Consider the following 129418-nt stretch of genomic DNA (forward strand, 5'->3'; position numbering starts at 1 on the left):
ATCACTAGTTAAAAACCTCACAGGTTTGCTGTTAACACTGAGCAAGGTTAATAATGACCACACAGAAAACCTCTGAAACGGTGACAGAAATATGGGCCTCCCAACAGAGCAAAAAATACGGCCTGCTTAAAACTCCTAGGTCAGGAAATTTGATACTGGACGGGAAGAAGCCAAATAAAATAAATCAGGTGATAGTTACTAAGAACCTGTGTCAGGGTAAAGGGCAAACAAAACCCACAGCATTCTATCCAGAGCACTGCACAGACAGAATGAACTGCAGTGCAGGCCAGCCAGGGCTGTAGCTGCAGGGTAACACACACTTCAGGTGTATTCTGCTTCTGAATCCCAAGGCACAGTGCTACCCAGAGAGCATATTTTAAATCTATCTGGATGTTCATAAGATAGAATGTGCTGTTGCTATACACACTTTCATCTTGATGCATTGATATGTCTATTAAAAATAAAAGGAAAGAGATACCAAGCATTGAATTTGCGTTTTTGAAAGCTTATGTAAATTAATATTTATCAAGAGGCCATGAGAGCAATATATCAATTAATAAGGAGAACTTGCACTAAGAGAACTGGTTCAAAACATGCTGGTTAACCAAGACCATGTCAGAGCAGATCTACTCTCACTCAGTTCTCCTCCCCTGCATTCTCCCCTACTCCAACCTGTGCATCTCCCCTTACTAAATGTTTAGGTACACCTGAAACCTCACAAATATGGGTGGTCTGGATATTTTGAGTAGTTCAATTGTTTTTCTTTAGACAGTCTTATTTCAAGACTCAAGGAAGCAAAAAGAACCATTTCTGGGATGCAGTAGCAATTCTGAAGTGCTGAGCTCACAAATTACCTGACCAGGCTATTATAAGAACATGCTTGTAGTGTGCCACCTGTTCAGTTTTTAGGGGTTCTTTTTTGATTTTGTTTGTTTTTTTTTTTTTTAATAAAGACAGCACTTTACATTGCAAATACTTATCTAAGGATACACAGGAATTCTGAGAAAAATGAGACGAGGCAGGTACCATCCAAAGCTCAGTTTGAACTGCTCTGAATGGATAACTATAACTTTCTGTGATGTTTTAATGAGTTATGCTACTCTTCATACACTTGTCTAAATTGCTAGTTAGCTTTATCCTTCACCTCCAGCAAGCTGTCCATAGTCCATGGGAGGAATGATGGCATTTCAGGTTTTGGTGAACCTATTTGCCATCCCATTTCCACGTAGAATGAGACAAAACCAAGAGAGTGTTTTCAGCAAAACTGAATTAGTTGCCCAGCCCAAAAATCCTGAAGTATTTATTCACAGATACAGTTGTTCATCAGCTCTGAAACTCCTGGCTTTATTATGTGCTTGTCAGGATGAATGATAATGCCAAGGGGCTGGCAGGATAATGAACAACTGCCAGGATAAATGGATCCTCACACAAAGCTCTCTGCAATACAAAGATGATGACGAGAGCAACACTCAGAGCTACACCTACAGTTTCTCCTTTTCCATTTTTCCCCATGTATTGTGCAATTTTCTTCTGTCTCGAGTTTACTTGGCTGGAACAAAGGTGGGACGTGAAACAAATTGTGGCGAAATTCTCTAGAGATGTGAAGCGCAACTCTGCTGCAATCAATGTATAATTGCACAGTCATGCCACAGATGAATTTGCTCTCCATGCAAAGGATTTACCAAGCATTGTAATATATTCACTTATTTCACAGTTATTAAGTCTGCCCTCTGATGAACATCTCTCTCTTATCTACTGTGTTAGCACATTCCCCCTCCTGTTGCTTCCCACACCACAGAAAACTAAAGAAAGATTATTACAAGTGGAGATTGTGTGTGAAAATAATTCCAAATTCAGTTCCCAGATCCATTCATACAGTATCACCTTCCAGTGCATGAAAGAAGGTTTGAACCACAAAACACAGAAATGGGGGAAGGGAGGATTCAACTGAACTCTCGACTTCTTTGTCTGCACAAGGATCCAGAAAGGATCCAGATTCAGTTTGGAAAACATCACTCATTTAACAGCCCCCACTTATAGCAGCAGCAAAACAAACAAACAAGGATATGCAGTTAAATAAGATTTACAAACAGTTTCAAGACTATGCTCCATAGGATACCGAGATCCAAAATGAGAAAATATTCAGGAAGTTTAACATCATATTGAGCTGGGTTTTTTTTCCCCAACCCCCAGAAAAGTTGCATTTACAGCTTCTGGATTATTTACAACATAAATGCAGCACGCTGATCTAGAGGCCTCAGTAAAAAGGGTCAGTGGGAAAGGATAAAAGTCACACTGCAGGTATAGCTCAGATTGGAGTGGATGTAGAAAGAAGAGATGGATAGACAAGTGAAAATCCAGCCAAAACAATTCCCATGGAATGGGCTGTTTCTCCCCCCACGTCACATTATGTTAATGCTAACAGGATTTCCAGGACTCACGTGTGAAGGAAACGACGTGCAGCAGATCAGCACTGCCTCCCCTAACTCCTGTCAGCTCTCTGAGCTCCCAAACACTGAGATTACAGGGAGAAAAAACAGATTCAGGTCACCAACCCTGCACACAAAAGCTACCCTTGCAGTATGGATAACAGCGAGGAAAGCAATTGCCTGTGAATTCTGTGTGAAGCAAAAGCAATTAGATTTTACAAAAAAGGAAACAGTAAGAAATAAGTTTTCTTTAAAAGGATAGCACAGACACCAATTCCCCCACTTCAGTACCTCCATGAGAATCTCTCAGGCATCTGAAAAACAGGAGTAGCCACTTTTATTCCAGGTGGTCACGAAATAGGTTTGGCCTTTTCAACTTTTGGCGCACTCAGATTATTAGAAAGCACCTGAAGACGCAGAAAACAATTTTGATATAACTGGATCTAAAGTTTAAGTCACAACTTGAGGTTTGGAAAGTAGCAAGGATGGAAAAAAATGAAGAGGAAAAAGGAAAAATAATGATAAAGACACTGAAAAATTAAAGAAATTAAAAGAATCACAGGGCCAGTGCCTCCAGAGACCACTTCTTCCATAGCTGCCTCTTCTTCCACAGGAGATGTGACAAAGCAGAAATTAAATATCTGCCAGGACAAATAAAAGCTGCAGTTCCTTTAAGCAAAGTCAGTGCTTTCATTATTATTGGGGAAAAAAGGAAGCTCTCAAGAGGAGACTTAAAGACTCAATTTTCAAACAGTCAAATCTGAAATTTACCCAGCCTTCATAGTTTTTATATGACCAACAAAACCCATCTTAAACAGGACCTGCTTTCAGAGGATACCAAATCTTATGGCCGAGAAAACAGAAAAGGGTTTCCAATACTCCAAATCATTACTCACCTCAAAATTTAAGAGAGCATGGGAAGTCATTTTAGGAAACAACTGACCAGTGATGCTGGAAAAATCGTTTAGACCAAGTTCTTATTTCAGCCTGACTTGGAGAGTATTTTCATTTGCCTGTGGAGGTTCTAACTATTAGTTTTAGTTTTGCAAGGCTCAAATTCTCTTTAAAATTTTCAATTTTCCATTTATAAAAGCTGAAATAGATCAACAACAAAATAATGAAAATATAACCTAAGTAGTCAAATGTTTTTCCATAGCATTTCAGTTGTGGTAGTCTATTACTGACATATCATTGAATAAAATGACAAAGTGAATTTTTAATTAAGTGAATTTTAGCACATGTTGAGCCTTCTCCCATCCCTCCCTGTTCCAGGGATGGTGCTTTCCTAAGATTGCTACAGAAATACAAAAAATTCCAATAAGGAATGTTTCCTTCCTAACTTGCTGAGGGTTAATCACACAACCAGTGCTTAGATTAGATAATCTGAGACTTTTATTTACGAGTAGTCTCATATTTTTGGGACTGCATGCCTGACATATCTGAGCAAGAGCCAGCGAGACAAAAAACAAACCTCATCCTGCAACCTCCCTGGGGAAATCTTTATTCATTTTTATACTTGTTCAGTCAGCTGTCTTGGTGAATGACAAGGTTTTATCTCTAATGTGAATGGCTTCGAAGGCTACTTGCATTATCCATTCTTCAGCAGCTGCTGCTGAAACCACAGGGTTGCAAACTTATAATTAAATCCAGCTGCCACTGCTGTGAGTTCAGTTCTATCAAGTGAGCAGCAATGCCTCGTGGTTGCTGGCAAGGTTCTGCCTCCCTTTCTAGACAATGCAATTAACTCTTCTGCCCCTTTTAGATGAAATAAATATCAGCACTGAAAATGCTGTTAAATGACTGTAAAATAGTATTTATGCTGGAGAATTCTGCTGCAGTCATTACACCTGAGAAAACAAATTTCTAGGTGGATGATGGCTGACAACAAATAGCTCTTTCCTTAAAAGCACTGAGAGGATGCTCAAGGAGACACAAGGCACAGGATGGAGGGAGTTTGCTGTAGAAAAAGTGACATGATACACATTAACACATCTACTCTTAAGCCTTAAAACACAGCCTCTGGCATAAAGCACATACCCAGGCCCAGCTTGAGAGAATTGCAGACAAGGGCTGGAGAGGAACAGGGACAGGCACCACAGGCTTTCCTTTGATGCTAAAATAATTTTTAAAGGCCACTGTTCCTGGCTTAAAATAGATTTAGAGGTACCAGACCAGAGAAGTTGTAGATCCTCCTTCCTGGGAGTGTTCAAGGACAGGACTTGGAGAAACCTGGCCCAGTGGAAGGTGTCCCTGCCCATGGCAAGGGATTGGAAAAAGATGTTCTCTAAGGTCCCTTCCAAACCTGTGATACAGTCCTGACTGAAGAGCTAAACCCACACATTTCTAGAGTCTCCCTTTTATCTCCTACAGTGCAAATCTGTTCATATCCCTGTGTCAAAGTGTTTAGGTCAGCAAAAACAATTAGCTACCCAAATTTGACTTTGTCAGTCACAGTCCTTGCAGTGCTGCTCGAGGCAGCTCCTCTCCCTCCCCTTCGCAAGAAACATTGCAGTGACAATGCCTCAAGAGCATCTCACGGCAGGAGCAGCAATCAGCAGTGACACACTGATGCCACTGAAGTAGAAAACAACAGCCAGCCAGGGCTTGTTTGTGGAGGGTTCCCCCGATGTTTGTGCCTCTTTGGAAACGCACATCAGCCCAAAGATTTTTGAGGATGGGAGGGAAAGTGCAGCAGAAGCGTTTGACCTCTGACTTGGAGCATAGAAAGCTGGAAAAAGGGAGAGCTCTCTGCAGACAGGACAATGAAACACAGCAACCATCTCCAACCTCGCTCTGAAAAGCTACCAAAACGCAATAAAAATATTCTTAAAGACATAATAATCTGCTGGATACTCTGCCAAATCAGTTAAAATTCCATGCTGTCTAGATGCTTTATGAGCACAGGGGTTGCATCCAGAGCTCCAGAAGCACTGTATGAACTGGGTGCTGGCAGAGCTTAGCCATGGTACCTTGGGCTAATTAAATCCATCTGCATTACCTGATCAGATTCTTTGGGATGCAGCTCGAATCCCTGAAGCAAACTGGAAACCCAAATAAATCTGCCCACAGCCACACAGAGGCCATGCAGGTGTCATGGAATAGAATCCAGATGTTTCTGGAGACTCCAAGTCTGCTCATTCACCTTTTGTCAGTGTGGGAGGGAGGGAGGATGAACCTTCACAGCACCTCTGCACAACGCTCAGCTTTGCTGTGACTTGCAGCCACATTTCCTCACCCAACAGCAAATAAATGCCAGCAGGCAGACAGCAGCTCTCCCCCTGTGATTTTTTTACTTTCTCCTCTCGCAGCAAGCCCAGAATAAACAGCCTTTTGTGGCAAAGACAACAGGGGTGAATTCTCTCTCTCTCGTGGTTATTCTGAGGTTCATTTCCTTCTGACATATTTGTTTGCAGCTGCAGCTCTGCTGTCTGTCTACCTGTCGCTTCCTCCTCGTGGCTGTGGAGCCCAGGCAGAGCAGAGCCTTTCAGCAAGATGGGCTGATGATTATATCCTGTCAGACCTAGGACAGAGCCAGGCATCATTTTTCAATCGGCGTTTTTACCGCTCCCGTTGTAGGATGGCAACGCTTTCATTCCTCACAGCTTTTTAGTGGCTGCTTTGAAGGGCTTTTTTATCTGGAGAGGTTCATGTCTTGCTGGTGATGAAAGGTGTTTCTATGGACAATATTGGCAAAGAGCAGGTGGGTGTGAGGAGGGAAGCAAAGAAGAAAGAATGGAAAGTTTGGAGGAAGCCATGCTTTCAGGTTTTTTGAGTCCTGCCTAGGGTCTTGCTCACAACTGGAATTAATCTCTGAATCAACTGTTATCTACCATCAGAACAGATAAAGTCATTTTATCTCAACCATAACTTTTTTCCTTGAGAGATTACAGACCTCCTGCAGTGATCTGTGCACTACATTTGTCTTCTGCAAATCTCTGCCCAAAAGAACATCCAACTCATCTTTCTCATGGGTTTCTAACCAGCTCCAGACTTGTGACACTTTATATTAAGGTCCAATGTTACCTTCCCGTTAATTTGTAGCTGTACACATCTATAATTTAAATATGCAAATCCCATTTTGTTTTAAGCATCAGGAGACCTGTCAGTTGTCAGCAGAGTACAGGAGACACATTACAGATTACATGTGTCACCATGAGACCAAACCTTGTCAGGAGATGACTGTTTTGATAGACCTACGTGATGAGGATGACACTGCAGATTAAAAATAGATTTTTTTCTTAATACTCAAAATAATATTTTTTTTTTCTCTTGAAAAAAGAGGTTTCGTTAAGGTTTAGGGGTTAAAACAAAAAATAAGTCAAGCAGTGCTTTTTTGTTTCTCAGATTTTCAAGGCAATTATGTCACTGGAGTGCTGAAGGACTAAACCTTCCAGTGAGGCCAGAATCAGCTAAAAGGCTGCAACTGAAGACTTTACTGCATCTAAATCTTCACTAAATTTGCTAAACTGCTCATAAACTGAAAGAAAAATACATCAGGTTCCCCCCCTTCTCCCTGTGCTTCAGGACGGGCCCAAACTGGCTTTGTAGATGTCGAGAGGCTTCGCTGTCCCACCTGAGGCAGAAAAGCGGCCGTGGCAGCAGCTCCAAGGTCAGCAGGAGCAGAACTGCAGGAGAAGAGCCTGGGTGAAGGCAGCAGTGACAGCAGGACAGCCCTGCCAAGCCCGAGCTGGCAGAGGCTGATGACACCCTGAGGATTACACAGGGACACAAAGCTGCATTTGCTGTGAGCTCACCTGATGGCAGCACCAGGGAACGCGGAGAGATGCGCACTGAGGGGACTGATGCACTGAAAGCAGCAATGTTTCCATGGGAAATGAGATACCAAGAGGGGAAATTTGAAAAGGTCATCTTCATTTCAGACTATTTTTAGCCAGGGCAGAGTTGTCCAGACAACTGAAGTCGGGCTTTAAATCCAAAACCACCTGAAGTTATAAAGGGGTATTTTTCTAACGCATGCTGGGCAGTAGAACACTCTTAACCCTGAAGAAAAATCACCTGAAACAGCCTCTGAAACAGTTTTAAATGTCTGAAATCCACAGTGCAGGAAAGAATTATAGCAGTGAGATAAATATCTACTGGACTCTCAGATCACTTCGTCAAAATCAACAGCTTCTGCATTTGCAAGATGAGTTTGCAATGCAATATTTGCAATTACTATGAAGCTTTAAAACCTACACGATGTATTCTTTCACTGAATCAAACCAATTTGCTTTAGAACTGGGTGAGTTTAGAGCAGTGGCTACATCTGTAACACAAGATCAAGCATTGCTTGCTGATCACAACCAAAAGTGGAGACATTCAAGCACCATCATGTGAAACTGCCTGACACCGCTCGAGTTTCCTGTGTGCTTCACACATGACAGACAGAAATGAAGTGCCACGGTGTTCTCTTAACTTCTGATGAGATGAAACACGTCAACACACCTTGTTAGCTCTGCTTGCTGTTCAAAACACACCCATGTTTTCAAATTTTACTCCTTGGAAGGGGTTTGGACGCTCCAAGCACACAGCACTGTTATTACCTTGACAAGTGCTAAGAAAGGGCTCATTACCCCAGTCCCTAATGCAGAACAAGCGATTGCAGCACATCCCCAGCCTGCAGGATGCTCTCATGCTGTCAAGAGCTCACTGTGGCTCCTTCAGAGCTGCAGGAAGGCCCAAAAGCATCTCCACCTTCCAATGTGCTGCCTGCCAGCGCTTCTCCATCACAGGGAGAGCGTGGTAGCCAAAAAACAGCCACAGGATTGAAGGATCACAGCTCCTGGGAGTCCAAGAGCAGCAGAGGAAGAACAGAACCAAGGGTCCCACTAGGGGAGAGGGGGATCACGAGGTTTCTTTCTGCCAGAGCACAGGTATTTTCCTACCCTGAGCAGCCTCATCAGTCATCTCAGCTTCCCTTTCCATGACAGGCTGGCATTTTACTAATGACACCGAGCCATTTGAAGCATGAGAATGACTGCTGAAACAGAAAAAAACCCAAACTTGGTGTCTTTCAGATATTACATGCACTAAACTAGAGCAATCTGAGCATAAATTATCTCTTGTGCCATCCTCTTCCACTCTCCCCATGGGCTAATGGCAAATTTTCAAGTTAAAAAGGTTGTCTTGGGTCAGACTTTTGGGACTCATAGCCAAAAGATGAAAACAAAATACCAAAACCCCTGGCACAATGAGGGCCCAGCTATCAGAACTAATTTACCCCCACAAATATTTAAACATTTTATAGTTTCAGTGGGAAACAAAGATCCATGAAAACTGAAGACATCCCTATGGGCAACAGAACCATGGGAGCTTTCAGCTTGTCATTTGCTATTTTAAAGAAGGAAAATTTGTAGCACTGGTTCATGGATTTACACTGCCCTTGTGTAGGTCTTCAGCCTCAAAGAACTAAAACTTCATCTCTACAAGAGACCAGGATGGCAGACAGGACATTAATCAGAAGTTGTATCAAACAGGTCTTTGCAGCAAAAAACATTTCCTAGAGGGAAATGGAAGAAAATTCTTTTTCACAGTGAAAGAAAAGAGTATTTTTATTTGCAAGAAGATACATCAGAATTCCTGCCATTTTAATCAATGGCTTCAAAAAAAAAAAAAACAACAAACCAAAACACCTTTGTTTCAAGCAGTTTTATAGTGTAAACTCTGATCTACCTGGTCCAGAAGGTGCTGACATTTTTGTTTACCATAATCTTTATATAGTTCAATATCTTAATAGTGTGTGACCAGAGTGAAGGCAGAGATTGACAGCTAGTCAATGAACTGATGAATATCTCCCTCATAAGCATTTCATTTAGCTACCCAAGCAGTGTGCATTTTGCCTTTATATACACATTCCAGTGCTATTATCTTACACTTAATTACTTGGGTCTCAAAGCCCCTGACGAAGGAATGAGCCACCATTATCAACATTTCACGTACTGCAAAGCCTGGGCAGAGTGGGGTAAAATTTGCTGAAAGTTACAGCACTAAATATCCAAGGTCAGTGGCAGGTGGAAAAGAAAGCTCTTATCAGGTGAGCACATTGCTTCTCAAGATGTGTGCTTGGGAAGCACTTACTGCAGTCTTTAATAATCTGCATCAGGCACTGCAAAAAACTTAAAATTCCACTTGTGTGACAGCAAACATTTGTGTAAAATTTGAATCTATTGACACTTTATCTGTTAAACACTGGAATATTGTATTCAGCTTTCTTTAAGGAGGACAAACACCATGTCACCATGAGATGACTTTCCTGACAAGTCTTCCCTGGTCATTCCTCAATTATTTTTAAACATCTTCCAATTACACCCATTGTCTCAGATAGACTCAATTGTACTTATTCTTTCTGAATTATGGGAGCCTCTTGCAAAACATTAATCATGCTCAGATTTTGTATCAGTCAAGAAATTATAAAGCCTGTTCAGTTCTCACCCTGGTTTTTTATTTTATGTTTTAAAACCCATCAGGAGGCACTCAGTAAAACCAGCAGCAACTTGAAATTTGATGACAAAACAGTTAAAGAGTCAAAACTAACCCCTCATTTTCCATTGAGCAATTCTATGTACACGAGGAGTAAATAAATACACCCTTTTTTGTAGAATTTGGAATGTTTTCACTGGCTGCATGTCCAAGTAAAAGTCCCAGGGCTGCATTAAAAAAGGTAAATGAAATTACTTTACCTCCATGTCCAGCTCAGGTAGCTACCAGGCCTTGAACAAGATTACCAGGACAACTAGTGAATATCAATGACACCAGCATTGCAGCAGAATTTATTCTTGGCACTGGGTTTTGCCTTCTTTTTTGTTACAGGGTTTCCCTCCCTTTCACTGGGACAAATGGGGATCACAAGTTCCAAACAAGTTAAAAAACAGGAAGAAATCCAGCTTGCAAGTTTACATTGTAATTGATATAAGTCTATTATTACAAGACAAATTGCAGCAGACAATGCAAGAGACAGCTCAATCTGTTACCCAGTCCCTGCAATGGCTGTATGAAGAACTCGACCATTTCACTCATAAATCTTCCTCCTAAGTTTTCATTGCTGCTTGTATGGGAAAAATAATAAAAACTATGGAGTGACGTGTACAAGGGATGCAGTAACACATTTCTAAACACAATTACATTAAATTTGTTACAGGAGCCCTGACCCTTTCAGCATCTAATCAGGAATATTTCGTGTCCCAGGCTGCAAAAACACCCCACCATTCCTTTAAGAAGTCATTAGCTGCTATCATGCCAATTGTGAGAAATCATCTCTGCTGAGATCGCTGTGAGGCACTGGGCTGTCATCAGCCACTCTGGAGGATCCATCACAAACTTTCTTCAGGACAAAATTTCATTTCCAGGACACTGACCTGCTCCCTAACTCCACAGCAAATACAAACTCCACAGGAAGAAGAATGGTTAGAAGATTCCTGAGATGTACATTCCCATTTACTTCTTAGAGTAATGAATTTAGTGATATTTTTATACTAATTTCTTGTCTCTTGTCTGGAGCTCACAGCACCCAGCAAGGAGATCAGGAGAATCGCTGCACAAGTAAAACTTTAGAATTAGCTGCCAACATTGATGAGAGAAACAGAAGAAAGGAAAAAAGATTGGAGAGGGGGAGATATAAAATGGGCTACATGAAACGATTTTGCTCAATGAGTTCAAGGGCAGCTATGAAATGCCTGTGGTTCCTCCTCTGTCAGGAGGCCACAACACCAGAAGTGACAGAAGCCAAGATTACAGCCAGGAGCACCGAGGGGCAGCTTTCTGCCAGCACCTTGGGGTCTCACAGCCAGCTGGAGCCCAGGGGCTCTGGGCACTCCTGGCAGCTCAGGGACAGAGTCTCCAGGCACAAGGACATGGCACCAACAATCGCCTCTGACAGCCTCACTCACATCCCAGCACCAGCTTTGACACTGACATTTTATAGCACGCGCTCCAAAACCAAACTGGCTTCCCTGGCACCCATCCCTTCCACTGAATCCTCAAAGAAAAAGATGCTGGTGGAAGAGATCCCCTTTTCCTTTTGGGTTGGCAGGAAAACAGTCAGATTTACAGTCAGGTCACACAGATAAGTAGGGAGGAGGGCACAGACTAAGCTTAATGATCATTTAAACCCGGAGCGTATTGATTAACGCAGCCACATTAAATCCAAGCTACTTTAAGAGCAATATTCCAACATCAGCCAGGAAACCTAGAGGCTATGGCTGTTAGTCTCACAGTACAGTTCTTCTTCCCTTTGCTTGCACAAATATGATACAAACCCCAAAAGAATCTGACTGGAGGCACCTGCAACAGTTAAGAGGCCTTACACTCTAAATTACCTTGCTTTTGTTAGGCAGGTGAATGGTCCATAACATTCTTCCTGAAAGAAGGTTTCTCCCTTCAGAATTCAATTTATAAACTTACTCCTGCCAGGCTGCGATAGCAGCTGCTGTATAAACCTGAAAATGATGACTACTGGAATTCCATTCAAACCTCAGGAATCAATAGAAAGCAGACAAACGACCCAAGATAAAAGTTCCACCCAAGTGCAAAGAGCAAGGACTGCAGGATCCCTCTCATTGTTTTTACAGGGGCTGCAGTCACCATCCTGTGAAACAGAGACTGCACAATCTCATTTCAGCTTGAAAACCTGACCTGTGCTATCCACACTGCACCCACACAATCTGCCTGCTGGGAATGCCTCAGTTCCACTGGTATTGCCAAGCAAAAGGAGCCTCAAAAGACAATTTATAATGGCCAGGACAATTTATAATTTGCTGAGATGTATTCCATTTGGTAAAAGCTTTTTGTAAGGCCTTCTTGGAGATTGTGATCCTGCTTACCTTGAAACAGCAGCTGTTCTGTAAGTTAATCACAACCAACCTGCCTTGGTGTCACTCTGGCTCGTCTCAACTCACCCACATAAACTTGTTTCTGTGGGCTGTAAAGAAATACCCAATCACAGCTTAAATGAACTAATATTGTCTGCAGGCAGCACCAGCTCCATTGTAAACAGCTCTGCATTTTATTTATTGTTACAGTCCTTCTGACTCATACTGCCTGACAGACAAGCCAGGTGAGGACACGAACATATTAGAATTTAAAAGGGAAAAAACGAAATACTTAAAAATCTGCCTTCCTTTGAACAAAGCACAATATGCTTCAGTTGAAAAGGAAATTATCATTTGCCTAATACAAAAGAAATCCTTTGTCCCAATCACAGCCTACTCTGAAGGAATGACTTTCTTCCCTCTCTCAAGAAGCCAAATGGATGCAGTTCTGTAATTTTGGAGAGCTTTACACAGTGTGTTAAATTACAAGACAACCCATTGTGGGTTTATCAAATTGTGAGCCAGTGTGTGAGACAAAAAAGATTCTCCTTGAGAGTGGGTGATAGAGTCTAAGTCACACAGAATTTGGTCTATAGTATGCTAGAACACAGTGAAATGAAAGATTGGTGCATATATTATTCCAGGAATACTATGAAATATTTGGTAGTGAGCTATAAAACCTTCCTACTCTGAGATGCACTAAAAAAAAAACCCCATGAACAAATACAGGGGTTCATTTGCTGCATTCTTTGCCTACTGCCCACCTGCTTTGACTCAGAATTTCCTCTCACAAAGGTAAAAGCAAGGCTGAGAAATTCAGTAAGAGCACCACAAGAACATTCAAGTTGAGAAGCAATAGCCAGATATTCCACTGGACACCACTGGGGATATTCAGTGATGTTACCCACCAGACACTCACTCATCTGATAGCAATCAAATTTGATTTTCATCTCGCTTTGTTAAAATTCAATACCAAAAATATTAAATAAATAAAAAAATTAAAAAGGCAGCATCTTTAATTTTACATCAACATTAATAAAATATTCTTGTTTTAGAGATTATTGCTGAAGATGCATTTTATCCAAGCACCAGATGCACTTGAGACAATTTCCACTGGACTCACCATACTGGCAGCGAGGGCCCTGGAATCCTGCAGGACACTGGCACACCTGGGACCCTTCTCCAGAGCATTTCCCTCCGTTGAAGCAAGTGGCAGCAGTGCAGAGCACTAGAGCACACAAAGAGAACAGGACAGGCTATTTTAGTTCTTTTTGTGCCAAGGACCCTCCAGAACAGACATAGTCCTGTTGCAACACGACCTTCCCAACAAGAAGAAACACAGGTTTTTATTTAAGGGCAAAGGACTTGGTATCATAGGTGTAACTACCTTGTTGATATGAGGAAATTTAATAAAAATTAGACTTAGGTATTGCAGTTTAATCTGAAGGTGCTTCAGAGGCAGAAGGCAGGACTCAAAGCACTGCCTGAATCAAAAATAAAATAAGAAAAACTGCCAGACAATAATGTAGGAATGGTTAAAAACCACTGATGCACTGGGAGATATTATATATGTGGAAGGGAATTACAATTCTTCCCTTCCTCTAACACAGAACAGTTTTATTTACAATAACTCAAATTCCACATGCTTGAGCCAAACTTGCAAAGAGTATCAAATATAAAAGAGTAATTCAACCACTTTGGTGCCTTAAAGAATTCAAAGCAAGTCTGCACTGCTCTTTCAGGAAGAAAATTTAATTTTGCCACTAGTGCTCACATACCTTAAACTCCTTTACACCAGAGATTAAAACACAGCTTGTAAACATATTTTTGACTTCTAACAACTAAACAGGTGCACACTAAATATGTAGATTCAGGCTGAAACTAACAGGAATACCTCTCAGGCTTGTTTTTGTTTTTTAACTACAAAGAGACAACCATAAAAGCAAGCTCTTCGAATGCATACCCTGAAGTTGGTATGAAGATTAAAAAATAAATAAGAACAGATGCTAACTTTCATATAGAAAACACAATTACTGACTAAACAGTAACAAAACTAAACACTGAGTAGGTTGCCATCTTCTCCTGATGTCTTGTTAACAGTGGCTGAAGCGCTGCCTTATCATTTCAATTAAATTCCATCTTTCAGGAGAGCATCCAATCAGGATCAGAAATTAGTGAGAGAAACAGGTTCTCCTCAGATGGAGACCCACAGGGCAGGAATAGCTTCCATGAACTTCAAGGAATTGCTTCAATGGCAACAGCAGAAGTGCAAATGCCAAAACCAGTGAGACCCCACGGTGAGCTCAACACCCAGGGAGCGAGTGCCTCACAGCAGATTTCTCTGCCTCATTTGGGTAACAGCAATAAATTTGGTTGGCCTGTCAAAGCCAGGCTGGCACAAAAATGCTGCAATAACTCCAATTGGAGTTTAGACTGTTAATCTAAACTGTTTCACTGCGTGGATGAAAATTAGAGCTCTTTGCTACTTTCACGCGAGCGCTTTTGGATTTTTAAAGGACCTTTATGCCCCCATCACCAGGGAAATCCCAGTTACAAATCACAAAACCCTTGTGTCTGGAAGTGGGGATTCAGCAGGAAGGCAAGGCCTGAGGATGTCACCTCTTGGTTTGCCCCAGGTTTGTCCCAACTCACAGTGCAGACAGCCGGGTTCGTTGTCGCGCTGGGCCCAGCCGGGGCAGCACTTATAGACAGTCTGCTGCTCCATCCTGTACACCTGCTTGTAAACCGTGTAGTAGCCAGACCTGTGGGGCAAGGAAGGTTAAGAGAGCAATCACAACTCCTGTTCCACTCAGCCCCACCTCACCAGCAGCACGCTGTACTCCTGTGTCATATTTATGAGACATTTTTTCAGCCTCCTTCGGAAATTCTCGTTAAAAATAAGCAAATGTAGCAAACTGCATCCTGGGAACATCCAATGGCTCTGATGGGCTATGTCCACTTATTTTGAAGAATTTGTATTCAGGCTAGTCAAAGGTAACTTTTTCCCCCCACCCAGTCAATTTTGGGTTTATCTGTTGGGGGAGTCAGATCTCCCATCAGTTCTAAGAAAGCGACAGAAACAGAAAGAAGTTCAATTTTTCAAAGTCAATTACTTGACAGCTGGGCTTCACCTGAACAAGAACAAGACAGGAACATTTTCTGATAGTGCAAAATTCTGAATCTAAAGCCAGCCACAAAGCTCATGAGCAACCCAAAACACATTAAAAAGTCACATTTTCTACTCAGAAATAACAGATTTCAAGCCAAATCTCAGGAGGACACTATGCCCATAATCACACACTTCAGATGAAACAGTTCACAACTTCTCTCACAAAAAAGTTAAAGATCTTGCACAAAAAGATTAGCAACAAAACCTGTTTATAACAATAGATGATACATTACCTTCTCTCGTAGCTCACACACCACCTCCCCTTTGTGCAGCCTTGTTTCCACATCTTGACCATCCTGCTGAAGGACTGAATGCAGGGCTCCTGGTGTCCCACCAGGGCCAGCTCAAACACTGGGCACACATTTGGCCTGGGAGGGGAAAGAAAAAGATCATTTTTATTTCTAACACCAAATTTAGACATCTAGAGAAATGCACATGAAACTATGCTGTGTGTAATGGTTTGAAACAGGGTTTTTACTGGTGTTTGAACACGCTGCAGCTCCGAGATTTAGAAGGCAGCATGTGAACAATGTACTGAAACTCAGGCTCCACACAAGTCCATGAAAGATTTACCACAGATTCAAGGGCAGATAAGATTTATCTAAACTCTTGCTAGGGAAATTGTATATTCTGTAAGAGCTCCCCTCGCTATCAGTCCCCTCAGGGAAACACATGAAATTCGTAAGAGGAAGGATCCTTGTTCTCTGCTGATTATTCCTAAAATAACAGGACCAAAATAAAAGCGCTGCTTTGGAGGATGATATGTAATCTTCATCCTGCTACCTAGCCAGAGTTACAAAAATAGCAGGATTGCAGGAGGTATGGAGGGTCATAACAAAGGTTACATGCTGATGGTTTTGCAGAGATTTTTTCTGCCTTATCCCGATTTCTTTGCCCTGGTATAAATCAGGAAATTCTGAGCAACAGAAAACAACAGCATCAAACATTCAAGGTCTAACTAAAACCATAAAGCATGAGGGGTTTTGTCATCTTTGAAGGCAGGAACCTGTTGTGACACGAATGAAACTATTTCACTGATTTTTTTTGGAGTAGTTTATAGATCGTTAGTGCAATAATTTAATCACCAATTCCCCAAGACAGCCTGGTGAGGCTTTGCAAGCACCAGCCTCAATAACCCAAACATAGGGGATAACAGGGACCTTCTACACCCACCCTGGCAAAAACAGCACTGAGCAGATGTGTCCTTCCCCAGATTTCACTCAGAGTCTTCTCCAAGCTTGAGGGTGACACCCTGTCACACGTTTCCTGTCCCTCGTCACAGGTAGAAACATGACTGTGCTAGAACACCTGGGGGTGGCACTAATAAGAGAGCAGCTCTAGCCCAAGAGCTGCCTGGCAGCTGGTCATCATCACTTACACTGGATATTGTTAACATCTCATCCAGGATTTATGGTGCTTTTCATCTCCCAGGCTCCCTATTAAGCCTGAACACCACACAGGGTAGCCTTGCTAACAAGGGAACATCTTTCATCCACAGGTCTTCAAGTAGTTTACAGATATCATTAAATTAAGGCTGTGCAGAACAAGAAAATACTACAATCATGATCGATGTTACTGCAGAGCTGAGCACTTGGAAGTAGCCCTACATGGATGAAATCCACAGCAATCCCAGTGCTGAGAGTGGGATGTGCAGCCAGATCTCCCAAAGGCACCACAGCTGCAAGGGGAATGCCTGGGACATCATCTCAGGGTAAAGAGGACCTTTGCCCAACAAGGACACTTCAGGAGGAGGAACAGACTGAAACCCAATGCCAACAGCCCTCAGGAATCCAGGTAGCCCATGTAGAGGAAGTTAGGAGAAGAAAGCTCACAACTGTAAGCTCTGGTTGTCACCATGGGGGAAAAAAAGTAAAGAATCCATTTGAACCGGAACACCTGGCCTTGACAGAAGTTACTTTCCTGAACTAGAATATCTGTTTCTCCCAGGCTTTAGAGCAATCATCTCCATCCTCCTAAACCACAGGGCCAGTGGACATCCCTCCATGTTCTTTCTCCTGCAATGCACAGTCCATTCTCAATACAGCTCCGTATTTCCCATTCCCCAGGTCTGCCAACACGTCAAAGAAGAACAGGAGATGGTCACAGGCCAGTTTCAGATTAAATTCCTCGAGAAACCAGCCTTCCCCCACATTCCCAGTGTCACCTCCATTACTTTGCAACCCTTCCCATGTGTCCCAGCTACCCCTTCCCTCCAGAATTACCTCCCCACTTAACATATTTAGCTGAGGTTCAGAGCCATTGTTCCCAAGCCATTCTTAGCACAAAGTCTGCCATTTGTTTCCCATCCAAAGAAGATCTTTGTGTGCCCAAAAACTTGTCTATTTTTTTTTTTTTCCTTTCCATTACGTCAGTTGGTCTAATAAAACCCTTGCCTTACTTAGCAACCATGCCTCACTTAGCAGGCTTTTTAAAATGACTCTCCCTCCAGTGAATAGAACATCATGTTCTGATAATTCATGCATATCTCCTTTTATTAGAATTGCCTAAAACTTTCCAGATAAAGGTACATTCATATGCATCGCTCTTCCATAAATAAAAGAGAGGAGCTGACAATTGTTGCAATGACACACTGAGCCCATCCCACAAGTTCCTCCTCATGTGATATTGCCATGTTTCCAGGAATAGTAGTATTGGCTTCTAGGATATAGTTAATGGGAACAAATGACGCTCACAGAACAAAACAAGCCAGCAGCAGAGTCATATGTTTTTGAAGATTTATTCAAAGTAAGTCATTCCTCCTTGATGCCCTTGGGATAATTTAAAGGCAGATATCAAAACTGCTGAAACACTATAATTAAATTGCAGCAATTGCATAACATGTAATCCTGTGCTGGCAAAGCTGGGAATCAAACATGCCCTCTTCAACAATTCAGCATCTTCACAGCTCCCCACACACACAGTCAACATGGCAGTTTTTAAGCCATCTGACTCACTTGATGCCTCCAAACTTCAGAACAGCTTCTGGAACCAGGCTACAGCTACTGAAGGCACAATTTCATTTGTGGAACTCTGCTAATTGGAGGCCATCCGGGACTAAGCTGAACCCTCGAGTGGATGGAGCGGTGTATTAGAGAGCAGCTCCTGTTCTACTGCCCCGCCCTTTGCATCCAGGAGATATTCCTTAATGGGAGTTGAAGTGCTAAAACAAGCAAAAGACTCCAAGGGATATTATGGGCCACGATTTGATTGATACACCGGCCCCTTAAAGCCTTTTTGCACTGGTGCTCTGTGCTAGCCAAGGCTAACACCAGGGCTATTATTAGCTTGTCAGTCTGACTCAGGCAAGGCAGAAAGCTCTCTTAATATTTGCATTAGGAGACTGCCCTTTAAACAAAGACACCCTACACACTCCCAGCTCAAGACTTGAGATTCTAATGAACAGATAATTAGACCAAAACAGAGCAAGAGCAGCATGGGCTAATCATATGGCTGTGGCGCCTGTGAACCGCTGCGCAACGGGAGAAGTTCAGAGAAAATTAAAAGCATCTCCAGGCGGGATGTAATTCATTCCTGTGTTTGGAATTTTAAAAAGAAAAGGAACAGACAGATCTATCACAAAATCACAGAATGGTTTGAGATGGAAAGGACCTTAAAGATCACCCAGTTCCAACCCCTTGCCAAGGGCAGGGACACCTTCCACTATCCCAGCTCCAAGCCCTGTCCAACCTGGCCTTGGACATTTCCATTTGTAAAGGTCCTTCACATCTCTGTGACAGGGATATTTTCTTTTTCTGCCAACACCTGGAATGGTGAAGCAAATCTCCCATTCTACCCACCTATTTTTCCCCAGCTCAATACAAGAAGCTAAAGGTAGGTAGATTTAACAGCAGTGAGAGAGCAAACACACATCAAGATGTCCCTAAAGATTTCTTTCAACAGCACAAACTTTAAATCAAAACATTAACGAATACGAATTTGGCTGTCTGATTTCAGGTCTTTCCACAGAGACTCTGTGAATGACACCACCTTCTGCACTAAGTCAGACAGCTGTTAACATCCCCCTAAAAATGAGATGTTGCAGCCTGCGTTGCCTCAGCTGCCGAATTTGCAGCCTGAACACTATTGATCTTCCCATAAATCAGTCAATAGATGAAACCTGTCATAAGGAGCAACTCGCTGGAATCCTGTATTTTCAAAACACTAATTGGTTGCTGCTCCTTCCCCTTATGCTGTTATTAAAAGTTTAGAAAACCACAGTCTGCTTATCCAGTTTTAGTTTGAAAAGATCAAATAAGAGTTTTCTTAAGGGAGCCAAGATTACAGTCAGGGCTAAATTCCCCACTGGTGTGATGACTGTTTTTGCACTAGAAATACACTGATGTTGATCTGAAGACAGCTGTACACTGCTACAAAGGATTTGGTTAGAAACTTTTCAGGTTAACTGTCTGAATCCCCTCACACCCCCAGCATCCCAGCAAAACATCACCACTGTCTTGTAAAAAAGACCTCTGGAAAGAGAAGGTGGCACCCTGAAGAAACATGTGGTACTGTAGAGGAGAAACAGCCTGCAGCATGGTGTTGTATGGATTGAAAGTTTTCAATCTGTATGATCTCAGTTGGAAAGGAGAAAAAAACAAATTTTATTTCAAAACAGAAAAAGAAAAGTCAAATCAGGAAATAAGCCACAGAAACAAAAGGTCCAAAGAACAAGTTATATATATTTGCTTATATAGGTAAATTTTGTCTCTAGATACATATTGCTTAATAATTCACAAAGGCCAGAATGACAGAGGAGGCTTTTATTTTTTAAACTGCCAAGCTCCCCTTTCCACCCTTAATCTATTTTAAGGCTCATTTCCCTGATAAAATTAATCAGCACTACCAGAGACAATTAGGACATCCTGCTCCCTTGACCACTAATCAATCCCTACTCTCTCCTGATCCTGTATCAATATTTGTGATGTTTATAGCCCCTCTGGGACATGGATTGTAAGCACCAAGCTCATCTAGATTAGGTCTCATTATCACTGCTGTTCTCTGGCTCTGTGGATGAAGGTCCACCACACAAGGCTCCCCTCATCCCACAGGTTACTAATGCACTGCTGGGTCTTACTCACATCCTCCCTTTGATTAGATGGAGCAGCTAAATAACATGAGAGTTCCTTCAGCCTTTGTGCCCTGCATCTAGATGAAGAGCAAATCAATAGGAGATGATTAATTACACACTCAGCTATTATAACAACAATAAGATTTTTAGTTCTTGCCGCTATCAAAGTGCAGCGCCTGTCATTTACCTTCTACCTAACCATCCTCCTCCCTCCCCCAGGACAGAATCATCTGTTTGGGTTGGCAAGAAAAGCAGAAGATAAACATGCACATCCAGATCGTTTAACCATGATTGGCCAAGCCACTTTTCTTTTTTTTTTTTCTTTTTCATTTTAAAATCATGGAGTGATTTTTTGTTCCTTTCTTTTAGAGTCACTTAGACTCAATCCCCAGCAACATCCAGTTTTATAGTTTTATTTACTACATCCAGGAGAGCAGCACTGCCAGTGACCAGGCCTGCCAAGCCCCAAGCAGCACACTCAGCTTTACAAATTTAAGGACCAGTGTTACAAGGATCTCTCTCTTAATTAGAGAACCATAGGGGATATCACATAAAGGAGGTTAAGAAGTGTCTTGATAGGACATTCATGGTTGGGTTCTTTTCCCCCTTGGACTGAGACTGATGAGAGAGAGGCGGTTTTCTCTTGTTTGCATTTGGTTGTTTATTCTTCTTTTATCTGCATTACATATATACAAAGTAAAAGGAGCTACATGCACTGAGATAGAAAGGTGCAAAATGGCTAACAAAGATCTCCTTCAGGGTCTTTTATATGTCTATTTACCCAATTAACAAATGCCAAGTAAATTATTTTTCTTAGTGACCCAATGACCCAACACCTGTGTGCTGCACTGGAGCATTCTTTATCCAATCACTCATTCTTACCCAAAAACCTCTAGAAGAAGAAGATGAAGGAAGAAGGAAAAGAGACAACGCCCTAATTCCTCCATCTTGCCTCTTATTTCTTAAACAAGTTTAAACCTTTAACTTTCTCACACAGTGACTTCAGAAAACTCTCTAATTTACACACTTACACTCCTAGTTTTTCTATTTAACTTTAACAGTTGTTTTCAGGGTGTTATATGAAATTCATTGGATGTCAGAGCCAGGTATCAGAGATAAGGGCACACACTCTGTTCCTCTGACTCCAACAAAGAAGTAGCTGGCATGTACCCATTGTTAAGGCAGAGCAGATAAGGGAGCAAAACCCAGACAAAATTGAGGATGTCCAAGTGTGAGATCAGAGGGGAAAGCCCTGAGTAGCAGCAGCCACGTCCAGGAGTGTGTAACAGGTCCCCCAGAAAACCTGCCAGGTGCACACACCTGAGCTTCCTTCAGCAGGAAGGCACAAAGGGACCTGATGTTAAAATATTAACATAAAAATCATTCCAAGTGTCACACCACTTCGTCACGAGGAGGGAAAGCTCACTCTGCCTTACAGCAAGTGCCAAGCTGTTTGACAATTAAATGAGTTAGAAGATACTGAAATCCTCAGCTCTATTTCAGCAGCACTTTGCTTTTTTTGGTGGTTGCTGGGTTTTAACAGTTTCAAAGCAAAACTTTTTTTTTTTAAAGCTTACTTTTAAAGTAACATGTAATATATAACTTCCAGTCAAACTGAAGCAAATATGATTCCATCTAATGTATGCAACATATGTAAGAAAAATCCCCACATGCCAACGTTTTAGGTGTTAAAACATTCCAAGTCTTTTACTCCCCTATAAATCATTAGCTTGGTACCAATGTCCATTTATTTGAGGTTTTTTTTTTTGGTTTGGGGTTTTTGTTTGTTTGCTTTAACATTAAGAAAACTTGGTTAAGCTAAATATTTAATTGATTTTAACCACAGAAAACTAACATGCATGCATTAGTGGATTAGTGTTTAGCAGTGGCAAGCTAGAAGGGGGGAAAAAAACTCACTTTATATCTTTTGGATTAGAAACTTCTAAATAGCTCACAGTTCCTAGAGTTACTCTACAGAGAGAGATGGACAGGCTTTGACACACAATTACAAGATATAAGATGTACTGATGTACTGATGAGAGAGGTTTTTACAGCTGTATTTTTCACCATTGATGGTGCACTGGTCAGGCAGGGAGAGCACCAGCAATTACAAACAGAAGGGCACCCACTGAAGAGTCTCCTGAGGGCTGTGATGCACAAAATCTCATTTCCTATAGAGGAATATTCCAACCTGAGAAGACCAGGCCCAAAATACACAATTGTTTCATAATTTATGGGGATTTCTTCATTAAAAAACAGTACAGAACACCCTATAAAGCCTCTTCTCAGGCACATCCTGAGATATTATGCTAAATTTTCAATATTGAATTAGTTTGTGTACATAAAAACATGGTCTGGGCATGGCATTCTCTTCTAAAGAAGATTTTGTGCCGAGTTCTGCTCTGGCTTACAAAGGGAAGCCAGCAAGGTGTTTCTACTAAACAACACCAAACCAAGCATCAGCACTCTGACTCTACACACAAATCTTCATCCCCAGTCAAAGGCACTGCAGTGGGGGGCTCAGAGTACACATTAAAGCCCACATCATCTCACAGCAAAGGCAGAAATATCAAGTTCCCCTCCAGAACAATTAATGATTAGTTTTAAAGCTAGGCTAGCCTGGAATCCAAAGCACAAACTACATATGTTCAGTACATCATTCTCAAATGCTTTGATTTTGCAGTAATGAAAGGAAATTTCTTTCTCCTCAGAAATAAATTAAAAGCAATAGATTTGAGAGGGAACGTAAGCAATAACAGGCTTGAATTTCAGAGGAAGGAAATCTATTAACTGTGTTCAAAGAGAGAAGGTATTTAATTGGTGAAATAACAGGAGTCTGCAATATGGGCTGTTAACCCTCTGGGAGCCAAAGCATCACTTCCATCAAAGTTCTGCTAAAAAGTCACCTTGAGACCAGGTCTGCCACCACAGATAATCTCATTCATTCTCCTCACCAGGGGGTTCCTTCAAATTTATTAAAAATATTCTACAGTCAGTCATACCCAGATCATGGCATGCCTGGCACTAGGAAAAACAGCCAATGCTGGGTATAATCAATGCAGAAGAAAAGCCAAAGTAAAAGCCAGGCAATTTTCCCAAGAAATACTGCAAAAACACATTTCAAGCACATTAAACTATTGCATAAATAACTAAACTATAGCAATATTCCATAACAATTACACCTGAAGAAACCTGACAAGTTTTTTTCCTCTCAGAGTGTATTTTTGGAGAGTAATGTGAGAAGTCAAATCCCATTAAAAGTGAAGGGGCATTCAACTTCTTACCTTAAATGTGCAGATTTAAGAATCATAGAGTATGTGTAAGCTACTGTGACTATGAGCAGGAAATTTCTAAACCTCTTGTGAGATTTAGAACCATTTCATGATGTCTCTGATACAGACCCAGGAATTTCTAAAACTGGAAAATATTTACAGTTCAAGTTCATCTTTGATAAATATAACAACTTCAGGCTATCAGATTTTATTATCCTATCATACAGCTATTTCAGGGTTTAGAAGAAAGGCTTGATCTCATTTTTCTCCTGAAGAGCAGAAAAACGTCATAAATCAGGAAAAGTACAGTACCACCACGACACTCATTCATTATCTTTAAGTCTCCTGGTAGTGAACATACTGGGGCAGAAAAAGAGGAAAAGAGCGCTTTGCCACCTGTTAAAAGACTAAATTCAAAATTAATATTCCTCTAGGAACTGTGAAACAGAAGCTTTAAGTGCAAAGTCTTGAGAAATGGGATTCTGTGCTGTAACGCTGACCAGCGTGAGCTCTATCTGGTGGCAACATCCTGTAGTGCACAGGCTAAAAAGACTTTTTATTCAGTGTGATGTTCACAAAGATGAGAAACATCTCAGTCCTCAACTGCAAATTACAGGATTGGGAGGGGGCAGGGATGGGGAAATGAGGGGATGAAACCGCCATAAACTTTTATGCCAAAGCATTTAAACCACGCTTACTAAAATCACATTACCCAAGCCTCAAAGGTTGGAGTAGCTGCTGTTCAGGGGTAGTGAGGGTTCACTGTAACCCCATGGATTCTGGGCAGACAGGAATGGGAAGAAGGGTTTGAGGTTTCAGCTGAAAACAAGTCAGGTAAAATTCAGTAGCCTATATCAAAATTTGTCAATGACTCAGTTGCCAGCGTCGTTTCAACCAAGGTTTAAAGAGAACCACTTAATCTCACTTGATGTACAAATTTAATACAAAATTAAATATGGTAGAAATTTAAATGCACCACTAGCAAACCAGGTCTTTATTTTCACCAGAAAAACCTGCAAATTTTTTAAACTGCAAAACCTCCAAGTGGGAGATAACCCATTCAAAGAAATGGAAGGAGATTCCACTACATTATTCAGCTCAGCTCAAAAAAGTAAATGTACTTTAAGCCCTTATTTAATGCTAGGAAGACAACCTTTCCTCACACCTACAAATTGACATCACTGGAGGAGAAAATAAAGTATATTGGCTAAACAGCCAATACACTGAGACAATTTCTCACCAAGAAATGATTACATAATCTACTTTTCACATCATTTGGACAGTATTATAACAAAATTACAGGCTCCAGGTTTAAGTTGCATCTCCAGATACTTTATAGAAGCATTTCTCATTTTGTTTTCTGCACTGCATACCAAATATTCAAATTGACATGCAATTTGTTCCGCTGTAACAATCACAACTCGGAGGCATCTCCTCATATGGAAATGCTTTGCACAACAGCAGTCAATTCTTGAAACACATTCCATCAAAAAAACCCAGAAAAAAAGTGGACTTTGCCTTTTTTAATTATACTTTAAAAGGAATTCTTATTTGTGTCACTTGACAATAGTGTCACTGCAGCCAACAGCTGCTACAGCTGGAGGGCCAAGTTCACTCGAGGTTTGCAAATGCAGATATCATGTGGATGTGAGATTTTGCTTTTGGGAATGTGATTTATCAGGAGGAGCACGGGAAAGCCGATAGTGCCCCACAGAATTGAAGGAGCTGGAAAAAGAATTACTCAGGCAGGAATCCAGCTCTACATCCAGGTGTTCCTTGGAATGCGACCAGATTGCGTATGGATAAAGTGAAAATATGCAGGTACAACATGTGAGCAGCGAAGAAAAACCCTAAGCAAAACAGTTTTATTGCAAGATTGGATCCTCTAAAAGCAAACCAGCCCTTTTAGATGTCATCCTGGACCTGCAAATCCACACAGCCAGTCAAGGGGCTTAATGCTGACAGGAACAAAGCTTATCTCCTGGATTTTTCAAAGGAGTCCTCACTCGTCTCATCTGGGAACAGAAGAATCCATTCTTGAGCCCTGTCCCAGTCCTAACTCTGATATTTATTGCACTAAAGGGATTCCCAGCACATAGCTCAGAACTCTCCTGACTCTGCTCTGTCCTACATCCCTAACTAGGAGCAGACATCTGAACTGCTCAAACTCCCAGGGGAGTGTCTCTCTAGGAGAGGATTTACCACTTCTGACAGCAAATCAAGTCCTCTTAGCTCGCATTTCTGCACTGTCCCAGGAGCACCCCCGATTTCTGTGAAGTAGATAACCACACATCACACTTACACAGTCTCACACACCCCAGTTTTGGGCTAGAGAGCTCACCAGAAAGTGTTAAAAATGTGCTTTTTATCACGAGACATGGTTAATTCCTCATTTAAAGGCCAAACATGCTTTACAATGAAAATGGCATATCTGTTCTCTGGTCATTCCAGAGCTCTCTGAAGTTCTATTAGAGGATCATCCAGGGCTAATTGTATGGAAAAGCAGTTGATAGAAGTATCTCCTCATTCTGTAATCTGTTCTACATTAAATCTCCTCAGGGGGCTTGGAAGTAGAACACCAACATCCACACAGAACCCTGACATTTCTAGCTGGGAGCAAATGCTCAAGTTAGCAACAGGATGAAAACAATTATGAAGAAATCCTGTATAGCCTCAGCCACATAAGATCTCAATCAAAACAACAGCAAACACCACACTCAGCATGGTATGTTCCAAGGGATGCATTTGCTGTTCTGATTTCACTGACTGCAGATGACCAACATCAAAAGAACAAACCAGAATTGTTAGGAAAAGGTCACTGATGCAAAGAATCCTCCTGGACATTTCACTGATTCTTGGTGAAAGGTGGCAGACTCACTCCTAAGGCTGGTGACATCTTACATTTCTGTTTACAGCAAAGGTAAAGTCCCTAAATAGCAAGAAAGTTTGGAGTAATACTAATGCTTGCCCCAGCCTGGGAAAAGCAGGAAGAATGGCAGTAATTTCAGGAATATAACTCCTGGGAAAAGCACTCAAGGCTCTGACACAGGTCTGGGGTTTGGGCAGCTGTTCTGGATTGCTGCTGGCTGACAGTGCACTGCTGCTCCCAGAGACTCCAGCCCAGCAGCAGCATCCTCACACAGCATCATTTCCAGAAGGGAATGTTTCCTCTATTCTTTCAGTGACACAGTCTTTGAAAAGGTGAAAGCAAACAAAAATTGTTTGGAGGCAATTCACAGTTCACAACACCTCCAGCTTCAAAAGTGCAGAATCATAGTTATTACTGATGTCAAATGCAAACAGATTAATGTAGGCCGATGCTATTCCTCCTCCTGATAGAGTAATTGCTCAGAAAGAGAGCACAAAGCGTGCCTGAAAGAAACACAGAGCACTTTTAACAAAGGAAAATGTTTTACCACAGAATGAGCTTAACTTCTCTAAGCACTGTGATAGATACTTCGTGCTCCAGCAAAATGGAGTAATACAAACCACCTTAAAAGCACTTCTGGTAAATATCGTGTAAATGTGGATTGCATAGAAAGGCAGCGAGCAATAGGCTGGGAAATCTCAATTTTCAGACAGAATAAAGAACTAAACTGAAAGCAAATACAAGACATTATGAAAGAGTGGGATGAAGTTGATGAAGATAAAACCCAGGAAGATCAGAGTGGTTAGAAATTAGTGTATACAGCCATTTGAAAAGGCTATTGTCAGGTTGCTTTGAGAGGGGGAACCAGGGCGGCGCAACATTCCTTAAAACACAAGACAAGAAAGATACACAAGGCAGGAAACAGTTTCCAGCAACATTCATTTTCAACACGCAAAAAACTTTAACCACAGATTTCGTGCGTGCATCCAGCTACTCTCTTTTAGAATCTGACCAGAAAACTACCTCCGGACACAAGCGTTCCGCCGCACTTGGAGCAGAAGGCATTTGTTGCTCACGGAGAAGCCCCCAGAGAAAGTTCCGCGTTCCCGCAGCAGCCGCACACGTGCGGCCCCGAGTTCTTTGTGCGCGCTCCCGGCCGCTCCCTGCCCTTCCCGCATGGATCCCCAGCCTCGTCCTGCCGCTCTCCCCAGCTCGGGCTCGGCTCCCCGGGCTCCCCAGGCTGACAGCGAAGGCAGGAGCAGCCCCGGGAGCTGCCTCCATCCCCCGCGGCAAAGCCGAGCCGAGCCCTCCCTCCGCCCGAGCGGGACCCGCTCCGCTGCGCGGTTCCAGCGCATCCCCCAAACTTGGGGAGCCGAGGGGCGCAGGAGCCTCCCCGCAGGGCCGGGGGCGGCGTGTCCGGGCCTGCTGTCCCCGCCGAGCCCCGCACACTCACTCACATACCCCGCACACTCACTCCCATGCCCCGCACACTCACTCTCATACCCCGCACACTCACTCCCATGCCCCGCACACTCACTCCCATGCCCCGCACACTCACTCCCATGCCCCGCACACTCACTCCCATGCCCCGCACACTCACTCACATACCCCGCACACTCACTCCCATGCCCCGCACACTCACTCCCATGCCCCGCACACTCACTCCCATGCCCCGCACACTCACTCCCATGCCCCGCACACTCACTCACATGCCCCGCTGCAGCCGCGGCTCGGCGGCCAGAGCGCAGCCCGGCTGGACGGACAGCAGCACGGACAGCAGGACGGACAGCAGGACGGACAGCAGCACGGACAGCAGCACGGACAGCAGCGCCGGCCCGGCTCGCATGGCGCTGCCGGGGGAGGCAGGATGGAGCGGCGGCTGAAGCAGCAGCAGCAGCAGAAGCGGCAGCAGCAGCCCCCAAGTCATTTAAAGCGGCGGCACAGCCGCGCCACGGGCGGGGCGGTCCCGGCCCGGCCCCATCCCCGCCCCGGCCGGGCCGTGTCCCGGGAGCTCCCCTCGGGAATAGCGCTGGAATCCCGCCTGCAAAGGGAGCTTGTCCTGCTCCGCATCCCCGCTGGGAGCAGCTGGCGGAGGAGATAAGCGGAGGAGATGAGCAGGGGCTGCTCTCAATGTCCTGCAGGGACAGCTCCAGCCCCGCCGCCCCGCTCTCCCTGCGCTGCCGGGATGCCGAGCGCGTTCTGCTGCGCTGACAGAGACGTATCTCGGCTGCTCTTTATTTCCTCTGGTCCTTCTTTGTTCAGTACAGGATGCCCACTGCAATCATATCTGAGCACTTCCGAGAGGTAACCGTGAAAATAAACGCATTTAACATCTCGAGGGAGGGATAACACCGCTGCTGCTGAGAGTTAGTGACAGCAAGAACATAAAACTGGGAACTGAGGAGTGTTTTTTTAAGTCCCAGAGCTGCTTGCCATCCCCTAGACCATCCTCTCATCTTTATGATCTCTCCAGACCTTTAATGCTGTCAAAAGACAACTCTTTCCCCTTTACTGCTGAGAGAGGGGAGACCAGCTGACCTGGAAAGGGAGCTGTGCATAGTAGCAAACAAAAAAAATGTGTAGAGCACACGTTAAGCATTTTATGATCCAGTGCAGGTCTCCGGGTCCATTACACCACGGTTTCCCTCCCTCCAGAGTGCTGTGACTAACCAGGCACTGGGCTGTGAACAGCAGATGGGCCCTGAGCCAACCAGAGCTAAAATCTGGGATTCCTTTCCACTGCCATGGAATGGGCTTGGTCTCCACTTGCTCCAAGGTAGCTCCTGCACAAATCTGTGACAGACACAACTGGATGGCTACCCCAGCATCCTCACCAGTCAGGAGTCAGCCTCTGTTTTACAGAGCATTAATCTGTCTCCCTTCCAGCCCTGTAACGTGATACACCCACTTCTCATTTTACACACGCTTTACAAGTGGTTTCCTGTATGGTTTTTATTTTCCAAGGCCTTTGCTGAAGTAGGTAAACATTTGCCATTCATAACAAGAAGACTGGTTTTATATTGTTCATTGCTTTGAAGCTTGCATGGACATGATCCCTTTGAGATTTTATCAACTTTTTCAGGGGGAAGAAAACAGACAGCCCTTATCTGGCCTTAGAGCAGAATAATTGTACCCTGAAATTTCCAATGAACGGCTCAGTCTTTCTTGTGTCTGGAGTAGTTTTAACTCCACAGGACCTTGTGTTGAGCTAATCTCACTACCTCCCGCAGAGCACATAGTTTTTAATCATTTTATTTCTTAAACCCCAGAAAATCTTTCTTCATAAAATAATAGACATTCATTATGTCGAGGCTGAGTCTTCATTATATCCTGTGATGTCATCCCAACCTAGATTATTTTCAGGATCACATCATGGCAAAATGGATCCTCAGTTGTTGGGGTTTTTTCCAGGAGAGGTAAATTAGTCTTTAAAAAATACTTTAATTTTTTCCATCTTAAGGAACTTAAACTATTCAGCGTTGTTCTTCAAAGCTGTACGTGATCATTACAAATTATGCACAACATTTATTATACCCAGTTGTTCAGAATAATGGACCAGCAACATGCAAACTGGGAGGTACTGAAATGCAGAGTGAAGGCCACTTAATAGATGAGACTTTTGCCTGGGGGCCACACAGCAAGATGCAGCTGCAGCCAAAGTCTGGAGTAAAAAATCCCTGCCTTCTGGGCAGGAGGCTTCAGCTGCTGTGACCTCGACATTGTCCTGAACTCCAAAGCCAACCCAGCCAGTGCAATGTGTTCTTCTTACAAATATTATCTGATGTTTTCTCCTCTGCTGTATTTTAATTGAGAATATCCTGCAGAGCTGTTGACTTTAAGGGGATGATTCCCATGGGTAGAGCTGCAGCATTGGTGGAAGGAGTTTCAAAGCCTCCTGAGATAATTGATCTGCTGGGATCCCGAGTCAGTTAAACTTTCAGACCTGACACAGAGGTAGAAGCTGACTCATTTATTCTGGGCTCTGGTAAGAAGGGCACTGGAAACAGCACTACTGAATTCTTTGTGTTCCACATCCTTGCTATGACCAACCAGGCACGTTCCTGCTGTCCTGAAATTTATTTGCTGTAAGTTCTGCATCTTTGACCTCGGCATCTACAAACAACACCCTGGCCACCACCTAAGCAGTCACTGGACATGCTGACCAGAGCTCCCTTCCTGACTGGGAAAAGGAGTAAATTAAATTGCATCTTGCTCAGCTAAACCAGCTTTTGAACTGAGCAGGTAAAGTGCCAATTCCCCTTGGTGGCTTTGTGCAGTTATGATGGGATGCAATTGCATAGAGTACAAGTGGTTAGGGAAAAAAAACATCTTGGGCCCTCCATATCATACTGAAGGACTTCCTAAGGGATGGAAACTGCATTATTGTCCTTCCTTGTTGATCAGAAAATTGTTCTGTCAGATTCCAGTGCAATCCAAATTCAGCACGTTATTTACAGCACTGTCCAGATCGTGAATTCTATAAAAGATTTGGTATCTCTCACAATGTTCCATCCCATCCTCTCCACTTTAAAGCATATTTTCCCCCTCATTAGCATTTTAATTTTGATGTATAATTTCCTACAAACAGGCTGTGACAGTTGTTGTGTATCCCCAAGCATGAACGAGTGTTGCCCAAAACTTTGAGTCAGTGTCACACCATCCTGTTCTATTTTCATTTTTCTGTCTAATTCTCAGTACCTCCATTGCCAGTCTTTTTAAATTGTAGCTAGTTACAGGATTTAACAGTCCCTTCTGATATAAAGAATTTTTCGTGCAGAGATTGTAATTAGGAAGGCTGAGCTCTGTTCTGTTATTAGCAGAATTGTGATTTTTGGAGTGGTGGGTTAATTGCTAATAACCATATGCAATGCTTCTGTCAAGATGTTTCCCATTACAGTAATTAACTTAGCAGCTGGGGTAACAGACATTTACCATTTGTCTTCACAGTATCCCTGATTTAGGATTGTTCCAAAACCCTTTTTGGACTCTGTTCAATTCCCAGGTGTAAGATGAAAAAGAGGGGAAGCTGAGGAGGAAGGTCTGGGAAGAGCAAGTTGCAGGGATAGTACCTGTTTCAGTACAGTGTCTATCAGTGTATTCTCAGAAATTCTGGATTTCTTCACTAATCTTAGCCTTGGACTGTCATTTTCATCAGCACTGACTGAATGAAGAGTGCGGCAGAGCAGTCCAAAACAGAGAATGTTTTCAGAAATGATTACTCAGATGCTCACATTAATCTGATCATTATTGAGGATTTATTCAATGAAAAGTGCAGAATTTTTCATTGCCTGTTCATATCCTTAAACCTCACAATCCCTATGGCAGGGGATTTTTTCCTTCATGTTTTGTAGTCGACTATATAGATATAAACATTTTTTGCTAATTACTTCCTTTCTGTGCTGTCTCACTGGAGCTCCTTCCTTCACAGAGCTGTGCCAGAATTACAGTAATATTATTAAGTATATGGCAAACCTGAAAATTGAGAAGAAAATAAAGTTGTTCTCTGAAGCTAGATCACATGACAGAGCAATAGCAGTTTCATTGATTTAATTCATCAACAGAGTATATTGAAAGGATTAATTTTGTTTACGAGTTAAATTTAAAGTCTTTTAGGACCGTGATTCCAGATTTATCCTTTTTTTTTTTAAAGTTTTTTCTGGCCAGAGCAAATTCTGTACAATGCTACATTAAAGAAGGTTTGTTAACACCCAGAAAGATGTAAGGTAGCACGCCAAGGGCACGGGAAGCTTTCTCTGTTGCAAGAAATTGGCTTTGCTCCACTGCAAGGAATGGGGGAATGCTAATTTACAGCAACTGAGGATCTAGCCCGGGTTGTTAATCATAATTATGGACTTATTTTGGGAGGTGCATTTTCTAAAGTAGCTGGGGGAGACAAGAAAATTAAGTTAAAATTATTTTCTTCCACAGGAGGTAAAAGTAGTACATAAATAAATACTTGGTGTTGCAGTAGATCTTTAAATCCTACAATAGTTTTCTGGCACTGCAGCGTCCTGTGATATTTTTCCCTCTAGCACATAATAGTAAGTTTCTGATAATAGTGCTCACAGACAGCTTTGATTATAACCACTTGTCAGGGAATGGATAACTAGGAAAATAACACCATATTCAACTGTAAAAAATGCTGCCTGGAGTACATTAACACAGTGATAATTTCTGCTAATAGCAGCCTCCAAACGCCATCCATTAGCTTTGAATTGAAATTCCTGCTTCATTTCTGTCTTTCTGAGCATTTCTGCCCTCTGACCGTGTCTCCCATCACTTGGGAGCAGCAGAGCCATCCCCAGACACAAGAGTGAGGACAAACTCGCTGGGTTTGAGCCAACTGGTGGTGACTGGGACACTGCTCGTGGCTCTTGCTTGGGCAGTGCCAGCACAGGGATGCTGAGGGGCAGGGAATGTTTGTTCAGTAGGTTTGCATTCTGTGGGAATTTTCTGTCAGCCACCTCCTCCCTGCCAGCCCAAATCACCAGCTCACTGTGGGCCACACAGCAAAATGCAGCTGCAGCCAAACTCTGGAGTAAAAAATTCCCTCTCAGCGCAAAAAAAACTCTCCCAGAGCAACAGGAATTTCGGTTTTCATTCATGTTCCTTAGGAGGAGAGGGCAAGAGGGGCTGGAAGGAAGAGAAAATAGAAAAGGTCTGAACAATTCATCCCCAGAGCAGTGGAATCATAGAATCACAGAGTTGTTAAGGTTGGAAAAGACTTTTAAGATCATCAAAATCAACTGCCAACCACCATCCTTTCCCCACTAAACCATGTCCTCAAGTGCCACACCCTCACGCTTTTGGAACTCTTCCAGGGATAATGACCCCACCACTGCCCTGGGAAGTTTGTTCCAATGTTCACAACCCTTTCCATGAAGAAATCTTCCCTAATACCAACTCTAAACCTCCCCTGGCAAAACTTAAGACCTTTTCCTCTTTCCCTGTCCCTGGGGCATGACTGACACCTCACTACAGCCTCCCTTCAGGTAGGTTTAGAGGGCAATAAGGTCCCCCCCACTCTCTGAAGTCTCTCTGAACAGCAAAAATGCTCAAAGTATTTCTTTTTGACATAGTTAGGAGAAGCCCATTGATATTCATGTCAGGAGGATATTTCTGTAGGGACCTATTACATCTGATTGGGAAAATAAAATGTTACCCACATCCACAATTACTTCTATAAAGACCACTGATCTCATTCCTGAGCTTTTCTCTTTAGCATTAGTTAACCAAAACTCTGGTAAGAACAGGCTCTTGACAATATAATCCCAAAATAAGTTTTATGTTGGCAGGCAATAGCAACTGGGAGTACTTTCATCTATTTCTGGATTTGGGATAACGACACTCCAATGAGTGGATAATCTGGTGTGCTTGTGTACATTCAAATTAAAATCACTCATTAGGGGGCAAGTCACATCTTCTCTGACCTACACAGGTGAGAGCCTGATGTAACTTTAAATTTAATGCAGCTATTCCATCCTCATCTCAACACAAAGGAAAGAATTTGGGTTTAGAAACTTTAGAGCAATCCATTTTTTGGCAGAGCAGTGTACCACTAAATATTTTCTAGGAGGAACTATTTTATTTGGTTTTTAACAATTTTTTCTTTTTTCACAGTGATCTTCTTTTGGCCAGGCTGATACCCACCTGAAAAACCTGCAAGCAGCTGAGCAAGCAACTCATTCAAAAATTTAGCAGAGTGTCTTCAGGCTTGTGCATTCAGAGAAATCAAATCTGGGGCATTCGTGCTAGGAGTGTTTGAAGACTCATGAAGTCAGGAGATACTGAGAGCCCAGGGAGACTTGGCCAGTCAGAGGTAGGCAACAGAACCTGATTATCAAACATTCCTGATCCGTCCAGAGGACAGGAAATTTCAAAGAGTCATCCTCTAAGAGAATTGAAACAAATAAATGAAAAAAAAAAAACCATTAAAATATGTGATAAAAGAGGTTTGCTGCCCCTGGTGAATTTTTCAGCTGGTTCATAGCAGAGTTCAGTGAGAGCACTAAAGGGATCAAGTCAATCACACAAACCAGGCAGTAACAACTCTCCAGCAAGCTCAGCCTGTAAACCTCCAGCCCCAACCAGCACTGATACTTCAATCATTCTAATTTATCCTCCGGGGTAGGCAGCCCCCTCAAAATTTGGGTTTTAGATGTTCAAGCTGGTAACTCTCATCTACATCACTGAAAATGCAGTCACAAAATAAATCAAAGAATGAAAGTGCTCAGAAGTCGGATTCTCCTCAGGGTTTCCCTGTCCCTTTGGAATTGATGTGGATCTCAGATGTGAGCTGCTGAGCTTCCTCCTTTGTCTGCTACACTGCTGAGCACATCACTGGGACTTAAAATACAAAAATGCAAAGGAATAAATGCTTTGTTTGTTTGCTTCCAATTAGGAGCTAATGAAATCCCAGGAATACACTTCCAGGTGATTTATCACAGAACTGGAACTCAATAGTGTGTTCCTGTGTGTAACTTCCCTCTCTGTCTGTTCTGCTGACACAACTAGACCACACTTCATTCTCCCAAAGACATTAGAGCATTACTTTACTGGTTTTTCCTCCAAATTACCTGCCTGGCTACTGTCACCATTGATCTTTTAAGTCCTTGACTGAGTAATCAGTCAGAGAGCTAATTAATGTAGTGGCTTGGAGGGGAAGGATGAAATGAAAAAGGAATTTTTTTTTTCTCTTATTCTTGATGTTTTTATTGCCTTTGAAAGGTGTTTTATCCATAGCATAAAGGAGCATTTGTCTGCCTTTTTCCTCCTGTCAGTTCACCTACTATAAATCTAATTCTCAACTATTAACAGAAACCAGGAGAATCTCATGGGAATGGTGCTACTGAAATCTAAGAAAAAAAGAAACCAAAGATTTTGTATTTGTTTTTCTGCTATTGACACTCACAGTCTGCAGTGTGTATTTGGAGTGAGTAGCGACTGCAAGACCTGACCCAGATTTTCAGATGGTTTTAGAACTAAACAGATGTTTTAATATTAAGATAACTTCATCATATTTTATAGAAAAAGAAGGGTTTTTTCTTTCCTTCCTTCCTGCTGGGTCTGCTCCCCATAGACAAGAATGACCTGTGTGATCTGCAACCCCTTACATTTATTCAGATTCATTTCTAACCAAAATGGGTCAAGCTCAGGTGCTTGAACATGTGGTTTAAACACCAGCACTCAGTTTGACTTTAGTCTGAGACCAAGGATGTGAGAGAAGGGAATCACAGGATGGTTTGAGTTGGAAGGGACCTTAAAGGTCGTCCAGTTCCACACTTTCCACTATCCCAGGCTGCTCCAAGCCCCATCCAACCTGGCCTTGAGCACTTCCAGGGATGGGGCAGCCACAGCTTCTCTGGAATGCCCCCTGCTAAAACATATATTCCAAAAGTACTCATCAGGGTCCATGATTTAAAAGAAAAAGAAATATTCAAATGTTAATGACTAAGTTTTTCTAAAAGAATAAATGAACTATTTGAAAGTTAGCAGTACACAAATCCTGTTTTCCTCATCCTGGATATCTAAGAAGCATAGAGTATTCTTGTCACTGTAATAACTCTGATACGTGAAAAGGTATTTAATTTCCTTTATTCTCAAGGAATTCTACATGCCCTGGAACAGCTCTTTTAATCCACAGAGTTAACCCCATACTGCCGTGCACACAGAGATGGATATTTACATATTCTACAGCAGGATTTAAACACTGCTGTCCACAGGGAGCTGATGAGCCGAAAATGGTTTAATAAGCTTTCTCTTAAAATTCTTCGGGGAGGCAGATATTAGCATCAGCAGTATTTGTTGCTAAATGCAAATAAAGTCATGGTGCATGTGGGAATTGTGCTGCCCATGCTCCAGGAAACAGCGAGCACAGGGCTGCAGCAAGCAAGTGGCAATTAAATATTTCACACATGCCTGCGTGGCTCTTTATCTACAGCACCACGGCCACATCCAGCAACAATTAATGGTGTTGGGATGGAATCCCCAACTCATAATTCTGTGATTAACTAGTGGAGAAACCCATTTCCTACGAAGGCTTACACAGAAAGTGTCTGAGAAACCCACGCTGCTATAAAGAATTACACAAAAAGAAGTACAGCAGTCCAAAAGGCAGCCTGCCTTCCAAAAAAATCAGCATTGCCTGGGCTGAGTAATGTAAACTGAGCATGTTTTATTAATTCAGGTATCAGGACAATAATAAATTAAGCACCTAGATATACAGGGGGAAAAGGCAATGTCAGCAGTTACAGGCTTTTTAGACTTGACCTCCTAATTTGTGCAAAAATCAAAACTATTTCTGAAGTTTACTATAATTAAAGATTAATAGAAATGCCATAAAGTTCTGAAAAGTTTATGAAGCTAAACCTTGCCAAACTAACCCAACATTTTTCTTCTGTTGTTGACTTTTTAGATGCAAACTGATCTATACAGACTTCAACAAAGCATTGCTTAGATGTGGAAAATTCCTTGTTTAACCTCAAGCAGTTCTCTGTGCAGGAAAATCTAAGGAGGATATAGAGGTGAGCCGTGTCAAAAGGGGAATTGCTCAGTTATGGGAAGCTCGTTAATGAACTTCCAGTGATGAGTCTCAAGGAAAAAATAGCAAAGTCTTTGCCCCTGGCACAAGAGAGGCCCAGCCTCGTGGAGTTTGCTGTGGAAAGGCTGATGAGGATGAGAATCTCCTGCTGGAAAAACAAGATTACTTTGAGGCTGAGGTCTATGGACAGCAGGGATGGAACCTAAAGCCATGAAAAGCTGGATGACACACTCAGGAACTAAGAATAATTTCTCCTACTGGGGGATCTTCTGAGCTACCTCATCCAATTTTGACTATTCGGGAGCTGGAGAAGAGAATTCAAGACGATGCAGGCACGGACCAGGACTATTAGGATGAAGCAAACAGCTGGAAAAAGAGAAGAAATTTGATGTGTTTAGAGCAAAGCTAAGGCTTGTTCAAGCTAGCAGGGTGAAGGTGAGGGGGGAAGGAGGGATTGCCACTTGAGTGCTCTCTTACAGCACACTGTGGAAAGGGGGGTGGGACAGGATAAATTTCAGGGACACCCAGGAATGTTGGCACAATGAGGAATGTTGACAAAAGACAAGGCTGGCATGAGAACAAGCCAGCCCAAAGCAGCCACACAGATGTTTGAGCAGTGAGTGTCTGGGATAGCCTAATGCAAGCAGCGTCAGCAAAATGAAGATCTAGCGTGGAGGAAATTTGTAAATTCATTAAAATAATTCTAAAATATGTTTTTATGTGATAACAGGGAACTGGATTTGGTCACCAGGCAGTGCCTTTCAAGCCCTTGCTCCTTGCTGTGTTTCAGCTGTTTAATTTTGAATCCTATCACCATAACCAAAGTGTGTTGCAGCCTCAGGTACAAGAACAACACTGATCTTCTTCTGGTAATTCCTGTGCTCAAAATGGGGCTACGCCTCAAGTAACTGAAGGAAATAGCTTTGGAGGAGGCCAATTTAACTCACTTTCAGTGACTACCAACAATTAAGCCTTTTGCTCCTTGAAATGGGAATAATCCTTTCGGTTTGTGGCTGGGTGCAAGAGAATCCTGCACTTTGCTTGGGGATGTTCAGCCTTGTGCTAATCTAAAAAATAACCAAAAACCAGACAACTCACCCTAACATTAGAGCATGCCATGATGTTTTCTCTAAGCAGAGAAATGTGTTTGTCTTTTAGACCACAGTAGAACAGCCAGAGGCTGAATAAATGCAAAGACCAGCCACAATTTGCAAAGGCAAATTTGCATGCACCCATATCACGATGGCACGGGTGACTACAGCAGTGGTGCCAAGGCAGTCCAAACCTGCTGGCTGGTTTTGTATGCAGAGTTCCTGACATTGGGAAATTGTCAGTTTTTCTCATTTAGTTAGAATTAGAAAATAATACGTGCCAACTTTCTTTTCAGTGTAGCAGCACTTTCTTTTTTAATCATATATTTACTACTCAAGGCTGTCAGTGCAGGGCTGTCAGAGGCTTCTATCGCATCTTTATCACATCAGCAAGTTGTCTCCTAGTTTTTCTTTATCCCTAGCAATGATGCATGCAGGACAAAAGGCTGTGGATTGATCAGCAATTACAAAGCTGATTTTGTGGATCTAAACGACTGCAGAACATTTTGTGCAACAGCATTTCCCCCACTTTGGTACTGAACTCACAAGAGGAAAGTTCGACATAAAGCTGGCATGGCAGCAACATTCACTTAACATCAATTAGTGCTATAGCTGATAATTTGGGCCAGAGCAATATAAAATTGACAGGCAGAGCTTGGTGTGGGCATGATATGGATAAAGGGGATGCCCTGGGGATAAAGTGGGGATGCCTCTGCAGCTGAGGTGCTCCTCCCCTGTCACTTCACTCTGTGTGTGTTGAACTAAGCAGCAGCCCCACAGGACACTGCTCCTGTTATTAGGAATTGCATCAATGTGCTGAAACCCAATTTGAAAGCAGTTTCTCTTTGTGTACATTGTATTTAGTGAAAATGGGATTTGCTTCCCGAGTGCTGGGATGTATTTTGGGTGTTGCAGCCAAAATCTTTAAACTTAAGGTGCTTTTTGTAAGGTTTTTGTGTACACTTAAGGTGTATTTTTTGTCTAAGTATTGAGCACAGCAGTGATATCATTCAGATATACATTATTTACTGATAAACCACTCTGTCCTTCTTAAGGCTTGGTTTTACCTACTGAAATCTCAGCAAATGCAGCATGGGAATCAGGATTTGATATCTTAGGAATTAAAAGTTTACGGGAATTGTGTCTGTTTTCTTGCTGCCAAAGCTCATAGGTGACCTGAAATGAGTCATGAGAAGAGTTGTAAAGTTGTTAAAAAAAGTTAACTTCAGGCTGTTTAGCCCCTAAAGCAGAGCTGCAGTATCTAAACTTAGAGCAGAGGAGAAACAGATTCACAGCATCACCACAGGGAAGCCATGAAAATTATCCCCAGGAAAATATAAGGGACAAAGATGTGTCCTAAATCTCACTTTCCTCTAGCCTTAAATACTGGCCTATGAACAAATTCCTGTCTGTTTGGGCTCTGCAGTCTGGGATTACCCTGATCTTTGTGTTGAGTGATCACTGATAATTTAGCAATCATTAGATGAGGGCTCAAGGCCAGGTTATCTCTTTTTCAGCTCAGTGCTTTCTTCTGCTCCTGCTCTGAGCACATCCACCCATCTCCATCCCTGTCTTGGCTTCCTCTTCCTCTCAGCATTTTTCCAGAAATACCCAATTTCTCGTCCCAATTTCTCCTTTTTCAGGTGCCTCCAAAGGTGAAGACTGGCAGAGGTACAGGAAATACTGAAGGAAGTTATTTTCTTTTGAACTGTTGGGTAAGAATAGAGACCTGTGTCCTCCAGCATAATTCCTGTTGAGGATAAATGCTGGCTCCATGACTTCTGGAGAGGTTATCTCAGGCAGCACAGAGGGGTGGCAGCAAGGGGCAGGCAAAGCCCTGCTCCGACAGAGGCAGCTCTGAACACAAGCTGGAACAGATTGTTAAAAGCATCAGGGAAACATCACATTCAAAATCATGACCATTGTGAGCTTTGGGCTGGCAATTCTCACTGCACTGCCAGGATTAAAGCACTTGTATTTCACCTCCCTGTCTTAAGGCACTGGGGGGTTGTGTTGTTTAATTTCAAATTTCCCTTTAAGTTCTCCCTTCCTTGCCAAGGTGGCCTAAGGACAAATCCATTAATCTGTGTGATGTGAAGGCCTGTTTACATTATGGGAGTTATGTAAGCAGGTAAAGCTCATCAATAATTAAAGGCTCTGTGGGTAAAGTAGAGCCCTGACCATTTTCTTCTACCCTCTCTTCTGTGCAAGCCCCACAGTCCTTCATCCAGCTTTTCTTCTGAATAATGTTAAAGGACAGTGTTTTAAGGCATGGCAGCTCCAAGCCTTCCACCTGCAGAGGTTGTGTGAGCCTCTCTCATTCCTCACAGAAACCAGCTGGAGGAATTACCAATGTAAAACAGGGACTAGAAAGGGAAGGATCAAGCTCCCTGGTTCTGTTTTGATGGCAGTTGTACAAGGTGTAATAAAATCAATAGTTTCTCTCACTGAAAAGGTTCTTTCTATCTCCAGCAATGACAAGAGGATAGTGGGCAAAGAGCTCTATTAGCTGTTCTTTAAGAATCAATCACACTTAAAAGCAATAGTCAAAATGACAGCAACTGCACAATAGATGAATAATTTTTCACACAAATAGCCCGAATTTCAGGGAAGTGACACACTTTTAAAGAGATAGTAGATAAAATATCTGCCTCTCTGAAAACCAAGGAAATACTAAACATTTATTACTAAAGACACTGAAACAAAAACACTCACATCCTTTAGGGGTAAAAGCCAAAATATCAATTCAGACCACCTGAGCACGAACACAAGATAATGATCACGATTCACTTGATTCAATTTTAAATGTCACATCAGGAAGTACAAAATTCCTGGAGCTGCACTCAGGAAGAAAATCCTCATGGCCGTGTCACTTCTGCAGTCAAACGGGGGCTTTCCCTCAGCCCCAGTATAACAACCCCTGAGCCTCAGGATCTGGCACGAGGCTGTGCCAGGGCAGGTTTAGGTTGGGTTTTAGGAAAAATTTCTCCCCCCAGAGGGTGCTGGGCACTGCCCAGGCTCCTCAGGGAATGGGCACGGCCCTTGGGATCTCCAGGAGTTTTTGGGCAATGCTCCCAGCGATGCACAGGGTGGGATTATTGGGGTGTCTGTGCAGGGCCAGGAGCTGGGTTGGATGATTCTTGTGGGTCCCTTCCAACTCAGGATATTCTGGGATTTTATGATCTAGTGAGGATGTGAGCTGATCCAGCCTTTGTCTCACACCAGATGAGAACCAGCTGTGTTAAATCTCTGTGTTATATCTACGTCTAGCACCAAGATGTAATTGGCAATTACAAAGCCACATTAAACACTATGTAATGAGCTATTTAAATACATCAGAACTGCATAAAACACAAGGAAAAAAAATGATATCAGGTAAAAGCCATATTCATGCATAAATAATGAGGGGGAAATACGGCAGTCAGCTTGTTCTGTTGTATCACACTCAGATTTCCATATGGCCCCAGCAGTGTGGAAGAGCAAATGGAAGCCAGAGCACAGAAGGGAGCTGTGCCTGGAGAATTACTCCTTGTTGACTCTGGGTGAGCTTCTTGTGGCTCGACAGCAAGCATGAAAGCACCATCAAGGCCAAAAAAGCTCTGGTTAACATCTCCCCGCTCCTGTCTGGGGCTCAGGGTTTGAGATGCTGGGGTGAAGGAACACTATCACTTAGTTTGAGGCAAAATCAGGCAAAAGCTGCGTGTTGGAGCTGCAGGCAGGATGACTTTGTAAATGTGGACAGCAGACTGTACTCTGTCTTTTCATGCTGTCGTGTTTCTTTGTTGATGTCTCTGTTTTAAGATCTTTTTTGCTCCATGCATCACCAATTGCCTTTTGTTTCCTCACAGCAGGAAAGGCTCAGTTAATCCATATGTCATGACAAAAAATCCAGCCTTCTCTTTGATAGGAACCAAGCGTGACAGCAATCTATTGAAAAGGTGTTTTGGACTATCATTTCTTCCAAGCTAATTTATTGACTGGATGGCTTTCAAAAATAATAGGTCTGTTTCCCAAGATAATGAGCTGAGATATGACTCACAAAGTCCGTGTGAGCACACAGACAGCCTAATTATGAGAAATAAACTAATGATAAACCATCAGCCTCTAGAAATCACTAGCTGTTGTGATACACAAGCCTAAACATCAGAGAACATGAATGTTTCCACCTGTTCCATTCTGCAGTGATTTTGTTTTACTATGTCTAGATATGTAAAATACATTTCTTCACATTAAGCCCTAGACAGATCAGGATGTTGAGAAAGATCTGATCTTTGGAGCTGGGGGTGACAGTTTTGCTGAGCAAACTCCAGCTCTGGTAATGTGGTTATGAGAGGAAAATGCCATTCAAATGGATATTTAGTCAGAATCCACAGATTTATAAATCAGAGCTGGCAAAGTGAATCATCCATGCAAATAAAAGCCCTTTAACACACCCCATTGACCACGTTTTTTCCCCCAGTATATTTCACTTTAAGTATAGATCACAGTGTAACTACATAAAGAATGTTTCTTTCCTGGAGCATTTGTGGAACAATTTAAACCATTTTTAACAAATAGTTTCTGTCACTCATTTTCCCATTTCTTAGACAGATGATGGACAGGACATTGCCACATTTTTCCTGTAGAAAAGGCATATTAAAGAAATGTGGCATGCTTAGGAAACATGAATTATTCTCTTTCAGCGAGTCTCCCGCTTCTAACAAACAAAATGCTCACAATCTTATCTTCCAGAATAAGGGACTGTGTCCAACTTGTGCTGAAGCTCTAAAAGACTCTCACTTCCTAGCCCAGCCAGTTTTCAAGTCGTGGACCCCAGAGGGAAAACCTCACTCTGCAAAGAGCTTTTCTGACATGTTTACAACATACTGAAAAAAATGGGTATTCAAAGAAACTGTCACCATGTTCTCCTCCCCTCAGGTGTAAAAGCAGCAGGGTTTTTTATGATTACTGGCTACCTGTGCTCGCTGTGAAGTAATCAGCTGTAAAACCAGTTGAACAGTGGAAAATTCTGTGTTTATCACTCTTTCAAGGCTGGCACTTTTAAGTCTGACCCTGAATCATCCCAACCTCCACTTTGCTGGTGAAACATCTCTGCCAAGGAAAGAAATTGCTGCCTTAAAATGCTCTGACCTTGTCCAGCACATTCCTCGTGCCACAACTGACTCGTTTTTTGTTGCCAGTCAAGCAGAGCCCACGTGCTCAGAGATGATGAACCAAAGCTGCAGAAGTTGCATTCCAGGAGCATTTATAATTTCTCCTAAGAATTTGGAGCTCCCCTCTAGCAGGGTGAACTCCAGGCTGCTGGGGATGCTCTGCCTTTGGCTCACGCTTCCCTGAGTTGTGATGGGATTTCTCCAAGCACACTTCAGAGTGTTGTACTTACATCAACACTTAATTAATGCTCAGCAAGACTTTTGACAAATCTGGTTTGTTCTGGGGATGGACAAACACTGAAGATAATCTGGAGCCACAGAGCCATCATTATTTTCTAACTCTGTTTTGTCCTTAGCACAACAGATGTCCATTGAAAAGAAAAACACGTTTCCAGCGCTTTTAAGACTGCCAGGATTTTCCCTCCACAAACATCCCTCATAAAAGCTGTTCCTGAGAAAAGCGAGTGACCCAAAGCCCCATTTGAAGCTGCCCTGAAGAATCCCATTTACACAGATTTCCACTTTCCTCTCCTTTTAGGACCCTGACTGAGGCCTCCAGTTCGAGCAGTTCCCAGTGATTGTGGGGCTGTGCAGTGCTAAAAAGCCCAGTGAGCAGAGATGAACAGATGCATTTTTAGTTGTGAAATAAAACCTGGACCTTAAGGGGTGAAATTCTGAGACATAAACAATCCTATGATGCCACAGCAATCCTGTTCCAATAAGTTTGAAACCAATTTGCCATCAATATTTTTGTACAAGCCCAAGTACACAAACTCAGTACCAGGTAGGCATCTCTAACAAGTGCAGGCGAGGCAGGTACCTGTTGGGTTCAATTAAGCTTTGCAAAAACCCCCCTTGTGCCAGGAGAAAAATAATGAGGCTACATGAGCCAAAGTGCTTCACTTCCAGTGCCGGCTTTGGGCTGTGTGAATGAAATTTGCAGTGAAAATAAGAAACTCACCAGCACTCCGAGAACAGCGGGTCAAGGAAAAGCAGGATGAGAGCTGCAGAGGTGGGAAGAAGGGAATTAAAATGTTTTGTAAGCCCCCAGTTTCCATCAGCTGGGTACAAACACTTTATTCTTGTTTCCAATGAAACTCCATGGATCGTTTCAAGGTGATAAACATCCACTGTTAATCATCTCACCTGGCACTTTTGAGTGTTCATCCTGCAGATCTCAAAACACTTTACAAACCTCCAGCAAAGGCTGCCTAAAAGTTCTGGAAAAGTTTCCCCGAATGTTATCAGCAATACATAGACAGAAAGAAAGAAAATAAATAATTTAAAAAAAAAAAAATTCACAGCAAATATTTTTCCATTATATTAATGTGGAGGGACATCCACTGAAACAAAATCAGTTGTAAAAAAATACACAGATTATGTGGGAGATTATGATTTTATAGTTTAAATAAACCACACATTGGAAGAAGAAAATTGCCATCCCTCATTCCCAGGGGTGAAAAGGCAGCTTGTGACATGTCCAAAGTGAAGCAGAGAGGGGATGCTCAGAGCTTGAGGCCCACACCAATGCATCAGATCATGGGAAACTTAGGTGAGCACTGTCAAGCACAGTTTTATGTTTTGTGACACAATGAACATCTCTGAACTCAGTGAAGAAATTGTCACAAACTGGGCAAGGATTTTTTTTTCCCCCTATTTTCTATTTTCCATTTTTTCTTTGGCTCTGAGATAAAACTGGTGAATAAAAAGACCTCTTTGAAATAAAACATCATGGGTGTTCCAAACTAACTTTTCCTTCAACAGCTTCTACTCTCAGTGAAGAGAGCAGAAAAGTGGAAGAAGAGTGTAATGTAGTATTTACTCCTTTGTGGAGGAGGGGAAACACTGTTTCTTTCAGTAGCCAAGTTCTTTAGGCCCTGTAAAATTCCAGATGTTCCTCAAACACCTGGAATGTCACAGGAGCAGGAGGTGTGGAGAGAGGAACCAGAAACCAGCAGTAGCTCAGGGCAGGTACAAACCCCTGAGGAGCAGAATCCATCCAGCTGCAGACCTGCAGGAATTCTGTGGCACAAAAACCCAGGGAAACCAGGGATAGGAGAATGGGAGCAAAAGGCTTTTCACAAAGATGGGAAATCCTGGGATATGAAGGGCAGATGGGTTGAAAGAACCTCTACAAAGTTCCCCTCACAAACATCCTTCAGACCAGGAGACTTTTTCAGGAGCCAGCACTTCCATGGAGCCCCACAAAACAAATGTGCTGGCTTAGGGAACTCTGAAACCACAAATTGAGGGGTTCTTTTCAGCAAGTTCAATATTTGGAGTTTAGTTCCATCTCTGTAGCCACCTTCTGGGCAACTTTCATTTCATTAAGTCTGAAATATAAACCAAAGTGGTTTTACCTTCCCAAGGCTTAGTTTGGCCAGACAAAAAGAGACAAAGGTGCGGGAATGGCCGGGAGCTGGGGGAATAGCCGGGAAAAGCAGGAACGGCCGGGAAAAGAGGGAATTCCCGGGATATCCCCCAGCATCAGGGATCTGGTGTCACCTGGCGGTCGCATCCCGAAAAGACACCGGGAGTGGGGAATCCCAGGAAAGCGCCTGGTCCCGCCTTCCCACCTCCTCTGGAACTGGAATTTGTGACTGAAGGGCTCCGGTGCCCCGCAGGAACAACATCCAAGCTCCTGGCCCTGCAATAAATCCGAAATGTCATTGACTGAACAGCCACATAAACCAAATTTCCCAGGGCAACCCAACACGGGCTGCTGCTGCCGAGGAATATCAGAGTGTAAATAGAAGAGAAATTTAAATAATTCAGGGTTAAAGATCATGGAACAAGGAGAGAAGAAAGAAAAGGAAGAAAAAAAAATCTCAAACTGAATGATAGAGAAGGACTGGATAAAAAAAACCCTTGTGTCAGAGAGAAGCAGCAGGTGGACTGGAAAAGTTTCTTCCTGTCAGAGATGATAAATCCATGGAATCTTTAAGGTTGGAAAAGAGGTCATTAAGTCCAGTGCCAGCCCAGCACCACCACCGTGTTCACCATTAAACCCTGTCCTCAGCTGCTGCTGCATCCACCCAATCCAGCTTTTCCAGGGATGGTGACTCCACCACTACCCTGGGCAGCCTGCTCCACTGCTTGACAACCCTACCCATGAAAAAATATTCCCTAATATCGACTTTAAACCTCCCCTCGTGCAACTTGAGGCTGTTTCCTCTCATCCTGTCACTTGTTGGAAGGGAAACCAACTTCCACTTGGCTCCAGCCTCTGTGTTTGCTGAGAATTTCAGGTGCCAGTGCCATCCCTAAACTTTAATGAATAAAAAGAATGTAAAATGGACATGTGGACCACACCTGAGTAGTTTCAGGAGCAACCACCCCATCCTGAGTGCCCATACCTGCAGAAAGTAGAACTGTGCTGTGCAAATTGAGAGCCAGAACAACTCAGCATTTTCCCACCAGGCTGCACTTGCAAGAAATATTTCTGTCACTGGTTGTTCCTGTTACAAGGTGTTAAATCTGGCTAACAAATATACTGCTCCTTTTTAATGTAGAACACGGCTGCACTTCAGTCAGCGTTTCTCCCCTCATTAAAAAGTAAAACAGAACCTCATCAGCACAAGGTGATTTGCATACAGAGGCTTCCCTGCCACATCTAAAACATGAAGTCATATTCCATTGAAAAAAACCCAAAAAGGATTATGTACTCACTTCAAAGGGCTTATTTATTATTCAGCATTTGGAAGGTTACTAAGAACCCCAGAAGGATTTTCTGGATTTGTTTCTGCAAATACTGTCACAAATGTACTCCAGTCGTTGACTTTTGTGGTGCTTATTGTCATGGAAAGATGAAGTTAAAGGTCACACAGCCCTCAATCCACATGGAGGTTCCTAAAAAAAGCTTGGATAAGCTTCTTGCTGATGAACAGGAATCAAAAACCTAAAATGTGACAAAACACAGGTGGCCTTTGTCCAGAAGGCAACTGCATTCTAGGAGGAACTTAAATAATTGGACACACCAGGGAGCTTGGAGTGAGGAACTTTTGGTGTGCTTCCTTCCTTTGAAAAAGGCTACTGATGAGCTGGGGATCATCAATCAGCATCTTTGCCTCTTCCTTTTGTTTCTCTGTTTCCCTCATCATCCTCTTCAGTGGTATCAGCCTTGTTGGCCACTTCTGGAGGGGCTCTAGGGATGGACAGACACCAGTTAAAAGTTCTTTACTGCACATTTTACACTTGTGCTCATACCCTGTATTTTCTAGTCCCCTTTCCAAATTCCACTCAACTGGAGAGTCCTGATATCTCAGGGGTAAATATGGTCCCAAAGTAAAGTCCACATAAACTTCAAGGCAAAAGGAATTTATAAGATATTGGACAGAGAAGCAGTAAGATCAAAGTAAAACATTTAAAAAACCCAACAACTCATTTTTACCAGACTCAATCTTTAGGTGCAAAGGAAAATAGCTTAACTTGGCAGGAGCACATTCCTGGTTGGTTGTTTCAACAAAAGCAGCTCATTGTTTGAAGGAAGAAACTCCCCAGCCTAAAAGAAATGGAGATTTACAGTACAATCCCCACTTGGCTTGGGATGACAACAAGACTTTTCAACAAGGTATCCAGAACAGTCAGAAGCCCAGGGTCTGGAATATTTTAGTCCTAGAAAAGAATCACAGAATGGTCACAGAAAAGAATCACAGAATGGTTTGAGTTGGAAGGGCTCTTGTTCCACCCCCTGCCATGGGCAGGGACACATTCCCACTATCCCAGGTTGCTCCAAACCCCATCCAGCCTGGCCTTGGACATTTCCAGGGATGGGACAGCCACAGCTTCCATGGGCAACTGTGCCCAGAAAATGTGGAGAATCCATGGCTGAACTCTCCCTTCCCCAGATTCAAAGAGGGCTGTAACTTCCATGTGTCACCTTTGAGGAAAGGAAGGTGTTACCCATACACTTTTCCCATAGGAGATGTTGGTGTGGAAAGCAGCTCGGATCACAAAGGCCTGGCTGGCTGGGGCTGAGCACAGAGCCTCCTCTGCTCCTTGACTACAATGTTTCTTGTAGTCAAGGAGCATTTGAGTTGAAATGAATTGAAATTGTGTCCCAACAAAGCACTGTGGCATGGAAACAGGATAGAAAGCTTGGAGGCACGTTCTGGATCTGGTTTATAATGAGAGGGTTTGGGGCCCAGGCAGTACTAAAAAGGTTTCCAGGGATTTCAAGACCTATGGCCAGATCTCTTGGGTGAAGAGAGTTGCACAGTTTGGCGAGTGAAAAAAACCCCAAGGATGTTCATTAGTCTGTGGCTTTGCACTCTGCAGTGTTTTGTGTTTACGTGCAGGAGTTGTGACCAGTGGTAACAGCTTTGGCACCTTAAAGAGTGTTTGTTATTGCCAGAGGAAATCCTGCTCTGACTGAAAGTGTTGGACAGCTGCCACTTACAGGTTTATCACAGAATCCCAGAATGGTTTGGGTTGGAAGAGACCTTAAAGCCCATCCAGTTCCACCCCTGCCATGGGCAAGGACACCTTTCATGTCCCAGGTCCAAGCCCTGTCTAACCTGGATTTGGACACTTCCAGGGATCCTGGGGAGCCCTCAACCCAAATGAGGCTGATGGAGAGCATCCTCTGAGGTTAATATGCCAAACATCAAGTGTAAACCAACCCCTGCTCTTCTAGAACAACTGTTTTCCCAAGAAGGGACACTCAGGAGTGTCACCCAGCCTCTGACAACCCTGAAGTTTTCAACTCTGTGTTGGACTCACATGAATATATCAAATATCATGTTGTGTCTGCATGGGCTTTGGAGTGAGCTCTAAAAAGCACATTGCTAACAGTGTGAGGCTTGTTAAAGTCACAGGTTTAGCTCTTCCCTTCAAGTAAGGGAAAGAACCTGTTTCAAGAAAAATGTCCTAGATACTGTAATTCCTACGGGGAAAAAAATGGAAATTTATCTTCCATTTAAAAAAACTTTGCTTCAGATGAGGCCTTTGGTATTTATAGAGAAATACTGGTAAATTTGGTTATAAGAGGCAAAGAGGATGGGTAATCCTGACTAATCCTGAGGCTTCATGTCTTGAGAAAATCATATAAAACCGACTTCTTGAACAAGTTTCAAAATTTGCACTGAAACACATGAAGAGAGCTCTTAAAAGACAGTGAACATTGAGCTGAGGGGAAAAAAAGACAGCAAGCCCACTCTTAAACCTGATATATCACCAAATACCTTTGTGATAAATGCTGTAAAAAATTCAGGATTTTAGGATGGACACATCAAAGTGGAATAAGAAGTTTACAACCTCATCTACCCTATGCTTACTCTCATCTATTAGCCAACTCCATTTATGTGTCCCAAAGCAGAAACAACCTTCTTTTCTCAAAATACCCTGCAAAAATGGAAAAGGGAGAGTCTGACTTCAAAAGCCCTCAAATACTGTAACAGTAGATCAAGTGTATTTTAATTAGAAAAAGGTTCAGGCTGCAGAATACAGGTCTGGCTCTGGACCTAAACTGCTCTAACATGCAGCCTGGCTGTCATCTTTCAGCTGGGGCCTCTTACTTTTACTGTGGAAATAAAAATGAAAAAAATCCTCCACTGTAGCATTGGTATGAGTCCAAATTGACAATAAAGTTGCTTGAGTTTCTTGGGATTTACCCTAACAGGAAGTTTTATCGCTGCACATCAGCGTTAGTCATGCCTTGGGTTATGAGTCAAGTCAAAACAAAGCAATCACCTCTTAAATTGTGAAGGGAAAAGAAAGTAAAAGTGAAATTTGGAGTATGCTGTAGTCAATAACCTGATGTTGGCTTTAACAGAAGGAGGGTGTCACCCAGAAAAGTGCCTGTAGGAATTCCAGTCTTTGTTTTATGCACATAATACACATTAAATAAGAATTCTGAGAAGTGCGGCCCTTAGGTAAACATAGTTCTTACTTGATTTGATTAGGAATTGCACTTTTAATCAATCCTTCTTAAGGGTAAGAGGTCAGCAATTATTTTACCTTTAGATTTGGAGATTTCTGCCATATGAAACTGGAGACAAATCATCAGCTCTTCCTAACAGTAGGTTTCTTCTACATGTGCTACATGAACTCAAAAGCTCTATTGCTTTGCTGCAGCAGATTTATCCATTCTTTCAGTCTCTTTAGAGATAAAACAAATTATTTTTAAACAACCAGGAAGTTTACCTGAGCCATTGCAGAAAGCTCACCATAATAAAATACTGTTTTATCAAAATTTGGCAAAATCCCTCTCGTCATTGTTGGCATTTCAGTGTTAAAATATCCAATAATGCATTTTGATTTCCAGTTGTTTTGGTTATTTCACCCATTGGAATACCACCGCTCTAGTCCAGATGTATTTTAACCTTCTTTTCTGCCCCTGCCAATATTCTGTTTCCCATTTGCTGAGTGCTCTCATCATGAGCAATATGTCTATGTCACTTCCTCCCTGTATATTCAGGCTTTTCCTTGACTCATGCAATCTGGAAGAAGCTAAGCCCAAAGGAAAATTCAAGCCCTTTAGGGTTGCTATTTTTAAATACAGGAACTTCTGTGGGGCTGTTTGGAAAGGAGATTCCTTTTGAAGATAATAAACAACATATGAGAAATAACATTTACAGCTCCTCTCCAAAGTCTCGTGTCCCAGCCCTGAAGCAGGTCAGCAAAAGCGACACTCCAAAAAACATAAAATATCCAAGGAGAAGCCCCAGACAGTCAGCTTTCCACAGCCTGATGCTGCGGGGTTTTGAATTATTTGCTGAAACATGTGGACTCTCCCCATTGACCATGGAAGTGTTCCAGGCCAGGTTAGAGGGGGCTTGGAGCAACCTGGGACAGTGGAAGGTGTCCCTGGCCAAGGCAGGGGGTAGGACTGGATGGGCTTTAAGGTCCTTTTCAACCCAAACCATTCTGGGATTCTGTGATCTGCATCACCAGGCTTCAGGGATCTCTTCCTCTCTCCCTCTGCTCCTCAAGGATTGGCCTGACCTCCTTCAAACACATCTTTGATCCCAACAGATACAAGGCCGACTGCCCAGGAAACAAATCCTCCTCTTTCCACACTACGTGGTGAGGAAGAGAGGGCCCCTTTGGACCCAGAGACAAGAGAGGCAAAGGTGTCCCAGGGGCAGCACAGAGATCATTTCACTCCTTTTTGTTTTTCCTGGGACTCTGCAAATTGCCTCTGCTTTTAAATCCAAGGGCCATCAGCCCCTCCTGGCAGTCACACACTGCAGATCTGAGCCCCACCTGGGGACAAGGTGATTTACATCTAGAGCAGAATGAGTGGCAAAGAAGAACGTGCTCGGAGTGCACCAGGCTTCTCTGCTATCAAACAGCAAGAGCCAGGCAGGTAAGACAAACACTTTGGGTTTGTGCCAGGACCTAAATGCATTCCAGCTGAGAATCCTTGTGGTGCCAGGGTTCCAGGCAGGGTGCTGGGATCCCACTGCAGAGTGGAATCAGGAGTCAAACCCCTGGGGCTGCTCAATGCCCTGATCCCACTCTCATTCCTGTTTTACTACCACTTTTCTGTTGTTTTTGCCTAAACAAATACTTCCAGCAGAAGCTTATCTTTGAATATCTTGTGGTTTATAGTTTACTGTGAAAGGTAATGGCAGGGTTTTTTTTTCTGTGCTAGCAGTATATATTAAGTATTTTTCCATGTTACTAGAAGCCAGTTGATGGCACCTTTCCCCCTGGCTGACTCTCCTCTACCTGAACATTTATTTTCATGAAACTTTCAGGAATGTCATACCTGAGATTGCTGCCCTCTGGTAAATCTGTTTGAGTTAGATAGTGAATTGCAAGGTTTGAAAGTGAACAACACACAAACACAACACCCTGGACTGATTGTAACATCATTTCCTAAGGAAATGAATTCTTTTTTTTTCAATCAAACAAGAAAAGGCACGCACTGAGCTGGACTTCGTGTCTCTCAGGGACTGTTCATCATCCTGACCGGAGCACAAGAATGCCTGATACTGTAGGTGAGTAGATTTTGCTCTCAAGGCTCATTATTTACAAGGCAGTAACTCCGTGCAGAGGTTCTTACCAGCAGCTGTAGCACTTCTTCATTCACAATGTAAATGTGCTGTGTAAATGCTTGTAAAACTTTATGAGCTCCATTGCCTCCAAGCACTTCCAGCCCAGGTATGGTTAATAAATCCTGCATGTGCACTGTCCCGTGCCCCTCCCCAGCCTTCCAGGGCAATATTCCACAGGCAAAGAGCTCCCCTGCTCCCACTGAGCAGCGTTAGGGGGGTTTTTGTTACCTAACTCTCAAAAAGACACAGTCCCCTTGTAAGGAGCTGCACCAGAGATTTAATTAACTTTACTTTTTCCATCCACTACCTGTAGCCTCCATCTCGCACACTCCCAGCCTCACTTATTGACGCTGCTGGGCGCCCACACCATCATCAATGATTTCTTTATTTCTCTAAGAGGTTTTTTAAGGGTGAAAAGCAGCAGCCTCGATCTTCTGGAGAATTCCCACTAGGTGGCACCGATATCCAACATTCCCTCCCCACCCTGCGTGTGGATTCCCCTTGCATTGCTCCAGGTCTTCTCTCCCCTTTCTTTTTTTTGCAGCATTTCCAAACTCTGAGCTCATCGGTTTTAATAACTACAAAAACAAACAGCTCCCGGGATCTTTTTTCCTGTCCTTTCAGTGCTGGATGGATCCAAGCCAAAAACCGAGTTATGTTTTTTCACAGACAAAAAAGATCAATTTCCAGTGTGGTTTCTACAGCTGGTTCAGGAGTCTGACTGGTACAGCCATTAATTATTTCTTCTAGGACCTTCATCATTCGAGTCCTTAGAGGTTCTTTACTTTGTCATCCTCACTTTATGTGCATAATAAACCTGACCTCTGCAGGAGCACCCTGATCCCAAACAGACCAGGGAGCTGGGAAACAGGGAAAGCTGTGAGGAAAACTGATGTAGCAGTGACTGAGAGCTGCCAGCAGCCATTCATCTTCCAGGAAATAAGAGAATGCCTCAAATGAGGCTTTGGCAGCAAATAAAACACAATAATTCTTTCAACAGGAAGTAGCCAAGAGTAATTCTCACTTATAGGACTAAAGTAATCTTGGATATTTTTCATAAGAGATAGAGATTTTTCAGCATGTCTTTCTCTAATTCAGCCCTTTTCTCCACTCCTCCATACTCTTATACATTCCCAAATATGTAGAATTCCTTCAGACTGGAACTAATTTTAGTTTGTAATGTAACAGCAAAGCCCTTCCAAGACTAACAATCACGAAAGATACGTTTTGTGAAAAAAAAAAAAACCTGCACACATTTTCCTGATGAATAGGAAGAAGCTAGAAGTCAATAACTCCAATTAAATTAAAATTACTATTTGGGGATAACCCTGTAACTGACGGGAAAAACAGTTTCTGTTTCTGAGTCTGCCAGACCATGATAATATTATTAACAGAGATAACAGTCCCATGAAAATGAATGTGGATATGGCTGCTGAAGTCCTGAGTTCATTGTAAGCTCATTTAAAATTCTTTATCTACATTTCTTTAGATTTTAAACATAAATTCCTGACTAGTTGGTTTTTTTTCCTCAAATTAACTTTGCAAAGTAAGAGTTTCCAAACTCCATTTGAAAGGCTCCATTTCAGATCCTTTAAAAATCACAAGGATATCAAAGATATAAACATCAAGGAATGTACATTAGTTCTTCACTCACTATCTTACAGTGCAGTGATAATGTAAACAATTATGAAGATGGGATTTCTGGAAGGCCAGGCAGCTTTACAGCTGTGGGATATCAGACCCTGGCTTTTATTCAGGTGTTGGAAAAACAAAGACTGTCGGGAAAAAAGTGGTTAAGTGTGACAAGACTGGAAAAAGCAGGGGACAGAATAATTCAAAATTCACTGACCTATTTACTCCTGCATCTGCCACAGCCTCCAGTCTGGACAGCCCAACAGGAAATGCACCAGGAAAAAGTAATCACTGGAGATTATCCTATATATGAGAGAGAAACAATGTCTGCAGTCAGCCTTCCCAAGCTCAACAATTTCCTCTAACTCATAAAAAGCGGAATGCAGCTGCTGTCCTTCCCTTGCAGATGGGACAGAGAATTCCCAACACTCCAGGCACGGAGAACCCACCAGGCTTCTGTGTCCTTACACCCTCCTGGTGCTCCCCTAGAGTCAGGGATCTTTCCTCCCATTAGGATTTTTCCCTCCCATTCCCACCTGGCTGCAGGCACAGCCCCAGGGCTTTGATGTGCAGTTGTTCATCCTTGGGACAGCCCCAGCTGTTGTTTGTATTCACCCACTGCTTCAGAGGGATCTGCAGCATCAAAAAACCACACAGGAGCAAAATACAAACAGATCCCCGTGAAAATATACAAAATGTGTCATTAGATCAGTGCCCAAAGGCTCAAATATCCTGCCCCTTATTGTAGGATATCCAGATTATCATTAGCACTCAATCATTATTATTTTTCTTTTTTGTTCCTCAGGAACAGGGGTTTCCAATTGCAAATTTCTCATCAGGTGGATGACCTGACCACCGTTTAAAGTCAATTCACTATTTAAAAGATGTGGGATCCTACTCTATTTTCAGTGTTTACTACTGTTTTTATGGAAGCTGTCACGTTAAGAACAATGGAGCATGTAATGGCATGAGGAAGGGCTTTTTTTTTCCTCTGGGGATTGCAGCAAAAGGCTTATCAAATTTCAGTGTTTTTTAGAAGTTGTTCTGCCTTGACAGGCAACTAATGTCTCCAGCACAGGATACACCGGAGCTCAGCTGTGGTGGCTGCATGGCAATGACACCAAGTCACCTGTGGCCATCCCAAGTGCATCCTGTGTGTGTCACGTGTAAAGTGAATTTGTAGCTCTGTGGCAAACACAGCTCCACCACTTGCAAGTCCTGCTACAACAGTTGTACATTGGAATGCATCTACTCACCTGCATGAATTATTTACAAAGGGTAATGGTTTTGAGCCAGTAAAATGACAAGTCTGTTTTAAGTCAGCAAGAACCAGAAGCAATATAAAGTCACAGTGTAGCCTCCTCAGTCATCTCTACCAGGAACCACATTTCTCACCTCAGTGGGGAATTGTTTAAATTACTCTTTGTAAACCCAGAAAATTTTCTCACCTGTGTTCCATCCCCATTGCTACCATGAATGCTGAAGGATTTACAAAAAGGTAAATGTCTTTATGTGCATCCATAAAGTAAAAGCCAGTCATCATCTCCTATTCCACATCCAGAACTGGGGCACCAGAACATAAATGTCAAAGCTCTGATCACTTGGAGTGTCCAGTTTGGGATGCCTTATGTTTGATTATTTTTCCCCCCAGAATATTAAGTAGCATAGAACTTTCTATATTAAAATGCAGCCCTCCTGTTCTCACCTCCAATCTGGACATCAGCAAACAGAGTTCAGCTGATTACTCAGACACTCAGACACAGCTCAGCTGTAAAAATCCTGACTTACCCCAAGGACACAAACTAGGACCTCAAAGAGGGGTAAATTCAATTTTCCCAGGAGCATTCACCTCTTCAAGTCCAATCTTTTTATTCCTGCAGCTCCTGATCACCAAGAGATGACACTGCATGTTAAAACAATCTTTGTATGTCTTAGTAAGCTTTAGCCACTGGACCAAAAGGTTAAACATCTGATGTAATAATTGTGGCATCGAGTTTAGTAAAACTGACAAAATAAAATGACAGAAAATACAAGAAAATTATCTTAAGAGGATGAAAATAAACAAAGGAAAGAAGCAAACCAAAAAATGTAGTTCTGTAGTGTCCAAATTACAGAGAGGTGCACGTTCCACATCTTATGGTTGATGATGAGAACCTGTGTCCAAAGGAAATGGGATTTTTCTGATATCTCTTCCCTAATCAGCTTCTCAGTTATCCAGGTCAGAGTACACAGAGAGGAACTCACTGGGTTATAATTTATCCATTTCTCAAAACGTAGAGGAACTTCATTCTGCTCATCATTTCTTGGTTAGGTCAGATGGAATTGGCCAATGCTTTGGCCAGTGGTTGCTCTGAGCAGCACAAACTCCCAGGCAGTTGGGTTGCACAAGCCTCCTTTGCCTGGGAAATGAAACCAGAGCTGATAAATGGCTCGGTGTAAATTCCTGCCACAAATTCCCTCTGCAGCCTCCCAGCTCCCCATGGCTCGGAAACCACTCATCCCTCACCTCTCCTGATTAGATCTGTAACGTATCCAGAGATCAGGCCAAGTAACATTTCTCTCCTAGCAACTAATTTAATGCTTTTTAATATATTACAGCCTCTTTTAGGTCCAAACCTTTCTATTTTGGGACTTCCAATTCAAATTTGCCTAATAGCTTCACATAATAGTCCCTTGCTCCCAATAAATTCCTCATTTCAACTTTAATTGGTTTGTTCATGGAGAATCACAATTCACACGAGCTGAAGAGATCTATCACTAGCAGCTACTGACTATAAGTAATATTTGATTAAACAAAATGAGATAGCAATTTGCTTTTTTTTTTCTCCTAGCATTTGTTAATGATATTGCCAATTTCTACTAGGAGTTAAAGTATATTTACACCATAATCAATTAAATGTATTTGGAATGGATATTAAATAACACCATGGGTTCAGTGCCCTTTAAAATTTACATTTTATCATTTTAAACACCTTAAAATGTCAACCAATTGTTCTCCAGTGAAAAGTAATCAAAACTAAAGACACAGACTGCTTTTATGAGTGGTGATGTAAGCAACAAGTGGAAGCACAAAAATTAAATCATTTGAAGAGCTGTAATACTGAAGTATAAATCACCCCCAGTGATTGGAAAGTCTCAGTCCAAAAATAAAGAATTATTTCATTTTACTCAGCAGAGTAAAAGAGCCTGAAGAGCCTGGAAATGGAAAAAGCACAGGACAGCTCTGAAGGAGTTTGGTAGAGGGAGTGGAGCTGGAGCTTGGTTGATACTAAGGAACTTCCTGGATTTTTTTTTGTGAAAGAAATGGATACTCTAAACCAGCATGAAAATACCTCAACTTGAAACACTCATGGTTGGAACAAAAGATTTAAATGTAACTTCGAGGAAGCTTCCTAAAGATGAGGGAAAAAGATTTTTCTTTTTTAAATCATCACTGTTTCAAAGCAATTACAGTTCCTTCCTGAGTGTCTAACTCGTAATTTCAAACACCTTGGTCCTCAAACTGCGAGCAAGAGATTTCATTAAATGAAAATATATCAAACAGATATTTGAAATACACGTAGAAATCATATTAGGTTCTGGTACTGACTGCTATTAATTACTGGGATATGCAGAATATTTGAGTAAGAATTTCTTAAGCTTCTTTGATGTTGTTTTTCTATTAAGGCCAGAAAAATGCTTATGCAAAACACACACTTATGAATATTTAGGAAAAAAATAACTTTGGCATATTAATTTTGATTGATTTTTTTACTTATTCTTCTAGTTTAGCTTGAGACTTGGTTGGATTTTGTTTGTCCTGTAATAAAATAAACTAGGAGAGGGAGCTGTATTTAGGCTAAGTCTGAATTTACACTGGTGAGGTATATGTGACCTAGCTCACGTTTTTAGGCACCACAGAGGGATTTGGGAGCACTGATTTAGGATGGCACATTTTTGGGAGCCTGAACTGTGGCCTGGGCTGGGCTCTGCAGGGTGAAAAGGCCAAAGACAGTGAAGGTTGTGACAGTCGATACCCAAAACACAGCGCAGCCAACAAGCTGTGAAAGAATACATTAATATGATGAGTAGGTTTGGATAGGATGTTGGGAAGGAATTCTTCCCTGTGAGGGTGAGAAGAGGCTGGGCTGGAATTCCCAGCGAAGCTGTGGCTGCCCCTGGATCCCTGGGAGTGTCCAAGGCCAGGTGGTGTCCCTGCCATGGCAGGGGTGGCACTGGGTGATCTTTGAGGTCCCTTCCAACCCAGACCATCCTGTGATTCCATGAACACCTCCGCTGCTACACAGCCTCTTTGGGGCTTTGCCTTCCCGGTGCCCCTGAGCCCCAGCCCGTCCCGGCGGTGCCACAGTGACAGCGTGTCACCCCCGCTGCCAGCCCCTCTGTCCCTGTCCCCTGTCACTGTCCCCTGTCACTGCCCCGCTGCCAGCCCCTCTGTCCCTGTCCCCTGTCACTGTCCCCTGTCACTGCCCCGCTGCCAGCCCCTCTGTCACTGTCCCCTGTCACCGTCCCTCGTCATTGTCCCCTGCCACTGCTCCTCTGTCCCTGTCCTCTGTCCCTGTCCTCTGTCACTGTCCCGCTGTCACTGTCCCCTACCACAGCTTCCCTCCATCACCACACGAGCCTCGTTCCCCAGGCGGCTCCGGACCGGGGGCTGCGGGGATCAGGGGATCAGGAGCTGAGGGGATGTGTGGACCAGGGGCTGAGGGGCTGAAGGCGGAGGCTGGAGGGGCGGGAGGGAAGCGCGGCCCGCTGCGGACGGACGCGGCCCGCACCCAATGCGCTCCGGAGGGAGGGCAGAGCCCCGCGGCCCGACCCAATGAGGCCGCGCCCGGAGCGGGACTTCCTTCGGGGATCCCGCGGCGGGGGAGCCGCGGCCGAGCGGGGACACGTCAGTGCGGGGCCTGCCTTTGTTCCCCGCAGCCCCCCTCGGCCGCAGGCACCGGCACAGGCCGCAGGGACACGGAACATCCCCGGCATGAGCCCCGTTGCTGCCCGCCCCGGAGACACCGCCCCGGGCTCCGCGGCCGTGCCCAGGGGCTGAAACGCTGGGCCGGCCCCGCCTCCGCCGTCCCTTTTTCCCTTCTTCTTCCTCCTCCTCCTCCTCCTCCTCCTCCTGCTGCTCCGCCCGGGGCCTCCGATGCCGCCGCCTCCCGCCCGCTGCTGAGCCGTGACGGGCGGGGGCCCTCGGGACCCCGCCGGGGACATGGGCAACGGGATGTGCTCCCGGAAACAGAAGCGGATTTTCCAGACGCTGCTGCTGCTGACCGTGGTGTTCGGGTTCCTGTACGGGGCGATGCTCTACTACGAGCTGCAGGGCCAGCTGAGGAAGGCTGAGGCCACGGCGCTCAAGTACCAGCAGCATCAGGAGTCGCTCTCGGCTCAGTTACAAGGTACTCCCTCGGCAGGAGCCTCTGCTGCCCCTCCCCAAGGCTTTCAGAACACCCTCCTCTTCCTCCGGCTCTCCAGCCTCTCTCAAAGTTTTGCTCCTTCTGCCCCTTCTTCTCCTCCAGCCTGGGGGGTTGCAGGGTCTCCCCGCGCTGGGGTCCCAGCCCCGCCGAGGTCGGGGTGAGCTTTTGTCCTGGGTTCCTAGAGAGCTCTCGGTCCCACACATCCCGTAGTGACTCGTGTTCCCAAAGGACTGCACATCACTTGGCAGTTCCTGGCATAAATGGGAAAGGCAGGCGTGCAGTGCAGACCGTGTCCAGTCTGGGATTCTTGCGGGCTGCTCTGTTGTCTTGCAGGGTTTTATGTTGAGCATCCATCTGCAGCTCCTGGGCAGCATAAACCTTAAATAGCTCCAGGATGGAGGAGAGGACTACTCTAATAAAGTGGTTTTAAAGGGTGATTAAAAGTAAAGTTTGAGTAAGTTACTTGGGTAAGGCTATTCTATTACTTTTGGAATAACTTTGAATTTATTGGCTTAAAGGTGCCACATAAATACAGATCCTTGTGTATCTTGGTTTAAGGATGCAGCAAATGTGGGTGTCCTGTAGTTGAAGATGAAAAGTTGTCCATGTCTGACATCTGAATGCCAAGAAATCAGAAGCAAAGCAGTAGGGATGTACCTGAAACATCAATGGTCTGGCAGTGAAAGACCTCAGCACCTCTCTAATTGTCAAGTGCAAGGTTATCAGGTCAGCACAAAGCCCAGAGCCAACTTTCAAGTTTTCTTTCTCGAAATAGCATGAAAGGAGAATCAGAGGGATCTGCTGTAGCAGCACTAAACTTCAGGGTGATCCTCAGCCATCCTTTTCCCCCTGGAAGCATCCATCAAAGCATGCCTGGCAGCACACAGCTTGTGTGCAGAGCACAGAGTTGGGTTTATGTTAGATTCTTACAGTGATTTGTTCCATCAATGTGTTTAGTCACAAGCTGGCTCCATCCTTACTTAGTATTTCAATTTCAGGCCATTTCCAGGTAATACCGGGGAGGTCTTTGCCAGAAACCTTCATTTTAGTCAGAGAAAAGGTGTAAATGTTTGGCTGGGAAGGAGGTGTGTGGCTAAAGGGCTACTCTTGCTAGGCTGTGTATTTGCCAACAGAGGACACAGGAACATCTTGTTCTCTAGCTGAAGTTTGACAAGCTGGCTTTTTCTTTTGCTCTGGCTTTGCCAAAGAGGAGTGCAACAAACTTTATCCTGACACAGAGGAAAGATGCTCTGGATCAGATATGTGAGGTCTGGACTGTTGGTTTGAGCTTTCCATGCTTTTGAATAGCCATCATCATCTTTCCAAGCATGTTCATGGAAGCAGCAGGCCACTGTGGGAGCTGCATTTTCTGTAATTCTCCTGCTTGTTTCAGTGTGTCAATGGGAAATGTGAAATATGGACCAGGATCTGATGACATTAATAGATGTGATGATCCATGCAATAAACTCACATGGTTCTGGGATCCATGCCAGTGTATCAAGCCCATTAAACAGGAGAATTTATCTATGCCAAGTACAGTAGCAGTAAACCATGTTTAAAAAAAATAATCACTGGCAATTAGGTCACAGAATAGAAGGAAAAATAAAATGTAAGAATAAAAAATGGTTCTTTAAGTTCTCTGTTCTGGAAGTAACTGTTACACCTAAGAGAGGGTGAGAGCCCAGAGGAATACTAAATGCAGCAGCAGCCCCTGGCTGCCTGATGTCCCACTAAAGTAAAGGGAAGTCTTATTCCTAAGGACTCCAGAGGATCTGGGAAATAAAACTTTTCTTCCCTGTCTTTCTGCAATGGCCCCCCCTGCACAATCACCTGGATTTTTGCAGTAGGAGTTTGCTAGTGAGGAGAACACAGGGAATTCAGAGCCTATGTCTACACCCAGCTCACCTGGAGAGACACAAGCTTTTGATGTGAAGTTTTGGTGATGCCCACCACCAAACCCATTCCTGAACCTGTACTATTTAACTCTTTGTTATGGAACAACAGGGAAGTGTTTTCTTTAAGCAGAGACTTGGAAACGGCAAATCCAATTTGCAGGTGCAGTATCTGACTGCACTTTGAACTTTTGATTTTAAATGACCTGGATTTTAAATCAACAGTTGGTTCCTGTTGCCAAATTTAAAAATAAAACAAACAAAAAAAACACCTCTATGAATATCTGACCTATGTCTCTTGGCTGTCCTAAGATTATTTGAGTTTGTTGCTTTATGAGAACAATAAAATTAAAATATTGCATTGGTAAAGTAATGTAGTTTGTCTTTTCCATGCAGCATAATTAGTTTCTCTATAGATCCTGGACTCAAGATAACTTTGGGGCCTGAAATATGATGGAAGCACTCTGAAATCTTTTCAAAATAAGCCAGTTAAAGGGCAAAGTTATAGGAAAGGAGGGTGCTGCAGCAACAGGGATTGATTTCTTGGTGTTCACAGCTCTCCTGGGTGATTGAATAAGGCTTTAAAGCTGAGCAGAAAAGGATACCTTGGACTTCTATTTCCTGAACAACCACTTCATCAGGAGGCTTTTATAGGTTTAAATGTAAACTACAAAAATAAAAGGTAACTTGTAAAACTGGTGTTGATGAGAATGCTGAGGCTGTATTGTGGCAGGCTGGCTGTGCCACTGGAGTGAATCTCTGGGAGGACAGTGAAGTATCACCTGTTGCCTGACTTTGTAGGGTTTTGTTGTGACTGCTGGAGCCCACAAATGCAGTTTCTTTCTGGACTGCACACAGAAGAGCTTGGGATTGTCCCTGTCAGGGCTTGTGAGTGAAACTTGAGTCCATTTGTGAAATGCCCTGAGGTTCATGGACACTCCTGAGTTTATGGACACAGTGGCAGTTTAGGACCTGAATGCCTTTGGTCTGCCCAAAATCTGAATCAAGATCCTCAGCTGTAGCTCAGAGTGCAGCTCCCTTCACTTCTTGCTGTCCCCTCTACTGTTTGTCATGTTTTGGTGGGTTTTTTTCATCGCTGTAGGTAAAACAACCTTGGTTTTGGTACTTGGCAGTTCTTCATGCCCGAATGAACTGTTCTTTCTGTTTTTCCATGAAAAGCCAGCTGTCTTAGATTTTTATCTTTTTCATTGCCTTGTTTTTCTCAAACACAGCAACACCTGAAGGAGGCTCAATCTCCTGGGAATACGTGGGAAAATAGCAAGGCAGAAAGCACAGATCACTGGGAAATGGTGCAGGAAGAGTCTCAGAGTCATTTAACACACACACCTGATCTGAAGAGAGCTACACACGGCCCTGGTTTTGGAGGGTTCTGTTCTCCCTGGTGTTCAGAGCTTCAGCCACTGCTGAGAAGTGTTTGTGCCCCTTGGAATAAGCCCAGGGTACAAAGGGAAGGTTGGCAGACCTGGGAAACACAATAACTGCATTAGAAAGGCTGGGATCTTAAACTCCCCCCCCCTTTAGAGGATCAGATTGCAGAACATTTTGTAGAAGAATATCAAACTTTGGCATTTTTCTCAAACAAAGTTCTGCTGGGCATGGAGAAAGTAGGGCTGCTTTTGTAATCCACAAAGGCAATACCAGGGGCAAAATTTAGAGATGACACAAAATTTTTTGACTGCTGAGAAAACCTAAAGTCATTGTTACCTATAAGGTCTTTCATAGAGAAGCTGATCTTCCCAGTAAGCTGATTATTTGAAAGTCTCATTCTCTGAGCACTATATACATTTGAAACATGGATTACTTAGTATTTCTTAAAGTGATAAAAGCACAACTTGATGCTCTTTGCCTCCTTTAAATCTGTATCTAAGTCTTGAACTATTGGCTATACAGGAAGAGGCTTCAGTTGCTAGAACAGAACCACACTGACAGCTGCAGGTGAGCCTGATTGTACCTGTGGTTGCTGCAGGATTGAAGGTATCTACAGACATCTTTTCAGCTCTTGCAGCTTCTGTCTTCTCATCCTCTGGGTGTTAAGTAACCCCTTGTGTACTGTTTTAATCTGTTTAATCTGTTTTAATCCCTAATCCTAATAACAGCCTACAGTTAGTGCCTCTTACTACCTTCATTTTTTCTGCTCTTCCTGTGGGTCTTAATGTGCCTGATGGCTTTGTGCAATCTCTGTACAGCCTCAGACTGTCCTGTGATCTTGGCAGCCAGCCCAGCAGAGACTCTGGACTTGAGTTTTCCCTGCTGTGGACAAAGTGTGGATTTCCTCAAAGGTTTCTGATCCAGCACAAGAAAGCAGTGGCTGTAAAGCACATGTAGATTCCTCTGTGCCTGCTGGGCCAGTTGTCCTAAATCAAGGCTCCCTGAGGGGGTGAGCTGCTGGGAATTGGTCAGATCCATGGTAGCTTTGTGCGTGTGGAATTGCACAATGCACTGCAGTACTAGATCACAGTTCTGTGTCACTTCAGTGGTTAATATTTATCATATCTGCATGCAAACTGCACAGGTGCCAAAGCTGATCTGACATCACATGGTTCTGGGTGTACTTCACTATTACATCCCTCTTTTACAGTGCCTTAAGCTCGTACCTTGAGCTGGGAGGAACCAGCACTACTTTTAATGGTTTATTTTTAACATGCATCAGACAAGTAGAGCTGCATCTACTGCAGCTCCTCTGTGCTTGCTTGTTCTTCCTAATAACAGAATACTGAATTCCTGTCATTCCTGTGACTTTCAGGTTGCACCACTGCAGCAGTTTGATAGTGTTTTGCTGCTGCAAAAGAGAGATCTGTGGTAGCACAGTAAGAGAAGAGGTTGGTTCTGGGTGTACTTTGCCTGAAATGCCAAGTGCAGCATCCCAAATTCTGCTACTGGAGTTCTTGAAACGGAAAGCTTTGGTTTGTAACCTCTGAGCACCTGGCTGTTGTACCTCCACTCACATTTTCAGTGGATATTTAATGTTCTAAATCCTTGAAACACATGAAATGCTTGAAATTGTGGAGAATTTAAGTAGGGAAGAGGTATATGGTGTAATGTATATTTATATATATATGTACATGCAAATGCATATATAAGTATGTATAAACTAGATAGATATGTGTCTGTTTTGCATCTCAGTCTCAAGATTTTGGGTTATCTGGAATTACCCAGCTTTTGCTCATAACCCAAGTACAGAAAAGGTGCTGGAGCTCAGATCAGTTAACTGAGGGAAGTTCGTTTCCATGTCCAGCAGTGGAATTCAGACTTGAAAATTAAATTGAGCACGTGCCCATATTTATATTTTTTCATTGCTGTAATCCATGCCCAAGTGCCCTTTCTTTGTGGACATGAGTTCCAGGACAAATTTCTACCAGAGCTGCAGCATTCCCAGCTGGACCCTGGCTGAGGATCACAGGGCAGTGAAGGAATATGGAGCAAAATGAGGTCATGGCGTGGGTTTGGTCCCTGGGTTTTGGTGTTCCCCCTCCCCAGTTTGACACAAGACCTGGAAGCCAGCATGATGCAAAATAGATGCAAATATTTGTTGCTGCTGGTGATTGAAGCCTCCTAAAGCTTGTCAGTGATGGAGCTGAGTGGACACTTCAGAGCTGGGGCAGCAGGAGGGAGGCAGGATGGGTTGATGGTGGTGAGTTTGTGTTCTGGCTTCTTGGGCAGTCATCTCCTGCCACACATTCCTGCCTGACTGAATTCCTAAGCCTTAAAAATGATGTTCCAAGCACATTGTCTCACAGGGCTGGCTGTTTGCTTGTCAGCCTGCGAGTTTGGGTGGGGCAATTTATGAGTAAGGTTTCCACCCTCTCAGAGATCTGAGTGTCCATTATAGCATCTCTGATGTGCTGGTGAGGATATTGCCAGCAATTTGTGGCTAACAGAGTTCACTTTGCTCCTTTTGGAATGGGATCCTTGCAGGGAAAAAGTCATTTAATCTGCCCTGCTGAAAGTCAGGTGCTGCTTTGAGGTTTGATGGTAATGAAAGCTAAATAAATGAGATTGCTGGAAAAAATGAGCTCTACAGAACAAGTAATTAAAGCTGAATCTTTCGTTGGGTGATTTTTCTTGGGATTTTCATGTTTCAGATGAATTTCTCTTCATGTTGGATCCTGAGGTGAGCACTTGAGGAATCCAACCTGTTTGGATGCTGTCCTTGTTTAAGGAAGGATTTTGTGAGCTGAATGCACTTCTGATCTTTTTGTGGTCATGTAGCACAACCCAAACCTCTTGAGATTTTCTACTATGTATTTTTAATTAAGCAACAAGAGAAACTGTAATTGCTCCACCTCATCCTCTGCGTTTCCCCCCTCCCCTAAGGTATCTGAAATTAGCCTACTATCTTATTTTCCTGGGGTGACTCAGATCCCAGAGTTTGGCAGTCATTTCCAGAGCTTAATTACAGAGATGATGAGAAAGCTGTGGCCTGCCTGAGCTCCTGGAGGGCAGAGTAAGGAGCCTGCTCCTATCCACACCACCACACTCAACTAAACCATTTTCAAAAATTGAATCAGTAACTCAAACTCTTGGTTTCTGGGTGCAGTTTGTGCATCTATAGATTGGGCTTTTTTCTTCCAGCTGTATTTTTTACTAACTTCTGAATATAGATATCTGTGTACATGCAGATACAGTCACTAGACCTTCATAAAATTGAAAAAAAGTGTAAAACACTTTTTGTGAGAAAAAACAGGCCCTTGTTTCCTGGAGCTGAGGGTTGAGCAGACGCAGCGATTCAGAGGTGATGTGAGAAGAAAACTGTTGTCTGCAGCTTTTATCAATGTTTGTGTGTTTTTCTGCTAATTTTGGTCTAAAATCAGTACACAGGTTTTGTTTGAACAATTTGCATTTATCATCACTTAAAAAAAAAATCCTGTATCATCTACTGTGTAGAAAACAGCAGTGCAGGGTGGGATTCTGATCCCACCCGTGGTAACAAGGGTTGGAAGAAGCCTTTTGTGGAGTGCACTGGAAATCATTTGTGGAAAACATGATCTCCTTCCTGATAAAAGTCAGGTCTGAAGCCTATCTGTGAGGGATTAAATATTTAATCACACTTAATACCCCTTCCCCAACTTATTTTTAGCAGCAACTATTACAGTTTACTCTTTGAACATGATAAATCCTTCCTTCTGTCCCAATTTATCTTAAATCTGTTGTTTCCTAGAGGTGTTATTGACTTCTAAGAAAGGCAGTATGTGAGGCAGGGTGCTGTAAAAGGATTCTATTAAATGTAGATGTTTTCTCCAGTTTAGAAATTAATTTTCCTGTCATCCTTGCAATTGAATAGAGGCCACAATGATCTCTTAGAAATACAAGTGTGTGTTTCTGGGGTAAGGCACATTAATGTGCCAAATTCTCCAGCATTTGCCATTTTTCAGAACTGCAGTGAAGGCAGAACTAGAACCACTTACTGGAACTTCTTAGATCAAACTTCTTCCTGGAATACTGAGTCAGTCAGAGGAAGAGGTTTATTTTAATGGATAGCTCATTTTTGGTGCAGGATCTCTGAAAGCTTTCTCTTAAAAAAGAAAAAAAAATTCCCTGAATGTAAAGATCCAGATGTTAAATACAAACTTTTCAAATTATTACTACTCTGAGCAAAATAAATGATTAGGGAATTCAGTCAAAGCAGGGGTCATTTTTAAGCACAACTGCCAGTGCGTGGTGTGGTTTTCCAGGAGGAATTAGACATGACTGGCTGTAATTAGACAAAACCATTACTTGATCACATGAGTAAATTGCAAAGTGTAGGAGTTTGTTTGGAAGTAAAGATAATTCTCATAGTCCACACAGTGTCAGCAGTGGTTTGCAGAGAGCAAAATGAGAGCAGTCCACCCCTGCCTGGATGTTCCGCAATGAAGCCTCACACACAATCAGTTTTGCGTTAACTTGGTTTCTATTTCTGTCCTTTTTGTGGAAATTCAAACCAGAAAACTTCAAGGACATAAATTATTAAATAGCTTCAATATTTTGTTCAATATATTGTAAATACTGTGGCTTGGAGCAGCCTGGTCCAGTGGAAGGTGAAAGTGAAGAAGGATGGAACAAGCTGAGCTTTAAGCTCCCTTCCAAGCCAAACCTTTCTGTGATAAATAGATGTTTTTTGTAATGTTGTTTTCTTGTTCTGTACTTAAAACTAATATTTTCTAGTCTTTATTGTGGGAATACTTCCATTTTTTCCAAGATATTGGCAGTGTCACTGGAATATCCATTTATTGCTAAACCCTCAGCTGAGTCACTGAAGGAGATGGAGCTCACACTGTGATACTGGGGAATCCTGCTGCTGCAGTTTGATAATCTGTTTCTGATCAGATTATCAGTAGTGAAATCAGTGGATCTCTTTTGAAAGCAGATTCACTGGTTTAAATACAGGGCTGGAAGCTTGGGGAGCCAATTGTTATATTAATAATATCTCCTCCCAGCATGAAATGTGTCAGAGGAGTCATGAAAGGTCAAAATTTTAATTATTGTCAATGGATTAGAGAATTTATCCTACAACCCATATTGAAGGGATTCCTCTTACTATCAGCAGAAATGTTTTCTTCATGAGTTCACATTTTAAATGGTTCTATTTGCAGGGACAAGAATGGGGAATGAACTTTTTTTGTGGCAAGTCTGTGTTCTGCAGGCTTTGCAGTGTCACTAGAGAGGTGCAGTGTGCTTTACCCCACGCTGCTGGTTCAGCTCAACTCTGCCACAGTGTAAGGGAAAACAACGCTGAGTGTTGCCAAGACTACTGAAATCTGCTGGTTTTAAGTGAAAGGTATTAACTGTAAGCTCAGAGAAAGAGTGCAGAATTGTGTAACAAGCAGTCGTGTTGAAATTAGTAAAATTTCTTGTATTGTGTATATTTAAATCCCAATGTAATCTTAATTTTCCAGGGAGCTGGGGAACTTTAGACTCTAGATCATCCTTCTGACAGACTTAATAATTAAAGCAACACAGTCACAAAAATGCTGAAAATGTAAACTTAAGAAATGTTTTCTTTTAAATGTAGAATAATGGCTTATTTTGCTTAATAGTTGCTTTATTGCTTGCAGGTGCAGAGCAAAGATAAGGGAAGGAACCTTGACTGTTAAATAATCTCAATTTCATCACCTCCCTGACTCCTCTGTTGTAATTAACGTTCAGCACTGGTCAAAGTGGTGTAATCTGGCCATTCCACACCTCCCTTCTCCCTCACTCCCTTGTCTTTATGGGGAAAATCTTGAGGACTTGATTTTACTGGGATGAGTTCCAGGAGTGTTCAGTGTTTCCTTGTTGGAGGTGTAAGGTCTTTTATTGATCTGTGAGGTTACCAGTTGAGTTTCTGGGCTCTGTGAGTTTGTGGATCTTAGTTCATTTGTACAGGTTGCACTCCATAGGTAATTTCAAGAATTAAGGTGATACCTGCAGTAATTCCAGCTTTGGAGTAGTGCCTATAAGCCATTAAATGACAGCATTTTCCCCCCCTTTTTACCATTCTGTTAAATATACTGTAGAAATAAAGTTCAATTATTTGTGCAAAGATCAGTGCAAAATTAAAAGCTTACCCAAGGAAAAAATGATTTGTGCATCCCAGCAGTGGGATTTTGTCAGATTCCTCATATAGATTCCACCCTCTGCTGGGGTGGACTTTTCTGTAAAACCTGTTTTTCAGTGTGTTCATTTCTTTCAGATTCTGGCTCAGACATCTTATATCCAAGCTGGCATTGAAGAAGGAGAAATTCCTGCTGTAGTAACAAGACCTTTGTTTAGGCTCTTCCTAAAGTTCCTAACTGGTGGAAAAAATTGAAATTTATGGGAGATTAACTCCAATATGTAATTATAAATCTGACCTGCAACCTACTGCCCAAAGGAGCAAGTGAGAAAACATGGGAGCTGGGCTTTGTTAATTATTTTTAATCAACACCTTCAGGACATTGCACTTTGTGGACTTTTATCAGAGAGAAACGTGCTAGGCCAACCAGTAACTGACCTCAAAGGGCAGAGGTGAGGGAGGAGGTTTTTCCTTGCCCTTTTTAGTCACCTGAGGGGTTGTTTGAGGACATCTCCAGCTCTGTCCCAGGATTTCAAGGACTTGCACTCGGCAGGTGAGGAGAGGAGGAGGCACTGCCTGTGTTCAGACCCTGAAAGTGCAGGGTGAAACCCGGAGCTCGGCAGGGATGCTCTGAGCTCTGGGAGGTCCCTAAAGCCCAAATCCTGCCTTCTCCTGCCCCTGTGATGGGTTTGCTGGGCAGGGCTCTCCCCCCACACTTGTTAAAGCACCGGGAGGAGCTGTGGAAGGTGCACTTGCAGACGGAGAAGTGGAATGGAAAATGTTCCCTCCAAATCCATTTGTGGTTTCGTGTGTTTGCCAAAAACCCTGTTCCACCCTGATTGCATGGGAGGGGAAACCCATTATGGATTTTCATTGCTCTCCTGAGCTGCTGTGCTGCAGCCACTGTTCCTTTTGCACAATAATTCAGCATTCACCACCTCCAGGACCTAAATAAAACCATCACTGTAGTGCTGTGTAGTGCTGCCTTTTTTTTTTTTCTCCCTTCTCCAAGCCTGCTGGTGACTTTGTGAATATTCATTGCCTGCTTGTTTCCTTCCAGAGGGTGGAACATTGGCTCATCTTGACTGATGCCCTTGACTTTGGCAGATAAATAACAAAGTGGAGATAGGTGCCAGGGATTGATTAGCAATCCAGCTTTGGAGCGAAAACGTAAACACTTGTAGATAAGGCTGCAGAATGCACCTTGGTGGAATTAAGAACATGTTTTAAGGTGCAAGAGGAGTTTTCTGTGGCTGCCAAGATGCAAATCTTTATTTGATGTTTCTTGTTGAATGCCTGTATTCACCAATGGTTTATTCTCAGAGAACGAGTTTCCTGGTTTTGATGAAAAAAATCACTCATTGTTTTAATACCAATTAATAACTCATTAAAAGAATGCAAACTGTAATTTGGGCAGTGAAAGATATTCAGTGTTAAACTGAGCTTAAACACTTAAAATTATACATTTCCATGAGTTTTAATTGATATATTTGCTGAAGACTTGGCTGTTTCAGATAATGCTCACAGAGGATTATTCAGAATTCCTCACAGAGAGGTGAGGAAAGAGTACATAGGGACTGATGTGTCACATCCCAAACTCCATGTCCAAAGCACAGGCTGGATGAAATCCTGCTTTACTGGCAGCCAGATGGAGGAACTTCATGGCAGAGGATGTTGGATGTCCTAAACACACCTGGATACAACAAAGTCATAAATGCAAACCCCATTTTGGGATGGTGTCTGCAAAAGAATCATGGGAAGCTTGGACAGTCTTTGGGAGTCATTTTTGCTGGGAGACAGTGCAGAGGAAGACTAGATTCCCAGTTCTGGGAAGAATTTAGGGTGGCTCCCAGGTTCCCCGTGCCTCAGCTGAAGCTGCTGTGCCCTGCTGCACCTCTTTGAGCTCTCCTGCCCTTGGGCATCTCCCTTCCCTCCTCGTGACACTTTGTGCGCTGCCAGGAATTCCTCTGGAGCGCAGCTGGCCTGTCTTATTTCCTCGTCTCTGTGCAAACAAGGCAGGGGAGGATGGAAACATGGAAAATGTCCCTGCATTCCTGAGAAGCAGAGAGGGGTTGGTAGCTCCACCACAGCTGGCTGCTTCCACAAACAAATCCCTCACCTGGTTATCTCATGCTGTGTTTAGCGATGCAAATAACCCAGGATTTGGGCTCGGTGAAGGGTGCAGGAAGGGAAAGTTACTGTCACAAGGGTTACAAACAGCCCTTTATGCCATGACCTCATTCCACTTGTATTTTCCTGGTGCATCCTGTGCCAACATTCCCTGGGTGTGTTGGGCTGGGTGGTGAGGCTTGTGTATGTTACTTTTTAAATGAATTGTGTACAAAATTTCTCTTTTCAGTTGTCTATGAGCACCGGTCAAGATTAGAGAAGTCATTGCAAAAGGAAAGGCTGGAACATAAGAAAGCAAAAGAAGGTAAAAATGTACTTTTCACTTGGATATTTAACTTGATTATAGTAGAAAGTAATTGCAAATGTTTTTTATTCAAGTTTAAATAAGTTGGGTAAAATTAGGATCCTCTTAGCAGAGTTGTGCTGCTCTTTCTAGTAGTTCTTTTTTATTTAATCTCTTTTAATTGGATCTTTTGAAAAGCAGTCATCTTTTAAATAGTGTTTACAGATGACTGCCATATGAAGTAGTATACACAAAGAATATGTTTGTATCCATGTACATAAAAAACCCAACATGTATGTGGGGTATGGACATGTGTAAATCCTGTCCTGGCCTGCCAGAAATCCAAAACTTGCACCAAAACCATGGGATCTTTTCCTGCATTCCATCAACTGGAAATTAAACTTAGAATCAGTACTTTTAATGTGCTTTAGGGTGAGCACATGCTTATACGACTTTTCCTGATTAAAACTAGATTCTGGGTGTGTGTGAGGCAAACACAAATTGTATTTCTTACACCTGTGCCCTCTGTGGAAGTTCAGCAGGATTCAGTCCTCTGAGTTTCCTTGGCCTCTAAATTCACTGCAGATTTTAGGGTAGAGCCTCTGTTCTTCCTAGAACTGAGGACTCAGCTGCTGAATTAAAAATATGGCTTTAGCAAAGCTGTCAAGGAGTTAGAAATGATTCTCACCGTGCAGGTCTTGGTGGGTTTCTGGTGCCATCTAGTGTAGAATGGTCCTGCTGCTACCCAAGGGGGAGACGCCTTTCCAAACCCTGGGAAGAGAGAGGTCTGGAAATAAATGAGGAAATGTTTCATTATTTCCAAGAATAAGCAGTTTATAAAAGGCCTTTATGCTCTTGGGCCTCTGCTGGGAGAGTTCACACATCATATTTAATTACCCTATAGATTTGAGCCTGAACTCTATGTCTCTCACTATGGTATGAGATCTTTAAGTGAAAATATTTTATAAAACCATTTCAAGTTTGTGCATTTTAAAATTTTTTCAAATTTTTTTTCAAAATTTTCAAATTTTTTTTCAAAATTTTCAAATTTTGCACATTTTTTCAAATTCTCCATAAGTTGTTTTTCTTTTTTTCTTTTTTTTTAAAGATCCTTTGAAAATTGTTTCTGCATGAATATTCAGCTGTTAAAGAGAATTTATGTACTCAACAGTCAAGTTATTCAAGCACAGATTCTCATCTTCCTGGTGCTTTTTTTTTCATCAGTACTTTCCCTTTTATGTTGCAGATTTTCTTGTTTATAAACTAGAAGCACAGGAAACACTAAATAAAGGAAGGGTAAGTCATCATTCCTGGTATAAGTTTTTAATAGCTGATGCTATTTGAGTTGCAAGGAAAAGGAAATACTTTGCAATTATAGCTGTTCAAAGGAAGAGATCTTGCAAAATATTAATTGAAAGAGCTCTCACTTATCCCAGTTCTACTCTGCATTCATAAGTGTTCTCCAATTCCTAATTATTTGAGCTATAGTAGGAGATACTAATACCTCTCCAGAAAATTAATTTAGAAAATAATCCCCTGTTTATATTATGGTAGTTCAAACGTAATGTTGTTTTATTTAAGGGGAAAAGGGAATAAAGAAGGTGTTAGAAATATTTTTGTAGCTTAGCCCCCAGGGAAAAGAACAGTGACAGCTTTCTAACACATGGGCTTTGAACTGGAAAGTATAAAAACATCAAGAAACTTTGTTTTATATACCAAGTGCCAGAAGGAAAGCTCTATCTGGCAGAGGACCCAGAGACCTGTAGAGAACTCTTTATAAAGCAAGTAAATTAGGATTTTATGGCTATTTCATGTTGGAACTGGGGAGCAGTTTGGGAGCTGAGGAGCAGGAGTTGAAATGGTTTGTTGCTGCAGTGGGTGCAGAGTGTGGGAGCTGGCTCCAGGGCCAGGGGAGAGGTGGATTTGTGTCCTGGGGAGCTGCATCCCTTGGCTGGTGACCCCCAAAAGCTGCAGGTGCAGAGCTCAGGGCACCAGGGGGTTTCACACCAGTGCTTTTGTTTTCCAGCAAGACTCCAACAGCAGATACAGCGCTCTGAGCGTGCAGCACCAGATGCTGAAGGTGGGTGACTGGGACAGCAGAGCTCCTGTGGAACTGGTTCTGCTGGGGAGACACGGCCTGCCCAGCTTCTGGCATCACTGCAGAGTGTCAGGGTGTGGACAGTGCCTTCCTCTCACTTGTAAAAGATGGTTTCCTGCAGTTTTTCCTAGTCAGGCTTTCCAGTGGGTAATTTAATCTTATCAGATGCAATTACTTGTAGGGAACGCTGATTTATCAGCCCTCATGTAGTTTAGCACGTAGGGATTTTCTGAGACACATTCAGCAGCTCCCAGGGGGACAGTGCAGCTCTGGGGTGAGGTGACACAACCCTGGAACAGGAGCCTGCTCATCACAGAGATCATTTTGTGTTTGGAAGGAGCTGCAATGTGCATGCTTTGAATAATAACCTTCCTGTTATGAATGCTTCCTATTCATCTGCACTTCCTAAACAAATTGCCAAAGACAATATTAGCCAGATCTGCAGATACAGAGCAGTTCCAGTGTCCCAACTTGGTATTTGCAGAGTCAACACGAAGAACTAAAGAAACAGCACGCTGACCTTGAGGAAGATCACCGAAAACAAGGAGAGGAGTTTAGCAGGACGTTCAGTGATCACAAAGAGCGATACCTGCAGCTGCAGCAGGAAAAGGAGCAGGAGATCTCCAAGCTGAAGGGTAAATTTAGCCTGTGTCTGGCTGCCCACATTAAATTGGGTGTTTAGCACTGTGTTTTGTGTGGTGTGAGAGAGGCATTTCCTCTGTTCTCACTCACAGGTCGTTCGTGCATCTTCTGCCTCCTGACAAGTTATATTTTATTGATGATTTTCTGGGGCTTCTCTCTGAAATCTGTTCATATGTGCTCTGTGTTTCTGTCTGGGTCACAGAAATAGCAAAAAACCCAGCCTTTAAAGCCTGTCGAGTGTCAGAGATTGTTGAGTCTGTCTTTAATTTTTAATTCTAAGACTGGTATAAACTTGGAAAAAAGGGTTTGCCTCTTCTTTTTTGTAACTGAAAGGCAATCTAAGAATATTTGCCACTGCTAGCAGAGATGTAATTGTGCCTCTTTCTGAAGTGAGTTTATTTACATTTTATACCTCCTTTTTCCCTGTGTGTACCAGCTCCTCTGGAGCACATTGCACCTGTACACTTGGGTGATGAATTCAGTTTTTACTCTTGGCATCCAGTTTCCTGTTTGAAATTCTGGGCAGTTTTCAGGCTTCTTCCATCCTCAGTTCACAGTTCCACAGAACAAAAGGATGGGGCTGTGTCCATCAGAGTCTTCTCTGCCACCAGTCCCTAACACAGGGGCTGCTTCTGAAGCTGTTTGCAGCTTTGTCTGCACTGCAGGCAGAGGTTGTTTGTTGGCTCCATGTCAACATCATTGAAAAAGTGGGAATAGAAACCTCTGTCCCTGATCCCAGAAGCTTTTGGAGCCGTCTGGGCATCCCTTTCAAAGGGGGTCCTGTGACAGAAAATTCTCACTTGCCAGGTATGATGTGGGGAAAGAGAGGGGGGTGCCTTCCTCTCTGCCTTTCCAGGATTCAGATTTCCACAGGGAATTCTGCCATCTGCAGCGCCCAGCGAGAGCAGTGATGCAGAATTCCAGGTGCAGGCTGGGTGCTCTGATAGAAAATGTCACCAAACAATTTTCTGCTTGAAAATGGAAAGCTTTTAATAAGGCTGGGGAGAGAGGTAAGAAAAACAAACCATACAATTATTCTGCCTAATTTTTGCTACAGCACTCGTGTGGGATTTTATATAGATTGTGTTATAGTCTTAATTTTGGTGTCTGGTGTTACAAATCCAGCCAGGTTTAAATTCTGTATTTCTTTTAATTTCTTTTCAACAGAATCTCTGTATAACTTGCGGGAGGAGAACAGGCAGCTGAGAAAAGCTCACCAGGACATTCACACCCAGCTACAGGATGTCAAGGTAGGCTTTGCTCTGAGGAGAACTTCCAAGATCATCAAGAAAAAACATTCCAAGTTTTCCCAAGCCCAAAGCAGGCTGTGCTGTAGACTCCTAGTTTCTGTTACTTGGGAAAAAGGAGAGGAGTAGGCTGAACTGGATTTGTCTTTGGCCACCTGCACTTTAGGTATATGCCCATTAAAAAAAAAAAAAGAAAAAAAGAAAAAAAAAGTATTTAGCACAGAAATCAGAATTTGGTTTTACAAGTTAAAAATTGGGTTTTGGCAAAACTCAATGCTAGATGTTTTTCAGCTCTGTTTTTTTAATATGTTCATCAATATCTACCCCTGCTTTTAATTTTATTTTAGTTACACAAATCCTGGCCTCCAAATTGCCTTCCCTGGTGTGCTTGCTTCCTCTCCCTGTTTAATATGCATTCCACGTGAAATAAATAAGTGCTGTCGTTCCAGCTAAGGATTTTCTTTCCAAAATAAATGGAATTATCTTCCTAGTTCAAACCCTCCCCAGCCTCCCTAACTGATCTTTAGAATGAACTTTATGTGAAACGTGTGATGTTCTTCTTTTTGTGTAGCAACAGCATAAGAACTTACTGTCCCAGCACAACGAGCTTGTGGTGACATTGGAAGACCACAAGAGTGCACTAGCTGCTGCTCAGGTCAGAAGGAAAGCAGCTCCTGCCGGCTCTCAGCTTCCCAAATCTCTGTTTCCCAAATCCCTGGTGGCCCGGCTGGCTGCAGGGTGCTGCATGTGCCTTTGGCATGGGGATCCCAGGAGGTGCATGGCACGGAGGGGCTGCTCCCCAGAGGCTGCAGCAGCTCCCAGGGGCTCGGGGCACTGGGCAGGCTGTGGCCAGCCCAGCAGTGCATGTGCTCCTGAGAAAGGAGCCTCTGCTTCCCTGAGAGCTGTCGGTGCCTTTCTCTCTCTGTCCTCTCTGACGGGGCTGCTGCGAGCATCTTGTGCTCTGACCTTCACATTGATCTCTTAGACCTGGATGCTGGGCTAAAATCTCTTCTTGTGTGTCACTGGAGAGGTTGTGAGGCTTTCATGGAATTACAGAGTGGTTTGGGAAAAGCTCATCCTGTGCCACCCCTGGCCATGGGCAGGGACACCTTCCCCTCTCCCAGATTGCTCCCAGCTCCATCCAACCCCAGGGATCAGGGGCAGCCACAGCTGCTCTGGGCAGTACAGATGAGTGCAGCAGCTGCAGAACATAGATGGAGATGTGTGTGGAGGTATGGAAACTCCAGGTGGAACTCAAATTACTTCTGAGAAGAGCCAGCACCATTAAGTTTCTTAAATGTCATTTTCAAGTGAACTATCCACGAAGCACAAACTGTTGCAGGCTCAGTCAGCTGTGCCAGCCCAAGCTGTGGAGGCCACAGGGAATCTGAAAGTGGGAGTGATGTTGCAGCAGAGGAAGACTTTTGGTGAAAGATCAGAGGGAAAGGCAATGAGGCAGTGTGAAGTTATTTTTATTCCTGACTGATTTTCTTCATTTAGGCATTTTCACAGTCCACAAAATCGTTAGCAGCATTAAAAGCATTGAATTTTTTTTTCCTCAGTTCTGCTTGTTGTGGCTGTCAATATGTGTAGATACTAAAAAAAATAGGGAAAGATTAGGAAGGTCCCTCATAGACTGAGTATCTGAAGAATCATAATCTGCATTGCTGAACCACACTGGCAGCTATTGTTGAGCTCTTCTCCCACATTTGCTGTGTGGTATGTGCTGATAGCATCTGAAATTCCACAAGGCCACGTGGAGGGGCTGATTTAAGGTTCACCAAACCCAAAGGGAAGCTCCCCACACTCCTGGCTTTGATTCAGTTCTTTAATTAGGAAGCCTGTGCCACACAAAGCCTCTCTGTCTGCAGCCAGGGTGTGACATTTGTCCTGTGGGGACCCTCCAGAGAAGGATCTTCCACATGCCTTGAGAACAGAGGGTATTTCACACTTTTATGTAGTTTCTCCTGCAAACCAGCTGCAGAAAATCCCCAGGGGATTCTCTCCCAGCTCCATAAATGATCCCTATATTTCTAGGTGTTCTAGACATTGAATACCAGTAGTCAATACTGCACTAACCTGAATCTTTAAAGCATTTTAGTCTTTGTGCTTTTTCCCAACCAGGCAGATTAATTACATATTTTAATAAACCTTCTTTTCTGCCAGCATCAGCACCTTTTAAGCTGTGGCCTTGAATCAGAATGTTCAGTTTAGTGACTCTGCACTAGAACAGAGCACTTGAATCTGATCTGGATGGGCACTGTTTAAATATTGTGGCATGGTTTGGGTTGGAAGGGACCTTAAAGCTCATCTAATTCCACCCTTTGCCATGGGCAGGGACACCTTCCACTATCCCAGGGTAATCCCAGCCTTGTCCAACCTGGCCTTGGACACTCCCAGGGATGGGAAATCCACAACCTCTCTTGGCAAACTGTGCCAGGACCTTACCACCCTTACAGTAAAGAATTTATTCTTAATATCAAATCTAAACCTTCCCTCCTTCAGCTTAAGGCCACTCCCCCTTGTCCTGTCCCTCTATCCTTTGTTCCCAGTCCCTCTCCAGCTCTCCTGGAGCCCTTTTACACCCTGGAAGGGGCCCTGAGCTCTCCCTGGTGCCTTCTCCTCTCCAGGTGAGCACCCCCAGCTCTCCCAGCCCAGCTCCAGCCCCTGGAGCTTCTCCACAGCCTCCTCTGGACCCATTCCAACATATCCCAGTGTGTTCATCTCTCTGCCCAGCCACTGCAGGCAGAGAAAAAATAACCAGAGACCTGAGTATCAGTTTTATGTTCAGTAAATACTCCTTTTTCCTCTGAAGTTTGTCCTCTCCAGCAGTTAATGCGGGAGCAGGAGCATCCCCCTGGACTGACAGGGGTAATCACTGTGCACTCTGCTTTCCCTTTAGGCCATTCTGTTTTAGGGGTCCATAAACACAGCCACACCTCCCCTGGAGCAGCAGGGAAACTCTCTGGTGTGGCACCTGTTGAGTGTGCAGCTGGTCAGCTTTTTACACCCTGCCCACCCCTAAAAATCCTCTTTAATTGGAAATCTTCCTGCTGCAGAGCCAGGGATTGGGGTACCAGCCCTGCTGCATTTTCTTTAAAGCTTTCCTGATCTTGTCCAAAGTTAAACAGCAGATCAAATTCCAACATTTTACTGTTGCATTTCAGGAAGCCTATAGAAATTTACATTTTCCTTATTTTCTTTTTTTCCCTTCTGTTTTTCCCCTTGCTCTTCACCACTGTGACTTTCTTTGCCTCAGTTCTGTATGTTGGCTGTTGCCTTGTCTAACACCTGTCTAAATGTTGAGGACTTGGCATTTCCACGACATGTAGATGTACTTCAAAACTCTTATTTCTGAAAGAACTGCACTTCTTTCTATCAGCAAAGGAGAAGTGTGGTGCTCTCGACTTCCCTCACTTCAGTCTGCCAGGAAAGCTGCATCATCCCCTTCTGACACTCCTCCTGCTTGGCATGAATAAAACAACTCCTTTTCTTTGTCCCACAGAGATGTTTTTAATACACTTTGTATGCATGTGCACTTTGAAAAGATCCTGATGGATCAGTGTCATCTAATGTTTGGAGGAAAAAACTATATTTTAAAAGCTCCCATCCCTTCTCCTCCCTGGAATATCGAGTTTTCTACCATGTGTCCTGCCAGCAACTTCACTCCAAAGTGACTACGTTTGATGAAGAAATTAATTTGGACACACTGTAATTAACATGTTGGCTTTAGACTCAGGTGGAGGAATACAAACAGCTGAAGGACACCCTCAAAAAAATCCCAAGTTTCCAAGATCTGGAGAAGGTGGAAGGAGGGAACGAGCAGCCCGAGGTGCGGGGCCCGTCCCCCCACAGCCGCCCCCCGGAGCAGCACGGAGCTGGGGCTGAGCAGCAGCAGGAGGTAAAAGGCTTCAGACACCCCAGGAATGGTTCTGATTCAGCAGAAGCTGCTGGATGTCTCTTAGGGTGTGTGTTTGGCTGTGCACCTTGGTCAGTTCTGGAGAAAAGCAGTGAGGAATGGATTAATTGTTGAGTGGTAAGAAAATCTGTTCATGATGGTCTTTGTGCTCATGGCTCATCCAGTTTTAAGTGTATTTTTGACAGCTGTTTTATGAAGTTGCTCAAAATCTAAATATTTTTAAATAAGAAATCTAAAATTTTAGCTACCTCAAGTGTTACAGAAAGCTTTTAGAAGTTCTGAGGAAATTTTTATTTTATAAGGTTCCAGTGGCACACTGAAGTCAGTGTATTTGAAATTGGCACACCAAGGTTCAAGCAGAAAATGTGTAATGTAGAAGTTAAGAAAAACCAGTTGTGATTTTGTTTTACAAGAATTTTTGGCCAGCAGAACCTACAAGAAATAAAAATCATGGAATCATTTAGGTTGGAAAAGAACTTTAAGATCTTCAAGCTGTGAACCCATTTCTGCCAAAGCCAGCACTAAATTGTGTCTCTAAAACACAAAGCTGGCTTTGTAGGATTGTAAGAGTTTTTATTCCACTTCAGCTAAAATGAGGCTTGACTTTGTGGTGGAACTGTACAACACCTTGTGTATCGGTGCAGCCACAAACCAGGTGATGACCCCACGTGGCAGGAGGAGCTCGTTCCAAACCAGGCATTTGGCCCTCCTGACAACAGCTCCAGGCTGGCATAAAGGATCCAAGTCTGTCCTTGGCTCTCCTGAAACTGAAATCCATAAATGTGTTGTACACACAGAATCCTGTGTCTGTTTTGCAGATTGAGAAGCCAAGGGAGAGAGAAGAAATAAACAGCCAGGAACGGGACAGGGCTGAGCCTTCCCACGTGCAGGGAGGGGCTCCCGAGGGCCAGGACGCCCAGGAGCAGCAAGGAGCTGCAGAGGATGAGGAGCAAAGGGCAGAGCAGATGGAAGAAGAACGCAAAAAGGAGCTTGAGGAGGAAGAGATGGAGCAGGCAGGGCAGCCTGAGCACCTGGAGGAGGAGCAGGACCAAGCCCCAGAAGAGCACGAATGGAAAAAGCAGGAGCAAAAGGAAGAAGAAACCAACATGTTGGGTGATCACCTGCAGTCAGAGGTAGGGAGCTCTTTTCTAATTGATTAAATCTTGTTTAAATGGAGGCTTCTCCTACCACTGCTGGCCTTGTATTGCAGTCACCTATTTCTAGGCAAAACAGTTTATATAGAGAGTTTGGGATTCAGAGCACTCACTGTTTTTTAGATAAAATTACTGTCATATTTATAGAAAATTTGGGATTCAAAGCACTTGGATGCAATAGGATTCAGGCTCAACTTGAGCATACTTGTACTGTAGTGCTGGCCAGATCTTAATGAACATTAATTCTGCTGATAAAAAGCAACAGATGGGGGAAAAGAAATAAACATAGCAGCAGACTGAATCCTGTGTCCCACTTTAAACCTGAGGCCTGTGGTAGCTGATGAAGAGCTCAGCAGGTGAGAGGGAGGCTGGGATGGAGAACTGCTCTGCTTTGGTAACTTGATGCATCTCAGCAAATTGCAGAGTGTTTCCTTGTCAGAGGTACCTGCCTTCTGCAAACACACTGCCAGCTCAGTGCTCACTGCTGTTGGACAGGGAATTTTAACTGCCAGACAAACTTGACTAAAACAGCCAGGGGAAATCAGTGTGCAGCTCTAAATAAAACCAGCAAATCCTGGGTTTACATCCTGGATTGGATCTGCAGTGGAAAGTGTATTTCACTGGTCTGACTTGAGGTTTTGTAAACACTTTGTGTCCTGGCAGATGCATTGTGTCACTCTGGTGTAACGAGGAGCTGTTGCTGAAGAGGTGCAGGGGGTCAGAGCAGCAGCAATGGGTTAAGCTGTGAATCTGGAGTTAGCCTAAGTTATTGCTGAGTGTAAAAAGAAGTGCAGTGTCTCACTTAAGGCTAAAAGCAACTCCCCCTGAGGTTACCACTTAAATCAATAGGAACTTTTGCTGTCTTATCAGTTATCAAAACCTCCTTTTACTGTGTAATATGTTGGGAGGTTTTATTATTATTTATAGGAAAATCATGGCTTTCCTTAGCCCACAATCTCCTCTTCTTTCCCTGTGTGTTCCACAAACACCCCAACACTTCCAGTCTGTGTTCCAAAAAACGTTTTAACTTCAAGCAGGCAGGGACACAAAATCTTAAAAATAACTTTGCTGTAATTGCATAGGGCTTGTTTTCCCCCGTGGACAGGTTTCTTCCTGCTTGTTTCTGATCACTGAAAGGATGATTAATTTCTCTTAACACATTTCTGTGACAGATAAAGCCAACAAAGAGACAGAAAGCAGCTTATGAGCAGCAGCTGGAGCAGCAGCACCTGGGAGCCCAGAGAGCAGAGGAGGCCAAGCAGCTCCGGCAGCAGCAGGAGTCCCTGCGCCAGCAGAGGCTGCGAGGGCAGCTCCTGAGGCAGCAGCAGCTCCAGGAGAGAGAGCTCCAGCTGCAGAGACAGGCAGAGCAAGGGGAGAAACTCTCCAAAAAGCACCTCAGGTTCAACTCTCCCTCGTGAGTTTGTCATGCTCTGGGTTTTGTGTTGTCAGCTTTGTTGTGCTCCCTTGTCCCTGAGGGCAGATTTCCAGGGGCTTCTGTTGGACAGTTCCATAGAGAGCTGGAGATCTGATCCCTAAAATTCAGAGTCCTGACTTCACTCTTTGCTGACCCATATCCTTCAGGGCTGCAGACTCCACACACAGAGACACACAACACCAAGTCAGCCCAAGAAAGTCTCTGTTCTGTCAAGCATTTTTCAGGAAAGGTGGAATGAGAAAATATCAGATAATAGAGCGTGAAACTGGAGCCTGTTCTGGCAGCTGCTGAGAGAGGCAGAGCTGCAGGTGGGGGGTTTGTTTATTAAAGCAGAAAACACACTTTGGAAACTGAAATGATGCTTGGCTTTTAATGTTCTCAGCCAACAGGCTCATTATGATAACATGGACCAGGACATTGTACAAGGGGAGGAAGAGCAAGGTATTCAGGAAGAGGAAGGAGGTAAGAGAGAATTTCTGTCCCTGCCATGCTCACAGGCTCCTTGTGTACTGCCTTGCATGGGAAGCTTTAATATTCATTTCATATCCAGATTGGATTCAAGTGAAACATAAACTCGCAATTTAAAACCAGAAGCTCAAATAACCATGGCTGTACTGACTGAGTGAAATAGAGGAATTACTAAAGATCATATCCACATTCCTGAAAGGAAAAGTGTCTTTTTGACTGAGCTGCTATTACCAGGCTCTGGGGATCTTGGTTATGTTCCTGGCTCTGCCTATGAATTTGTTTGATCTCTTTAAATTATAGATTCATGGAATTGTTTGGGCTGCCATGGACAGGGACACCTTCCACTAGCCCAGCTTGTTCAGTGCCCCATCCAGCCTGGCCTGATCTTCTAATTTCTGTTTCCTACTAGGAGTAAATCAATTCTGTGAGCATTATCTGTTTATGTAGAGGCTGCCCACTGCTAAAAGCACGTGTGGAACCTTGTCTGTAGGAGACTCTTAAGAGGATAACTAAAAACTGCTGTAAAACAATAATCACCTAAAAAAATTCCTCAGCTTATGAACATGACAACCAGCACCAGGATGAAGGTGAAGATGATGATCAGAATAATGCAAATGAACAGCAAGAAACAGAACATCAGGCAGAAAATCATCAGGCTGATGAATCAGTAAGTATGAATTAAGATGCTGAGGCTTGCAGTGTTACTGAAGTGAGAGCCCACAGGTCTCGTCTGACATAATTGCACCTCATAGAAATGAGATAAGCAGAGGTCTGCTAGGAGGACAGGTTTGACAGTTGAAAACAACATCCAAAATCTATTTAAGGGTGCCCTTACTCATTTGGGAAGAAATAGAAGGAAAGAGCTTCCTTATTGGAAGCAAGATGTTTATTTCCACGTTCCTTTGATCTGTGCTTTCGGTGGAATAAAGGACTTGATCTTGGCTGGGACTTGAACAGGTACATTTGGCTTCAAAAAATACCAGCAGTGCCCAGTTAAAATGAGAGGGGATGGTATTTTTTATGCTGTCATTACTTAAAGGCCTGCTTAAGAGCCACTGTAGCCAGCTGGAGTCAGTAGAGAGGTGAAGTCTTGGAAGAGGATGTAGGTCAGCTCTGAACTGAGCCCTGATACTGTCTGCACAGAGATCTGGGGCAGGAGAATCCCCGTGTCTTCCCCCAAATTCCAGCTTACCTGGTGCTGTCAACATCAAGTGCATCTTCCTTACCCCCCTCTCATTCAGCAAATTAAGACGTACAGTGAATATTTCTAAGAGATCTTTAACTTGTTGTCTACAAAGACATAAAACTGCTTCAATTGAATGATGAGCAGAAACTGCTCCTTTTCTGCGTGGCAAAGGTGAAAAGTGTTTTGTTTTCTTGTAGACATAGCCAAGGTCAGCAGGGCAGGGCAGGCTGATACTGAATGATGCCATCAGCTCTGTGGAGCTGTGAGCATTAAACCCTTGTCTTTGTTCACATGGCCTTATCAGGGACTGTCAGTCAGTACACACGAGTTGTTCAGCAGCCTCTGGGGCAGAAGTGCTCAGCTCCCGTGGGGTTCAGCAGACAGGGACCTCACCTCTGTCCCTGCTCACTGCTGAGGTACTCAGTGAGCCCTGCTCCTGCAGATTCCAGCTGCTGCCAGTGGGGATGGAGCTGGCTCTGACAGCCCACACTGCTGCTCTTTCAAGGGAAATGTGACTGGAGCGGGAGCTAAAAGTGTTTAACACTCCTGTGAATTACAGAAGGCAGCCATGGAAGATGTGAATCCTGCTGATGACCCCAATAATCAGGGAGAAGATGAATTTGAAGAAGCTGAGCAAGAGAGAGAAGAAAACCTGCCTGATGAAAATGAAAAGCACAAGGAAACGGGTCAGAAACAAGGACATCCAGGAATGGAGGAGCACTTGGTGGTGGGTAAAGGCAAAAGAGGCACCTCTAGGGCTCCTTCAGGAGGTTAAAGCTGCACATTTCAAATGTGTTGGAGCTGTAAACTCCTCCAGGCAGAGAGAGTCTGAATTTTTATGGCATTGGTCTTCAATGGGGTGAATATTCCATTGTCTTCCTGCTTAGTATGGAAGGTCTTGCTTTATTCTGGGAAGTGATTTTTCTTACATTCATCCTGCTATTTTTTAATTGAGGGCAATTTTAAATCACAGAGCTGAGCTCTCACTACTGCTAATGAATGCACTAAAACTTCCTCTGCCATTATTGTTACTTTAGCTTTACAGAGAGCTTTAGTTCCAGAACAAGAAGCTTTAATCTTCAGGCCTCTGGTTATTAGGCAGGCTCACAGAACTGAATTTTTATGTGATCTTTGTGCAGATGGCAGGAAATCCTGACCAGCAGGAGGATAATGTGGATGAACAATACCAGGAAGAGGGAGAAGAGGAGGTAAGAACACAGACCCAAGGCAGGTGCAGGCTCAGGCAGAAGAGCACAACTCCATTAATACCCAACCTTGGTGTCTTTTAGAACCACAGGATGAACCCAAATCACTTTGTCTGACTTGAGCAAACCTGGGAAGTCTTTGCCATTACTCTGCTGTCCCCTTCTGGATACACTCTGGGTTACTCATGCTCCTGTGCTGCAATCCATTAGTCTTCCATGCCACACAGCATTAATTGTGCAATAATTGAAAAGATTAAGCCTTTCACAACACAAGGAAAATTTCCTGGAAACCTCAAGGTCACAGAAAACCTCATTAATCTCTAATCACACACTGCAGTTCTGAGCAAACTGCTTCCCTGGCCACTTACTCTTCAGCTCTGACTTTGATTTATCTGTGCTCCTCCTGAGCAATCCAAGCTGCAGCTCCTGGAGTTGCTCAGGAAGCTAACAGCACATGGAGCTGGAGGAGAGAGGGAGGGAAGGGGCTTCTTCCTTCATGTCATGCTCATTGTGCTGGCACCACCCTGAGCCACCCCACAGCCCCTCAGTAGCACCTGATTAATTCCTGTTTCTGCTTCCCACTAAAACCCTTTCAAGAAAAAGCCCAGGAAGTGTCTGCTGTCACTCCCTCATGGGGAGCACTTTGGATTAGCTGGGATGCACTTAGCATTCACCAGTGCCAAATGCTGCTGCTCACATCCAAGCAGGCCACTGGGAACTGGGCAGAGCTGGCCTTTGGCTGCTGCTCTTTGGCTTCCAGGAAGCAATTTAAACACATCTCAGAAAGGATGTGCCCACTGTGCTATGACTGGAAGCTGGGAACAGGGAGCAGGGATGGAGTGAGCAATTAAGAGAGAAAAGAGATGCTGCAGTGGGGATCAGTTTCTGTAGTGGGTGAACTCAGATATTAGCCACTGCTGTTCAGATCTTGCCCAAAGTGTTCCTGCTGTGATGGAAGCCTCTGACCCAGCTCACAGGACAGCACTTCCCAAAAGGAAATCAAGTTTACTTCAAAACATTCCTCTTTCAAATTTGCACCTAACATGGGAAGTGGGGCATGGAATGGAGGGAGAGTGCTGGCAGAGCAGAAAGTAACGAGAGATACAAAAGCTGAACGTCAGGGACGCAGATCCAGCATGACCTGCTCTCTCCAACGGAGCATTGGAAGAGATTGTCTGTGAGAATTGTATTTAAAAGTTAGATGCTCTCAGAGGAAGTGAATTTCCTGATTCTTGGGTGGTTATGGTTCCTTTTATCCTCCTTAAACTTTTTTTAATCCTCGCTGCTCTCTTCTCCCTTCTTCAGAATCTCCGTGCTGTAAAAATATCACTGTGAAAATGTGCCCAGTTGTGCCCCAGGCCACTCTCTGAAAGGCAGTTAAGCCATACAGAACATCTCTTGTGCTTTGCAGGTGCAGGAAGATCTGTCTGAGGAGAAGAAGCCGGAGCTGGAGCACAATGCTGAGGAGCCCTATGGGGAAAACGAGGAAAATGTGAGTCCTGTGCAAGCCCAGGGGCCAGGGACAGGATCAAACCCTGACCACAGCTGCTCATGGCACAGGGATGTGACATGATAATTGTTCTAGCTTGCTTTGGGTCATAGAGCTTAACATTTCATGCTGTCCCAACTTCCTTTAGCTCACCCTTTCATCTCTATGTCAATTCTTGCTCCCTGGAGGCCTTAGAAAAATCCTTTTATTTTCTGTTTCTGCCCATCAGCTCTCACAACTCCAGCTGCAAATCATTTCATTGCCCTAAATTAAGCTATAAGGAATCTGGCACTGAATCTGTGTGTGAGTTTGTTTTGTGTTCCCCAATCAGGCAGAGGAAAAGAGTAACAGAGGAACAGACCAAGAGCAAGAAATGCAAGAGGACAACAACCAGAAAGAAATTCATGAAGAAAATTATGAGGAGGAAGAGGAGGAGGAGGAAGGCAGAGCTGTGGCAGCAAAAACTCGCAGAAGAGGGGAGATGTAGTTCCTCCCTTCATTTTTCTTTTTCCAGTACACAAATTCCTGGTTTTTTTGTTGTTTTTTTTTTAAACAACTTTTTTTAGGGTATTTAATTTCAAAAAGGAAAAAAAAAAAAGGTTGTGTTTTCCACTTTTTACTTTTCTATTAGGTGCTGTCCTGTGTTTATATGAATACAGTATTTTGATACTCTAGATTAGGATTTCTTTTCTATCCAGGCTTTACATAACCAGACATCCTCTAGGTTGAATTTTTTGTAACTCTGGGTACGGTTTATAGAGGCCATTTTGGATACACTTTTTCACCTTGTCCAGGCCTGCCAGAATGTTTGGTGTCATGTCAGGTGCACTCAACACTGAAGGAGGATTCCTAGTGCCTAAATCCAGGTGACTTCAGTCCCTCCAGCTCGTTGTCTTCCATGGATTTATTCTGACCAAGGGCTGCTTATTCCTTGTAACCTCACAAAGTCAAGCAAGGGCCAAGCCCTTTGCAGGACCAGGCCTTTTCTAGGTGCAGAACAGTTATAAAATATGCAAATTTTACAAGCCTTCAGAATGCAGCCAAGTTAGCAGCTGTTAATTTTGGCAGCTGTTTTGATACGGTTCAATTATGCATTTATTTTAATGAGCATTCCCAGGTACTTCAATTACATTCAGTACCTGGCTGCTCATGCAAATGGGGCTGTGCTGAGAGGAGCTGGGAGCTAAAAACCAATTTGGACTTGGAGCTCCATTATGCCAAATCAAAACACTACAGCTGTCACAGGGATGGAGATTTACAGCAGCAGCAATTTCCTTGTCCTAGTTAATATATAAAATATTTGACCAGAACCAGAATGATGTTGCCTCAGTGCCATGTTTTCTGGAGGGTGTGGTAGCTGAGCTGACACAGTTGGTGCAAGATGTTGAACATAAGGCCTTTACCTTCTTTTCCTTATTTATTTACAAAAATCTGCTGGAAGGATTTCTGTGTGCCCCAGGGTGAGACTCAGAAGCCCACAGAAGTTGTTTAGCCCAGCAAACATCTCCAGCACTGCATGAAACCCGAGGGGGAGGGGGGAAATGACACAAAAATTGTGCCTTGGTGTGGGCTACCCTGAACATAATCCCAGTGCATGAATTATACAATATTTGTATTGGTACAGACACTAGTTATTTAATATATGTTAAAGGAGAATGGGAATCTGGATTTCCCAGGCTATGCCCCATTGCTGGAAATGAGGCACAGGGGAGCTCCCCATCAAAGGCTGTGTTAATATATAAAGGGAGAGGGAGTGGGGTTTTTTCCCTTTTTTTTTTTTTTTTATAAGGATGCATAGCAATGTTTTTAGTTTAATTTTTTTATATGAATGTAATTTAATTCATTTTTCTACTAACTTGATTATATTATGTTTTATAGTTGGTTTCCATTCGTTGCAATTTTCCTAATTGTCCCAGATCCAGTGCTTATGTTTCACAGGAAGATTTTTGTCAGTGAGTATTTTGGGTTTTCTAGTTATCATAAATCAGATTTACCTTATGTATAAAAAAAAAAAAAAAGTTTACATGAGACTGTAAAATGTATAATATGTACATAATCTTCAGAATACAATTATTTTGGTAAATTGGCCTGTATTTTTAATGTCATGGTTGCAGTATTTAATTATTTGAGGCATAATAAAACTTGACTGCAGTCAATAAACTAGAATGTAGTTACTGATTTCCACAAGTTTGTGTCAGTTTTCCTAATGCTGTGTTTGGATTTCGTTTTAATCCAGGAGCCAGGGGCAGGCAGGGGCAGGGATGGAGCCCTGGCAGCATTTTCAGGGCAGTGGAATATTCTTGTTAATGATATTCCCACCTCTGTGCCTGACAAGGGTCAGAGTGCCAGGGGCACCACGGGGTAGCTGAGCTGTTCCTCATTGCCATGGGATCCCTGGAATTCAGGGAATGCCAAATGCTTGGCTAAACCAAGAATTTAATAACAGCACAGGGAGGGCTCCGTTCCCAGCTCCCAGAGCGATCCCAGCCCGATGCTCCGGGTTAAGACTAACGAGAGGGGGAGTCAGAATTCCAAAGGAAAAGTTCCATCCCTTTGGGATTTGGCAGCCACAGAGCAGCCTGTGACCAGGGCTGGCAGAGACTCACCAAAGTACTGGAGACAGTTCAGGGAGCAGGGGAGAGCACTGGGAAATCTTCTCTGAGGGCAGGAGAATCCGTGCTACGGACAGCTCGGGAGAGCAGTGCTGGTGTTTGGCTGAGAACACACACAGGGAAACACCCAGTGAGGCAGGAGCCCCCTGAAACACAAAACCCCACAACTAAATTCTGACCAGAAGCAGTGAGTTTGGTCAGTGAGTTAATTAGTCATTCCAGCAATTAATTTAAAGGCTGCGATGGATTTTTGGTCATGAGGCATCTTTGAAAAGCCTCTCTGGTTCAGCCCCAGCTTGGGCATCACATCACGAGAGGATCCTGCCCACCACAAGTTGAGAGGTCAGGCAAGAGCACGATAAGAGCTGCTCTAGCCACAAACACATGGAAAAATAACACAAAAACTAAAAAACCAACCCAGTGGAATCCATCCCGTGGGTCGGGAACGCTGCGGAGCTCACCTCGTGTGGCAGGAAGGGCTGTGGTGGGAGCACAGCCCGTAAATCCATTTCTCAGCCACGCACAGAGCCGGGGCTGCCATCCCCCCCTGCTCAGGTTTCCAAGGGAAGGAGCTGCAGGGCTGCTAAACTCAGCCTTCCCTCGGCTTTGCCAGTCCGAGCACGTCGGATCCGTGCGTGCAGAGCTCCGGAGCCGCCGGCTCTGCTGCAGCAGGGTAGGTGCACACACAGCACCTGAGACCAAAGCTGTGCAGCCAGAGCAGGAGAAAAAGCTGCCTTTGGTACACCTGACACAGCAGCAGCCCAAAAACAGAGTTCTCTTCTTGCTGCTTCAAATGCGCAACTGTTCATCATCATCATCTGAAGAGAGAAAAAAAAAACAAATTTTGCTGTATCTGCTGGTAAAGTTTGAGGTTTTTTTCCTTTCCAGCATATTCTAGATATCCATCAGCTCTGTTATGGTCAGGGAACAACAGCTTTACTTGTTCCTGTGTGCTGAAACACACCTCAGAAAATGCACAGGCATTCTGGCATCACAACCTTATCGTTCCCTGAAACAATCACTGGACTTTGATGCATGTGTTGTTCTCAAACCATTTTAAGGAAGTGCTAAACCCTATTGCTAAACCCTATCTGAGAGCTGCAGGGATTTGGGCAAGGATTTTGAGAGGAAACCTCCAGTTTGGGCCCAAGTTAAGCCCCAGAGTCCCGCTGAATTTTCTGATCCTGATCACCAGTATAAAACTGGATCTTCTGCACGTTTTCATCCACACAGCAAATGGTTCTGCCACTTCAAAAAAACTCTTTTGCAGCAGAGTTTTGACCTTGGGTGATCTCTCCCTGTTTTAGTCCCCAGCCCTTGTGTGTACCAGCTCCCAGCCTTTCCTCTCCTCCCCTCTGCTGCCAGCTGTGTTTCCTCAGCTCCACATCTGCATTCCCACTGCACAAATTACCGCTCCACTGAGGCTGCAGATGTGGCAAAACTATCAGGACAACTTTTCCATCAGAAATGCTCCATTTGTCAGCCACGTATGTGATCACAGCACCCCAAAAACGTCTGGAACACCCTCCTGGTGCCCTGGGAGCTGCAGGAGCAGCCCTGGCAGGGAATGCCCATCCCAGAGCCTGGAAAAGCAGCCACAGGATCACAGAGCTGCCTTTGGTGCAGTTGTGAGGGTAACTATGAGTTGAAGTAGATAAAAAGGTGAGCTTTAATGAAAGGTGAAATCTCTCAGGGAGTTTCATCCACGGTCTTGTGGCCAGAGAACAAAAAATAGTCATAGATGGCACTTTGGAAAAGGCAGCAGCCTTAATTAATGAACAAATGCTACTGCTGGGTGCTCAGCAGAACAAAGCTGTCAGTTGTGTGAAAATGAGATTATAGAATTCATTCCCAGACTGTGTGGGATCCGTTTTCCCCCTGGTGTCAGAGAGAAGGGCAGGACCTGCAGGGTCTTCCCGAGCTGTGGAAAAGCCAAGCTCAATCTTTCCCAGCAGGGAAAAGCACCCCTGGAAAGCTGCAGCTGTGGTGGGGAGCCCGGGGCAGCCCTTGCAGGACACTCCTGGCTGCAGAACCCAGGAGCTGCTGGTGAGCAGCAGACCTTCCAGGGGAATCCCTGCCTTCCAGGAAAGAAGTAATTTTTCAAGACTTTTCTCCGGTCATTTCAATTCCATTTCTAGAATTTTCCGGTCATTTGTTGTGGCAGTTGAGGAATGTGACAGCTCCCATGCATTAAGCTGAGATGGTTCAATGTACATATGTATACACTCACATAAATATCTGTAAGGGATACAAATTGGAAGAGGGAAAATTGGGTTATTAAAAGCAATTCTTCACTGTGAGGGTAGTTGTGAACAGGAACAGTCCCAGGGACTCCCCAGGATCCCTGCAAGTGCCCAAGGCCAGGCTGGATAAGACCTTGAGCACCTTGGAGCACTGGAAGGTGTCCCTGCCCCTGGCAGGGGTGGAACTGGATGAGCTTTAAGGTCTCTTCCAACCCAAACCATCCTGGAATTCTACATCCCTGAATATACAGAAATATCTATTACATGAAGTCATTTGTGCAGAATTGCATTTACCTGAGCCTTGGGCAAAAGGTTCTTGTAGATGAGCCCAGTTCTGAGTTTCCAGACTCTCCTGCAACCCAAGACAAACCTTTATGAATATTTGTACCCCACTGACCTCTTTTCCTGAGGAACACGAGTGTTCTGTGGCACACAGGAGCCAACTGCACTCCTTGGGCTGCCAAATGCTCCAGGAAACAAAAGCAAATTGGAAAAGTTCCCCTCCCTGTTTTATGCCATGCCAGATGGCCAAGTTAATGGATTGATTTGGTTGTAAAATGAAGGGATGTGGTGCAATAATGAAAAATGTTGAGATGCTTCCAACCTCAAAATCAATATTTTGATGAGTTTTAAAATAAATTCGTTGAAAATAATGCTGTGATTTGAAGAAAGTTTTTGTGGAAGTGCTATAATTCACAGTGACAGATCTGCAAAGCCTCAATCCCTGTTGTTCCTGAAGAGACATTGAGATTTATTCTGCAGAAAAATTAAAATCAGAATATTGGAAAATTCTTCTGCATTTTCAAAATTGAGAAGTAGTTCAGAATGGAGTTTCTCACTGGTGTTTTTGTAGAGAGCTTCAGGAACCCAGCCAGGGGATCTGCAAATCCCAAAACCCCGAGTTCCTGGGGATTGTTTGGGGGCTCTGTTACAGACCAAGGGCACTCAGTGCAAGGATGAGGAAAGAACACACATAACTTTTAGCCTCGCTTTAGCTGCACTTTCCACATGGGTTTGGGCTGTGCTGTAATTAGCAGCTCTCCAGGTTATTCTGCATGGTGGTTCCACACTGTCAGACATCCCCCTCAGGGCTTGTCCTCACAGCAAACATCATTAAATTTGCAATTTACCTCTGAGCCTGCTGCATTCCCCATCCAAAGCTTCCTGTCAGATTGCCTCAAAGAAACTTCTGCTCTGGCACTGCCTGAAAGCAGCACAAAGCCCAGTTCTAGCCTATCTCACCCTGTTTTATTCCTCCAGTTCAGCTTTCCTGCCTTCAGCAGCCGTTCTGGCTTTCCAAGCACTCCGCGAGGATCCCCACAAACAGCACTGACACCTCAGGCCTTCCCCTTCTCACTAAAAACTGCTTTATTCAGCCTCTAGGACTGAAGCCTTTGCAGGTAACATCCCCACTAAATTAACCTGAGCTGCCCCCTGTTCTGGGGGGACCCTCTGCATCACAGGAATGACAATCAGTGTCCTGAGCACAGAAGGGAGGGGGCATTTCCATCTAGCAAAGGTTTCACAGCTCAAGCTGCAAACGTTACGGTGTGGAAAAAGATTATTTGACATTCCTCTGTATCTTAGGAAACTGCTAAAGATTCATGAATATTTCAAAGAGCCCTGGCTTTCCAGAAAGGTGCCTTGAATCTCCTTGGTGTGCAACAGATGTGGTGTTTTTCATTCCAGGTACAGCATCACAGATTAAGCTCTAGGCTTGGGTTGTTGGTATTTTAAGCAGAAGAGGACAAAAAAATTAAATTAAAATCAATATTTTTTTTTTCCCCTTACAGGGCAATCCTACAATTACCAGTTCTGTTGGGGAATAACCTGACCTGTGATTTGCTTAACCCCACATCACCTCCTCCTGCTCCCAGCAGCTTGGACTTTGCTGAAGGTGCCTCCCGTGGGAAGCAGCATCCAACTTGGGCAAAAGAAAAGAGTCAGCTTCCAGTTCTGTTTCCTTGCCTCCATAAAGCTGTGGGGTTTTTTTCCCTTCTGGTGATGTTTTCTTGGGATAATTGTGCTCAGACCCAAAGGAGCTGCCACCAGGTCAGATTCCAGAAGTGCCCTGCCTGTTGGTGCTGGCTGAGCCCTCAGCCACACGCGGACCCCTCTGCTCTGGGCAGGGAGGCTTGGAGCCTCCTCCCCACCTCCAAAGCCCACAGATTCCATCCCAAATCATCAAAACCGCTGAAAACGCTTAATTGAACAGCAGAACTTAATTAGTGATGACTGAAAGCTGCGTTACCCAGACCAGGAGGTGTTTGACTTTAATCAGTCAGGAAGGAAGTGGTGAGATAATGTCGATTTTGCAGGCAAGGAAAAGCCAGGTAAAAGAAGGAATCAAGGTTTTGGGCCTAGCAGCAGGAGCTGGGTTTGTTTGGCTCCTTGTGGAGAGGGAGGGAAGGGCTGTTCTCATTTTGTGTGAGCAGGCTCATGCTCAATAACCAGCGAGCACAGCCCATCCTCTGCAGGGCAGGAGCCCCATCCCAGCACTGCCAGCAAATGCAAACCCCTGAGTGACTTTTCCCCACTCCTCACGGGACCTGGGCCCATCTGGGCATCTCCAAATGCCCATTTGGGTATCTGCCACCTCCTGCAGGGCTGCTGGACCATCCCTTGGTGTACAAACAGAGAGCCACAGCTCACAGGCAGCAGCGCTGACAGCCCCGTAATGCAATACCTAATAAGAGGATTAAGTAGAGAGGAATTCTGTTTAATATTGCATTAGTGATGGCAGATCCCCTCCCTGCCCGTTCCAGCTCCCTCACAGGATACAATGTCCACGCTTGTAAGGGAAGCTCATCGACATCTGATCAGTCAATAAATCTGTTCTGGTTTTTTAATGACCCCAAGAGCTGTTTCCACACGCTCACATCATCTTACCAACAATTTACCCTCGTAAATTAATTATTTCCTTTAGGGCTTTTAAAACCCTACGATCTGTTTTAGTTCCTTTGCAACAATTCCCATTTAATTGTAAATCAAGGCTCAGGGCAAAGCAGGGTTAAACCTCACCAGCCCAAAGAGAGCTGTGCAAAACCAGAAACGGAGAGGCAGAGACAGGAGGCTGCTCCTGGGCACAAAAACAACACCAACAGGAGCAAGAACCTTCCCAAAGGATGCAGGAGTCAGGTCAGAGGGATGGAGCACGGCTGCTGTGAGGAAAGGCTGGGATAACTGGGGCTGTTCAGACTGAAAAAGAGCTTGGGGCGACCCAAGTGTGACCTTCCAGTAGCTGATGGGAGCTACAGGGACTATTTAGGAGAGACTGGAGTGACAGGACAAGGGGAATGGCTTTAAACTGGCAGAGAGTAGGGTTGGAGGGGATTTTGGGAGGAAATTCTTCCCTGTGAGGGTGGGCAGGCCCTGGCTCAGGGTGCCCAGAGCAGCTGGGGCTGCCCCTGGATCCCTGGCAGTGCCCAAGGCCAGGCTGGACACTGGGGCTGGGAGCAGCCTGGGACAGTGGGAGGTGTTGGAATTGGATGGTCTTTAAGGTCCCTTCCAACCCAAACCATTCTGTGACTCTACAATTTAGAGTGAGCAGGTTTGAGTCCTCTGTTGCTCAATCCTGCACGTGACATTTGCAATAATTTTCCCTTCTGTGCCCGAGTTTTCTGCCTGTGTAAACAGGGAGGGCAGTCCTGTGTTATGATATAAGGGCTTGATCAATAAGAATGCATTAAAGATTCATACACAGGTGTATTAAAGCATCCGTGCCATGCTAATGTCTCCATTTAAATACTATAAAAAAACTCCGTGGGCTCTTGACTGAGCCATTAAGTGAGCGATGGGCAAATTGGAAATGTCCAAGAGAAAAGGAGCAGAATTACACTCTGCTATGAAACACCAGGCAGCTCCCATAAAAATCAATGGCACTGCATAGCAGTAAATTGCAGGGGAGATGAGCTTTATTTCATGGCTCATAAGTGAGCATGAATCTCTCCCAACCTGTCAGCCCTGACAGCTGTGCCTCTGCAAGGACCTGGGTTTTCCAGAGCTGTTTCCATCCCCTGGACTGGCTCCTGTGGGCAGCACTGCTCTCCAGCAGGGAGAATCACCCCTGGGAAGGGATGGCCCCATGAGGGATCAGGGCACTCTGAAGTGGCAGAAAGCCTCTCAAACCTCACAGGGATCATCCCCCTGAAATCTGTAATGCTGCTGGAGTCACTGACCGAGTGTGCAAACACTCCTTTAAAACATTGGGTTTGTTTCTGTGTGTTTCAGACAAGTTATCCCCTATTATTATTTATTATTATTCCCTAATTATGGTCCGGCTGCACCTTAGGGAGGGACACAGAGAAAAAGAAGCCTGCCTGAAAACTGACACAAAAACCTGTGCCAAGGCTACAGAAGGAGACAGGAGAAGGGTTTCCACACTCCTGGAAATTTTGTCCTGCTCCAGGCCCAAGCAGGGCAGGAGGCTGCAGTGTTTGCTGGCTGGGTTGGTGGCAGGGAAATTGCTCACACATGGCAGTGATCAGATCAGATCAGACTGGCAGCAGCTGTGGTGCTACAAACCCATCAGGGGAGGAGCAGACACAGATTTCAGAGGGTTTTGGTGAGGTGTGCTGTGCCTGCTGAAGTGGGCTGGCTGAGTTTGAAATGCAGGATGTCCTGCACACAGGAGCACTTTTGCTTCTCCCTGAGCTCTCTGGCAGAGCCTTTCCCTAGCCTGGCATGCCAGAAACGCAGCAGGTGCCAATAAATGATCTCCTTCTGGATTCCCACAGTGCCAGCTCCAGGGTCAACAACAGCAGCCAGCAGGGGATCTGCACAAATCAGCACCTTGTGGCCTTACCTAGAGATAAAGGTCCATGGGAGCAGCAGATAGAAATCAAAAAAGTGACATAAATCCCTGAGGTGATGGGAAAAAACCCTCAGGTTTAACCACTGCCCCCTACTTCATCAAACACCTTTTTATCTAAGAGTGAAAAGCAGGAACTGCCAAAACACTGAGAGGACAAACCAGCCTAAGAAACTTGCCCTCAGATACCCCTTCAAGCTGCCAATTTCCTCACACAACCCACACCAGGGAGGCACTTCCAGCTCTCTCAACCTCATCTCAACTATTTTCCTTTTCCACAGTGTTTTAGTTCCCCTGATGATTTTTCATTATCCTCCAAAAGGCGTTTGAATCTGTTTTCCCAACCCATCCAGCACAATAAATTACCAGGAACCAAATTAGCTATCAAAGGGCTAATAGATTTGTTCCTTCAGGGCCTAAATTAGTTATAGCAAACTTTATCTGGAAGGGGGAAGGTTTAAAAATGTATTCTTCCAGCAGGTTTAAGTCCTCATTATACACTCTGAAGACTATCTGTGGCAGCCTCTCAAGGGACCAGGAGAATCAGCTGCTCAGCACAGATGGCCTTGCACTAAAGGTCAAAGAAAAGAGCATTAAAAACGTGGAAATACTTTAAAACCATTCCTGCAGACAGTGGTTGCTGGCTGGAGGCAACCACCAGGTTTTGTGGAGAGGTTTCACTGCCTTTGAAATGCCTCCTCAGTGCTGCTCGTGCAATTTCGTTGTACAAGAATTTTGGTGTTGTTTGGCTTTGCTTTGTGTTTTAAGCAGGATTTCTGTTATCTCTCAAGAAAGCAAAATGTATTTGCTTCATTGTGAAGGGATTAGGAGCTGAGACAGTGTGTAATGTTAAAGCAGCACAGACTCTCCATCATGCAATAAAAACTTAGCAACAAAAGCCCTCCAAAACTGATTACAAGAACAATTTCCTTCTGTTTATAACAGCCTGGTCCCCACTGGCAGCTGAGGGGATGAAAAAGCTGCACTGGACATTATTCCACCTGGGAAAAAATGCTGGGTAAATAAATACCTGTAGAGCAAAGCCCCTTTCTGTTCAGAGCCTGACATCCCTGAGCCATTTCAGCCTAAATGCTGCTCCCAAATCCCAGCCCTGCACTCACCACAGGCACTTCCATCAGCACAGAGGGGATGTGGGAACAGCTCCTGCTGTATCTGGCACAGCAATCTGGGGGGAATCCTGGCCCTTTTGGGTACAGGATCTCCCCTTCCCTGGCTGAGGCTGGTCCAGGTGGCCTCCAGAGGGATCCATTCCAACCTGAACCATCCCACGAGGTGATGCCCATCCTTTTTCTGCATGAACCATCACTGACCTGACCACCACAATAAATCCCAGCAGCGAGATGCACCTGGGAGAGGAGCTCAGCCCCAGCTGCCCTGGGCAGCTCCCACACCAGGCAGTGGAAACATCGACTGGGCTCCATCTGAAGGTGAAATTATAGGTGGGAAGCTTGAATTTCATAATTCTTAGGAAGAAATGGTTGAACAGTGCCCAGCAGAAACAGCCTGGGAGAGATATGTGGGGTGCTCAGCCCCACAGAGGGTTTTGGGAGCCTCTCTGCACAGAAGCAGCACACTGTGACTCAAAAAGAGACCTTTAACACGAACATCCAGGCAATTTTAAGGAGCTCCATAATAAGGGGATGTTATCCTTTTAGAAATCCTACAAAATGGAATTCTTTCAGGCCTGCAGGAAGCACTGGAGAATAATTTGCACAGCCCAAAAAATTAGCACAAAGAGGGAAAAAGGCACTTTAAAGCCAGGACCTAGTGCCAGCTCCCTCAGGTGGGCTCTTTCAGGCATGCTGGGTACAACTTTCAGCAAAAACTCAGCAACCAAGAGACCCAGAATGGCTTAAGGAAGAAAGAGTGGCAAATTGCAGCTGGTTGTTATTGTCAAAAAGTTCAGTGTTTCTCTGTGAAATCTGTGTTTCTTTTGGCTGTAGCTCGTTCCACTGAATAATACACTTTTTTTTTTTTTTTTCTAATTCATTTGAACTTCTGGCAGCTGCACTTCAGTTCTTTGGCCGGGATTTCCTGGCTGCTCTGCTCTCTCCAGCTCTCATTGTTGGATAGTTCAGGTCGTATTATTTCACCTGAGACAATATTAATGGCTGTGTCTGCTCCCAGTGCTCAGACAGACATCTCTCAAATAGATAAACCCCTAATTCTGTGAAGAGCTTCTCTCCCAATCAATGGGGTTTGTTCAAACTGGATTATTCAGAGAAATGAAGGAAAGGAGAGTAGGGAGTAACTAAAATCAGTGCTGAGGGGGTTGCAAAGCCCTGTGGTAGAGGATGAGCCCTGTCCCAGCTGGTGGTGACAGCAGAGCTCCCCTCACCTCTAGGGAAGGACAAGAGCTGAGGGTGTCTGGGAAGTGTTTCCTCCCCTCTGGAATTGCAGCTTGGCTCTCCTGCAGCAAATTAAAGAACACACCTCCAAGCAAATGAGGAGAACAATTTGAAAGAAAGAGATGAATTACAGCTTAATTAAAACAACAGAAGGAGGCTGGGGGAGGAAGGCTGAATTCAGCTCAGTCCTAAGGGAGCTCCACAGTCCTTGCAGAAAGAAGAAATTCGGGTGCCACTCATGAAGAGCACAGGAGCTTCCATCTGCTGTTCCCAGGGGCAATTCCTGTATTCCTCCTGTACACGGCTTCACAGCAACACCTCCTCCCCACAGCACACAGAATTCACCCCCTCCAAAGCCAGCTTGTATTAGAAACAAAAAAAAAAAAGGAAAGAAAAAAGGAAAAAAGGGACAGGGATTGGATGGAAGTTCACAGCAGCAGCTCCTGGGCTGTTCCAGTGGCAGCAGAGGGAACAAGATGTGTCACTTCCATGGCAGGAAAGGCACCCCTGACCCCCAGGCTGGGGAAAACCCAGCTCAAGGTCCGTGCTGGAGGCAGCCAGTGCTCCTGGAAAGGGGATAAAGGCAAGGAGAGCCCTCAGCAGCACAATCTCACAAAGAGCTTGCTCAGCAGCTGCTTCTCAACAGCCAAGTGGTGTTCAGTAATTAATAACCCAATGTTCATGGCCAACAAAAAGTAATAATCAGCTCACCCTGCTCTGCATCTCTCCTGCAAGGAAGGGATGAGAGAATTGTGTTGGTCCACGCTGGGAGAGAAAGCTGTTGGGGTGGCCTAACTGTGGCCTTCCAGGACCTGAAGGGAGCTACAGGAAAGATGGAGAGGGACTTTGGGCAAGGAGTGACAAGGAGGGCTGGATTCCTTTATTTCCTTTGTGACTAAAATAATCTGGAGCGGTGGGAACATGGGGTGTTTCATGTTCTGCAAGGTGAGGTGTTTATGAGCAGACAGGTTTTGAAATGTTCAGCTGTCCTTGATGATTTCTCTGGTTTAGAACAGATATCAGGAGGAAGTGAAGGTGGCAAGGCCCTGGCACAGGCTGCCAGAGAAGCTGTGGGCTCCCCATCTCTGAAATTGTCCCAGACCAGCTTGGATGCAGCGACCTGGGATAGGGGAAGGTGTCCTTGCCCATGGCTGAGGGGTGGAACTGGAAGATCTTGAAGGTTTTGTTCCAACCCAGGCTGTTCCATTATTTTATGATTCCATAATCCCTCAGAGAGTGCCATACAGGACTTTGCAGAGCCACACAATTGTGCTGGAACTGGGACAGACTTGGGCAGGATTCCTGCTGCCGTCTGCTCCCTCCAGGCCCGAGCTCAAGAGAGCTGCATCCAGCACCAAAACTGCTCATGACACCCAGGCAGGCCCTAAATCAGGATGTGAAGGTCCAGGATTAAAGGCAGAGTTAAGGAAGACTTAATTACAGCCTCTTTAATAACCATCAGACATCTGTGGTGTAAATAAACCCAGCTAGAATAAACGGGATTATTCTGCAAAGAATTTCATCCCGGATTTATTCTGGCATGTTCCAGCTGACAAGGATTAGGCACCAAATATAATAATTAGGCACTCTGACACTGTGAAGGTTTTGGTGCAGAGTGTTTGAGTGTGAAACTGTCACAGTAAAAAACTTGGGTTATTTTTGCCTCCTCTTTGTGGCATGGGACACGACAAGTGCTTTGAGCACTTCCCTCTGTAGAATTAACATTATATTCCATTTTTTCCTCAGGAATTCATCTACCCTTTGGAGCTTCAGCTCTGATTTTATGGTTGTATTTGCTGCAATGCTAAAAGGAAGATGATAAAATAAAACAAAATAGCAGGGGGGAGAAAACTGCTGATACTTTGAGCGGGTAAAACATTGAATTGAGTGTACCAGGAGGGCAGCAGGGTCAAGCAACTTGTTCTTTGTCTCTTAGATTCCAAATATTCACCAAGCTGAAGATATTGCTGTGGAATGTGCCTTGGACACCTGTCCTCAGCAGGTATTCTGCCTTTGGAAGATAAACAGGGATAGCTTGTACAGACAGGATTTGTTTAATCCCACAGAACTTGCTCCAATTTCCTTTTGTCCAGCCAGCACCAAACATCCCAAATGCTGTGCTGGGCCTGGCAGGAGCTGCAGGGCAGGGCCAGGGAATGGGCAAGGAGAGAAAGAACAGCTCAGTCTGGGGGAAAGGCTGGTCCTGCAGCAGCCAGAGACAGCCTGGGATGGATGGAGGGATGGAGGGATGGAGGGATGGAGGGATGGAAGGATGGAGGGATGGAAGGATGGAAGGATGGAGGGATGGAGGGATGGAGGGATGGAGGGATGGAGGGATGGAGGGATGGAGGGATGGAGGGATGGAAGGATGGAGGGATGGAGGGATGGAGGGAGGGAGGGATGGAGGGATGGAGGGATGGAGGGATGGAAGGATGGAGGGATGGAGGGATGGAGAGATGGAGGCTGGGGCTCGGGGGAAGCAGCAGCCCGAGCTGGGGAAGGGCCTTGCAGCCTCAGGAGTGACAGAGCTGGCACAGAAAAAGCAGCAGGACCCAAGCTGGGAGACCACAGCTCACAGCTCAAAGGTTGTGATACTGAGAGGAGGGGAGAGCCAAGAACTGACTGAGGAAGGGCTGGGAGAATAGGTGCAGACACTTGTTTGGGTGTCCTTGGGCTTAAAAAAATGGAGAGTTGTGCATTTTATACAGAAAATTAAAGTAAATCAAAGAAACTCTGACTCCATCATCCACACCTTTTAATAGGAGCATCCTTAAACTGGTTCAGTGCTCAGGTTGTAAAGAGTAATTATAGCAACCTACTAGAAAATAAACAGATTTTGTGTAGAGTAGGAATGGGAAATATCACATAAGAAAAGTAAAATAATCTGTATTAAAAAGAATCATAAAAAAAACCAAAAACCTGGCTGGGATTTCACTTCCCAGGGCTGACTGGACCATTTCCCACAGCCTGACTAATCATGAAACTTCTGATCACTTCCACTTTATTACTGTCCAAGCTTCTCTCATCCCTCTTTATGCTATCACATTTATTTTTAAGGCTGTTTTCATCCAAAGCATTTGTTGTTGATGGCTTTCTTTCCTTACCTTCAGGGCTTTCAATTGCATAATGGAGTGTGTACCTGGCAATTCCAAACCAAATGTGTCTGGAGTGATAGATTACAAATGAGAAATGAGTGATCTGGGATGTCTCAATAACTTGTTTCCACCACTCTTCCTGCCATGTGTCTCTGCATGTCCCATACGTGTATCCAAATGGATCAAAGTGTCAGTCAGCACATTCAATAAATCCATTTTTCCTTTCAGTGCTGATAGTAAGGAAATCATCAAAACTGCTGAAAATGCTTTATTGAACAGCAAAAATGAAGTGGTGATGATTGAAAGCTGCCTTACCCAGCCCAGGAGGTGTTTGGCTTTAATCAGTCAGGAAGGAAATGGTGAAATAAATGAACACAGTCTGATATATCCAGACTGGAGGTTCTCTGGGGCAAGGGGAGGGTGCTCTACCTCTCCAAGGCTAACAGCTTCACAGTGGCCTTTTTGGTGACCTGATCCCTGCTTTGTGAGTGCTTTCCTCCCTTCCATCCCTGCAGCAGAGCGGAGATGAGCTCCTGCAGCCCTGAATCCCTGGAAGCTGTGCTGGGGAATCCAGCCTGGGCAGGAGCTGGGCCCTCACTCCTGCTGGGCCAGGGTTAAAAGCAGCACCAAAGCAGCTCTGTCCTGGCCCTGCCAGCACTCAGATGCCCTGGGCAGGAGCCAGGGCAGGAGCAGGACAGGAGGGATGCCCTTGCTGGCCATGGGAAGTGCCAGGGTGCCTCTGCAGGCACAGCTGGGCTGACCACAGCACCCACATCCCTTCCCACTGCACCCTCCAAAGGCTGTGCCAGGCACATTAATCATGGATACAACATCCTGGGAGCTGACAAGGACCTCAGGAAGCCTCTTGTGATGTCCTTATGGCTGCTCTGTGCCCCAGCACTGCCAGGCTGAACTCAAGGGATTCACCCTTGAGTGAAAAAATTTATTTATTTTTAATAAATATATATTTATATTTATTATTTATTATAGATATGTCAATAATTGTATATTATAAATATAATTGTATACAAATAATTATATATTATAAATATAATAATATAATAAAATAATAACATTATAACACTCTATATTATATATTATATATTATATATTATATAGTATATAGTATATATTATATAGTATATATTATATAGTATATAGTATATATTATATATTATATATTATATATTATATATTATATATTATATATTATATATTATATTATATATTATATACTATATATTATATATATTATATATTATATTATATATTATATATTATAAATTATATATTATATATTATATATTATATATTATATATAATATATTATATATTATATATCATATATTATAAATAATATATATAATAAATAATATATTTATTTATTATATAAATATATTCACCCTTGAGTTATTTAATCCATAGCAGGGTGGAAATTTGGGGTGGAAGGGTTTGCATTAAAATTCCTGCTGATGGACCAGCTCTGCTTTGCCTGTGGTGCACTCTCCCAGCCTCTGAAGCCCAGTGTAAGGCACAAAAAGAGCTCATTTCTCAGCCCAGTGCTTCCCTCTTTGCTGTGTTCACACCCAGCAGTCCTGGGGAAGGAGACTGGCTCAAAGCCTTTATTTCCTGAGTGACTTAGATAATCTGGACCAGTAGGAGCACGGGGTGTTTGTCCTTCATGTTCTGCAAGGTGAGGTGTCTGTAACCAGATGGTTTCTGAAATGCTCATCTCTACTCCATGGTTTCTTCTCTGCTGCAACTTTGCTTCCATGACCCATGAACTGTAATAATTACAGACCTTTTAAACCCTGCTCTGAAACTCATGGGATCATAATAAATGATTAAATGAAAAATCTTCTTTTTCTTTCTGTTCATTTAGTTAATCTGTTTTTTGGATTTTTTTTTTTTTATTTGACATTGCTCAAATTTTTCTATTCAAACTTTTCTAATTTGCACTGAGAGGTTTAGACATAATGAGAAGTGAAGAGACAGCTAAACGAGACAGTTTTGGGCTCATCAGCCCTGGAGCTGTCCAAGGATGTTAAGCAAGACTTTGGGAACACTTTGCTACATTTTCATGAAATGTCAGGTTCAAAGGAGTCTTTGTAAGTAATTGGAAATTGATTTCATGACACTTTGATACTGAGCTCACTGGTGGCAGCTATTACTTTACATTTCAGAGTGGATGGAAGAAATTGTTCCCTGGGAGGGTGGGGAAGCCCTGGCACAGATTCCCAGAGCAGCTGTGGCTGCCCCTGGATCTCTGGAAGTGTCCAAGGCCAGGCTGGATGGGGCTTGGGGTAACCCAAGGCAGGGGGTTGAATTAGATGGGATTTTCTGTCCCTTCCAACCAAAACCGTTCTGTGGTTCTGTGATCTTCTTTAAATCCCTTCACTGCAAAACAGCTCAAACTTTATCACCAGCACACCCTTGCTCCTGGATGCACTTTAAATAAACCCAGCAAGTCTCCCCAGAATTACCTCATACTGCCCTGGGACCCCAGAGCCAGAGCATTAAAATAATGAAATGAAAAATTATGAGAGCAGAACCAGCTTCCTGCTGGGAAAGAATAAATCGGTGCCTGTGCCTTTCTCTCGTGACTGACCCAGCACTCAGGTGTAAACAGCAGAGCCTCTGAGCCTCCTGCTCCCAGGAGAGACTCCAGCAGCTCCTAATTCCCTCTGCAAGAGGTGGCTGGTAACTCTACCAGGAGCTGGTGACTGAAACCTCTGCCCACGGGACTGGAGCAATTTCCCATCTCAGCCTCACCTTCTGACGCTGAGTTCTGGGAAGGGAGCCTAGTCCTGGAGTGCTTCGTGTTGTGATTTCAGCATTGCTGCTTTGAGAGCTCCTCAGGGTCTGACACTCTGGGAAAAGCCTGTTTCCCTTTCCTGTCTCCAGTCACAGACACACAGCAGTGTCCAGCTGCTCTCTGCTCTCAGCCTGGCCAGGTAGGGGTCAGTGGGGTGGTCAGTGGGGTGGTCAGTAAGGTGGGTGGTCAGTGAGGTAAATGGTCAGTGAGTCTGCTCCTTCAGGCTCTGTTCCCCCTCTAGCTGCCTGCCTCATTTCCCAGGACACAGTGTTGTCTCACACATTTCCCAGCTGAAAATAAATTTAATCCTTTGTGTTCAACCTTACAGCCACAACAGGGATTCTTTATAATGACAATATGTTACAGGGCACCTGGATTCATTCCAGACCTGAGGCAGACCACTATCCTCAGTCCATTGGAAGCTTTCACGTTTTCTGTTCCCCTCCATAGCAAAGATTCCTGTTCTCTGGACCAGTTTGCCTGGTGCAGCACACGATGCTCTGTTTCCCTGTCTCGGATCCCTGGTTGTGTTGTTTCTGTGCAAACCACACCATCTCTCTCTGAACCTGTAAAAGCTCTTTGCTGTGTGTTGTTGAATTTCCCTCCTGATCCTGGGTGTGTTTTCGGAGGGGTTTGTCACAGCCTGCTCTGTTCCCAGTGCTGGGGTGGATCCCACTGGCTGCATCAGTAGATCAGTAAATACTGCTCTGCTTCTCCCAATTTCAAGAATATTTCCTGAGGGTGACCATCAAGCTGACCTCTTTGGGGTGCTCCACTGCCTTTTCCTGTAGAAAATCCCCTGAGCCAGATCCTGTCATACATTAAAGATCTTGTGATTTCGTTGGTGCAGTGTCTTGATCACCTGTTTTGGCTGCTGAGCTGTGGGAGAGGTGAGCTCAGCCCTAGGGGAGAGCCTGGAACCTCTCCAAGCTGGTGATTTCTCGTGCTTGGATGCAGTACAGATGTTGAACAGAGCTGCTGTGACCTTTCTGCTGGTAAGTCATGGCACTGCAGAGCCCTGCAGGGCTGAGCTCTCATTCCTCCTCCCTGCAGCCAGCACACAGCAGAGAATTTATTGACTGGCTCTGGAATTCAGCAATTCCCTTAATTGGCTTCATTTCCAGGGCTCTGTCATTCTTCCCCTGCACTGCTGGTGGCAGAGCTATTTGTGTGCTGGTTGGGAAAAAAAACCCCTAAGACTGGACAGCAAATCAATCAGAGCCAAGGACAGATACCTCTCAAAGATAATTGCACCCAGATATCCTGTGAGCCTTTACAAATCCCTTGGCAGCTTCCAGGTCTTTCCCTCCTGTAGCTTTGCTCTGAGGAGCCCCTATTTAGCAACAGGACATCCCCAAGCAATGCCAGCAGTCAGACAAAAGTCTCCTTTCCTTTCCATCATTTCATGATTTACCTCCCCAGCCACACCAAAAACAAGGTCTTTTTTAATTATCTTTTTTTTTTTTTTTCATTTCTAAGGGTCAAAAGGGCTGGGCTGGCTCAGCTTTTCCCATGTACAAAGCTCATTAAAGAGCACCTGGACATTGGTGGGGCTTTTTATTCAGTTGTGGGATTTGTTTTCCTTTTCTTGGGGTGTTCATCCCTGTGTCACTTCCCACAATGAGCTTGGGGTCTGAGCTTGGATATGTTTTAATTAAATGCAGTGGGAGTCAGTAATTGTGAGGTGCTGTCGACACAGAGCTCCTAGATGAGAAAATCACACTCTATTTTTAATACACCAAACTCATGATATTCAGTATAACATTATGTCTTATTAGCATATCCATCTCCAAACTTACTTGGTATCACAAATGCACTCAAAAATGTTTTATTTCTGTTTCAATATCTCTTTGACAAGTTAAAAAAAAAAAATAGAACTTCCATAAGCAGGATTTATTGTCTCTTTTAAGCAAGGTGGTTGTAGCACAGTTGTGATGCTGCAAAAATACAGTGCTAGAGTATAGTGCACATTCTGTAAAAAAACCTGACATCAGGGGGTGAACAGTCCTCTGGCAGTTTTGGGATACCATCCAGTATTTTCAGGTTTGGCAAATTGGAGAACACACTTAAAGAGAGACAAAAGGAAAAACAGAAATTGAGAAAAATAAGCTTGGGAAATGTTGACAACCATACAGACACTGATAAAAAAGAAACAGTGGATTCAAACTTATCTAAAATAGATTTGGGTTGCTGGAAATCTTGATTTGGCATTTGTTGCAGAATTTATCTGATAAAGAGCTAATTAAAACTCTCAGATTTCACTCTATTGCACCACTTTTACATCCTCAGACTCAATAAAGCACTTCAAGAATTCCAGTGCTGAGACTGAACATAACACCAGACTTACACCAAATAATACCAATATTTAATTGTCCTAAGAACTGGCAGACTGAGAGCAGAAACACAATTAAGAATTTTTAAAAGGTGGTTTTCTGCTTTTGTTCTCCTGGACTTTTAGATATGCAAATAAAATGTGAAATCCATCATTTCAAATTTACTTTTCCCCTTCCATGCTGATATCTGCCTCCCTGCCTTGAGAAAGCACCAGCATCACCCCACACTGCCACAAGGCTAAAGGAAAACATATTGGGAACTCAGAAAGGTTTTCATCAAACACTTCTTTTCAACTTCTCCTCTCTTTTTTCCCCCTCCCAGGAAGCGATGGGAGGAGTGTGTCCCATTTCAGACGCACTCTGCAAGATTTATCTTTAAAATATCAACACCTGGCTGTGTTTGTAGTGGGGGAAAACATTCAACCATGCAGATTTCCTAAGAGTGAGACTTAGAATAGATTATATTCTCCTGAATTTCCCTGCATTGTAATGTCTTGGATTAGAATTTCCATTTCCAGTGTCTGAGGCTGCTCTGTTTAATCTCCAGCACATCCCAAAGCCTGGAAGGCAACAGGATTTTCACTGCTCAAGGCAGAGCAGCTCCCACAGCCCTGCCACAGGGACAGGGGGGAATCCAGAAAAATCAAATCAAGGGAACTTAATTTTCTGCTGCTTTTGCTCCTGTCTTTCGAGACATCCTCCTGATTCCACCTCTGACACGTAATGCAATTCAGGCTCCTTGCAGAACCCACCAAGGATACAATGAGACTGAAGAGAGTTTGAGTAATAGGTAGTTTCTATTAATAAAAGGGAATCTAATTTGTCTGCCCTGCTCACTGTCTCTAAAGTTGATCCATGGGTTTAGTTCAGCTCCAGAACTGCCAGCCATGCCATTAAAAAGCATCATAGGCAGTTTCTGAATATTTTGGGGCTTTTATCACCTGATAGCTCACTAACCCACGTTCCTGAAGCGTTTCAGAGCGTTGAAACTACGGGGAAATAAAAAGCTTCTTTAGAAAGCTTGCTGGAATTGAGATCCTATTCCTTTGAAACTCTGGCAAACATTTATTTGTGTTCATCACTTTTGTTAGCCACGGGAGGGTCAGACTTACAGTTGTCTGTATCTTTCCTGGAACTCACAGGGATTCCTCCTGAGGATGAGGGATTCAAGTGGAGTGTGTCTGAAGTCTGAAATCCCCCGTAGGGTCGTGATGTTATTTTCAGCGAGGGATAAGTGCTGAATCTGAGGGATCTTTGGCAGCTGTTTGAAGGATGTAAAGTGGTTTTTATTTACATTTAGCTCTCTGCATCTGTAAAGTACAAAGTGTATGGCATCACTGTCACATCTGGGACACAATCCCTACAACAGGGATAACTTTTATACACTGCTTTTGCATTTGTGCTATTTTTGCCTAGTCATGGACTGCCAGATCACATCCCTACACTTTATATCCCCTAATTTCTTTATATTGTACAGCAGATGCATCATTATTTCTGTTCTCAACACCACAACTCTCCATACACCCAAAATCACAACAGCAGAGTAGCAACAGATGGATGGCAAAATAAATTTGTAGTTGTCGTGGTCATGCTTGGCCTCTCTGCTTGGGCTTTGTTCCACCATCTCTTCACAGAGATCTGTGTTCAGCAGCCTCCCCTTTTGGCACAGATCTCCCTGAAGCTGACAAGACTCATTAATTAATCCCCAGGAATAAAGGGGACATTATCTGATCTCCTCACTGGATATTTTCAGCCTGGGGATGGCATGAGCTCAGAACAGAATCAAACTGATGGATTCTCAATCCAGAACCCCCCCCAAGAGCAGATTTGGCAGTTCTCAAGAGCCTGCTCCAGCTGTCACCCCAGTAAAATTTTGATTTCTGTGGTATTACATAAAAATAGAAACATGACATTTTGTCTACCTTGGCAACCTTATGGCACTGAGGTCTGTCAAGGAATTGTCCACCAACCAAAGCTTTTCCACCCGAATTAATCTTCGAAGGATTCTTTTGAAGTTTTCCACCTGGTAAAGATCACCCAGGTCCTGGAAGGAAAGGTTCAACTCCTGGGAAGGGAAAAATAAGAGAAATCACTTTTTTTTTTTTTTTTTTTCACTTGCTTTGTAATAGCTTTATCATTAAATGTAGAATTAGCCAGAGGTAGTTAAAATTAGAATGCATTTTATGCTGCTGCTGTTATAACAATTGGTGGTGCCAAGTGCCAAATTCACCTCAGAATCATAGTGATGGGCTCCTTAATTCTTTGAAAGGAAGAAAGAAACCATCTCTCAAGCACGAATTTTACTGTCCATCTCCTCCTTCCTCTCTGAGGGGGTTACCAGTGTGTGGGGACGGAGCAGGACTGACTGTGGCTTATTAGTTTGGCTTCTAAACTCATCTGGCACCAAAGTGCTGTGCAGCAGCCAGCTATAAATATTCATAGAGTCCTCACAGAACAGTCTGGGCTGGCAGGGGATTTAGAATCCATCCAATTCCACCCTCTGCCATAGCCAGGGACACCTTCCTTACAACAGGTTTAAACCTATTAAATGCAGTGAGCAGCCAGCACATCATCATTGGGCTTCTTTACAACTACAGTCAAAAGGGTTAATGAGAAAGTTTTACAGCACAGTTTTCCCAGTTCTCTTGAAGCCTCTTTTCCCATTTCTCTGTCTCAGTTACTTGTTTCCTTTTTTTCAGGGTATGCTCTTCTTTTCTGAAAAACAGCTCTTCTTCTGAGGGCCCTGGACAGAGAAAAAGATTTGCAGTTGAGGATGTGATACAGAACTGGCACTTAGTCTCTTGCAGGAAGAATGTATATATAAAAATTGCTGGGAAGATTCTGTAATGAAGAAATGTGTATAATATTATAGGTCTGTAAGTTTCCAGGTTCCTGAGATATAAATTAATGGGGAGATTTTTCTACCATTTCCAGGCCCGTAATTCAGCCAGCAATCTACAGCCGTGGTGATTTTGTGCATGGCTGGTAAAGGACAGATCTGCTACAGCTCAGAATGAAAACTCTTTCTGAAGGGTTGTTCGTAAGGATCTAAAATCCTTCTTATTCCTTGCCATGCTATGAGTTAGCCTTTGATTGTCCTGAGAAAGGGCAATTTGCAGCTTCCAGGGCAGGGACAAGGATCAGCAGCCCCACTCCAAAGCTCGTTTTTTTGACACAGACACACTCTGGAGACTCAAAGTCTTAATGAAATGTTTAGAGCTATGGACACCTTCAAATTCCTGATTAAAGCAAGGTCAGGCTGGAAACTTTCTGCTGTTTACTCCCAAACATGCAAATACTGAAATTTTAGCCCCATCTGTTCTTGAGTGTGTCTCTAGATTGTAGCTGAGCCAATTTAAAGTACAATAGAAGTGCCACTGTTTGCAGGACTGGGTTTCCCTCTTGCTTTCTTGTTTGGCTGTTTGGCTACTGCATTCTGAGCTGTCAAATGATAATGAACTTTGGAGAAAAGTAATCAGCACCACATTAATACTAAACACTTTCAATTTGCAGTTCAGGCAGTTGTTTTTCATTTTGGAAACTATAAAGGGTAATTTCCTGATGATTTTTAAAAAAGCAAGTATGGGCACCCTGAGATGAAATCCTGCCCCTTTTCAAAAGAATGGCAAACTCCATGATTTAAGCTCATCACTTTTAAGGATGTACTCTTGGACTCAATAGAGTTAGGGCTGAAATGTCAAAGTGTCTTTTTGATCTTTACCTTCCCTCACTCGGGGAGAGCGGAGCTGATCTCCTCGAACGCCGTGTTCTTCTATGTCACACCAGCCAAGGTACTTGAAGGAGTCAGAAGGCAGCTTTAAAAAAGGCAAAATAAAGATATAAAAGAATCAGTAAAAGCTCCTGAGGCTCTGACATTGTGCTTTCTCTTATTTCTGGCCTTCTGGCAGCAGAAATCCCCCAGTCAGAGCCAGGAGCAGGAGCTGGTGAATGCTGTGGGGATTCAGGGTTGAGTGGAGTTTGCTGCAGCTCATCCTGGTTAACTCCGAACAATTGGCTCAGATTTTGGAGAATCTTCTCAGGGCTCATTATCCACCTGCCCAGGGCAGCAGTTTGGTGCTCAGAGCTCCAAGGCAAATCCCCTGCCACAGCTGACCCCAAAGAGCAGAAGCTTGTTTGAATTCCACCCCAGTTTCGGAGGATAAAAGGGGGTAACGAAAATCCACCTCAAAGCTGAGGAAGAGATTTCTGCCTTAGCTCCTCTTTGGCGATGTCTCTTCTCTACAGAGCTGCAATCAGGCTGGGGAACCCAACACTTACTGGGAAAGGAAGCCTGGAGTCCCAGTTCTGCCCGAGGATTCCTCTGGTTTGGGGTAAAACCGGTGGAATGTTGTGTGCATCACTAAGGATGGAGCAGCGGGAGGAATAGGATTTAAAGAACTTCTGATTGCTCCTAGTCAGACCTGAGGAACTAGAGAGGAGACGTTAAGCCAGTGTAGATTCTGTCCAGAGAAATGCAAATTGTATTGGTTTTGCTTTATAATTGCAGAAAATAATTAGAGAAAACACAGAATAGCTCAGGGTAGGACTTGTCAGCAGCCACAACCTGAGGCCAAACCATGGGCAAGCCCCTCACCCCTCGCCTGAGCTGCATTTCCTCACACACAGGAGCCTTTCACAGATGTGGCTGAACATCAGGAAGAGGAATTTACTGGCAGTTTGTTAGAAAAGCTGAGTCCTGGAGAAAATGGAGAGCTGAGCTTGTTCAACAGCACAAAGTGTTTGTTCCCTTCTACCCAGGAGAGCTCTGCTTTTATGGATGTGGGTTGGACAAAAAGATACCTCAGTTTATTTTATTCCATAGTACATGTGTTTTAACTCATTATTTGATTAATATTAGTATATTTATTTTAATCTCTTGGGTGTGTCCTAGGGGATTCTCAGAGATCTGGAGAAAAGCTGATCTTTGTTCAACAGAGTATTCAAATTACAGAATCATTAGTGCTGGGAAAGACCTCCAAGGTTACCAAGTCCAACCTCCAGCTTGCAGCCGTGTTCATGCTCTCTCCCTTGCCTAGAAACTCTTCCAAAAGTCACATTTTATACACCCCAAATGGGGCAATTTCTCCAATTGTGCTTCAGAGGGATTGAAGAATTGAAGGCTGTCAGCTGCAATTTAGGAATTTACCAGAGAATACTTGAAAACAATGATTTAATTTAGCCAGGGTGTGCATCCAGAGCTGTAATTTGACGTTTGCTCTACAGGCTTGGGGAGCTCTTGCCAGGGAGCCTCAGCTGTCAGTCAGCATCATAAAACAACTGGAGTCAGGAGCAGAAATACAGAATAAAAATGCAGCTTTAAAATGGTTTGGGCAGGAAGGCAAAGAGTAACATAGTGGGAGTAACAGGTTAAGGAGAGCAGTGGTTAAAATGGACAATTACAGATTATTGACAAACCCTCGTGTGTCCTGGTGACCTGCAACTGGGCAGGAACAGCTCTGACAAGCAGCTCTCCTCCCTTCTGCTCTGTGGTGGGGTTTTAATGGGGTCAGACCAGCCCCAGTGAACTGTAGGTGACTTCCAGGAAGCATTTTGGAAAATAACAGCTATTTTCTGAGACACTCTTTGAGGTCACCTGGAGGCAAAGCCCCTGGTGGGGTGTGTGTGGAACAGAGCAGCAGGAGTTCACACACAGCAGCCCTGGGAAAAGAGGATTTACATTGGGTAAACAGCAAAAAAAAAACCACCCCAGAAAATAAAAAAGTGCTGGGAATAATTCTTGTTTAGCTCTATCTTGGTGTTTGTTCTGCTTTTACCTCCTTGTATATTAAATGAGATCAGACCAAAGAAATTTGTAGAAATTCTTTCGTATTTAAGAAAAAGATCTGTTATTTTTCTCAGTTTGGGAGTGATCTTTTAGGATGTATTCAAATCACTATTTATAACTGCAAGACTTTTCAAAACCTACCTTCCTCTCAGCTAGATACTACCTCCTCTGCTGAGACAGGAATATAAACTCCCAGTCCCTGGAAATGTGGGATAAAACATTTTAGCTGAACCATTTAACATCATATCTGTTCTGATCTCCTGGCAGGAAACCCACTCACAAAATTCTGTATCAATGATGGCAAATAAAACTTAAAGTTCCCAAAAAAATTGAAAAAAAAAGTGATGGATATCAGGTGGGTAGTGAAATTTCCATGGGAAGGAGTGACAGAAAGAAACATCTTTCATCTCCAAACTGCCTGAATTTAATAAGCACCAGCTGGACCCCCACATTATGTCACAGAAGATTTTTCTGGAGGAGCAAGTGCCACACAGCTTTTCTCTGCCTTGCTTTGTTTACCTTCCTATTTTGCTGCAAAATTGATGCAAAAGGAATGGCAATGAATGAGGCAGGATGCAATTCCCAGCAATTACAGATCACACAATACATGAAAGGAACAAAATTTCCTGCCTTGATTGTGAGGCCCTTCGGCTGGATATGAATCTCCAATGACACCTCTGGGAGCAGCACACTAGATTATGTCAAGCATTAAGGGAAAAAAAATTAGATTCATGATGTCTGTCCAGGCTGAGTCATTTCCTCTCACTTCGCCTGCAGTGAGAAATTGGTGGTTATCATAAATCATGGACCTAAATTCTTATGGGAGGAGAATTAATTTCACTAATGGAAACCCTCTGTGGCAATTGCATTCCTCCATTCTCCCTCTTTTTGGGGGGTGTGGGGAGTATTTATGATCTCTTTTAAGCAGAGGTACTTGACTATATTTTAAGAATTCTATAACAGCGGTTTGGAAAGGAAACTTCAAAAGGTAATGGGGGAAAAAATTCTTGTGTGTGACCAACTTCTAATTCCTGAGACCAGCCCTCAGTCCATTTCTTATCATGGCTACACCAAATCCAGGTACAAAATTTCTTTTACATCTCAATAATAAACAAAACCCCACAAAATTGTACCAAACAATTCTTTGCAGGCACCTTGAAGTCTGGAGGGCTCCATGTGAGCTGACAAGAGGGAGCACAGACTGTGGGGTAACTGGAAGCACTCATGGCTAACCCTTTGTATTTTACATTATTCTCCTCAGTGGAAGTCCCAGTGAGGAATTCAGAGCCTGAAGTGTTTTGCAAACTGTCAGGAACGAGAGCAGAAGAGCTCCTGCATTTTTCAGAACGTGGCTGAGGAGGTATCAGGCCATTCCTTGGAAAACCATGCCCTGCTGAGCTCCCGATCAAAGTCCCACCTCATGGAGAAGTCAGTGTCAGCTGTGTGGCTGTGAGATGTTCTCCTCTCCCTGACACCTTGGCCACGTTTCCAGAGAGCCCAGAATGTTCCAGGTTTCCTGACTGCAGTGTGAGTCCAGCTGCCTTTAAGTGTAGGGTACATTAAAAACCCAGGGAAGACTTTGAAGAGCTAAAGCTGAGCTACTTCTGAAACTACACCAGTGACAGATACTGAATGAGAAACAGAGTGGAAAAGTCCCTCCTGTGTATATTTTAGATATTTGGCTGTTAAAAAAGGAGTGTCAGTCAAAAGACTCCTTTCTCCTGATGGAGCAGCAGCCTCGATGCACAAACATCTGAGGCTGTACAGCACAGGTTCAGCTCTGCCACGCAGAAAATGGGAAGCTCAGATAAAGAGGAGCAAAGATAAAGGAGTTTATGAGCAAACTCTTGCATTTGGGATTTGAAAAGCTTTTTGTCCCAGCCTTTTCAGCAGTTCTGGGCTCTGGTCTAAATTCCCACAGCCTTATCCCCAGCTGCTCCTCAGGAATCAGCATCCTCGAGCAGGCTTAGCTTTCCCCTTAAATCTGAAGTGCCCCGGATAAAAGGTTTGGGAGCAAATAGTAGGGCTATTTATACTAACTCTTCACATATCCAGAGTCAGAATTCCCGTGGTGCTTGCTACATCCCACCAAATCACAGCCCATATCTGATGGAAAGGCCCCTGCTCCAGTGTGGTTGATCTCTGTAGTCTGCTCAGGTTCTTATTTAACAGCAAAATGCTCTCACTTCCTTCAGTCCTGATACTGTGGAAGTGAAAAATGTGGACCATTCTAGAGGAAGGAACCAAATCAAATGTGTTTTAAGATCATCTTTAAGGAAGAGAAAAAAAAATATTCAAACTAGAGAAACTAAGAAAAGAACAATAAATCCTCCCAAAGGAAAGGGTTTGTATCACTGGGTGAGAGCTGCAGGTTTTGCAGGCTCTGAGAGCTGGTTCTGGATCTGCCCAGACCACCTGCACAAATAAGTGCTTGCTCCCAGGTTCCAAACACCCAATTATTTATGTTGTCCCAGACAGTGGCAAATGCCAAAGCCATCCACATAAACGAACTGCAGGGGTGACTTACCAGCACAATTTGTGAAAGTATTTAAAAGACAGCAAACTCAGAATTCAGGCTGTGCTTCATTTCGAATGCACACAATTTACTGCTCCAGAGCAGCTCTGCTTGTATGCAAACACTTATTATGAGAACTCCCTCAACTTCGGAGAGTAGAAGATATGGACACAGTGTTTGCACGCTCTATTACCTTTCAATTATTTTTATAGGAGTTCTATGAGGCATTATGCAACATTTTGAAGCAGTTCTTTTGAGCATAATTTAGTGACAAACACACCTGTAAGTTATGGCTACAAAGCATCCTCGCTGATAGCTGTAGCATCAATTATCTTGCTTTATGCTTCATAAAATTGCCCCCCCCAAAGACATAATTAACTTAATTAGGTCCTATCACCATAATAATACACTCTTAGCATATTAATTAATATTTTCCTCATGGATCCGACTTGCCCCAATGCAAAGCTCACATCTCAATCCACGTGCCTTTCACGCATTTTCGTAACAAACTCAACATTTTTGTTGGGACAGCTTTTCCTTTCAGCAATCAGGCAATGACACCAAGAAAAGCAACTCTGTTTGAATTCCTGTGTTTTCCCTGCACAGCAACCTCTGTTAGCAATACAGGCTGGTACATTTTAAAAAAGACACTCAATCCTGTAACTCTATCTTTGTTGTCAAAGCATGTCAAGCAATGACTACAGGTTCGTGTCTCCTTGCACCCTCCTACCTTTCAGACATGTCTGGCTGCTGCATAAAATCCTCACATCTTGCACAGGGCTATTTGTCTACAGGCAGAGCTTATCTTCCCATCTCTGCCCCTGCCCAGGGAAGGAGTTCCACGGCCTCTGGAGAGGGGGAACCTGCCGGGATCCTGGCCGGGGCTGGATGGATTCACCGTCTCCAAGGGAACGCTGTCACCTCGCAACGCAGTCACGTTAGGAGCTATTGTTACCAATCTCTTAAGCACATCAAACAAATTCCTGGGCTGATCGAGCTGGTATCAGTGAGCTGTTTTTCCAGAAGGTGCCTAAAGATAGGTTGGTGATACCTGTAGCAAGATACGTGATCATCCAGCTGAATCTCCGGGCTGCTCGCTCCTGCGACTTCACTTTCACCGATTGCTTTCACAGTTTTGCCCGCTTGAAGTTCTTATTTTCGCTGCCTAAAAGATCTCCTGCTTCATTAATGGCTTGTTAAATGTCTTATTAATGTATCTATTGGATGAAAAGCAGATACTCAAAGAGGCTCACATTTTATGTAATGTTCAGGAAAGTTCTTTATGAGCGCCTCTTCGCTCTGCTGGGCGTTCTTGCCTCATTTGAACGTGCTCAGGCATTTTAGGAAAATCTTCCAGGCTTCCTTCTCCAAATTTGCAGCTGAGAGTGAAAACAAGAGATTCTTCTCTTGGTGGGAACCAGCAGGTCAGGTTTATGTCTGTTTCTATATTTTTCTCAAAACATTAAAGCTGTAGCTTCTGAGGCTCAGCCCAGTGAATTATTCCCTTCAAAATGCATTTTTTGCTTGTTCACCCAGATAAAATACAGATGCTGGGAGGGCTCCAGGGTGGAATTGCAGTAGCTCAGGATGGTTGTGGGCACTGGTTAGTGCCTGCTGAAGGTCACAGATGGCTTTTAAACTCCAGCAGTAGTGGTGGGACCCAGATTTTAGGGGAAGGTTATGATGGAGCTGTAAATGGTGCCCTGACGTGCAACTCCCACACCACAGGCACAGCCCCCTCCTCACTTGAGCTCCTGGGCTCTGTACTGAAAAAAGAGGGGATAAATAGATTAAAATCAGTGTGGGAAAAGTACACAGTGCTCTGTGCCCAGGGACATTTAATTGGAAATGGCCTATAGTCAAAACCTTTGTGGTTTAGACTTCTACCTTTCAGCTTCTTCACAGAAAAAAAAATTATTCCTTATCCTCCTTTTCCTTCACACTCCTCTTTTCTCTTTTTGGTCATTACAAAGGCTGATCATTATAAGGTCTTTCTGTAGAGACAGGTCTGTGCTTTCCCCAATGGCTGCTGAAGGCTCCAAAACCTTCTCTCAGAAATTCAGCTGGCAAATTGCAGCGTGCCAGTAAAGCAGAGGGGAATAATGGTAATTAGAGCATTTCAGCTCCATGCAGAGGCATTCTGTGGTTCCAAATGTTGAACTGGCAGATCGTTATGTGAAATTTAACAAAGTAGTCATTCCACACAGGTTTCATTAAAACTTTATGTGCTAAGAACTGAGTTTATTACGGGGTGGGCGAGGATGGGGTATTAAGAGATTCATCAGGTCACTTGAGCAAATCATTGCTCTGCCTGCTAAGAATAAAAAAAATTAAGATCTAAATCAAACAAGATTGTAATTTGGGGCCTTTCTACTTACCATTTTTCCTCTGTCTACAAAATGAAAGGTACTGGTCCCCATCACAGCCTAATGGGCTTCAGATCTTTTATGGCAAATGAATTCCTCATAAAGCCCATGAAAAATTATCTCTGTGCTATTTCAGAGGAACGACATATTTTACATGGTGTCGGCCTTTCCATTATAAACACTATTTTTCAGATCTTTACAACCTGCCCATAAAAATATGCTTCTGACAAGAAATTCAGCAGCATGTCCCAGCTCTGCAAGGAAAAAATAGGTTTTTTCCCTCTTTATCTAATTTTGACCAGTAATTTTGTCTTTTAATTGGGTAAATGCAGTGTGGGCATCGGTCTCAACCCTGTGTCTCTCACATCTTTTTTTGTCCCGTTGGATTCTTCCCTGCATGTCCATGAAATATGTAGGAACTGGGCAGAATGCAGCTCATCCTGAGGTCTGATTAATGACAGAAACAATCCCAATTATTTTCTCTGCTGTAGGCCACCAGAGGCCCCGTTGTTCTGGGCACCACAGAAAGTCAGGAAAACAGAGTTTGCTCCGGAGAGTTTGTGCTTTAATTGAACAGAGCAGACAGACAAAGAGTAGGAAGAAAGGAAATAATATTATCCCTCCTCCTTTTATACAGAAATAACTGAGATGCTCAGACCATGAAATCCTGGCACTGTGGTAGCAGAAATTCTGTTCCTGTGCCCAGGGTCAGCATTCACACAGGATTCCCAGCCACTGACTTCGTTAAGACCAGACTGGATGAACAGTCTGGCTTTAAAGTCTGTGTTTACTGGCTGAGTTTCTGAGCTGACATTTTGATAATCATTGTTAAAGAACACTTAAAAGAAATTTCTCTATTACAACATTTTTCTGGTTCAGGGTTAAATCAGTTTGTTGCTATAATTTTACGTTCTTTATGTAAAGTCCTTTTTTTTTGGTGTTAATTTCATACATATTGGTGATAACAGACCATTGGGTCGATGGCACCGGTAAAATCAGACCTGAACACGTAACAACACTTCAGCACCAGCAGAAAGTTGACTTTTATTGAACTTACCTGGCTTGAACACATGCAGGAATCCAGAGCACTCATGTTGGGTGAGTCAGTCAGAAAGAGAGGGTTTCTTGGGCTGTTCCAGTGCTCTGATGTGCAGGGCCCTGGGAAAGGAACGCGCTTCGGATGCACAAACGCTCATCTGTGCCTCGGCACACTCACTCAAACTAACTGGTTATTTTGCTGAGTTACCCAGGCAACACAATTCTTTTTGTCCTGCCCATTCAGGATTCCAGGAAAGTATTTGACTCCCACTGGTAGGACTTGGAGAGCATTCCCAGGGAAAAGCCAAGGACAGCAGAATAAAGCCTTGGAGAGGAGGAGAGCGGAGTCAGTGAAACATTTCATCGGGGTCAGCAGACAAAAAGGAATCAACAACGAGCTGCATAAATAATTGAAGTGAAAACTATATATGTCTGCTTCTCGAAGGTGTTACAAACCCATGCATTCCAAGAGGGTTGGAGGGGCTGTAACCAAGCAACAGGGACTGAAATTTGGTTCTCTCTCCTGGAAAAACAATGGGCAAGTCATAATGACAATGTCTGGGACTGAAGAGTGAGCCTTTCCTTGATTTAATAATCTTTGGATGAAGCTTTAAGAAAAGATGTTTGTGGAATGAAGAAAGCATTTTTATTTGGTTCAGGAGAGGCCTATTGCAGCATCAAGTCTGTCTTTTCTAGCAAAATGAAGGTCAACAATATCTGGGGGAATTAAACTTTTTCTGACACTGAGGAAAGACCACAAATAAGTAACACTTCAAGATTTTCTTTCTCAAAACTTTCTTTCCAAAAGAAATAATGAACATAACTCACTGTTTCTTCATTAGCCTGTATGAAAGAGAGAATGTAACTGTATCCCAAGTGGAGTTGGTGGCACATGACACTCCTGATTGATGATTTCTCCCAGTATTCACCTCCCTGAGATGAGGTATATTTTCCCTTTTACCTTAAAGCATGGCTTTTATATTGGATGAAGTCAGATGCACATAAGATCCCAACCCACAGATGCACATAAAATCTTGATTAACCTTGTAGCCCTCAGGAGCAAAGCCACGGAATTCAGCTGGAGCAGAACCAAACCCACGTGTGACTGTGGAAAAACCCCAGAGGTATCTGCCAGACCTCTCCAAAGGGAATGAACCCTCACTCAGGTCATGGTTTGGAGCTCTCTGGAGCTCAGTGACAAACTGCCACCCATTTTAATGAGCTTCTTGTCACCCTCCACTTCCCCAGCTGCCATTCCTGCCTAATCCTCAAAATCTGAAACATCCCAAGCTGCCAGAACAAACAAATCAGTTCCATTTGATGGAACCACCCAGAGATGAAACCTCCAGTGCGAGGTCAGTCTCATTTCCTCCACCCACATCTTTATTATGAGTCTCATGTTTCATCTTTTCGTGAGTTAATTGTTAATAATTCCCGATGGAGTACAAGATTCATTAAGTACTTCCTAATTTATCAAACATAAGTCTCATCAGGTAATTTTAATCATATGAAAATCATTCTAAATTCATTTTGATAGACAATTTCCTGTTGCAGCCTAGTAAGCCTCCTTTTCCCCTGTGCTGTTGGAAACAACATCTCTGGTTATTCTCCTCTCTAATTTCCATCATTGCAGATGCCATTGCACTTCCAACATTTTCTTGTATTTATCTGAAACTACTTCCAGCTGCTAAAGACTCACATTTTTTTTTTTCTTTTTTAGAATTGATTACCTGAAATATATTGAAAAAAAGTGGTTTATTTCATCCATCAAACCCCTGCCTTCCTGAAAATCAGGTCCTGCAAATGCAGGAATACTTGGGAGTCACCAGAGCACTTCTTGATTAAAGTGGCTTTGCCAGGTTGTCATAAATGAGATGTTTGAGACAAATAGACATCATTTCTTTAAGTGTGGGATGGGAAAATAAATGTATTGCTGGGCCAAGGTGGTAAAAAAGTACCCAGCTCTACACGAGCTTAGAAAGGAGGGAGAGAACAGGAAAACATGGAGAAACAATGCAGAATGACAAACATAACTCAATTTAAAATTCAGAACTGCCTGTCCCCATTCCAATCAAAGAAGGGACTGAGAACTCTGAACGTGCATTTACAGGCAGAACTTGTTCCTGACATCTCCCATTTTTTTATCCCTATTATTTCCCCAGGTCTTATTGCCAAAAAAAATTAAGTTCAAATGAATGCCTTGTTATTCACTGTCTGCAAGAATAATAAAGATGTTCTCTAGCTGAAAGCAGCAAGCAGGGCCTCCTGTGATCATGGGGAAAAGAGGAGAGGAGCATTATGAGAAGAATCAACTGTTTTTATTAAAGGTGTTGTGTTCAAGCAGCTTTTGTCAGGAAATCCAAATAATTTACTCCCACTTGCTTTCATTTTGAGCAAATGGCAGCCTTGTGTTACATAAAGAAAGAATGAACCTTGCTTCTCTCCAGTGCTTCCTTTACAGGCAGGAGACAGACACGCTGTAGCTGTCCACAATTCCTGCATTTAAAGTTAGGAGCTGGCACGGCCTGCCAAAAGAGATTAAATGCAATGAACATGTGTTCCTGCTCAAAGTCAGGGACTGTATTTGCTGTATCACATCCTTGTGTCCTGAGGGCTCCAGCACGTTCTCCTCCAGCAGTGCTGGGGGAGCTGAGCCGCTCCTGGGATGATTCTCCACGGCTGTGTCCCGCGGCCCAGGGGCTGTGCCTGCCAAGCAGGGCATTTCCTGCTACAAGCACTTCCCATCCACATCCCATTCCATACCTATCTTAAATCAGGCTTCAGTGGAGAGGGGATTCTGGACTTGGATACACCCAAAAGCCAAGCAGACCTTAAAGCATCTTCATCTGACAGATTTTCCTCACCCTTGCTCCCAGCTCCGCTGGCTTTCCACACCAGCTCAGGACTGCAGGACACCAGAGCCCAGCTGCAATCCCTGAGAAGGGCAGGGCTCCATCCACGTCCATCAGGTTTTCCTGCCAGCAGCTGGGTTTCAATCAGGGCCCAGCAAAGACAAACCTAGAAGTGGAATGACTCCATCCAGTGCCTCACTCTGCTTTAGTTCTTTTCAGCCCCAAATCCCCTCTGCACACAAATCTCTGTTTTCCAGATGTCAGTCCCCACCTCACGTTTTTGCTTTAACAGAGATGAGGTGACAGGAGAAGCAGCCTTTCTTTACGGGAAAATAAAAAGGATTAAACCCCGTACACTTCACATCCATCCTCATCTTTGGACTGCAAAGAGGCTCCAAGCCCACTGCTGCCCTAGAGGGGCTATGAAGATGCTGTTAAACCACTTTATGTCACAATATTCTCCAGTCACAGGCCTGCCAGGTCACTGAACCAGTCCCAACCATTAACTACACCATCTTTCACTGCTTCACTTTGCTGCCAGCTCTGTGCTGTATTCCCAGTTGGGAAATTAGAATTTTCTTTTTGCTTCGTGCTGGGGGAAGAAGAGAGCCCTGTTTTCATTTATGAAATGACTGAGTGACCAGGTGTTCTTTTCTGGATTAAAGCAGTTTAATATTTCTGCTGATACCTGTACTTTAAAGTCTCCTTTCAAACCTCGTAGTTTTTGCAGTGGAGCTGTGAAAGATCAGCAGCTGAGCTTCAGCCGTGCTCCTCCTCATTTTTCATGCTGCCTTCACTGTTTTGGAGAGCTGCTGAATACAAAATGAAGCTGCAAGAGCGTGTTTGCTCTACAGGCAGCAAGGCATGAAGCCCTTTTTTCTCCAGCTGTGGAGTACAGCCAGAGCATTGCTAACAGAGCACTGGGGATGTGACTCAAAGGGTGACATTTCCTACTCTGCTGTGTGACACCAGATGATGAATGCTCACAGCAAAACACGGGGCTGGTTTAAATAAACAGAATTAAATACATTTCTGTGATTATAGGAGTCATGTTGCATCTCTGAGGGAGCATCAGCTGCTGCTCCTGAGTGCTGCAGGTTTGTCAGCTTGTTCTAAAATGCTCTGGTTGTTCACTACATTTTCCTGACACATAAATCTGTTGGCACTTTGGTCCAAGCAGGCCAGAGGGTGATTTGGCCAGTGGGTGATTGATTTGGCCAGTGGGTGATTGATTTGGCCAGTGGGTGATTGATTTGGCCAGTGGGTGATTGATTTGGCCAGCAGGTTGGGACAAGGCCTGTCCTGCACATCAGCCCTACTCTGGTTTTACAGATTTTACTCTGGTTTTACAGCCAGCAATTGACAGCATCCCACTGTTCCCATTTTCAGCATTAGAGAGACATCATGGAGTGTAGGAGAGCAGAGACCTCAACCCCACATCCACATCCCCTTCCCTCTGCAGGGCCCCGCCACAGGGATGAAATGCAGGCAGGAAAAGCTCTGGATTGTGCCAAATTCCAGCCAGGGATGGCAGGGGCTGGGGGAGGACAGGAGGGGAACCATCCTCACAGCAAACCTGAGCCAGCACCTCCCTTCAGCTCTCAGGTGTGACCAGCTGGGAAAAGAGCATTTCCCTTTGCCCCACTGAAGCAAAATTTTATCAGCAAGGTGCTGGTTAAGTTCTGAGATTGAGACCAGGAATAAATACTGATTTTATCTGCTCTGCCAGCTGTGTTGTGTAGGAATGAGCCTCAGCTTGTGTCTGTGCAGGTTTAGATAGTGTTCCAGCAGCTGAAGTCACCACTGCCGTGACACACAAAAGCACGAGGCTGTCACAGATACCCCAGCTTTATCAGATGGTGTCGTCAGATGTGAATGTGAACACACTTGCAAAATTAATACTCCCCAAGCTCTAGGAAAAAAAAAAGGGACTCTGTACAGAAACCCCAAAAAATAAGCCAGGCTTTCCAGCACTGAGGGAGATAGAAATGTAAAACAATCTCTCCACTTGAAAACCTTTCTCCGTGGAGTCATCAGGATGCATTTCCTGGGAAAACAGCGAAGACTTTGATCAGCCTTGCTCCTGAATGCTGCTCAGATTATCATGCTTGCCATGAAGGGTGGAAAACAGGCTGCCAGCTGGTTAATGGCCCTTCTGAAAAATAGCCTTCTATGTTGCTTTTTGGAAGTCACTTGTCATGGAACTATCAAAATATAATCTCTGTACTCTTGTCATCCATAGGAGGAAGCATATTTTAAGCAAGTGTTATCAAGGCTAAGAGAGCCCGAATTAACTTGTGCTCAAGACACTCAGTGCACTGCCAATAAATCTACTAGAGAGTTGTTCTGTCTAGAAAATACCAAGTAATACCAAAGCAATTCTCTCGGGAGAGCTCTGCCAGCTCCTCCCACAGGGGTTGTGGCTCTTCTTCAGGGCCCTGGGTGTTGCCAGTGGCTGGGGAGCTTTGCCACTGCCTCTCCTGTTAAACACTGATATTCCTTTATTTCCCCAGGGCCTCTGCCTTCATCTGTCTGCTCCTCTCACCCTGGGGAATTCCCTGTGCAGTGGTTGCAGGCAGAGGAATTTGCTGCCATCACTTTCAAGAGGCCAAAATTCATCATTTAACTCGGGGCACTGAGAGAGAGGAACCCAGCCAAGGTAGTGTCTGAGAAAGGGAGGATGGAAAGAACATTTTTGATTCCTTACAGGCATCCTGCACCAAGGAAAAACCTCTAAAGCAAGAGGCACAGAGTGACTTCATTATTTTGTACTGCATTATCTCATGGTTTCATGCAGTAATGGCTTAGGTGTTGTTTACTTTTAGTAGCAAAATAATAACAGGATTTGTGGTTCCCATAATAAATCCACATGTCATGAGTGCATGTGTAACAGACAAAATGCAGTTTTCTAAATTCTACATCTTGCATGCATAGAGTCTTCACCTTTTTATTCTGTAGAAACACTGTGATTAGAAGACCATATCTTCAGGTAAGAACCCTAAAGTAATTCTTGCAATTTTGGCAAAACTGGGCAAAACTTTTCTACCCACAAGAAATCCCAGGTGTGTCAGTTCCCAGCCAGTTCTTTGAACTCAGGCTCCAGGGCATGGCCTGAGAGAAACCTGACAAAAGTAATGGCAATCTTTTCATGATGGAGCACAAAGGGATTTGGAACAGGCTGCAGATGACAATGCAGCTTTTCCTGATGATGCTCTTTGCTCTGAGTTCTTTGGAAAGATTGTCTGCTCGACTGAAGAATTTAAGGCTGTGGAACTCGACATTCCCTATTTTCTGTTGGGAGCTCTCCCTCAGGATGATGTGCCTGGATGTGCTCATCAGAGCTGGTGACATCCCTGCCTTTCTGTAAGGCTGACACAAGGCTGCTCTACTCATGCTTCCACATTCTCTCCCACAGGTGCTAAGAGTTAAAAGCTCAGTAATTAAGAGATCACCTCCTCAGAGCACTTTCATCCATAAATAATATATAATATAATAAATATAATTAATAAATACAATTACTATAATAAATATAATATAATATAATAATATATAATAATATGTAATAATTTGTCATAATATTATATATAATAATATATAATATATAATATATAATATATAATATATATAATATAATATATAATAATATGTAATAATTTGTCATAATATTATATATAATAATATATAATATATAATATGTAATATAATAATATATAATATATAATATATAATATATAATATATATAATATAATATAATATAATATAATATAATATAATATAATATAATATAATATAATATGCTTATATATACTTATATTAATATAAGCACATTAAATAATTAAAATTAATATATATTATATAAACAAATAAAATACATAATATGTATTATACTATATTATATATAGTATGTAATATATAAGATATATTATATATATAATAAAATAATATAATATATATATATAAAAGAAATAAAATATATTTTAATAAAATATATTTAATGAAAATAAAAGAATTAAAATCACTCCAGTCAGCCTGGTCACTTTGCTCCCCATGGAACTGCAGCAGTAAGACTGGCTCTGAAATATTGGGATGATTCACAAATGACTTCTGATCAAAAAATCTGAAGTGAGCTTACAAACTGGAGCACATTGTCTCTGATTTTCTTTATGCATTGACCAGAGAGAAAATTCTGTGGAGGAAAAATCAATGGAGACAGATGTAAACCAGGCAGCAGCAGCAGCAGAACTGGCCCCTTTTCCCTCTCTGGATTTTGCTGAGGGCTCTAATAGAATCACAGAATCACAGAATGGTTTGGGTTGGAAGAGACCTTGAAGCTCATCTCGTTCCAAGTGTGCTGCCAAAAGCAGCTCAGCTGATGAAGACATATCCTGGCTCTGGAGTTGGCAGGAGAGCTTTCCACGGTGCTGCTCCTGGAAAATGACACTGTCACTACACACTGGTGATCCCAGGCTGCAGCCTGACCCAAGGAGAACATTTCCCAGCAGAGCCAAAGAATTTTGAGACCAATATTTGTCTTGTAATAAACTTCAGAAATGTTATTATTCCTGTGTCAAGCTATGCTGACTTTTTTGGCCGTTGACTTTAGAAACATGCATTTACAAAATACACTGGCAATGACACAAGGCCCAAATAAACAGATTTTTTGTGTCACACTCTTGGTGACCAGTGAGATTTGGCATTGCCCAGAGCATGATCCTTACAGGTCTCAGGGCAAGAGGGACTTCCTGATATCTTTCATTTCTTATTGTGTTTTAACATATTTCATTCACTCTGTTCAGGCAAAATTATCACCCAGTTACCACCTGCAAGGATTCCAGCTTGGGTTTAAAACATGACTTCTAACAAATACCTGTAAATAGAGTAAAAACCTATGAATGGCTTCAAACACTTTTGGTAGCACTAGAATAGTTGAAGGAATGGTTGAAGCTCATTTTTTTTCCATGGGCAATTCCAATCCCTTAATGAGAAGGTTAAAAACATGATTTCGACACAATCCAGATTTCCTCTGTATCTTTTCCCTTCCTTTCTTAAAAGCATTTCTACACAAACACAAAATGTTTTTTTCTGTAGGAATTTTCCCTCAGTTGCTCCAAAAAGATCACTCTTCCACAGGGAGGATGTGTGTTTATGAGAGACAGTAAAACAACTTGTTATCAGTAAAGCCTGGGTTATATCTGAGCCATCATTCCTATTGTGATTCAGTGTGGCTGAAAAGATAAAAACCCAGGGAATGGACTCAATTCCTGAGCTGCAGGAACAATTCCAATTCTTTCCTCAGCCAGCTCCTAGCAGAGCTAAAATTTTACAATCAATATCTGTATCTGGGCTCATACATTTATCTTTTCCACCTTTCTCCATTTACCTGCCTGCCAGAGTGCCCAGCTGAGCCTGATGTCCTTCATCAGCCTCTCAGCCCGGGCTGCTGCACTGTGCTATTGTCTGTAAACTGCACTTCCAGCTGCATTTAAATCCTTACTTCTGCCAGGCTTTTCATTCAGTTCTCCAGCAACTGGCCCATGACTTGGGCTTCTAATTAGTGCTGTAATATGAAAAAAAATCTTCCTGTGGATGCCGTTGAAAGACAGCGCTGTATGAAAAGAATGGCATTTGAGAAGCCCTGGTGGAGGGGGCGACAGATCCAGAGCGCTAACGAGCTTCAAAGCATCACCGATGGGCACTGAGGATGGTTTCTCATGTGGAACCTTGCTCACAGCCCTTAGCCAGCCCAGCTGGAAGCCCCAGAAGCCCAAGAAGCAGTTAACAGAGGTCCCCTGTCTGTGTGGAGCCCTGAGACTGCAGCAGCCTGATCCACACCCTTGGGAACTCCGGACAGATTTCCAGGCTCAGGGAATCCACAGCTCCTCCCAGCTGTGCCAGGAGATGCAGAGCAGCTCCCGAGGGAAGTCAGCTCCTTGCAGGTATTATCTGAGCTACCAAGGCACTGCACTGGGGTTTGGGGTACTCCTCCATCTCTTTCTGATCCAGCTACTCCTATTTTCCACTGCAGGGACAAAAGCAAAGATTGCCCATTAGGAGGGACAGGAACAATTCAAGAATGAGCTTGTAAACACCACTTTTGGAGTAGGCCCTGTGGTCATTTTAAGAAAATCCTCACAGGAACAATATTGCCTCCTCCCCAGGAAGGGAGAACCCCTGACAGTGGTGGAACCTCCCTGTGCCAGGGGTGAACACACTGGGAATCTGCTCATGAAGGAATTCCAGTGACTGTGTAAGGCAGAGACAGAAAGGGGGAAATTTAAGAGACAACAGAGAACAGCACACATCCATGAGTCAATCCCAATTATTTCCCTCCTGTAAAACAGAAATCCTGGGTCCTGTTGCAGCAGTGGCTCTCTGAAATAACCCCAGTAGAGCTCTGGGCTGCTCATGGGGACAGGTTAAAGAACAACCCAGTCCTGCTATTTCACCCCACACCAAGCTGACTGGCACCATGCAGGACAAAACTTCCCCTGGGAGCCACGGAACTCCTGCAGAAATCCCTTGGCAAGAATCAGAGGGAGGTTTGCAACACACAGCAGGTATCTGGGGGTTTGTTCCTCCCATCTGTGATTACTAATCCCAGGAATCTGGGGCTAAATGTGCTCCAAACTCAGCATCTCTCACTGAGTGTGCTGAGATCTACCTGCACTAGGGCTCTGCTCAGGATATCCAGCTTTCTAACACTCCCACAGGATTCCTGTCAAAAGGAAAGTCCTTCTCATCTCCTTAGGATAGAGTGACATCTTGTGGTTTCTTCTTCTGTCCACCACTGACAAATAAAAATTAGCCAAAAGAGGCTTGAGTAAGTTGGGGTTTGTTTGGTGTAACAGCAAGATCTTATTTCTTTGAGCAATCTCACATCCTTGATTCCCACACACTGGTACAAAAGTTCACTCTGCCACTATCAAGGCTTGTGGAAGGAGAGTGAAAATTCCTGCTTGGAAAGGCAACAAACCCATTCTAAGTCATACAACAAGACAAATTTTAGTTGAATACAGACTCAACAAAAACCCTCAGGTGCTCAAGGTCACGTACAAGTGGGATCCTAGCTGCCAGATAAATCCACTTTCAGTAGTAGCACCACTGCTGAAGGGATTCTTGTGGAAAACCTTTCCAGGTGCAGCTCTGGAAATCATTCCCACCTGCACTCCAGGACATGTGTGCAAGGAAGAGAAGAGGATCCCATCAGGAAACTGCACCCAGCAGGACCCCAGCAGCCTCACACCAGGGGCCACTTCATCAGCACCAACAGGGAAGTTCCAGTGATTTATTTTCTGATAGAGCCTCCAACACAAAACAGTTTTAAACTGAAGACTACACACCTCAATTCACAGATGAGCTACAAATGACAAATTCCCCCTACCAAAAAAAAAAAAAAAAAAAAAAAAAAGCCAAAAAAAGACAAACCAATTTTGCTAGTTTTGTAGTGAAAAAGCAGTAGTGTCTTTGAAAGGATATTATACAAAATCCGGAGTAAAAACCATCATGGAACAGCATTCATATACCTAATAACTGGCAACAATACTTAAGATATTACTACTACTTAAAACTATGGAAATAAATCAATTCCTGTTGTTGTACACCAGGTAATTCTCAATTTCAAAGTAACAGAAAAAGGTTATTTTGCATCTGTAAGGCCTGGGAGAGCAGCAAGTGAAATCACAAGTGTTTGCATTTCTGTTCCTGCTGGTTCTCCTATGTGCCCACTCAGGCAATTCTGGAAATTTGATTTGGAATTTGTGATTCTGCATCATTCCATTGTGGTTTTGCTCAATGCAGCTGCAGGGGAATTCTGTGCATTTGCCTGATATCCTCTCTAAGCACTTCTGCCTGGCAGCTGTCCTTCCAAAATCCAAAGCTTTAGCCCAAATCTGTTTTCAGCCCTTCCCTTGGTAAGGAATATATATATTGCAAGGAATTGATACAAAGAAAAGACAAAATTGATCAGGAAGAACTTTTGATGGACTGAGAATAAACATGACTGAAGGTTTCTCATGTCTTTTCTCAGTCAGAGTGAACACCACAAAAATCAGCCTGAAAAAAAAAACATGTTAAAAATGTTGAAAAGCTTAATAAACAAGGCTCCCCTAAGATTAAAGCCACAGGAGATCCTCAGCACATGGTGACTTTTACAGACACGAGGGGATGTCCACAGAGCAGTTTAAATGTGAAGAACCAGCCCTTGTGTAACCCACATCAAAGCTCATTTTACCTGCAGTGAGACAGTTGTCTTGGTAAAATTAGCCCCTGTTCCTTCTGAGCAGCACTCCCTATTCCCTCCCCAGCATAACATTTTTAGCTACACAAAGCTAAAATTACCATTTCCATCTAAATCTGAATACAAAAGCTTTCTCACCCAGTCCAGACTATTATATAGAAAGGTGCTAAGCACCAGCACCACACTTAGGAACCCCATTTGTGAAGAGGTTCAAGGAGGAAGGCTGG

General features: G+C 43.6%; 3 protein-coding genes and 1 long non-coding RNA gene across 7 annotated transcripts; 1 reads left to right on the plus strand and 3 right to left on the minus strand.

Annotated features, from left to right (window-relative positions):
* Positions 1 to 13293: 13293 nt before the first annotated feature.
* Positions 13294 to 28459, minus strand: LOC148183628 (EGF-like and EMI domain-containing protein 1). The gene is made up of 4 exons (XM_088061150.1): positions 28323 to 28459; positions 15638 to 15772; positions 14888 to 14997; positions 13294 to 13463 (listed from the first exon to the last, which is right to left on the minus strand). Exons 1-4 carry the CDS (start codon positions 28457 to 28459, stop codon positions 13294 to 13296), a joined length of 552 nt encoding a protein of 183 aa, XP_087917276.1.
* A 30432-nt stretch (positions 28460 to 58891) lies between these two features.
* On the plus strand, positions 58892 to 88281 carry GOLIM4 (golgi integral membrane protein 4). 3 transcript variants are annotated; one of them, XM_005525111.3, is made up of 16 exons: positions 58892 to 59421; positions 71225 to 71299; positions 72525 to 72574; positions 73305 to 73358; positions 73861 to 74011; positions 75186 to 75268; positions 75837 to 75920; positions 78999 to 79166; positions 80003 to 80317; positions 81511 to 81752; positions 82156 to 82235; positions 82796 to 82908; positions 83987 to 84154; positions 84567 to 84635; positions 86044 to 86124; positions 86453 to 88281. In XM_005525111.3, the coding sequence occupies exons 1-16, from the start codon at positions 59235 to 59237 to the stop codon at positions 86606 to 86608; spliced, it is 2076 nt and encodes a 691-aa protein (XP_005525168.2). In that variant the 5' UTR covers positions 58892 to 59234; the 3' UTR covers positions 86609 to 88281. The 3 variants fall into 3 exon arrangements, with proteins under 3 accessions (XP_005525168.2, XP_087917214.1, XP_014109960.2); XM_088061088.1 differs by having other exon boundaries at positions 81511 to 81737; XM_014254485.2 differs by lacking the exon at positions 75837 to 75920.
* A 1615-nt stretch (positions 88282 to 89896) lies between these two features.
* LOC148183629 (uncharacterized) lies at positions 89897 to 97069 on the minus strand. The gene is made up of 3 exons (XR_015773486.1): positions 96908 to 97069; positions 91271 to 91328; positions 89897 to 90971 (listed from the first exon to the last, which is right to left on the minus strand). It is a non-coding gene; the product is annotated as an uncharacterized LOC148183629 (long non-coding RNA).
* An 8948-nt stretch (positions 97070 to 106017) lies between these two features.
* LOC148183630 (uncharacterized) lies at positions 106018 to 118235 on the minus strand. Of its 2 annotated transcripts, none has more exons than XM_088061183.1 (8): positions 118122 to 118235; positions 115429 to 116464; positions 110677 to 110827; positions 110120 to 110213; positions 109023 to 109141; positions 108321 to 108463; positions 107511 to 107659; positions 106018 to 106130 (listed from the first exon to the last, which is right to left on the minus strand). In XM_088061183.1, the coding sequence occupies exons 2-8, from the start codon at positions 115452 to 115454 to the stop codon at positions 106105 to 106107; spliced, it is 708 nt and encodes a 235-aa protein (XP_087917309.1). In that variant the 5' UTR covers positions 115455 to 116464; positions 118122 to 118235; the 3' UTR covers positions 106018 to 106104. The 2 variants fall into 2 exon arrangements, with proteins under 2 accessions (XP_087917309.1, XP_087917308.1); XM_088061182.1 differs by having other exon boundaries at positions 106019 to 106130; positions 107511 to 107708.
* Positions 118236 to 129418: the final 11183 nt, after the last annotated feature.

This window comes from Pseudopodoces humilis, chromosome 11 (genome assembly GCF_049639895.1).
Source record: "Pseudopodoces humilis isolate 2021_Gansu_Grassland_sample_001 chromosome 11, ASM4963989v1, whole genome shotgun sequence".
Lineage (NCBI taxonomy): Eukaryota > Metazoa > Chordata > Aves > Passeriformes > Paridae > Pseudopodoces > Pseudopodoces humilis.

What these genes read in the sequence shown, in the direction of transcription:
- LOC148183628 (XM_088061150.1), bottom strand. Translation starts at nt 28,459, where the DNA reads ATGCGAGCCGGGCCGGCGCTGCTGTCCGTGCTGCTGTCCGTGCTGCTG. An exon ending in CCGCGGCTGCAGCGGGGCAT is followed by an intron (nt 15,773 to 28,322) that starts GTGAGTGAGTGT and finishes TTCCCCTCCCAG; the next exon opens with GCCAAATGTGTGCCCAGTGT. An exon ending in TGTGTGAGCTACGAGAGAAG is followed by an intron (nt 14,998 to 15,637) that starts GTAATGTATCAT and finishes CTTGCCCCACAG; the next exon opens with GTCTGGCTACTACACGGTTT.
- GOLIM4 (XM_005525111.3), top strand. Translation starts at nt 59,235, where the DNA reads ATGGGCAACGGGATGTGCTCCCGGAAACAGAAGCGGATTTTCCAGACG. An exon ending in TGCAGCACCAGATGCTGAAG is followed by an intron (nt 73,359 to 73,860) that starts GTGGGTGACTGG and finishes TGGTATTTGCAG; the next exon opens with AGTCAACACGAAGAACTAAA. An exon ending in AGGAAGAGGGAGAAGAGGAG is followed by an intron (nt 84,636 to 86,043) that starts GTAAGAACACAG and finishes TGTGCTTTGCAG; the next exon opens with GTGCAGGAAGATCTGTCTGA.
- LOC148183630 (XM_088061182.1), bottom strand. Translation starts at nt 115,454, where the DNA reads ATGCAGCAGCCAGACATGTCTGAAAG. An exon ending in ACTCCAGGCTTCCTTTCCCA is followed by an intron (nt 110,214 to 110,676) that starts GTAAGTGTTGGG and finishes CCTTTTTTAAAG; the next exon opens with CTGCCTTCTGACTCCTTCAA. An exon ending in CAGGAAAGATACAGACAACT is followed by an intron (nt 106,131 to 107,510) that starts GTAAGTCTGACC and finishes TCTCTCTTTAAG; the next exon opens with TGTGTTCTCCAATTTGCCAA.